This window comes from Xiphias gladius, chromosome 11 (assembly GCF_016859285.1).
Source record: "Xiphias gladius isolate SHS-SW01 ecotype Sanya breed wild chromosome 11, ASM1685928v1, whole genome shotgun sequence".
NCBI classification, from domain to species: domain Eukaryota; kingdom Metazoa; phylum Chordata; class Actinopteri; order Istiophoriformes; family Xiphiidae; genus Xiphias; species Xiphias gladius.
In genome coordinates, this window is record NC_053410.1 from 2461372 (window position 1) to 2604804 (window position 143433).

Genomic DNA, 143433 nt, shown 5'->3' on the forward strand with positions numbered 1-143433 from the left:
TCGCCGTCAACCCTCCTGTGAAAAATCAGGATCAATTGTCACAGTGATAGTTGCCGAATAACGTCATCACATATTACACATTCCCGTTGTGTGTATAAATAAGACTTAGTAGAGTTCAATAACAGTCATAGACACTTAATGTTGCTTTAAACCTGAAATCTAGTACTTTTACCCCACAACTACAGCTCAGATAAAGTTGCGTCTCCCTTCATTGTTCTCGTTCAGCTGTCCAGCAGAGTGAAATGTCACTGACTCAACAGGTAACGTAAAAAATCTATATTTACTTTATAGCGCAGGGGAAGCTCAGTTGTTCCAGTCAGATTACGTGAAGTTTGATAAAGCAAACATATAAACACAATATTTTGAATAAAATATCTTAAGCTGCTTAGCTGAACATAATGTTTTGACCAAATGTCAATGTGACTGCTTGTCCTACGCTTGAAAGCAAAACTGGGCATGTGCCTCCTGTGCAGCTGATGTTACAAGAAAAGATAATTAGAGCAAGAAAACGAATATTTAACATGATCGTCTGATGTGAAATCAGCCGGCAGGAAGCAACAACAGCCTAAAGCTTGATGCGTCTGCAAAACAACAACCATGTAACGAAGATCCCAGCTCATCTGCCACATGAAATGAATTCCCATTCACTAGCAATGCGAATAAACAGGTAGATGTGGCAGCATTGCAGAGCAAACTTTGCTTTGCAACCAGCAAACACTACTCATCGCCCGCGGAGAGCAATAAAACCTTTAAGGTTTCACAGCTATGAAAAATTGAATCTCAAGAGTCAAAATGTTAATTCCAGACTCTGAGCACGTCCTGTTACTTTGGGATCCGACTTTTTCCACTTGTATTGTTTTCTTGAGCTTGTCTCTGAGCTAGCAGCTGCTTCTCCTCTCACACTGTTTTGCTGGCAGACTCCTGTTTACTCTTTTATTGTGGCAACAGAAAGGCTCGATGGCAGGATACCAAGAGGTTCATGCCAAACTTTTCAACCTGGACTAGACCTGGACCAGACTGAAGCCGGCAGCCCGGTTAACTTGTGCATCACCTTTGACCTCTTTCTTCTGCCCTCCTCCCCATCGGAACCCCGTTCCAACAGGTTGGGAACCGAGCGTCTTCTGCCAAGTCACGTCTCGACCCCAACCGACCCTCAGACGTTGGCCCCAGATGCGGCCTCGTCTCTCGCGGGACCCATCAGTTGGAGTCCCAGCTCAGCTGTGGAGCAGTCTGCTGTGCACTCGTGCCTCATGGCGAGGTGGAACATGGACACAGAATGTTTTCAGAATTAAAAAAAATGCTCTGGCAATATGGCAAACAACTTCATTCAGTGCTTCTCATGATAAAAAGGAGAACTGCCATTGAAACATCTGCCCATCTACCAAAGTCAGACTTTTTATTAGCATGTCAAAGCTGCTCAAAAAGATCGTCGTGTCCCTTTAAAAACCAATTTATCACGTCACTCTGATGTAAGGTTCAAAACATTTCAGAGAAGCCTATCTGCTTAGTTCTTGTATTGAACTGGTCAAACTCGCCTCACCTCCAAGTCTTCAGGAACGCCCCCCCCCAGTCATCTGCTCTCCAAATCTGCTTCAAGAAAAACTGAAAGCCCCATTTTCACATCTCTACATGATGCCTTCCATCTGTGAGCTCATGCTTTTGTTCTTTTGGACTTTTTGTCTCGTGTGTCCTATTTATGTGATTATCTGTTTTATTTATCCAATTTATTTAACATTTTGCTCTGTATCCATTTTCATATTCTTTGTTATGTTAAATGATGGCTGTATTAACTTTACATTATTCTTTAGATCTCCTCTGTATTGTTTATCTCCGATGACCTTTCTCATATTTTATCCATTTTATTTTAAGCTCGCATTATATGTACTTATTGCTGCTGCTATCTCGGGCACGTGCTGCCTATTATGCCCTTTCATTTGTCTTCTTTGTTTAGTCCTTTACATTATCGTTACACTGTGTGCCTTGGTGGCCTACTGGATAGGTGCTATATAATATCTACATCATTACAACTCATCACAGTGGAGAGGACCAAGTTATTAGTGATGGATTAGTTTTTCTGAGTAACCAACACTGATCAGTAGACTATCAAAACAAATGCTAATACAACACAATGCAAGGCGATCAGACCCGCAGAAGGCAGATATAATATAATAATATATAATGAGATATAATGAGAAATCCTGGAATAAAGTCAAAACCCCACCAGCAATAAGCAGTTCTATAATCATGTCAGCATCTGCAATGGGAACTGTCTGATTATCCTGTTTGTTCCAGGTTTTAATTTTCATTTGAAGCCGCAGATAAATGCAATGTTGTTTGGCAGCTAACATGGTGATCCTGCATATTGGCTCCTCAGGACGGCGCATAAACGGAATGTAACAGGTACGGCTGGAAACTGATCTTCTCTAATGGCGGAAAACCCAGACCAGGACAGTCCCCAAAATCTGTCCTCATGATCTTCAGGCCAAATGATATCCAGCCGCCAAATTTCAGCCAAAGCTGCTTGGTTTGCTACTTTCTACCCCGACGCTGGCTGGATACACCGAACTAAACTGAATTTGGCATGTTCACACGGGGCGAAGTGTGAGTTTTTCAACTGCAGTCACTGCGGTATGTGTGGGCAAGCTGGTGAGCCAATCAGCCGAACTCGATACTTTCGCACACAAGTTGTTCACTGCCCGCTTTGGCTCCCTGCTGACACATCTGACTGAACTTTGGAGAGCTGAGCACACCTCTCCTGTTCTTTAAGCTGTACGCTGGCTCCCAGTTAGAGTACAGAACTGATGCTGAAGTGCTGCTGTTAGTGTGTAAGTCACTTAATGGCCTAGAGCTAAAATATATTATGCTTACGCTTATTTACGCTTAAAGAATATACACCCAGCAGACGCCTTTCATCACTGCATTGTGCCACTGGTCAAAACCAAATGTGGAGAAGCTGCATTTAGCTACTATGCACAGATGGAACCATGATCTTAAATCCCCACATTAATAATGTTAAAGAACAAAAACAAACAACAACCAAGGTTTGATTAAATTTCTCTACGGTGTTTTATTTTCTACATTAAATCTGCACTGAAACTGTATTCCTTGTCTGGCAGGCTACTTGTTACTTTTAGCTGTTTTTGTCATATTCAGTTGTATTGGATTTTTCTTTTTCGTGTGTTTCTATAAAGGTTGGTCCTCTTGCAGACTTGTTTTTGTATGAAAGCAGCTGTCAGACAAGCTTTTGGCCTCTCTGTGTTGTTGCAGGATGGACAGCAACGATATCAGCAGATCACCGGTATAAATCATGTCGTGTATTAGGCTTCATTAGTTAGTTGTCTAGAATTCAATTACCACAGTGTTACACACAGCAGTGTTTGTAGGTCTCGTTTTTTTCCCAGAAGAATCCTGCTTCGCTACTCCTTTGAAAGAGCCTGTGAGTTGCGTCCCGTCCTCGTTATATCCCGCTCATTGCTCCTCCATCTGGGGAGGACTCCGCCCACACCTGACCTGGTTTTGCAGTGAGTACGTCAACACTTGCCTGCAGTGACCTACCCTTCCCCGGCGGTTTGACAGATTCTGAGACACGGACGGGAACGCCCAGGACAAAGCAACAAACTGCGTCTTCTTGAATGCTCGCATGTCACCGAGCGAAGTGCAACGAGAGAGGGCTTTTTCGTTTCTTAATAAGGCAGGAGGAGGCCGCCACCGCTCTCCCGACACCTCCTGTGCCACGCAGTGTCACTCTGGATCACTTACCCAGCTTAGGAGGACTCTCTGTATTAAGAGGATGGGGACGATCAAACAGGTAAACTGTGGCAGGTAAAATCCGCCACTACGGATACTGATGGATGCATTTCTTTATTTGAAAAATAGAACTTCTTGTCAATCTGTTGCCCTCCTGAGAGCTAAGATGCAACCAGTATATGTATTCTGGCAAAACGATTCGTTTGAAAAATACTGGACATACAGATGGGCAGTGCAGACATGGATTATCCTGCAGGAGGCTGGAAAATTTCTGTGGATTCTACTGATCCTTTTTTTCATCATAAAAAAACAAAAACAATGACGGTCTCTCGAGGAATTTAACCATATCTGTGTTTTAATTAATTTTGTTATTACAATCAGATAAGCCAAAAGTTATTTGTAAACTAGGTGCCTTTTTGAAGAACGTCCCCTGTCAGCTGTTTTTTGCCTCCACAGAGCAGGATTGGGGAGACACATTGAATACTGAACACGCAAGAAGCGTTATAATGAATGTTTGTGAGGTCAACCCTTAGAAAATGGTTAAGGCACAGGGGTCGTCCGCACACAGAGACTGCACTGAGAGGGACTATATCACCAGGGCGACAGGCGCAGGGTCACGAGTTCAGGTTTATCTGTAAGGAATTTGTTCTCCACAAGCAAATGTGACCTTTTGGTTCCAGACTCACAACACACAATGGCTTCTGAGCACAACAACAGCCACAATCTAGGGTCGCGACCGGGCAGGCATTAGCCCCGTGTGACCACAGCACTGACACGGTGGTGTCTGCCGCTGCTGGGAGACACCACTCCCTCTTCGGTTTTTCCAAAATGGGCCAGAAATTTTAACTATGATCCCGAGTCAGCATTGATAAGATGACGATGCACAGCACTAACCTGTACCACAAACACTTTAGAAATCAGGTTGAAGTTTCTTTCCACTTTCTAATTCCTGTGGTTGGCAATTTAGAGAAGCCTAAGAGTGGTTGATGTCATGAGACTGGTGTGTCTCCATATAGACCCTGACCCCACAAGACCTTAGTAAGATATCTCAACATTGACAGCCAGATTGTCATGAAGGTTGGTGAACTTCCTGATGGAAAAGATGATGGTGCTTGTGAGTCATAAACAATAATAGTCATTTAAACCAGCAAGATTTTAAACCACTCTATCACACAAAAAGACAGTAGCATCACTTACTCGGGTCGGAGCCTTGACGGTCCAGAAATAAACCGATCTTCCCTGTAAATCTCTCCTATCCATTATACACCCATGATTAGTGTTGAGCTGTGTTCAGTCAGAGTTCCTCAAAAGCTGTGTACCGGGGAAAAATGAACCTGTGTCTAACAGCTGAAGTCATTTGGAGCTGGCGATCAGTCAAGAAGCTCACACATTTCACAGTCTTCTGATCTTAAGTAATTTGTCTGAGATTCCAGAGACAATCACGCTCTCCTCCACACAAAAAAACAAACAACTTAACTCTGCTTAAAAAAAGGCTCTGTCCCAGTGTCAATGTCAAACAACAACTACTGCGCCTCGGCCAGACACCTCACCCATCTGATGCAGGAGGCCTGTAAGACTTCAAGTGCAGGCGGACGATCCCAAAATGGGACAGAAGGAGCAATGGATGTGACAAACGTGCCCAGGCTGAGGCTGCCAATCAGGTGCCTCTGCAAGATTAATAATGATTAAGGGCACACAATCCTGGATTCACCACCTGTGACTAAACATCTCCGGAAATTAGGCTGCAGTGTGGCCCACTTCAGGGACCGCATCCTTCAAAGTTTGTGTTTCTACCCTGAATGCATCGAACCAAGCGGATAGGAGGGCCTGTCTCTCATTTCAGGGGCTCCCTTGCAGGCATCTGAGAAACACTGTTTCCTTTAGCCAGAAGGAAACAACTGGTCTAACCCACAAACCCAGGTGCATTCGGGCATTTCACGTCCACTCGGAGTTTGGAAATACCCTGTTGATCGTGTTGTATTTACCAGACGTTTGTTTTTGAAGGGTTCTTCACAGGTCACAGGTATAACTAGAAAATGCGCTCAGTAGAGCGCAGACCTCCGCCAACACCAATGTCACCAGACTTCATGGGAAAAAAAATTCAAATTCATGGTAAATGATCCGGATCTGCCCCGGAATTTAATGGGTTCTTCCCTGGCCCCTGCCCCAGACCCCCCCGCTAAATTCGGTGCAAGTCGGTTCAGTAGTTTTTGCGTAAACCTGCTGACAAAGGAACCAAGAAACAGACAGACGGGGTGAAAACACGACCCCCCTGGCGGAGGTGACAACCAGCAGGCCTACCCTTCCTGTATCCTGCTTAGTTTTCTCAGTGCCTTGATCGTGGGGGGACGGTTCCTCCGACCTGAGGCATCCGACCGTCGCTGGGATCAGCCACCGCGGTATCGAGCCTGAGTGCAGGTGTGGAATGAACCGTGTGTGTTTTACCTGGGGGGGGGCACAGGACCGGTAGTATCTATTAAAGATGTGGAATTGAGTTGCTGATATTAACTCATTTATTATTATGATATTTAATTTCTACTTCTTCCTCTAGAAGGGAGAACAGTGGGAAAAAATAAGATGGTTTGGGGTGATCCTCCATGTCAATAGCGTTTTTATCAGTTTTCTTCAGAAATGTAGAAAGTCATTAGGCTTGTGTGTGTGTGTGTGTGTGTGTGTGTGTGTGTGTGTGTGTGTGTGTGTGTGTGTGTGTGTGTGTGTGTGTGTGTGTGTGCGTGTGTGTGTGTGTGACCTAACGCTTGTGTACTAACTTTAATTTTAGCAGGTTTCTTTACAGGGAAACAGGGTGTGTTTATGGTGGAAATATTTCACAAGAGTCCAACGTGTCATTGGACAACTTGATTTGCAGGGGAACCCATCAGTGAAAGCATCAATAATTCAGAGCATTTTCATGATTCATCAAAGTGCAATTCTTTTTCCTTGATGAATTGATTTTGTAGTCTGTAAACAACTGGGGGGGGGGTCCTTAGAGGTGACCGTGCATCCAGACCGTCACGCACGGAGGAAAGAAATGAAAGAAAATGTAACCCAACAGTTGAATGAACACAAATAAACATAACGCTTGGCGTCTAGTTAAACATTCCGACCTCGGCTACATCTGTGAATTTTATGCTTTTGTTGTCGTCTGAGCTTGAAAGAAATAAAAGAGGATTTCCTAAAACAAAATATAAATATACAGCATTTCCCTGCGCAATCTCTCCCTATCAGCTGTGCGGTACAAATTACAGCATCCTCTGCCTCGGCGCTGATAACTGCACACGCAGACTGAGGGAGGTCCGGATCAAGTGTGACAGGCTTACACGAATGAGACAGCCGGAGTAAATACAGGCACAGGCTCGGCTGGGGCTCGGCGTGCTGCACTTTGGCTCGGCTGACGTGAGTCTTGCACCAAAAGCGCTAACTGATTATTTCTTGGAACGCGGCTTGTTGACAGTGTTTTCAGTTTCTCGCTGTCGATGTGCCTCATGTGTCTCATTAGAGTCATTCAGCACTAAAGGAGCATCAGGGAATCAGAACCTCTGCCAGCCTCCTGAAATCCTGAAATGTCAGCAGCTGGTGCAGAAAACACAGAGTCCTCGGCGACTGATAAACAGCGCCGTCGGACTGAGCTCGTTTCACCACGTTGGACTTTAAACCTGTACTCACCTGATGCTTTAACTTTGCTGTGACAATTTGCTCACAGAGGTCTTCCGTTTTTTTTTTCTTTTAATCTCAATTATTTCTTTTAAAACTTCAAAGACGAGGCTGAAACTCAACAGAGACTGAAAAACAGTGCATGAAGGTAAATGATTCTAAAAGCCGACCCATCCTCACTACAAACTGTCCAGCTAATCGCTTCCTGATAACACACGGCACGCAGAGTTTTGTACACCCCTTTAAACACAGCGCTTCTGTATGGTTTTGGTCTGGGGATTTTCCTGGTTTCGGCTCAACGCCCTTTGGTTCAAGGAAGGAAGGGAAATCCGTTATGCCACAGCATACAATTATGTTTTTAATAGTGTGCTGGAGTCTGTGTTTGGCCCCCTTTCTGTTGCACCTCACGAGTGCTCTTGTGGCCGAGCAGGAGCAGGTCCCTGTAGCAGGTTCAACATCTGGAGGAAAAGACTGAAATCCAGAGGGGTGGAGGCCTGTTAGAGCAGCGGGTTAGTGCCCAGGGGTTCGGACGGAGATGTTCAACTGCCACACAGGGACGTGATGTTCAGGTGTCCATATACTCTGGGCCGTGTGGTGTATGAAGAACAGGAAAATGGCCTGCTCTCCTAAAAGAAAGGTTTCTAGCAGTGACACCAAAAATGTCATTCTTCTTACTCTGTAATACTGCTTCTCATGAACATTTGATTTGCGGCAACCCTTCTGTTTTTGTTTGTTCGTCCTTCTCTTCTTCTCTACTTCTGTCGGTACCTTACCAGACGGCCACAGCACTGTGATTCAGACCACATGTTTCGAATCTTCCTCACCGCTCAGGCACAAGAAATTACACCAGCCAGGCAAATTGTGTCGCTACGAGAGTGACTTCACTATTTGGCCAAGAACTCCTGAACTGCAAAGTCTAGAAGAATTTGGTAGGGCGGAGTATTATTGTGGAAATTGTAAGTGTGAAAAAAAAAAGTATTTTTAACGGTGTCAATCAAATCAACAAACAAATCAATCAAACCATATTCAGGGTGGGAAAAATATTAAAGCTAATGGAGAAGAGGCTGACGGAGAGACCGGCCAGTCTGTGAAATGATTAAATCAACAACGTCTTGATGAAGACGGATGGATGATGAATATGATAAACGTGTGCCAATTGAAAACAGGGCGATCACTCGACACAGGTCGCCAGAAGCTGATTAAAACTGGTTTCTCATTTGGAGGCATGAATTACAGAAACACAAAGACAAGATCTGAATGATAACAGGGGTCTTTTTATCGCATCAACTCGGTGTATTTGTTCTTTTGTTTTAGTCCTTGTCTGACGCTCGGATTTGGATCAGCGACTCAGCTCTACTGGCTCTCAGAAATCCCACTGAATACTTGGTACATATTCTCAGATCTCTGAATCAGATTGTCTTTACACTCACAGTCGCTTGATCGCTGCACCAAGAAGGACGACGAGGCTTTGAAGTCGTTTACTATGGGTAAATATTAACTGAGGGTGATGGGATTACCTTTATCACAGCCGACAGTGTAAATACAATGCAATTCTACGTTTCCACAACATTAGTTCCATCGGTAACAACGGACACGGATGTCATGTCCCGTCATACTCACCGCTCTGCCGCTGCTGTGAGTTTCTCTTTAAACAGAATCACTTCACATTTCACTGACGACTTGTTGTTATTATTACTTCTATTAAGTTAGAAACACTTTGTGCTGATGTTTCACGTTAAAGGTCTTGCAGGAAGGAGGGGAATATTCCCTTGGAGCTGCCGGAGGGCCTTTGATGAGAAACGTCGAGTGACAGTTTTCATTGATGACAGCATTTGTTGATAGCAAATGCAAAAACGGCAAAGTAGAATCGATTAGAGTTAATGAGGGAGAACAGTATTACTGTTGGATCGGTGTGACATAACACTGGTGCGCTGATGGAATAAGTGCTTTGGGAATCCTGACTTCATTAATGGAGGAGATGAGTGTCACATCAAACTTCAAACATCAAACATCAAACGCAAATTAAAGCGGGAGCAGATTGAGGCCTCTTTCCGCGATATGACGAAAGCAGGGGCCAAATACGAATAAGAGTGAATTAAGGTAAGGTGAAACCCTGACATGTAGAACAGAATTTGCGCTGTAGTTCTACCATTTCTTGTCCTGCCACTTTTTCAGCGGGACTGTGGACATAACCAGCAGCTCAGATCCGTTTTCCCCCCACGTCCCTCCTCTCCTTCTGTTGCCGGAAGATTTCTTGATTTGTGCTCAGCCTCTGCTGACCAACTTCTGTGGCCAGAAATCATGTTCATTCATAAAGTTCACGTTAATGTAAAACTGGGAATTCATAGATGTGATGTAATCACTTCCAATTATCCAGGTGCTAATTAAAGTGCAACAGGAAAACATCACTCATCACAGGGGCTCATTTGACGTAGGCTCATTTGTATGTATGTTAAATCTTTTTTATATTCAATACTTTCTATATATGTTTTCAATAAATATACAGTAAATGTTGAAGTTGTATGTCTATACAAGTCCTGTCTGTCACCGACGTTATAACGTTTTCACCGGGTCGAAAGCTAAGACTCGTTTTTCCTTTCAAGTCTCAAGTCCAAATCAAATCTCAAGTCTTACGTGTGACTCAAGTTCAAGTATCAAGTCTGCAGTTCTGGCATTCAAATGTAAAATCTGATTTGGGTCTCAGGCTCTTAAACTGCAATGAATCTGTAATCACCCACTAAACCCCTGTCACAGTGGTGCTAATGCGCCCGTGTGTGTACACACAACTGGTGCTTATCACTCCAGCTGTGCACACGGGGCTCTGTGTGCACACACACACACCAGGATTGCCAATGGGCAGAATTTCTTAGTGCACCTGGCCTCATAAATATGGATTCCAGGAGCGGCGCGGGCCAAAAGTCCAAAAGTAGAGGACCACTGTGGCCACTATTGTGTAAATACGCTATTGTATATTTACTAAGCTGGACAGCGTCGATTTACCTTGAAGGACGTCGAGAGTGAAAGCCAATGAGCTTCTTCCACAGTGCATCAATGAAGACGAAGATGGCAAGAGAAGAAAAAAAAATACAATAACCGAGAAGCACAAGATAAAAACAACAACAATTACACAGCAAGTGATTAAAGAAGATAGAAAAACAGTATCGCCATAATAGAGTTATCTGGAGGTTGGAAAGAATCTGCATGTCTGTTGAAATATGATTACGTTAACGTAATAGTTTAATTAATTCCACCTGTTGTTCCGGAGCTCAGGGGGCAAATATGAACTAAATAGATGGATATTTTCCATGACCCCCTTGTGGCTTTACAAAGTGGTGCCAACAGCAAGTGTAACAGGTGCAAATACTGTAAGTACAAAGTGGACTGTCACAGCTGGAGGTCAACATGGAAAGACCCCGAAGAAGCTGGACTTTTTGATCGGCTCAAAGTGTAATATTATGCAACTTTAACCAGCTAAAATTCCAGTCGCGGAATAAAAGAAACAGGGCCGGCGATTGGTTTCACATGGGTCACGAACAGCGGCCTCTTGTGGGAAAGACCCGCGTTTGGTCAACTCATCCAGCCGCACCGGCCTCCTCCTGACGCAGACTCTGCCGCTCCACGTACTGCGTCACCTGACTTCTTCCTTTTCTCGCATCACAATTACTCCAGACGTTAGAGGGCTCCCGATAATAAAACGTAATAAGCTGCTCACACAGACAATCAATGGGGTTGATTTTTACGGGAGGACAGTCTCCAACGGCAACAATGCAGCTCCCGTTTGCGTCACCCACGGCATGATGGGAACCGTAGCGGGAACTCGAAACCTACTGTAAATATCACAAATGGAAGAAATTGGCTCTTATGCTCCTGGAACACCGACGCCCTCCCCTGTTTACGCACACGCTAAATGATACAATAGCACGAATCGTCCTTGAAATAAGGATCTAGTGCATGGAGTTAGACACGGGGTCCCAATGTCATAGGCTTGAAAATACAAGGAGTGGAAACTGAGGGGCTCAAAATGATTGTCTTTTTATTTTCCTAATTTCTGGCTCATCCGTCAAATTTTGCTAATTATTATCTGCGTTCTATATAATGCTTAGTCCTAAACAGTGTGAACACAAGCTTTTAATGTGAACAACTGCAGCCGCCTCAGCGTTTTGAAATCGGACTGGGGAATGCCGCCACGGCCAGAGCCGATTTCTGATCCTCGTCTGCGAAAGCTTCGCGGTCTATGATGTTTCTGGTCGTTGTTCACTTGGTCAGGTTCATTCTGACGCCAAATCTCTTGAGTAGTGATAGTCAAAGGAGAAGTGACGTGAACCGTCGTCATGTAATGAAAGATTGACCACGAGAAAAAAAGTGCCTAAATCGCTTTCCATTACGTGTTTTCCACATGTGCTCCGGGGTACAAATGCAATTCACAGCATTATAAATGACCACATTTCTTTACTTTTCAGGAAAGCACTTGAATAAATCTGAAAGATTTGTTTTTTCACAACACCGGTCAGTCGTTTGCAAACAGTAAGCAGAGAAAATGAAACGATGCCAGCGTGCGTGCCGGAGGCCGGGCACAGGACGCGTCGCTTCACTCACCGAAACTCCGCCTGACTGAGCCTTATCTGTTGTTTAGGGAAAACCATGCAAACAAGCCCGGGTTCTGACCGGTCCACTAAAAATGTACTTTGACTCCCCGTGAATAATGGATTTTTCACCAAAACTGTTTAACAAATATCTCCCATGATGCGTGACATTTAATTTCCCCCGTAATACCGAGCCTGCAGAGAACGGACAGTGTGATTCGCCTGTAAGACAAAAGAGAACAGACCGGTATTTAACACTGCTGTCTCCTAAGCCATCAGAGCCTGCGCCTCGGACACCAGCACCGCTCTGCAGAGCCGAATATAGGACGACAGTCATTATTTTTATGAGGCTGAGTAAAATCGATGTGCTCCGCTTTAAATGTGTCCATTAAACCTCCCAAAATGGAGATGGAGGGGCTGGGTTTTATATCTTGGCTGTGGGACACGATATGAGACTTTAACCACTCACCGCTTTGATTAGTAATTATAAAAAAGACAAGGGACATGTCCACCGAGACATTTCTGCTTTTAGTATTAAGCCCAAAAGTGTACTTGAGCTAGATTTGTTTTACTTCCATGTTTTGTGCATTAATTTGAGGAGACCCCGGAGATGTTTTAGCTTTCTGCACAGTCCTCTGGAATTACACACAAAGTTGGTAAAAGTAACCTCTTTAGCATCAGAAACAGCTACTCTGGAATACAATACTGTCTCAAAATAAAACATTCAACTAAGTGGAAGTAAAACATACTCCCATTTACAAGTTTTACACACCGGTTTCACTCTGCTCTGGTCCACTGCGCCGACAAGCTGACACTGTTATAAAACTAGGGGTCACATAACCATCGATGAAAATCCGCTCACGGCGACTAAAGCGTGATTTACACATTTATGATTCATTTACAACTCAAATCACTTAAAACTAAAGATTAAAGATTAAAGATAAAAGATTTTAATTCAATTTCAAGGGAAAGTTAGTACGCAGCTCAAGGGAAAACCCGATTAGCTTCAGGTGTAAATCCGGAATCACGTGTTCCGATCTTTTCTTCTATGGATGATGGTTCTGAAATAAAGTGAAGGGATTGATGGACGCAGTGAATAGTTGATTAAACGGCTGCCAGATATCGTGTCTGTTGTCACATCAGGTCACACTGTGCTTCGGAGATTGGACTTTTGTAGCAGAAGACACGTTAGACAAGCTTAAAGGAAGCATTTACACGGGATCAATAGTCCTGCAACCGATGGTTTGGAATAATTCAGAGATCATACATGATCCATGTTGGTCTGCCCTTTGAAAAATAGTCCAGCACAAATCAGCCACAGGGTTTTAAGGAATATAGAGGTCTCATGACACGTATCTTGGGTTCCCACAAGCAAGTTAAGCATCAGCCATCATTTGTTGGCTTTTTTTTTTTTTTTTTTTTGCCTTCTAGGTGTCATTCCTATCTTCACCTGTCACGAAATATCTCAACAGCAGCAGAATGACTCGAGGAAGGAAGATTTATTCCATCAGGAAGCCACAAACTGTGAAGTAAACTGATGTCTATGCCCACATTAATGCTCGTCCTGTCTGAACAAGTCCGATGTCACTTTCACTCTACCCTGCACGAAGGAAGTTGTAGCTGCTCGAAGAAAGTCACACCGAACTCCCGACCTATAAAAAAATCATGTTACTTTCCATACGACCGCGTGAGGCAGGAAATTTGTTCCACACCTCAGAGCTCCAGCCTCCGTGCTCCACATCCTTCACTGGCTGGGAATTTATTCCATGCATTTCCATCCAGCTCAGTGCAGATGTTTCTGGTGATGACGACAAGAGTGATGGGTTTTAATGAGGACCACAGGGTGGACTGAAGACACTGCAAACAGCCCCCGAAACCCAAAGAGTCTAAAAACGTTGAGAAAGCGGGAAAATAACAGCCTGAAGCTTGAAAGACTGTTTGACTCCTGAAAAACAGACCATATTTTATTCTAGTCTTATCGGACTGAGAAACGAGTCCCTGCTGCGAAAGAAAGAACGGTGCTGAGCCTGAGCTGAACCCAGGGCATCATATCCTCATAACATCGCTTTACACAGAGGACACGACAGTCATGTGCAGTCAGCATCTTCCGTTTAAAAAAAGGAAAGGACTTCTAACACTTGACTAACGCTTTTTTTGATGCCCTGCTACGGGATTTCTGGGTTTTAAATTTCATATCTACCAAATCTATTCGTCTGCTGAATATTCTTGTAAACGTTGTCCCATTTGCAGCTTTGAGTTTCCGTCCACGGACTATGTCTGAAATAACTAGTGCCAGGACCCTGATTAATGGCTGTCATTTTAAAAATCTTTCTACCTTCAAAAATGCAACACATTTGTGGGATTGTCAGCAGAAACTGGTGAACATGCAACGAACGCAACCTTTTTTTTTTAAAGTTGGAAGCTGTTGAGGACTGTGACACATCTGGACAGTAATTATCAAATACAAAAATGGCACGTCGTGGGCCACTGTGGCATAGCGCGGGTTGTCCACTAACCGGAGGGGCCAGCGTTTATATCCCCAGTTAGTGGGTATGTAGTGAGCGTAACGTGTCGTACGAATGCGCGTGTGAATGGGTGAATGCGGAGTGAAGTGTAAAGCGCTTTGAGTGGTCGATGAGACTAGAAAAGCGCTGTAGAGCGTTTACCGTTTGTCCTAGTGAAACAGCAGGTGCTAGAAGCTTGGTGACATAGTTCCTACCCATAACACTGGTTAGTGAACCACGAACATGCCGGCACTAGTCAGTCAGCTGTCAGCGTTACCTGGCTTGTAAACTGCCAGAGAGCTAGCCAGCTCGGACATACGGTCACGCAGTTCAGGAGGTGTATTTGTGCCATCGACCATCGTCTCACAGCTGTTTGCAAAAACTCTGTGCCTTTGAAGCGGACAGCGCAACACAGCTAAGCTGCGCTGGCCTCCTCCATTTTGGACTCTCCAGCCCTGTCCCCTCAAAGGTCAGCAGTGTCACGCTTTGGTCAGGCTCTGCTATGGGTCAACGGATCAAATCCCCAACGGTCACCAAAGTTAACCTGGTGAAACATTCTCACACATTTTAAAATGCTAGTGCGACCAGGCATTTAGACCAAAGTCCCTCTCGGTTCTTTTCTCTCCGTCTTGTCTGTCTCTCTTTTTCTCCGTCTCTGTCTCCGTCCGTCTCTCTCTTCCCCTCAGGCTAAATCAAAAGGACATCAGGATGACCGGATCTAATGACTGCTGCAGACTCCATCCTGCAGAGAAGTGGAGGCTGAAACTCATAAAGAAAGTTTATTTGCTCATCAACTAGAATCAATCTCCTGCTGACATCTGAAGCTGCCCTGGCTGTGATTTACAGCTAAATTTAAAATGTGAAGGCAATTAAATGGTTGACAATTAGATTTTTTTGTCTGTTTATATTTGTCTATTAATTTAGTGTGACTTTTACACTTTTACTTTTACATTGTAACTCAGGACACACTGATCCGTCTGCCTTTGAGTTTCTCTTTGGGTTCTTTTTGTCATATCTGTGTCCTGACCCAGCTGCATTTGTATTACTCCTGAGCCGAATACATTTCATCTTGCTGGTGGGTCGTTTTTTTTTTCTTGTGGTTGTTTTTTTTTTAAAAACATAAATACAGCCTGCTCTTTGTTGGAACAAATAGAAACTCTTCATCCAACATAACACTGTGGATGCTCCTTCTCGTTTCTCGTGTGTGTTTTAGTTTTCTGTTACCGCTTCACAATAAAAGCCATCCCGTCCTTTGCCAGTTGAAGGTTTTTAATTTTTTCATGGATTTACATCAGCAGTAACTCAATACAACACACAACAAATGGACTGATATTAATGAGACAGAATTACAAACAGAAACACCGGACACTTTGCATCATTTCCTGTTTATCCCTCTTCTGTTGGTGATTTGAATCCAGCACAGAAATGTCGCAGCTAACATGACAACTACTATATAGATAGGTGATTACAGGATGTCTGTACATTGAATGGCTATTGCAGTAAAATGACTTTGGCTTTATTACAAATCTCAAGAGTTATAATTTTCGGTAAAAACTACAGCAGAGTAGAACACAGAGGAGCGTGCTAAACAAATAAACCACTAAACACGGACGTAAATAAGCCCCACGACGTTTTCTGTGGATTATCTGTTGTCACTGCCTTTTAGGGAAAATCAGACACAGACTGATTTATTAATGCTTTAATCAAAAATGTCATTTGGTTCTTCTTTATGTAGAGCTCCGCGCATTTATTAACCACTTCAGCTTCTTGTGAAAAACCATTACTTCATATAGCACATTGCCCAAAACAGAGTTACAGAGTGCTTCACATCAAAACATGGATCAGTAATAAAACTCAGAGAGAAAAGAGATTTAAAAGAAAAAGAAACGCGACGGCGAGAACTTTGCATATCGGTGGTCTCCAAATAGCTGGAAGGAATTAGTTTAGGTACGAAGAGTCATGGGAAATTCAGCAAATGAGGAAAAACTCTTGTGTGTCAGTGGAAATAGATTTCGGCTGATCTCTGCAGCATTGGCGGTGGACAACACGGAAAAAAAAAAAAATAATACCCAGCTGAGAGACGCTGGCAGAGGCAGGGAAATGCTGGTGGGATGAACTGTCCCTGTGAAAATAAATTTAATTTGGTAAAGTGGCAAAAATGTGAAAACTAAAACCAAGAATGACTTAGGAGGAGAGGGGTGTTAATTATCCATCTGCTCTCTCGTTCCCTCTCACGCTCATTCCTGTTTTTTATTCTGAACTTTTTTCCCCGCCGCCACATCGCTCTTTTGTTCCCTGCCTTCCTCATTATTCCGCTGGATCAATATCATAACCTCTCATCCGCTCGGCCCCGCTCCAGCCTGCCCTCTCTTGTTGCCGAGATTATTTCGGGATGGCAGGAGTCTCAGTGGGAAGTCTAGGGGTCTAGGCTCGGCGTAGCACGGCGAGGTGAAGGAGGAGGACACGGCGGAGGACGAGGATGAGGAGGCGGGCTTGGACTGGTTAATGAGATTGATAATATGAGAAGAGGATGCAGTAAACCTAATGGGATGATCAGGGATCTAAAGGAAAAAGAAGACGAGTTAATGATGAGAAATGGTGTTAATTCAATCTGGATGGAAGAGGAGGAGACAAAAAAAACTTCTGTTGTTTCTTTATTGCGTTTCCTCTCTCGATCTGGTCTTTCTGAGCCTCTCACGTTGATTCTAAATCAGTTTCTTTGTTTTTCTCAAGGAGTATGTTTTTAAACCAGAAAAGACAAGATTGGACACATACGTTTCGGTAATTACAGAGTGTTTTGGACGAGATTCAAATTGACTTTCACACCTTTTGAGGGGTTAAGTAGGTGTAACGAGCATTAACTGGATTTGGGATCATGACTAGCAGACTGACACGACCGACAGGATTTGACAAGAACAGACTCCGCTCGAAACACTAATGAGCTTACAGTCAAAATCAGGCAGGCAAATCCACCAGGGGGCTCAGCGTGGGGAGGTAAACTGAGGCAGAGGTCAAAGCCAGGGCGGAAGGAAGCCCAGAAAATCTGTCGAAGTCTCTGAGGGACCTGGGGACCACGTTGTTGTCATTGTTAAACAGGCTACGTCATATTCATAGCTACATTATGAGACTAAGTCCAGCAGGGCTTGGCCGATTCAAATGGGTTACTTGGACAGTGTAATAAATTACTCGCATTGGAGGATTGAAAATTAAAAAGGCCGGACTGTGGCCATTCAGTGACCATTAACAGCCAATGGTTATCTCCAAGGACTGCACGGAAGACCCTAGAAATCCCCGTGCTCACCGTAAGACCACTGACTTGGTACACCCTCCCAGCTCTGACCTCCAGTCTTAACCTGACACCAGTTAAAGGTCTCGGTTTTGTCGACCTCGACCCGGTTCACCTTCTCACTTCGTTGTAGTGATGTCCGGTAAAAGTGGGGGCTCACTAAACGGTTCGCTACACCCTCACAGCACTGTTAAGGCGCGGTTACGGGTTGGGTCGGGCGTGGTTGAGATTATGAACAGGGTTTGATTCTAGCTCTTATCGCTCCCTGATTCTGTTTATCACTTGAGCAACAAAAAAGAAACCAAAATATCCAGAAGCTGCTGCCAAAACCGGACAAATCCTGTTGTTGTAGCAATTCAGGATGAGAATTTAACCTCCAAGATGTGAATGTCCCTTTCGTCACAAACAGTGATTTCTCCTTTGGGTTGACTGATGAGCTAAAACCATCCACGTTAAACAGCAAAAGAGCAAATACAGTGTTTTTGTGTGTGGGAAGCACACGGCCGAGCTCTTGGTTCACAGCAGTGTGTGTGTGTGTGTGTGTGTGTGTGTGTCGCATCGCTATGATCCTGCTAAAAGATTGTGGGAGCCCACACAGAGCACTGCCCACTGTGGTAACACACACACACACACACACACACACACACACACACACACACACACACACACACACACCAATAAAATGAATATGTTTTTTTTATTGCTCCATGTGTGAGTGAACAATGCAGTGGGCTCGTGAGGAATGACTCTATTATCACTCTGGAGAAGAGTTTTTGGCCACACACACACACACACACACACACACACACACACACACACACACACACACACACACACACACACACACACACACACACACAAACAGCTTGTGTCATGATTTTCAGAAAAGTGACCCAAGAGAATGACTCAAGAGGCAGATGTAAAAGCCATGAGACTTAAATAGAGAAGGATACAATAAGCCAAGCTGACAAAGTGCAAAGGGTCAGGCTGAGGCAAAAATCCAAAACCACACAGGCAGGGTCCAAAACCCGCCCAGGAACAACAGAGCGCTGGAAAGCCAAGGCAAACGGCACAGAGGCAATCTGGCAGGGGGCGAGTGGAAACGGACCAGTAGACGTAGATACGACGGAGCTAATGGCAGAATGGGGATCAGGTGAGCAGGTGAGCGGGGAGGAGGAGCAGGGCGGGAAAGGCAGGCGGGTGACGGTGGCGGGGTTGACTGAATGAATGAAAGGCTGAATGAGCAGACTGAAGCTCCAAACCATGACAGCCTGTATTATTATCACTGTTAATGTTCTGAAGTCACTAAATGCAGAGGTCATCCCTCTAACTGTGGTAGTAAAAAAATTGGATAAACTGCACAACGGTTAACGTTAAGGCTGCAGTTTGCTGCCCCCTGAATGAAGGTGTAGAAATGATCCAACCTTTTTGTGATTGCTCTGGAAGTTAACAGGGCTCATTTCCTGTGATCACACAGCACTAATTCAACTGACCGGAGCTCCTCCCTGTAAATTCAGTCCCACAGGTTACTGCCCAAATAAAAGCTGCAAAGTCAGCGAGAGATATGGGGTCAAATGGGGGCAGTTCCACACTAACATTGTCCCCGAATCAACGAAGCAATCCACATACCTCTCGGTGCTGCTGAGCCACATGACCTCCTCTGCACCGGGAAGACGTGGACACGGGACAGACTACACTCACACACAAGAGGCAAGAGTCAAGGACGCCATTCATACAGGAAGAAGAGGCAGGAGGTAAGGCTGAGGCGATCGAAGGAACTCTGCCACGGGTGGAAAGCAAAATTGTAAAATGCTTTGTATCGCTATGAGGTCAAAAGTGCTTTAAAAGGTCAGTCCATTTACCACCGAGTGGGTTAAACCTCAGTGGGTGGAGCGACAGATCTACTATCAACTTATTTATGTCAAACGCAATTTAATTTTAATGATTAACAACAACGTACTGGATTCGTTGCTCTAAGTGCATATTTGTGCACGTTTGCATCCTCGGTGCCTCAGTCGACTCCTGCGTTCTTTTAGGATCTTTTTTAGGGGAAACCCGAGCTCACGAGCAGTGGAACCGGAATTTGATGCACGTGTTGGACAGGTCCCATGGATGCTTGCTCTCAGACACACTGCAGCTGCCACGAGAGGGCGAGCCAATGAAGCCATGTAGCCGGTGCGTCGAAGACATACTAAAGGACGGTGGAAACGCAAGTCGTAAGAGTGTGGAAAGCTACGTAATTTTATGAACTGTTGCACTCTGTTACAAGCACTGTAGCCATAGCTACTTAGTTGAGGGGTTTATTTTTCCGTCTTTATCAAATTCGCGGATTTTCGAAAAAGAAGCAAATCACTATTCAGACTGTGTGTCCGTATACGTCCAGATGTTGCAATTTCTGCAGAAGGAACACGGTGAAACACAGCGAGAAAGCCTTGTCACCATTACGGACAGTTTCCACAACTTTTAAAATAAGTGTTTTTTGATCCATTTGTTAAAATGCAAATAAATACATAAAGTCGTGGTAATGGCAGGTGCCATAAATAGGAAGTACAGTTTTCCAGGTTCGCCAGTTTTTTAACTGGTAATGGATGAATGAGAAAATAGGTTGTTGTGGAAGGTTTTCTAAGAAAGACTCGGAACACAGTTAAACAAACGGCACACTGAGAGGGTTGAAGTGAAATATATCGAAAGTTACAATATAGGAGACAAACAAACCTTATCACAAGAAGTCAGAGGAGAGTCTCTCAATAGAAAGAGTCTTACAATCATCTTTTATAGTGTTTCTTGAGACAGAGAACTTCGTCGCAGTTGGTTATCTTTACTTCAACGCAAACACATCGTCCAATAGGATGGAAACATATATAATGTTCACGCTCTGCCCTTGCACCGGTCATAAATTGAGGCTCAGCCACAGCATAGCTTGGCTCCACCGACATTTACAACGTGAGCACATTTCTGACCTGAGTTCCTTCCATGTCGCTCAGGTTTCCCAGGCGTCCGAGTTGGCCGAGGTTCAACGGACTCTGTCTAATGAGTTCTAAGTCAGGTAATTTATTTATGCTGCTCTGCTGCATGTCGGTTCAATTGAAAGTGCCTGTCTGATGTCAAGGGTCTGGGTGCTGGGTGAAATTAAAATTAAAATTTCGGAGTGGTTTCCAAGATTATCAGCAACCACTGTTAACTTATTTATTTCAAATGCAATTTGAAATTCAGTGATTAACGGCAACAAGCTCGAGTGACAATGAACTGCAGAGGGAGTAGAACTGATCAAGGAGGTCACAGCGAATCCTGGTGCAGTTTGAGTTTCAGTGTTTTTTCCATGCGCGTGTGTTGTACGGCTGATGAGTCATCCGTCACCCTCGGTGGCTCTCGGCGGGAGAAGTCAATAGACCTGGGCGCTTGTTTCCCGCAGAGAGGAGGTCTGGCAGCGCCGTCGCGACGCCGTCCGTGCTTTCCTGTCAGGGTTTAGGTCAGAGATGAGCAGCCACTGAGGGAGAAGAGCCTGCAGGGTTTCCTTCCAACCAAGCACTACACTGATTAGCGCACCTTCAGGGCAGCTGTTGTAGTGTTTTGCTGGATTGGAAGCGGTTGCCCAGTCCCGGTTTAGGGCCACTTGGCTGGATAGCACCACACTTATTATTTGTAATAGAAGACACGTCTATCATCCACACACACACACACACAGCCTGTGTCACGATTCCCGGGAAAGGGACCCAAAAACACGACTCAAGAGGCAGATGTAAAGGTAAAGGGTCAGGCTGAGGCAAAATCCAGAAACGAACCGGCAAGGTCCAAAAGATGATCAGGATCAAAACAGGCAGGCAGAGGACAGAGCGCCCGAAAGCTGAGGCACGTGGCACAGAGGCAATCTCGACCTTTTAAAATTGCATCTGGCTTACCAACCACTGATCCTCACATAATAATATAAGGTGGTATTTTACCGCATTGCCAGGGAAATGCAAACTGCCTGTGCCTTATCTCTGCGCTGGAGTCGTGGGATATAAAAGGGGGGTGCACATTAATACCCTTAAACCTTTTCCACTCCGTATCTGTTCGGCCCCAGAACAGATCGAGAAGTGTCACCTGTGTGAAAATTTAGCGCACTGTCCATTTCAGCCCGCTCTTCAAGTTAAGCTGCTTCTGAAAAGGTCTGCAGAACGCCCTGATCAGTGTTATGTAACTGATGAATGCAGGTGGCGGTTCGGCATATGTGTACATACCTGCTGACATTGGACCGTAAATTAAGCAGCGTATGTGTTTCTGTTGTTGTGTCCAGCCCTTCCGTGCCAGCGCGGGTTGCCCTCGCAGCACATGGTGGTTTCTCAGCAGAGTGTCTGTCGTTTTACACCTGTTTTACATCCTGATCAGCCACTTTTCAGTCCGAGCCCCCGATCGTCTGTTCCTCCCACGGCAGAAACCCTCGGCGGGCCGTCCTGCTTTTCTCTGTCTGACTTCGTGTTTGGTTTTGTCTGTCCCTCCCACTCACAGGGCAACAACGCGACTCAAACTTCTAATTTCAGATTCCTCCTCAGCAACACAACGTGAACCTTATGTGCTGGGTTGCAGGTTCTAAAAAAAAAAGTTCATTTTCAGTCATCCTTTGCAGCACCAAAACTCAGTTGATACATTCATTGATACAGAAATGGGACCGTTATAAGTCATCATTTATTTCACATTCATGAAGATACCAAAGAATAATACCAGAATTTCCAATGAGAGGTATTCAATTAGAGGGATGTTACTTATATATAAATATATATGTGCACGTGCGTGTGTGTGTGTGTGCGTGTGTGTGTGTGTGTATAGTTCTTAATATTAATTTTATTCTCCTAAATCTATCTCAACTCATCTCCCATGTTCTCAAAAAACAGAAAACACAAGTATTACGGACCTGAATGGAGGGTCTAAGTATAGAGAGCGTCATGGTTCAGATTTGTGTCCTGGACACTCTTCATAAAAGTGAATGGACTCCGGTCAGTTGAGACCACAAATTCCAGATTCCAGAATAGCACGTGTGCTACTGCCATTTGTAGTTTGAGGCAGTCCGGCGGTGGGCTGCTGTATTCTACTGCCAAGCCCTCTCTCTGAATCGTTTGTCTTTTGGCTGGGTTTTATTTGCTTTTGCTTTTTCTGCACAATCTCAAACACATTCCCGGCAACAGTGAAAGCTGATGTGGCAATCAGTTTCTGAGTTCGCATTTGTGTTCCTCGGTAACACCGGATTCATTGACATAGGCCAGAAAAAAGAAAGTTCTTTCCGATCAAACTCCATTCTTTTCCTTAATCCGACTGAGGCTGTAGAAGGTGCCTTCAAAAGGAGCGGCCCAGGCAACAACATATTAAACCGCCTTCCTCCCCACCGCGCAGTGCAGGCGGTGTGACGTGCGACGGGGTTCACGGCAAACCGCGGAGTAACTGTGCTACGCCACGAACGCACACAGAGAATTTATGACGAGGAGTGAAGCGGGGAGCAGTGTGCGACATTGTTGTTCACCATCAACGGGACGTTTTTCCCGAAACAGAAGATAAGCCTCATCCTGACAGAGCAAAACTCTAATTTATATGTAAATCCACTTCCTGAATTGAAACTTAGTATCTCTAAAGTTTAACGAAATGTTTCACGCTGAAAGGAATGAGAACTTAGGTGTCGTATCCCATGCTCTCCTTATCCTGGAATGAACTGCCTGTGAAGACAAGTTCAGGGTCTCAGTTTTGATTCACTTTCCTTTTTTAATAAGTTTAAATTGTTTTGCAGTGAGAATAATGACTCTGTTACAGCTGTCAGTGTGAAATTAATGCTTAGTGCTGCCCACTGTCCAGTGCTTTTCCTGGCTGTAGTTATCATATTATCCAATTACTCTCTCTGGGAACAGAGTCTTTCTGGGAAGGGCCCTCTTTTCTAATGTATTAATTGGTGTTTTTCTTGCTACTTCCCTTCAAGTCTCACATCCTGCTGAAAATTTCATCTCACCGTTCATCAGCTGAGCCTCGATGACGCAGGGATAACAACGTAGATAAGGAGAGGACAACTGTATTCCTGTTTGCGCGGATTAAGATTAAACACACCAAAACTTGCGATCAAAGCATCACCGCAAGCAAACGCAAGCGAGAGAGAAAACATATCTAGGAGAAAATGAGGTGATACAATCAGATGACAACAGAAAGAAATCATGTTGAAAACAGAACAATGAAAGTCTTTCAGGATCAGGTAAATACCTGTAATCCCATTTCACCTAATTCCACTTTTTTGACAGCAGTAAAAGATTTACTGTGTGAGCAGATGGTTCTATCCTGCCTGCGTAAAATGTCAGAGCATGTACCAGATGGCAGCAGATGTTTAAGTGTGTTACAAGGTCACTGTGGGAAAACCGTTTTTTTTGTTTTCTTTTTTCTGAAAATACATGAAGTCGTAACCACGCGGGAAACAGTTCTGACTGCACCGGCATGAACTTGTCATCCTTCGCCGTGGTGCCAGCGACTTCACACTAGTTTCTCCTGTACATTGCTTTAGCAGCCACCTGAATTACTGCCGTAGAAGTCACCAGATATTCTAGTTGTTCTTCTTACTGTCCACAAATCCCATGAAAAAACAAAACCAACCATGACTCGATCCTACCAACAGCTATTGTCAGTAGGATCGAGTCGCTGTGAGAATGATGTATCCCACTCCTCTGGGCCACAGAGCTCCACTGTTTCCAAAAACGATTAAAAACGCATCCACGGGCCAAACGGAGAGATGAATAAATCGATTAAGTCATAAAACACGGCAGATTTTTCTGTCGTTTTGGAAGATTTGCATATTCAATCAGAACCAGTGAGCACGGGGCCGAGAGCCACGGTAGGGAAGTTCCAAAGTACTGAGTGACGGATTAACAGTACCAAACACAGCGGTGCGGGGCAGAAGTGAAGGTCCGGTTGACGGCGGCATGACACACTGCTGCCCTTCCTCGTGTTTCTCTCCCCTCTGAACTGCCTCATAAAGGACACATGCAAGATATTTAAGTAAATCCCACAAAAGTGCTGCCGCAGCTCCGTACCGGACACGTATCCGCATTCGCTGAAACCAGTTGTATATTATATACCATGTGCTAGAGACTCCTGAGAAAAGTGCTGCTCACGCAGTCTTCCTGAGCTAAAAGCAGCTGAGGGGACTATTATCTCTAATGAAGAGTTCCAGCATCCCATGTATGGCACCGGGCGAGCTGCCAGCAGGTTACCGTCCGCTGAAGAAGAAAGCAAGGCCCGGAGTTCTGCACACACTTTTCCCCACGCGTGTTGGACTGCTCGTTTATTCTCCCTATCCGTTTTTTCCAGTTCGGCCGTCCGTCTCTACTCTCATCCCTCGCTTGTCATGTCCCCGTCACGCACCCCTGCTGGATTTCTTCCCGGAAAGCCTCGGTAATTTTAACTTCACAGGCAGACCCCCCGTGAGGAGAGCGGCTCTGCGGTAGATGAGATGCGGTTTGGGACGTTGTGGCCTGACCGTGGGCGCTTTGGAGACTGTATGTCCTGTGATCGGGCTTTAAATGAAACGTGGACTACCTTGTTCAGTCTGAGAAGTTTGAGATGAAGGTGCTGGATCCTGGCTGGCAGCTCTTCTAGTACCTTCCCTCTGAAGTCAAAAAGCAGGAGCGTCACCGTGCCTCTCACACGAGTATGTTCCCTCTTTGCCCTCTTCTTCACTGCACTTCATCTCCGTTGTGTCCGCGACTCTCAAGGAGGTCAAAGACTCAAACGGCTGCTGTTAAACCTCACGAGGCTTTCTGCAAAACCCCCATTCGTTCCCACTGTACTGCACGGTTGAATAAATCCCCCACCTCCATGTTTTAAGAAGTGTTGATTCAACTTGAAGCTCATTTTGGAGACTGTTGCCTGTGGTGATGTCGTATTGTTTTCTACTGAGATATGTTTTTAACATATCGTCTCTCCCACATAATGCAGTGAATAAATTTGGCAAATATCGTCCAGAGAACGGCTGCGACAGTCACTGTGGGTCCCCCGGGACCGCGCTGTGCGAATCAACACCACACTGCAAGCGTTCATTCCATAGTGGGACTCACTTGGTCTTTATATGATTTTCCCTCTCGGTGCTAAGGCACCGTATACAGTGAACTCCCACCTTGGTTAGAATTAGTTTACATGTCTATATAAACATAATTCTCAAAGATACATTTTTTCCTTAATCTGCTGTTTCTCTTCCTCTACGATGCTTCGGCAACACAAACTGATTTCACCTCTTATGCCCATAAAACAATTTGAAGCATAAAAAAATTATATTGCTTTGTTTTTAAATAGGTAGCAGGTTAGGCCTCAGTCAAGTGTAGCCCTTTTTTTTAAATCTGGGCTGAAGTATGTCATTAAGTTTTTCTCTTGGCTCAGCAGCAGTATTGGAGTGTGTTAAAGTTAATGACACAGAAACTCCACCTAAGATTTTAGAAGTGTGCCATTAGACTAAATGGATTTGTTCTTATTTCCATCGTTCAGTAAATCTCTACAGGGCTTGGAGGCGCCTGTAATGTGCTAGAAACTTAGATTAAATATCTGGCAACATCTGCAGTTTCAAGAAGCTGGATTCGTCCCTGCACCTGCTGCAGGAGCTCTCTGACATCAAATATCCCTTCTAATTTGGCAAATTTACAGTCAGTGAAGCAGCGCAAATCATCCAGTTTCAATCACCCACATCATCCAGTCAGCGAGACAAATTGCCACAGTTGCTGATAACAGCACGGGCAGAGGGGAACCAACTGCAGACTCATAGAGAGGCCGATGAAGTGAGGCTGCCTTGATAGAGGAAATAAGGCAGACGGGCTGCCGAGGCGGCAGGTGGATACACGCAGGTAGCGGGCAGACGAACTGACGAGGAGCCACTGGGCAGGTAGGCACAGGTGATTGAAGACAAACAGGTGAACAGGTAGGTGTGGAGACAGGGGCCGAGGAGAACTGGGGACCCGACTGTGACTCAAGTGTTTCAAGTGTCTGTTCCTTTGTTCGCTGTATCGTGAACATGGGACCCAATAACTAACCCGTCCAGTCTTTTAACGCCACGCACCTCATCTGTTCCTGTGTCTTGCTCCCCCCAGAGTGGCCGCTGATCCGCGCCTCGGGTGGCTGTACTTGTACGCCTTGTTTTTCTCCCTCTTTTCCGTGTATTAGCATCGACCCATTTGGGACCCCTTCTTCCCACTGTTTCCAGTCATGGCTCTAGCCCATGACATTCTCCGCCCTCCTCCTTCCCCACCACCGGCAGCAGGACAGATGATGATGTGGGTGGAAATATTAATAAAATAATGCTTTCCAAGCCCTTGATAGAGTCTAAGACAAAGTCTGTTTCATGTTTAATCAGTAAAACCTTGAAATCCGAAACCAGTCTCTCTCTTCTGATTTAAATTCCTCTTTAATCCTGGCCTCCTGAATCCTCATCAGAGCTTTACTCGGTCTGAGATCGTGTTGCTTGTCAGCCCCTCCAGTCTACCTGACACGTTACACCTTCTAGCCCATCTGATTACAGTGACGTCGGCCTTGAAAATGTTCAGATCTTGGTGGGAGATGAGGGGAGAGAGGAGGCGAGCGACAATCCTGACCCGGCGCCTCGCGAGCTAACACTTCTGGTCCGTTCAGCGGCAGCAACAACTGTTCCGCTGAGTAAAGCTCCAGACGTGAACCTTAACTTCATTGTGTTCAACGGACATCTGAAGATAGTCTGTTGCTGCTTTAGGTTCCTGGTTCCGCGCACAGACAGTCCTCTCTCCCTTTCTCCTCAGCTCGTCTTTTAGCTTTTCTCTAAGCGGAACCGGGATTTTTCTCGGAGAGGCTTTGTCTTGTGATCCCTCTTCGGTCCAGCGACTGTTGCTTGCATAGCTCTTGCTGTCAAAAGACCAACCAACGTCTCCCATGAAAATACTAACAGATTGGATCAATTTAAGCTCTTTAGCTGCAGGTACCCCTGAGTGAAATCCTACTAGTTTCTGAAAAATATACAAAAGACTGATGAAATGTTGGACTTATGAACCAGCTGGCATGTCAGCTGCACGCAGAGCCTTCCGCCATCTGCTGTCAACTGAAAGACGTTCATCAGATCATAGAGGACTGTCTCCGATGGACAGGTGTAAAAAAAACAAACAAAAAAATGTTACTACTAAGTGAATTGATTAAAATAAAAGGGTGAATGATAATGGTTATCATAGGGAAACAAAACAATTCTAAAAAAATACAAATAAAAAACGGAACATAAAAATGTCCCTGCTGTCCTTCATGCACCGTAACATGATTATTGTTGTGACAGACTCGCCCAGATTCTCGGCTCCAGCACACACATTTGGTTTGGTCTGCCACAGGAGGTTTGGGCATACCTGATACCTCGGTCAGAAATGGCTCGATCGCCCCTTCATACCTCCTCTTGTTTGTTTTTACCGTCTCACTCTGCTTCTTCTCAGATCACCCACAGCTTCTCAAATAAAGCAACTTTATCTCTTGCTAACTCTTCCCGGAGCTGAGTGTTTGGGCCGCTCACAGCTGTCTGATGCAGTGTCTCATTAGTCTCTCCCTCTGAATTATTACTCTGAGCCTACAGACTAAACACCCCTCAAAGGTTTCTTTTCCCTTGTAGCAGCTTTTCAACCTCAAATAACTGTCAGGACTCTGCCTCGCTGTCCATCGGTGCATTTATTCTAAATGTATCCGCATCCCTGTCGTGGCTGACCCCCTAGAGCAACGGTCAGCATCGTTTGAACTTCTTGATCCCTTTTGAACCTGCGCTGCTCAGCTTCAGAGCACTTTCAACATTTCCAGGGGACTGAAGAGAAGAAAACCCAGGTCTGGTGCACCTTTAGCACTGTTTCAAACTTGTACGCGTCAGATGGTTTTTGGAGCCTGCGGAGTTGTGAGGGCCAGAGAAGGAAAATAATTGAATGCAGAAAACAAACAGTCTCAGAGACGGCGTGATATTACAGCAGCCGTAAGATGAATGTGACACTTCTGCGATGGCTAAATGTACGTTTCTAAACGATGGGGAAGTCAAAGCGATGGAATTCTGTTTCATATCCTGCTCTGTAACCACGGTCCTTAGTCCTTTTCGAACACTGGGAGACAGCAGGGGAAACGAGATGACGCCCTAATAGGAACTGATTGTGTCTCAAGGGGAGAAAATTAAATGTAAGGAGGAGAGATGCGGAGAAAAGAAAAGCTTGGAGGCTCTGACTTTGACATGTCACTTCTCCGCTTGTAAAAACACACCAACTGACTCCAGGGTTTGATTTCATAGTATTATCTTATTTTTTTTGCCAAATTAAATTTCCACATGTAATGAAAAGTAGAAAAGTAAATCTTTTGACATTGGAGGAGATTCATGGGTTGCATTTTCACAGCAAACGCCGTTCGCTGCGGTTGCATTCTGTACTCGCCTCCCTGTAAAGTAGTCGTCACTGTTACCGAACGATCCCCTGCTTAGGATTCAGACAGCATACCCACGCACGAGGGATCCTCCGTGTAAGCTGCATGCACGTATCATGATGTGGACGACAAAAGCCAGCGCTGTGCGTCTCATGTAATTCAGAGAACAGGATTCGATCAGGAGTTCAGTGGGTGTGTCGGGTCTTCCTCGGTCTTTACTGAAGCAACAAGACACAGGGAATCCTCTAAGCCCACAGTTTGTGGTTGTGTGCTGTAAACGGATAAACCGTCACTGTCATGGTAACAACGGTACGATCTGTAGACCGGAGCTAAGGGGGGGAGCAAGTGTTAGACTTACTGTAAATTCACTGGCAACAGACTAAATTAAACTCATTGTGATGCTGTTCGCTGGGTGCGTAAAGAGCGTAATTGGTCGGGTGTTTGCTAACACGTTCGCCACAACAGTAAGTCAAAGTTGTGAGTGACGGCTTGCTCCCCTGCCTCCCTGTTCCCCTGCTGCCTTAAGGATTATAACTCCAGGGACGAAACGGTGGGGGCACGTAGAGAAACGGCACAACTGCACACTGAGCCTGTTCGGTGCCCTTTATTCACTCCTGTCTTCCCCGCGTCTGTGTCGACCTTGGTGGCGGTGCGACGTGAGAGAACGGTGGCGTGATTCTTTACGCAGCAAAACGGAGCCCAAAACGACCAGAGGAAACAACAGCGCGGGATTATGGGTACTAACAAACAGCAGCTCTCATCTGATAGTCAGCATTTACAAGAAAGTCAAATCTGAATTAAATGCGCTTGTTCGGCAAATCCTTTACGTCCTCACAAGTGGCAGTGTGAACACCAGTGAAGGTGCTGAGAGATGTGTCATTTTTAAAACGGTACTGCTACCGAGTCTCTGATGACAGATCAGAGAAAGATAGCCAATAACAAGCTGCTTTTGAGTTACGTGAACCAAATTCCAAAAGTCATCAAATGAAACTTTTCCACTTTTCCAAAAAAAGAAAAAAGAACAGTACTGTACCCGTGACTGCAAACTGATCATACCACTGCACTAGGTCACTCTGGATAAGCGCCTCAGCTAAACGACAGTTTGTGGCAGAAACGCATTTAGCTGAAGAGAAAACCGGAGGCAGGAAACGGCGACAGACACAGACGCTGGGACCAAAGCAGGAGATAGACGGCGAAGTGAGGAAAGAGCAGGGAGGCAGAGACAGACGGGGCAGAGAGGACATGAAAGAAATGCCAGTGGGACGAGAGCAGTGAGCATGTTCCCGGAAGCTGTTTAAGAATGAATGCGACAGCGAGCGGCGAGCACGGCGCCAACGCGTCACAACCGGCCGCAGAGCTCCCCGTGCCGCGGCAGCTGGAGGGGAGTGTTACGAAGATGCAAATGTGGCCCATTTACCGAGGTGGAGAAGCTCAGACTGAAATCTTGGACGTGCGCGTGTGTGCTCGGTGTGTGTATAAACCTAAAATCAGAGACACACCAACGATTAGACGTACAAACACACATTCTTCTCACAGGCCCCGCTTACGAGGACCATGACTGACACAGTACGTTCCCTAGCCCTTACTCATAGTTCTGCTGAGATCTGGGAACAGACGATCAGCAACCATCTCACCCTTTCTTTTTTTTTTTCCAAGTGAAATGTTGGCAATTGTCCCCCATGACACAGAAAAACTGAGTGAGCGCAGCCACAGTAAGTACGGTAGGTCAAAGCTGAAGCAGGATTCAGAAGTCGGTGTCTAAACTGTGAGGCCTTCATTTTCTCCCGAAAATAAGTTTGTTCCAGCTGCTGGTTTGTTTCCAACTTGTCCCATCAGTGGACTTGGTTGACCGACGGTCCTCTGGCTCGTTATTGTTGACTAGACGAAAGCACCAGACTAATACGCGAACAGTCTGAATGCGCGCACGCCGACGGCGGCGTGCCGTTTAATCGCATCCCATGACTCCACGTTAGGTTTCTTGACAAAAACAAAACAAACAAACACATTTTTAGAATATACAGGTTTTTTTCTCGTAGATTTATGACCTTAATCATGGAATATTACTCCCCGTCCAAAGCTCCATAATGTTTTGTTTTTGTTTTAGTTTAACCTACGTCGGCCTTAGTGCGCCGTCATATACTTCAGCTTCCATGTCAAATGAAAATAGTTTTGCCAGGGCGGATACATCACTCAGTGGGATTGGATAGGGCACAGCGAAACAAAAATTACCCACCGTTCCCAGACATAAATCAGCTAACATGGACACAGTGTCAGGCTGAATGAACGAAGTGAAACAAAACAGTAACTCACTCTGATTATCAGTGCTCGCTAAGATAAAAATACACACACACGCTCCTAATTCAGCCTGCTCTGAATAGATGACCCCTCCCACATTCAGAAACTCGAGGCGTTAGCCATTAAGTCAAGTCGATTCAATTTTATTTATGCAGCGCCGAATCCTAACAGGGGTTATCTCGGGCCACTTTTCATATAAAGCAGGTCTAGACCAGGAGCCTTTACAATGTTATTTACAGAGACTCAACATTAGCCCTCCGCAACCCAATACCAAACCCTGAGGGAATCCAAACATCAGAACAGTCGCAAAAGGTACAGAACTGCAGGAGGGAAGCAAACATTTCCCCACGGGAAAAGACTTTCATCGAAGGCTCCCCCGTATTTTCACAGTGGGCTCATTTTCCCAGACAAGCACTCAATTCCACCGAACCTTCGGGGCGCCGTCCGAGTTAAACAGTTTATTAAAGGGTTTCAGTCAAACAGTGAACATTCAGCTGCGCTGTTAAAGGAGAGGGCGAGTGAAAACATGTCACCTCCTCCGCTGCCCAGCATTGTGTTGCTGTCCCTTGCACGCACTGATTGCCATGCAGCTATGAAATTAGGGGGAATCAAAAATGCCAGTTTATTCCACCGCGGTAATTATTCTAACCTCTAACCGTTGCTCCCTCGCAGTGGCAGCTTAATGCCTCCATTACAATTATAATTAGTGTTAGAGGGCATCCCACCGCCGGAAGGTCACCGGTTTGATTCCGGCGAAGAGCCAACGTATCTGTTGCCATCAAAGTATCCTGAAGCTAAAACACTACTCTAATTAGAAGATCACTTTGCGGATTACCAACCTTCTTTCTAATTATTTGTCCAAGTTGGACATATCTGAATATGTCAGCTCTTAGTTTGGTTCGATGCATTTATCTGTGTTTTATATGAAAAGGTGTTTTTTTTTGTTTTTTTTAAAATAATACAGGAGCCTTGTTTCAGTGTTGGGGAACAACGAGATTTACCCTGATTGCTTTGTGGAACATATGGCACAGACATGAAGGTCTATTGGACATTTTGTTTCCACTACAAAACTTTAGGTTAGTTGTTTTCATTAACAGTTAAATGCCCTTGTTGTAAATATCTGGCAAATCTACAAAAGGATTAAATACAACTAGCTTTGATTCGGTGACTATCAGGTCAAAAGACATCCAGATATCCAGGTTTAACTGGGCTAAATTTGATACATTTGGAAAAGAGGGAAATCTTTCAGACTCAGTCATTTTTCAACCAAATTAATCACCAAATAAGCGTTTAACGGGAAGCGGGTGCCGCACCAACTACAATCGATGCCACTCTGGGCAACGAGGCTTCAGGGTGGCTTCATTTCTACCCTGCTTATGCACTTGGTTAACACTTTAAAAACTGAGGTCAGGGCAGTTTTTTTTATCAGGTCCAACATCAGGGATGTGCGAGCGCCGGACGGGTGGCGAAAGTCCGCCAGTGCACGTGGTACAGGGAAGTTTGCTTCCCAGTAGCGGCACCTCTGGGTCTATTGTGAAATCCAAAGACCACAACTGTTTGTTTTCCCGGTTTCGGAAGCGGGTGAGCGTCCTCTTCGTCAACGAGTCCTCCAAATTAGTGGACAAAATATGTGGTTTGTCCATGTCCTTTAGCTCGGCACGCAGATGAACTCATTGGTGAGACTGAACCTCAGGCTCGCAGCAAAGAAACCGTTGCACAGATCAGAACCATGGACAACTCCCGGAACAGTTTAAAACCCACTTCAACAAGGAAAGTTTTAATGCTCAATTTCCCTCTCTGGCTGAGTTAAATAAGTATCCAGTCAACTTGATGGTAATCAGGGAAGCCGGCATTTGCACCGACGCCGTATTGGATCGCATTAAACTGTGAGTTCGTCATGTTTCTGTGAAGTTTCTCCCACATGCACAGATAGTAAAATTGAAAAAAAGTGCCGAGTGTGGTCGGAAAGGAGTCAACCGTATAATAATAATGTAAAATAATAAAAGTCTCATGTATCCGTATCCTTCATTATGCTTGGCAGGATGTCTGATTGCTCTTCACCACCGTCTCTATTCCGTGTCAGTTACAGAGGAAACTACGGAGACAAGGTCGTTTAACGTGACAGGCAGAGAGATCTTAATGAGGCCTCTGAATGCGGACTAGCTGTCATCAGGATTGATTGTGATGGTGTAACTCATTTCTGTACTCAGAAGGCATTTTACATAAACGCCCAGAGATGGAGTGTGGGTCAACTTTCCTGCCTCTGCTCATGGATAAACACTTTCCCTTCATATCCGGGCTTGTGAATTTAATTACTATGGTGCTTTTGTCCATAAATGTTAATTGTTCTACTGATCAGATTAAATTTTTCCCTTTTACGCTGTTGTGTCATGTTACAGAGTCGGTGGTGTGTAAATTCAAGCCCCTAGAAGTTTCTCCCAGAATAAAAGTTGTTTTTTTAGATGGAGGTTAGAACCTCATAACATTTTAAGTGGAATTAAAATGTTATGACCATGCAACATAAAAATGAACAAACAGCACAGACAGAGGAGCTCAGCAGGAGGATCCTTACCTGACAAATACCAAGGATGTTTTGAAATCGCCACATGCAGGATGTTCTGACGGCTGCCTCTTGGAAAAGTATGCGGCAAACTCGCACGTTGTAGATTCATTAGCAAGAGCTGGAATCGCTTCGGGATTCGGATGGATTCAAAAGCGTCCGTAACCCGAAACAGGTTTTGCGTCGTAGTTTAATGTTGCAGTTTAGGTCAGGAGACCTCTCCCTTCAGTGATCCATTTTCATCAAGCCCGACTGTAATTAGTTTGACTGTTTAAAAGGTGTTATATGAGTAATACGATTGGCGGAGCGGTTCCTGATTCACCACCACGCCCCCGTTATTTTGTTAATGCATCAACTGAACATATACGACGGAAAATTGCTGCATGTTTCATATATTATTAATGTGAATCATCATCAATGGCGTCACGGGCTGTGAACCTGAGTGTAAGGTTAGCGTGTCTGCCCTTCGACCTCTGCGTACGGCCATACTGTCACTGCACTGCTCCAGCATCTCAACTGAGGCCTGTGTCAAATGATAGTCGCCTCATTTCCCCGCTCTCTGACCACAGACTCTTGGGATTCGCTTTTTTCGAAACATCCCGGAGATGTGGTACAAACAAGTTAATGCAAACATGGAGCATCAATGAAAGCTGCCCCCCCAGGCTTTCTCCTTTAGGAACCAACAGCAGAGGCTGCAGCTCTCGTTTACAGACCACACTGGCTTGGTGTCCCTCCAAAATTCTTGTCTCTACAGTGAAGGAACACACTAAAAAAAAAACGCCGCACATCCTGCGGAAGCTCGCTGGCCACATTAGTGGGCAAATAACCACCAATCAATAATACACACACCAGTGATAGATGACAGCGGTAAATAACACCAGAGTAACAGCAAAGAAAAACAAGTATCTGGAGAGGATTGAAGAGTGTGAAAGGGATGTGGGGCTTTGATGTATTTCATTTCATTATTTGAAAATTGTAGATGAACTCTGAGCTTCTGATGATTAGAGAAAGAAAACATTTGTGATTAGAAAGTTAAACTTTAAGAAAAACATTTAAAACAAAACGTGCATGAATATCGACATAGCTGTTGTCGTGTGACAAAGTTTCAAATCAGTGTGTTAGTCTTTTTCTCAGAACTCTTCGACTTCTGAACTCTGTCGGCGCTCGGCCCCACGGCGGTCGGGGATGTCAATCTTCAAACACAGCTCAGAAATACAGGATGCTGTAGACTTTCATTTCTTCAAAAAAGGGCTGAGTGATTTCCTTAAACAGCAGGTCACAGTAGTTTGTAGCCGATGTTCCTCAAACAAGAGGAAATAATCCATTTGTTTGGGGACTATTTTCGGAGGCGGATTAATACACACCTAGTGCTCTAATGAGCTTATGAGGCAGCAGGACGGTGCGCGTGTGGGACTGAGTCCAAATAAACTACAGTGTCCGTGTGTGTTCATGGTGATGAAGGAACGTATCACCCAGTGCAACGGCTTGATGTGCCGCTGTGAACTAACACAGACGAGAGCAGCAGCGGACGCGGTGAATTTGTCTCCTCGCGCTGTGACGTCCGGGGACATGTGAGGAGACCCTGATGTGGCGACAACGGAACAAACCCTGAGACGTAACCGAGCCGCGCTGTGGTCAAATCACAGCCGTGTTGGTTTCCGTGTTATTTTAGTGTCGTCAAGTCGCTGTCGGGTTGTGTTGCGTCGGTCCCTCTCTTTGTCTCTGTCAGTGGTGCACGCACACACACACACACACACACACACACACACACACACACACACACACACACACAAATATACACACAAATAGCATGTTCCTCCTGCTGTTGTTCATGAGGACATTTGCATACAGCAGACTCACTCATTCCCTAAAACCCTGAAGTCAGATCTTAATGATCCTCATTGACCCAAAATCTCTCTCTCTCTCTCTCTCACACACACACACACACACACACACACACACACACACACACACACACACACATCTCTGTGGATTCTGCTCTTTCTGCTATTTTTGGCCATAATTAATTCATGAAGGATGCTGTGTTTTATGTCTCTTAGCAATAGCCGCTAGTCATGTGACCTGACAACACAGGCAGGAAGTGTCGGGCGCATAGCCGCTGGACAGCTAGCCACTCTGCAGTGCGTGTATATGCGTGTGTGTCTCTGTGTGTGTTTGTGTGTGTGAGTGTGTGTTCGTGTGTGTGCGTATTTATAGCATTAACGTATTTGTGTGACACCTTGTGTCTGTTTTTGTTTGGGAATTTCAGTATTTCCACATTTGGATTTATGAGTGCGCACTAACGTGTGTGTGTGTGTGTGTGTGTGTGTGTGTGTGTGTGTGTGTGTGTGTGTGTGTGTGTGTGTGTGTGTGTGTGTCAAAAGGTGTGGTGGAGTGTAGGTAATAAAAGCCCCACACACATGGTGTTCACATTACACAAGAGAGAGAGAGAGAGTGCAAGAAAATAAGGGAGGGGACAAGATTAATGGAGGGAGGATTGGAGAGACTGGAAGGCAAACACTGCGGAAAATGTAATTAAAGGACTGCAATACCCAAAATCTCGTCAGTCGACCCCTGCTGTGCCTTTGTTTTCCGCTCTGGACGTCTTTAATGTTTGAAATAAATAACAGGGGCCAGAGAGGATCTTCGTGGAGAACGCTGGCCGGAACAGATTTGGAAAAAAACAAACAAAAAAACAAACAAAAAACTCATTCCGACTTTAGCGGTAGCTTCATTTTAGAGCGCTAACAAACCAAAGCGCTGGTCAATAAGCCGATTACATTTTCCTAAACACCAGAGCCTGAGAGGGGACTTGGTAGAAACCGTTGGCGGGAGGAAAACATTGCTATGTTTTACAAAACCTTTGCGTCATCTCGCAAAAATGTGCCTCTAGCAACAACAACGATGAGACTTAAGGCCCAAATTCTCCATAATAAAAGCATCATCCTCACAAACGTTCTCTGACCGCCAAAAAAATGCATTTTGTCTATTGTCACTTCAACTTTATTTGTAGGGGGAAAAAAAAAAAACATCAGACACAAATTATTACTCAAACCAGAATGTTTTTATGTCTTAAAAAGTGTATTTTTATTCAGTCATGTGTAAAACTCCATTTAGTGACCACTGACATTAGAACCAGGCTGAGTTGGGATTTATGAAATCCTGGTGCGACGGACTCCTTCACCTTCAGTCCAGTGCCACCATCAGGCCATGATTTCAACCTAAATATTAAAAAAAAAAATGCAATATCCAACAGAGAGATTGCCATGGCAACACATTTGTACATCTCTTGTACATCTGCATATCAGAGGGAAATCCTCACATTCAGATTTGTTCCTTTTTTTTTTCAGCCCCTAAAATTAGAACCGGCAGGCTCTGAAATGGTAATTCAATACGTGCGTCACGCTGCTGTAGACTCCAACGCTCGTGTCGAGCAGAGCATCGTCTCGGTGATGTTACCTCGTCTGTCAGTCAGTCCACCAGTCATTAAAATGAGAAATCAAATGTTGAAGGTCGAATGAATTAGGAGACACGGGCAGAGAGAGAGGAGGCACATCCTGCCGAGAAAATCTGACTTTAAATCTCCCATGGTCGTCAATGTTAGGCTCAGAGTGAAGAGATTTTATTCTAGGTAAGTCACAATGCGTCAGTGAGCTCCGTGCTCCTCTTCATGTTGATGGAGTTTACGCATGTTCACGCCTCACAGCTGCTCGGTAAGATAAGCGGTCAGAAGGCGTGAAGCGCCTGAGCCCGTGCGTTACCGCGGTTTCGATGGAAATCTAGCTTTTTAGAAGTGGCGTCCCTTCTTCACAAGCTCTATCTGGGGAGTTTGTGGCTCTGCTCAGAGTAGTTTTTCTACTTCCTCACCCAGATATTTCCAGACAATCAAAGTATTCAAAGCACGCTCTGGTGCTGTCGGCCTCTGCATGATTAATGAGGAACAGCAGGATGCCCGGACCGATGTAGCCATGAAGGAAATAATATCTTTAGTCCGTGTCGATAAACTTCTCGACAACGCATCGCAAGAAACATTCCCAAAGCAGATTTGAATTCCCGGTCTAAGGTTCACAGAATGTGACCCTAAAATTCACATGAAAACAGATGGCCTTTACCAATGAATGTGGAGGCAGATGCCTGAAGTTGTGCCAGCGACTAGAACTGCTGATAGAATGTGTCATATTACCTGGAAAAATCTAAATCCTGCATGAGAAACAATTTTCCTCTTTTTTTGCCCTTGAGCAAAGCGCCTGGGAGCAAAATTACCCCTCTGATCCTTTACCACTGTTTCCACAGTCAGTGATGTTGTGATTCAACAGTTGTTTGTCTGTTTTTCTGGTAAATCCACTTTTTTGTGCTTCTGCCGACTTCCCCCATCTGCTTCCTAAATTTCCCAGAATGCCTTCTGACAACCTCTAAAAGGAATATGATCTTGTAGCAGTGAGCTACTGGCTCGTTGTGTGGGAGCAGCAGCAGCAGCAGCAGCAACGGACACTACATGCCAAGAGCAAGAAAGTGAGGGTTGTTTCAGCTGAGAAAATGTGGGTCGCTGCCCAAAACCCAGATCTTGAGGAGCTGCATGTTCTGTTCATTTTCCTTTTGCTGTGGGAGCAGAAATGAGTCTCTCTCCTCTGATAGATTACTACTCTGACGGCTGAACGCTGGGGCAAAATCGAAGAAGAAACCAAAACCTGACTGGTATTTTATTTTACATTTCTGAAAAACTTTTCCTGGTCAAATTCTTGCGGGTCCTGGAAACATCCGGCTGTGACGGTCACATCATCCGTTATCAACGTGAAGACGCATTCGAAATGACAATGACTCCACACAATGCCAGAGGCTGATTTGTGATATGAAGCCTCGAATAGATAACATTATTACACCCTGGCCGCGGGGAAACCCTGGTTCAACATGAGACTCCCCTATTCTCAGCTCCCAAGAACCACCAGCAATAAGAATTACATCCTTCAAAGTATTTTTTTTTAATTAAAAGGGACATTTTGGCTTCAGGGTGGGCTTCTAGCAAAATTACAAACAAGTTGAAAAACAAAATCAGTCAACCTGAGGCGGTGAGAGGAGAAGCCACAGACACTGGGGGAAGCCTGGGGTCCTTAAACCTGTAGCTGACAGAACCAGAACCGATCAGCTTCCTGGAATCCCATGCACACTCAATCATTCAGTCATTCATTTAGCCAATCAGAGTGGCTCATTACAGGTGGAGGCGTCACAGCAGGTTCACCAGAGGGTACGACACATATTCAGGCGCGCATGCCACTGTACGACCTCTGAGTCGCAACGGCACACATATATCCCCAGTCCATAAAAACCTGCCGTGGAAAATGCAGTTGAAAGCCCAGACCTAGTCGGGACGCTGGAGCAATACTGGAAAGAAGCAAAATGAAGTTTGATTCTCATTCTACAGTTCTGTGAGAAATGTAAACATATCACACATGACCCCTGCCAGGACGTCTGGGGGCACTGACTCAGTGTGCAACTGGTTGACAGCAGATGGTCAGTGGCAGCCGCTGATGCAGAAACAAGGCTCGGATGCATGTCGGCAACAGGCATAAGAGACCTGACGAGATCAAGGACACCATTACAATGAAAAATGACAGGGACACATCACGTAATGACGTGTTGTTCACACATTTTCATATCCTATCATCCCCCTGTGGGGAAAAGACGCCGAACGAGACCAAGTCACGTTCGGCGAACACAGCAGCGTTTTCTGATGAGTGACCCCTGTCACCAGGGCAGCGACAAAAGCCTTGTGTCTCCGGTGGCTTTTGATGTGGAGGCAGCTTACTCCATCTTACTCCATCTTACTCCATCTTACTCCATCTTACTTCATCCAGCTCTGATAGATCTGGAGGAGAGCGAACAGTGGCGCCGAAATCAGTGAGATAAAAATACAAACTAAAATTACAGTCCATCGCGGGAACGGCCGACTCCACTGAAAGTGCTATTTAGAGAGGTAATTACTGAATATAAATAAACTGAACGGCCGGTCAACACTTTTAATTTCAAGAAGGCGTCTAGTTCTTTGTTTTGGTTGTGATTTAAAACCTCTTTTGTTAAGCTTGACAGCTTGTCTGTTTGATTGACAGGTGTCTTAACCAATGAGAGTCAGCTGTGATCATAACCACGTGCCAAAGGGATGAGTGCCGTGGGTGAGATTTGGAGTCCCTGACGTGCACTAACAACATCAAAGTCATTTGAATCTAATGCTGATAGGCACTAAATAGGTAGTAAATAAATAGGCGACGTATTAGCGTATTCATGCTATAGTGAGCGATGCTAATGACAGCCGGAGGAGCCCTTTCTACACAGTGAGAACAAGTAAAGTGATACGTACAGAAAAACTACTTAGAGTACTGTCGTTTTGCATATTTCCCGTTTTGTTTTGATTTGGTCCTGATGAATTACAAACAAACTCAAGCTGTGACGCATTTTTGCTGGGTGGGCCACAGATAAGCACGCATTTTTAAAAAAAGAAATTCTCGCATACAAAAATGAAGAGCCTCAGATCCATTTTCCCACAGAGAGAGAAAGAGTACATGTTGAGGGAGACAGTGATATATATAAATATATAGAGTTGTTGGGAGAGAGTAGAATGGAGTTAAAAAAGCGGCAGAGAGATAATGATGTCCTTTTGGTCTCGGTCCAGAAAAGACTTTTTGGTTGAGTTTCTATATTTTGCTTCAAGGGTAAAACAAGTTCAGGGAGATGTATTTGGGCAAAGGAACCAGAGCCCACAATCACACACTGGTCGGAAATTCTACAGTTTATTAGATAGACATGATCAAAAAGTATGTGGACGCCGTTTATAAAACCAAAAAAAAGTCCTACAGAAATATGTTTCTGTTGTGATCAAGTCCTGTAGGAATTATGCAGGTGTGTATTGTCCTGTGGATACCCTACGGGAAAGTTCACGGTCCTGCAGGACATCGTTATGTTCTGCAGCACCTGGTCCTGTAAGATTTTGATATGGCCTGGTTAATTCCCGCTGGACTGCTGGCGATTGTTGACCCTGGACGTGAATCTGCTGCTACAACGACCTCCACGCTTCCGGTTTCAGGCTTTCCACCAAGATCTTTGAGCTTGCACACAAAGACCCCCAGCAACAGGAAAGGGCCTTCCACAAAGCTGGAAGCACACTATTGTCTGAAAATATAATTATACGCTGTGGCTTAGAAAGGCCTCAAGATAGATTTATGCTTGACTCAAAGGGTTTATGGACCAATCATAGGTACCTGGGAGGTAGGTTTGCTTAGCCCAAGCTGACCAATCACATTTCTCGGGGTCTCACGCTGTATCTCCATACTTACATTTTTGAGGAGGTGCAGGGAAGCTAGAGAATGTGCATAGGCTCTGTAGCTTCCCTGTAACCACTTAACGCAGACCTAACTATAAATCCACCCTCACCTTGTGTGGGCTGTGTCAAGTCAATTTTTCAATTCCTTCCGAAACAGACAATCAAGCAATCTTGTCTACTTTATGCAGCAATTGGCTCAGTGTGCAGAAGTGTGCAAGTAAAGCAGGGTTTGTTCGCCTCTCTCGGGCTCTGTTTTTCTCACTCTGGACTGCAAACACCACGCAATGTCTTTGTGGAGAGACTGGCTGAGAGTGTGAGCCATTATCCTCATTTGTACGATTAATTTGGATTGAGAATACGAGGGCACACAAAAGACACAGAGTTCTTGTAGACAGATCGGGGCGGCAGAGTTTGAAGCTTGTGGGAGGCCGTGACAGCAGGCTTTTTTGCTCCACCTTTGCATGTGTCCCTGCAGAACAGGTCCGAACACTTTCGCCTCTAGACGTGGTCGGACAACATGTTGTTTGACCTGGTTCATTTCCAGCACATAGTACTATACACTTAAGTTCTCCCCGTCGCTGGTAATTGAGTTGTCTAACCTGAAACATAAGAAATAACCCAAGAACAAAAGTAAACAAAAGTACACGGACGATGATTCATAGTTGGAATGTTGCCGCTAATGAGAGTCAAGAAAGAAAACATGAAACAATGGTCATGAAAAGCTCCTCCTCCTCCTCACGAGTCTCTTTGCAGAAGCTTTCATCCAGCAGAGGCAGGCAATCACTCGTCATTTGTTTGGAGGTATTTGCTGGGCTGTTCGCATGTAGGGATTTCAGAAAAGGAAGGTGAAACTGTTACGGCCGCAGCAGGGCTCCGAGTATCGTTTATGGTCATGGCGAAATGGCGACTAGAGCTGCGGTTCTCAGGCAGGAGGTCAGGTCCCGAGGGGACTTATGAAATGCAAAAGGGCATCTTGTACAGTTTTAAGCATCCAAAAGTCCCATTTTGTGTGTGGTGAAGAGACACACAGAGGTCCACTTACTAACTTTTGGTTCATAGTTCAGACATGGTACCTTGATCTGGTCCTTCAGTCATGTGATAACACAGGGTCGTATATGGGAGGTGACTGTGACCCCCGTCTCTGTTCAACAGCGGTCTTGATGACGTCAGATCGGAGTGGTCGCAGTTAATGCTGTGGAACGGTCACGGTTTGGTTAGGTTTGGGAACAAAAATTACTTGGCTAGGTTTAGGAAAGGTTTGGGTCAACACACGTTCTGCCTTAAGATTAGAGGACCTTCGTCGCCACGGTTACAGCAACGAGCACGTGATTGAGGTAGCGGAATGGTCACGGATAAAACTAGCAACACTGACTACCTGTTTCACAAACAGCTCTGTGTGACAGTCCCGTGTTTTGTGGCCCCATCTATCCGCACCAACCTCCTCTTAACGTCACCTGACCTCCTCCTTTGCTCCCGTAGTAATTACTATAGCCACTACAGGTCGCCTAACAATAAAACATAACTATGGGTCGTAGTGAGCTGCTTGCGCAGACGACCTAGGCCGTTATTTTTTTACGCTAGGACAGTCTCAAAGGACCAGTACAATATAAATGGATTAAATATGCCTCCTTGTCTCCTCAGTCCTTTCTTGCCTCGGTCAGTGAGCCAAAAAACTCCTAGAAGTCTGCCACCGTTGAGGATGTGCCAATCCACTAGATTAAAAAGTATCCGATAAAATCTGGGAATGCGGGGGCGTCGGTGCCTCGGTGAAGTCTCATAAGTCAAGAAACGCCAGCTGCCCGGTGATCAGGCAGTTTAAAAAACAAACTAACACTAAACACTTTTTAGATGATCTGAACCCTCTGTCTGGAGATAAAAGTGGACGTACCTGAGCTGTAAATCATTCCTCACTGCACAGGAAAACTGCACACAGCACAGCTACAGTAAGTACCGCAGGTCAAAGTTGAAGGTGGAAGTGGGTCTGCGATGGATGTTTGGGTAAAACGTTTACTGTTTGCCACTGTTTTCTCCTCCATATGAGTTTGACTGACAACCTGTCTGATCATTTGAGCGCTCGTGTTTCTTGATCCTTCAAACTTTTTTTTGCAGAGCTCTTCTCTTTAGTTACGTAGGGAGGCAGAAAGTAAGGGCGTGGAAGTCATTCAGCGTTTAATGTTTGCTTTTTAAAAGGGCAATAGATGGACACGGTTGGCTGAGGGGCCCGGATTTATAGCAAACAGCACCACAACTTAACTGGACATATTTTTCATACTTGGTCACCGCAGCTAATCTGCCACAACAGCACTGGTGTCTCATTATTCCATGTTTTTATTATATAAAGTCACGATTACTAAATATCTCCAAAGATTTAATTTGAAAGCTAATTAAACTTTTCCACCATCTTCACCAGTCTCCTCATTAAAGATTGATTCCTTTCCAAGTTTGTCTTCCGTGTGTTTAAGAGTTATTCCTCGCCATTACTTTGACAGCAAAGGCCAGAAGTTTTATAATATCTAGCTTGAAAAGAAGAGACTTCCTGTACCTGAAGACTTTAGCAGAGTTTATTTTTCTGCACAGAAGTCCTAGCTGCTCCGATTACTGCATAATGTCTGCGGTCTTCCTTCAGCAAACACTTAATCAGCGTTTCAGAATATGTGTGTGTTTTTCTGGTGTCTCGGACCAAACATATTAAAAATTTGACTGAATGAAGCCAGTAAAGCTCCTTATTGACTCATTGCCTCGTCATTCCTGACCAGCCTAAACTCCCCGACAGAGAGAGGAGCCTTCCCAGCCCCCCCATCATTCTGCAGCCCATTGCATGAGCAGGGAGGGAGGAAAAAAAAAAAAAAGACATGAAAGGATTTTGCCTTTTAATTGGAAATTTCGGGTTACCAAGCACTTTGAACATCCCTGCTGCTTCCTAAGCAGTTTCTGGGACGTAATATTCCTCCCGGCTCTGACCAAAGGCATATTTATTCAGGGGTAGTCGACGTGTCAAACCCTTAATGCTCCTTCAGACTTCTACTCAACCTCTCTGCGTAAAATCTCTCCTTGAAGCAACGCTGCTTTTACCCGACTCAAGCGTTTTTTTATTTATTTTTTTACCCTTTACCTATTTTGAACTTGTGAATTATTTTCGGAAAGAGACAGCGACAGCGGCCACTAGAAGCTCTCCCTCCCGCCTACGTTGTGGTACAGTTTGATTTATCAGAATGACAACTCTTTCCTCAGGCCCTATGTTTTTTTTTTCCGTTTGTTTTTTTTTATTCCAGCAGCTAATGGGATAATAATAGTCCAACTGAATCCACCATACCGTTCCTTTAACAGAGTCCTCTGTGCTCAGTGTAACACCAACCACGACACGACTGCTGCATGTAATGAGGAAGAGGTGAACAGGATGTAGAAATGAGTCGAGGGTGAAAAGAATATACGTAACGAAAAAACAAAGGAAAACATCAATTTTCCAACGGCTTCCGAATATGTGGATAGAGACAAATTATGGCAATAGAGATTGAAAAATGGCTAACTAGGATATGATGGATAGATTTCACCTAACATGGGTAAAAGTGAGCTTTGAAGCTTGGGAATGAGACAGTGAAGGAGAGGACGAAGAGGTAAAATGTGTGAGCAAAAGGCTAAGAGAGACTGAGGAGGACAGCGAAAAGAAATCAGATGTTGTTGATGAGAAAGAGGACGAGAGCTGGAGTCAGACGTCTGGTTTGTACAAGGAAATGGAAGCCACGTGCGAAGACAGCGAGCTGATGAATGAAAAGAAAGAAAGGAAAAGATGAAATAAAAGCTGGAAGACAAGCAGAGAGACGGATGATGGTGAATAAAAAACAGAAACAAGGGACTTACGAAAGCGAGGGAGAACACAAGATCCAATAAATAAATGAGTGAAAGATGCATAATGGCAGATGAAATTTGAATGAGACCGACGGAGATGGAGAATATTTTTATGAATGACGAGAAAAAAGAAAACGTCAGGGGAGGAATGAGCTTGAGCTTCTAAATGGTGCAAAACCATGTCACGAAAGATGACCAGAGGCAAACTGTTTTGAGCCGACATCCCACAACGTCTTTAGGTTGCAATAATAAAAGACTCCTGACACGGTTTATTTTGGGGCTTCCAGTGTTGGTACAGGCTCTCATATGAACATCTATTCAGTATAAAAAAAAAGTTTCTGGGAAGAAAAAGTGCAAGTGACAAGGGGTGAAATGGCAGTTATACTGTGTAAAGTATGTATCATGTTTAAATGAGGTGGATGGGCCGACTCTCGAAGGCAGAGACAGTCACTGGCTGTAATTTTTAAAAGCTCAGACGAGAGTGAGGAAGGACCTTTCAATGCATCAAAAGTTAAACACGTGCATTATGCCTCTGCTTGGACTGGGGACTTAATGGAGAGTGGGCATATTGTATTCCATACAGTATGTAAAGTGGAGGAGCATGAAAATTCATAATCTTTCATTATTCACCATCTTTTATCCAACAGGGCGTTTTTCCCCACTTGCATTTTAGTCATCTGTGTGTGTGTGTGTGTGTGTGTGTGTGTGTGTGTGTGTGTGTGTGTGTGTGTGTGTGTGTGTGTGTGTGTGTGAGAGAGAGACAGAGAGAGAGAGAGAGAAATGATATACTGTACTGGTGGTACTGAGGAGGGGATATTCGGTATTGAAGTGGCTTCAGTAGCGAATACTACACTTGAGTTTAAATTTGCACTCGTGGAAAACTGGGGCACCACCTTCAAACGAAGACCACATTAATCAGAAGCAGTAAACTCTCGATACAGGGATCTCTACATGAGACCATGACTTGGCAAGAGGATGAAAATTTTGTTTATGGCTAAATGTCTATAACCAACCGAATAAATGAGGTGTTAATAATGAACACATAACAAACGGGTCGCAATCAGACAGATGAATAAAGTTGATCTTTGAATGACAAATGAACTGATCGATAGTGAAGTGAGGCGTGTGGGTTACCAGAGAACGGCGGAACGCTGTGGGCTCCAGTCTGCTTCTCTAGGACTTAAAAATGGGAATTGGGAGCACTGTCCAACATCAGCTCGTAACACCGGCAGCAGATGCCAAGTCAAGCGTTCTCCGGTGGCCGTTGCAAATAATTACCCGCGTCTCTCACAGTGAAGGCGGAAGCATGACGTTGTTACAGTGCCGCGGAACCGGTTGTCGTTCAGAGCGTCTGACTTCGGCGCCTGAAACTGGTCTAACGTCATGTCTCCTGCCAACAGCCATTGACACTGTTCCCCAATCGTAACCAAAGTGGATTTGGTTACTTGACTAAACCCCAACCAGGGAGGCAATAGACCGGAAAGCGCTCGATGATTTACTTTTGTTACACTTACTCTGGGTATTCAAAGGACCTGACACACAGCGTTATCCTGCCAAGAGTGCTCCCAGATCCGAAAATGCTCATTTGTCTATGGGTTGTTTTGGAAAGCATCAACAATTAATGTGGGATTTCTTCATTTAAAATGTATAATGGCCTGAAAGCTTGATGAGAGCTGGTGGGACTCGGCCGTACTGTCTGCTGCACAAGGTGCCTGTCAGCTAATGCTGCGCTCAACTCGGCCGATGAAACGGTGTCTGCCCCCGGCTCAGCTCTGTCGGGTGCGAACACGTGGCTCTGCGTGATTGACCGAGAGCAGACGGGGCGGATCTTTGCCTCCGCCGACGTTAAGCGGAAGATTAAACAGCCCTTCCTCCAACGCTGTCACGGGCTGGAGGACATAATCCGTGCGATGGCCGTCCAGATGAAGTCACCGCTGTTTTTCTGCCGCCTCCTCACACGCTGATTCATCATAATCACGTCTTCGACTCACCATATTAACATGGCTGGTTGGGTCACGTAATAGTAACAAGTTTAAGAGCCAATGAGTCAGTGTTAAGTGTGTTTGACAGCCCATCCACCAACCATCACATTTCCCTCTTCAGCTCACTGTGGTTCATGCATTTGTAGCCTTTCTCTCCCCCCAGCCACTTTCCCTCCCTTTCTTTCACCATGTATCCCTTTCATCGTCCTCTTCAGTTCAGTCCTTCTCTCTACCTCCCACTCTTTTTTCATCCTGTTTCGCAACTTTCGCCTCACCTTCCTCTCTTTTTCTTTCCATCTCAATCTCTTTCTCTCCGTCTTCCTCCTCCTCACCAGGCATGCAACGCTACTCACTCTTCGACCGGGGGAGAACAAACTTCTCACTTTGCGTAGCTCGCAAAGCCGAACTTTGCCAGGGAAGGAGCGTGTAAAGACCACAGCGTGTACTTCTTCTTCTCTTGTGAAAAAGCAGACCGCAGTAGGTGTGAAGCTTCAGCTTCTCCCCTGCTGTCCGCTGTGTTTTGAGTGAAGCAGAATCCATTCTTTATGATATTTCTGAGCATGAATGTGGGAAGGCCGAATCGATAGCGGCCGCTCATGAAAACGCCGCCCTGGGCACCAAAGTAAATGAGTCAAACAACAAACTGCGTCACATCAATCACGAGTGCACTCTGATCAATAAAAACACAAAATCGATGCAACTTTCTGTCACAGTTACACACGAAGCTGAACTGAACTTTTAGCGCAGCTGCTGGCAGTTATGATGCTGTATGTTATTTCCATTGATTTTCCGCGGGTTCGGTAGGCAGCATCTGCCCTTGATCGTCCAGATGTCCTTGAGCAAGACACTCGTCGGTGTGAGAGGCCGCCCAGTATGCAGAGGGTTGCTGGTTTGAACTCTGCAGTCAGCAAAACACTCTTCACTAGTGTGCAGGAGTTAAAGAAGACCTTTTCTTCTTTGTCTTTGTCGGTTTGGTTGTGCATCCCTGCGTGTGTGTGTGTGTGTGTGGGTGTGTTTCTGTCTTAAGGTGTGTTCAAACTAAACGCTGTTGCATGTCGAGCCAATGATACTTGATGGAGCAAAAAGGCAGGAAACTGAACAAAAGTAATCTATGTAGCCAAAATTACAGAGACATTTGAACCTCACATCCATATGTAATTGAAAAACCATCGTCATTAATACAATATGCTGCTACGACTGCCTCCACTGTTCCGGTTTGAGTCTTTCCCCCGGATTTTGGAAACTGGCTGCAGAGGATTTGCTGCCACTCAGAGACCAGAGCGTTAGTGCGGCCCGACGCTTGTGATGGGCGATAACGTCCGTTTCACGGCGGGTGTCCCAGTTCCAGAGGTGTCGGGCGGGGCTGAGCTCAGGGCTGTGAGCAGGCCAGTCAAGTTCTTCCACACACGGGAAACCCATTTCGGGCATTGTCGTGTTGAAACAGTGAAGGGAAAAACGCAAACTGTTGCCACTAAGTGGGAAGTGTTGTCTAAAATACCACTGTATGCTGCAGCATTAACATTTCTGGGGGTTTTTTTGGAACTGAGGGACATAGCAGGGCTGTCCACATACTTTTGTGTGTGGGTGAGAGAATCTCACATGGTTAAAGGTAGGGAAAGATTGTGGTTTTGGTTAAACACTGAAAAAGTAAACATGTCCTGTCTGCTGCTACATGTATCACGGTCCAGACCGTGACTCCAGTTTTTTCCCCTCATGTTTCTAGTGTTTCCCTTTTGACCGTGTTTTCTGTCTTTCCCCTGTCTGTCTTTGTGTGTGTGTGTGTGTGTGTGTGTGTGTGTCTGGGGCGTTCCTCTCTCTCAGCCACCTGGTCCCCGTCAGTCCATCAGCTCATCAAGCTTGCAGTATATATCCCCCGGTCCTACAGCCACGTTTTCAGGTTGTCGTACTCTCCGGTCCAGTAAATTACACTCGCTGCGCTTGCAGTGCTCTCTCTTTGTGTCCAGGACCGCTACTCGCCTGCTCGCCTGCCAGCCTTCTGCGTGCCAGGCTGGAAACCTCCGGCGTGCCTTGCCTGCCGCCAGGCCTCTCCCCCGCCCTCCTGACCGCTGCATCCCCTGCTTCCCTCACGGCTCCCTCTCCACCTGCTGCCCACTACCCTCTGCCCCACCAGACCCTCTCTGCCTGCCCGCTCAGCTAACCATCCCCCAGCTTTCAGGACTTCCGCCTTCCCCTCAGCCTGGCTGCCCGCTGCCCACTTCCCTCAGCCATTTGCCCGATTTTCCCCGCTCCTCTTTCTAACCTCAGCCCCTGAGTTTTGAAATAAACTCCCTTTTGTTTTTTTTATGAAATCCAAGTTTGTTTGTTTTTTGTCTAGTGTTTTGGTTCCTTTGTTACTTGTGACAACTAGTCAGATATCCCTTTTTTTTTTAAATATTTATCCAACTCCACCATCTTCCCCAAATCATACCAAAGTGCATGAGTCCTGCTTTAGTTGATTGTGATTATTGTAATTGTAAACTGCACCTTGTTGGCTTTGAAATACAACTTGTGAGCACAAAAAAGAACCAAAGGACAGTAAAACTCAGGCACTTCTGCAGAACAGTCTCCCACAGCTTCTGTACTAAAACACTGTAATCACCTTTTGGTCAGGGTTGTCAGGAACTACACCTAAATGGCCGCTTCAAGTCGGCATATAAAGTATCTGAGTGGATAATGATACAAAGCACGAGTTATTTTGGTTTTACTTGCCCCTGGTTTTTCAGATATCTACGTCTGAAGGCTCTGCCGCCAAAGCAAAGACACTAAAGGTGACTGGAACTTTGGCAGTGCTGCGAAATGCATTGAAAAGAGAAATGTGAACACACAACAGATGTCCAGGTTATTCAGGACGGACCTTGCTGTAGACAGTTTTCAGAGGAACTATGTACCGAAGAAATAGTCACACTGACAACTGTCCACAGTGAGGTCTGACCTAGATTTCTGTCATAAAATACTAATAACACACTTGATATTTTAAGCAGATTAGTATGAATAATCAAAAAGAAAATGAAACGTAATCTCGTTCCTGGTCAGGGTTTTCACATATATCTGCAGCGGCAGCAGCGCTGGGGAGCAGTTTTTGGCTGATCAGCACGAATGTTACCGTTTGGGTGAAAATTGATGTCCTACTTTTTGGACATGATTTTATCTTGTGCTCTGCTCCGGATGAGATTGACTTCATTACAAAAAACGAGAAATACAAAGCCGTGGATGAATCACCCTTGTATTCTTGTCTGACTCTTTCTTTCTCTCCTCATTTTCTCTCTCAGACTCTCTTCGTCTTTTGCCCAATATGTTGTTTTGGCGCTCTTCCTCCAAAATGACCCTCACACATTTTGAACCTAATCTCATTTGATTAAATAATAACGAAGATTTAATGATTGTTTGTGAATTTCTACATCGAAGAAGTGACTCATGGGTCTTGCGGAGGAAAGCTGTCTTTTCAAAGATGCTTGGGTGAAAATCTTCTGGGATTCATTCATATCACTGCTGTCAGGGCGAATTGTTTGTTATATCCAAAATGTGGGTCTAATCTTTGAATCAAAAATGATCATTGGCGTGAGTCTTCGTTCTCTGTTTTCTGGGAGAGACTTGAACAAAACATTTATTTGAAAGATACAGAATAGCAAGTTTTCTTTTTTTTTTGGAATTATATTTTTTTTCTTAAAGTGTTTTTTTTTTTGTTTTGTTTTTTAGACAGTTGAGTTGCATCAGTCGTTAGTCACTAGTCTTTGTGTGCCAAAAACCGCAACCACATTACATAGCAGATGAAAAGAAAAGCATAACTCCTCACTGTTGGTTAAATGATTATTTAACTACCATTACTACAATTACTGTAATATTTAGGTCCAATCTCTGATCCAAACGTGGAAGAAAGCGTTACCTTGCCACCGTAATTTAAACGGTGGCGCATCAGTCTCAGCATTGACTGACAGGTCTGAATGTCGGATACTGACTGAAACTATGTCATGTTCAAAGTTTCCCGCTGTGTTGTGTTCTGTGTTTTTTGGCATGGGAAGTAAGTACGCAGTGTGCTTGACATTCAAAAATACTTGTGTGTTTCCTGTGTCTCAACAACGTGCTGCAGAAAAGGAAAAAAGTAACGTCATTTAATGGGTTTCTTTTGGTGATGTTTTTTTTTTTCTTACAGTAAGTTGGGAACTTGACAATGGCTTCATAAATATGGTTACCACAAACTCACCATAAACCCAACAGAAAATAAAATAAAAAAGGCAGCTAACATTATTAACAGACAGCTTAGTCTTAATCCTACCGTGAAAAAAAAAAAAAATGCAGTTATCCCCTTGGAGCAATATGTTAATTGCATAAAATGATGCCAAACCGAGTATGGGGTGCCTGCAAAATGGAGAAATTGGACAGTAAAACGACGTAGACACCAAAATGTCTGAGTGAGGTGTCTTTTCTCCACAAACACGAGACACAGCTGATAGAAGCAGCTCACCCCTAACAAACAACTGTGGCTGGTGTTTCGACAGCACTTAGGTTGCAGAATAGTGACTTGTGAACGCTGGTACATAGTGTACCGGTGTGTACATATATAAATACATACATACAAAGCCTGAGAGTTGCCATGTATTTGCAAATTGTTGTTTTTTTTTTGCAGCAACACCGACTGATAAGATGCAACTGTTTTAAAATGACTTCCGGGCTGATTCAGCCTGTGGCTGTAGCCGTTTTTAGAAGCAGCAGGTCAGTTGCAGTTTAACTGATGTCTGTCACTTTAGGCCTTCTCTCATTTCTACAAAATGACACTTTTAACTTCATGTATACTAACTGCCACGATATCGACCTGTGAACACTGGTGTATGGTGTGCTCTGGTACAGTATAGTATCGTAGTAGTACTGTGTATAGTAGTAGTTTCCTTGGCTCCACTCATTGAGGTGTAGCTCAGCCGTTTTTTCCCATGTTTGTTTATTATTTCTACCTCAAGTGCGGATCTGTGTCGCAAGACTACTTGCAAAATTCCAACACAATACCGTCTAGCAAAACCTCGTATCTCCATCAAAACAAGCAGCTTCTCAGCCATTTTCCGCATGGTTTCGGTTCTCTCGCTGACTAATACGTATCTTAAGTTCATTTTGAAACGTTTGTCACCGCCCACCCTGCACATGGAAGAAAGCTCAGAGCTGGTAAAGACACCGCTCGGTCTAACCAGTCACAGTGACAGCTGGAGGGATCCTTCTGCAAATGTACTGTCTGGGGTTCATTTCTGCATCGTCCTGACAGTCCCAGAGGAAGCTGCTGAATCAGAACCATCTGAGCCTTTCAACGTATCACAGATAAATGTTCTAATATAGTGGAGATATTATATTTAGAAAGGCCGACAACAGTCTTACAACAGCCTTATTTTTAGTTCTGTCTAATCAAACGAAATGCGGTGGTTTAGGTTGCTGAAATAGAAAAACGAGTGTTTTTTTTGTTTGTTTGTTTTTATGTGAGGGGGTACGGAATTTAATTCTGACGAAAACTGTGATGTTTTTCCAAAAATGTGTCAAAAGATCTGTCACCAAAAGCCAATAGAGGCTAATGTTTGGTGGTCTCTGTCTAAAGTGTGGGTTCTGCACATGATGTTAACGACGAGAATTCAGTTTATGTCTAGAACAGAATATAATTTTACCGCTCAGAAAACAACAACTAAGCTTGTTATTTCTTTATTTACTAGCTAAAGATCCTCTGTCATTTGGCGACAGCTGCATTCATTGTTTGTAGTCTATTGTCTTGTATCTCTTGAGGTGCTGATCAGGACAGGGAGTGCACACAGGAAAGAAGGTATTCACACTAAAATAAATCAAACGGCCTGAATCCGACCTGTTTCATCGGCTGTATTTAATGATTCATTTGGGGCAAACGATGTCACTTCACATATTTGCTCATCACTCAGCGCTCAGATAAAACTGTACAAACTGTAAAACATATTTACATTTGAAACAGGTCTAAAGCTTTTCAATCCCACCACTGCGGGGTCCATTAGTTGTCACCTGTTGGCCACAGTGTTTATGGTAGAGCACCTGGACCTTGAAACATAAAAGGTGTTGTGAAATGGTGAACTCCTGCGCGGCAGCACTTGTTGTTTTTCTTAAAACCTTTCATTTACATTTATTTCCTTATTTATTTACTTAATAGCATTTGAATATTTTTCACGGGCCAAATGATCATAAAACTTAATTTTAAAAAAAAAACCCAAACAAACCTGCAGTTCAAGTAAAAACATGAAAAGTCTATAACTGGAACAACAGAGTTTGACCATGACAGCAGCAACAACATATCTTACAGTCTTGTCCACAGGAATTGATTGCTCTCCGGCCATTTGGTTGGTCACAGACACGTCGCATCTGTGCAGATGAATCTCATAAAACGTGGCTTGCTTTGCTTTATGGGTGGTTAAGCCCAACCGTTGTGGACACCAGGGACCAGTTCAGCCACCTCCCTTTTCTTTTTTTTAATCATAATATATGTACAGCATTCTCCACACAATGAACATGTTGTTAAACAGCGCATAAAAGCAGTGTCGCCCCCGCGGAAGGCTCTCTGTTGTCTGTACATTTAGGCTGCTGACATTACACAATCAATGGTGTATGTACAATCCCAGTAAAGAACATCCCCTTTGGTACGAGTGCTTCATAAAAAGGTGAATAAATGCTCTGAAACAGGACGACGACACGGTTTCCTGTGGCCTCTCTGGTCAAAAACAGCTTATGATTAGTTCGCCCTTAACAGGCTGAGCATCCGTCGGCACAAAAAATCCAAAATTTAAACACATCTGGCACATTTCTAGAGTAGCTTTTAGCAACAGACAGCCTCTGCTTTAAGTGACCTCTTGTTCACATCCTCAATACTGAATATCCAATTTTGTCATCAGAGGTTTTGTTTTATCCATTGCCCTTTAGAAATACGATATTTTTTCTTTACTTTTTGTGTTGACAGCAATTTTCTAGAGCATTTTAGGTCCGTTTTCTCAAACGGAGAATATTCTGGAACCAGACCTTTCACATCTTTTGTCTGACTCCCTTCAGGTCTGTGCCTCTCTATAATCTGGTCTTTGGTTGGTGTGTAACCACACCCTACAGCTTCTATACAAGTGGTTCCCAACCTTTTGGATTTGTGGTCCATCGTCACAGGCTGCCTGAGCGTTTTGTGTTTTGTCACTTAAGAAAGGACAAACATGAAATAATTCTAAAATCAATCAAATGTGTGGTCAGAACGGATCCTCCACCAAATTGTCACAGCTTTATCTGTAAATTGGGAAAGACTGGGCCTGATATCTTTTTTTAATACAGGCTTTCTAGCTGCACATGAAAGGTCGTAGCAGCTCGGTCTTGTACCATCATTTATGTGTGACTGTGAAAAAATAATAAATGCAGATATAAGCACGTAACAGGTAAGGAAGAGTGAAACCTAAAAAAAGGTGAGCTCCAGGTGTTGTTCTGTTTGGTACCTTCGGTGAAGGTGCCGGGTTTGATCAGACACATTTATCTCACCGCTGGAGTGTTTTAGGTGCTGCTCACCTAAGAAAGTGCAGCTTGAGAGAACGGCTCTTACACTCTATTCTTTTCAGTGGGAGGGCACATTTGTCAGTCTGTCTGCAGCTGAGGTGCAGTTGACAAGCACTGAATGCCACACTTAGGTAGACCTCTACCTCTTCACACAGCTTTTAACACATCTCCCCTCTTCTCTTTCTTCCCCTCTCAATGATTCGGATAGTGATCGGCCGATAACATCACCTGAAAGCCGTCTGCATGGTATGAAATGCTCTGTTCGATATAGGACAAACGGGGCTTTGTTCTTGTTTTTCTTTGGTAATCATCATGTTTGTTTCCACCTCAAAAACAAAATGATCACCAGTGAGAATATTTCCAAGCGCAGATATTGTCAATTTGACAATAACTTCACCTCTCCATTAGTTTCCATGGTGGAAGTACACCGATCAGCCACAACATTAAAACCACTTTCCTAATATTGTGTAGGTCCCCCTTGTGCTGTCGAATCAGCAAGAACTCCAAAGGTATCCTGTGGTATCGGGCACCAAGACTTTAACATCAGATCCTTTAAGTCCTGTAAGCTGCAGCGTGGGGTCTCCATGGATCTGGCTTGTGTTTCCAGCACATCCTACAGATGCTTGATCGGACTGACATCCGGGGACTTTGGAGGCCAAGTCAACACCTCGAACTCTTTGTCATGTTCCTCAAACCACTCCTGAACAATTTCTGCCGGGCACCTTATCCTGCCGAAAGAGGCCGCTGCCATCAGGGAATACGCCGTGCCGATGCCATGAAAGAGTGTACTTGTTTAGGTAGGTGGTACATGTCGAAGTAACATCCACATGGATGCCAGGACCCAAGGTCTCCCAGGAGGACACTGCCTAGAGCATCACGCTGCCTCCGCATGTTTGTCTTCTTCCCATTGTGCGTCCTGTTGCCATCTCTTCTGCAGGTAAACGACACACATGCCCCCTGGCTATCCACGTGATGTAAAAGAAAACGTGATTCATCAGCTCACAGTCTTACATTGCTCCATGGTCCAGTTCTGACGCTCACCTGCCCATTGTAGACGCTTTCGGTGGTGGACAGGGGTCAGCATGGGCGCTCAGACTGGTCTGCGGCTACGCAGCCCCATACACGGCGAGCTGCGATGTACGGTGTGCTCTGACAGCTTTCTATCATAGCCAGCATTTAGGGAATTTGTGCTACAGTAGCTCTTCTGCAGGATTGGACCACACTGGCCGGCCTTCAGGCACATCAATGGCCCTGGGCGCCCATGACCCTGTCGCCAGTTCATCGGTGGTCCCTCCTTGGACCTAGTTACTAACCACTGAATACTGAGAACACCCCACGGGACCTGGTGATTTTGGAGACGCCCTGACCCAGTCGTCTAGCCATCACAATTACGCCCTTGTCAAAGTTGCTCAGATCTTCAGTCTTTCCCACTGGTCCTGCTTCCAACACATGAACTTCGAGAACCGGCTGTTCACTTGCTGGCTTATATATCCCGGCCCTTGACAGGTGTCATTGTAACTAGATAATCAGTGTTATTCGCTTCACCCGTCAGTGGTTTTAACGTTGTGGCTGATATGTATAACACTGTTCCTCGGAGATTTTGGTTGCTCTTTTGGAAACACGTGCCCCCGCTCACATCCACTGACGATCACTCTCCATATATTGTGCGACAGGAAATAGAGAGAGAGCTGTACCGTTTTGGCACCGAGCCCAGAAGCAGTAGAGTTCAGTGTTTTCCATCCTTTTCCGCTCATGGCTTTGAAAGTGAACTCATTCCTTTACCTAAAAGGCTGAAGGCATGAATGTGCAGAACCATGAACTATGACAGCCAAAGATTTATTCATCCATTTCAGCCCGGGCTACCTCAGGCAAATTCACAAGGTAGTGACCTCAGATTGCTACGCCTGTTATTTTTTAAAATAACTTTTGTGGCCACGTATCCTGCACATTCATGCTCACCAACCTGATACCAAATGGGATCAAAAAAAAGCTTTTGAGTCCCCTTTTTCTCTGGAGGAACTTTGTGTAGTTTAGCGGACAGTTTGGATGTTCTTCAGTTCGTACCTTACATTGTGGACAAGATTTCCCACCAGTGATCGAAGCCACTGCCACAGCGTTTCGTTTCGGCAGACCGGGTGAATCTACAGCATCTTGGTTGCAGTCCCGCTTGGTGATTAAGGCTCAGGAACTGGGTGTGTTTCAGTATTTAAAAAAATCTTACACAGAGCAGCTTCAATTAATGATTAGAAAGAGAATAAAAGCGGCATTTACAGTGCTCACGCTTCCTCAGCGAGAAGAGATTTTTCCTGCCCTCTCTTCTTCCTTCTCAGTTAGTTTCTCTACTAATTCAAATTAAAGAGGAAAAATTCTCAGCGGCACAGACTGTACTAAGGTAGGGCAGCAAATAGTCCGTTCTCATATCCTTTAAGTATTAACGACACAAAAACTATACTGCAGTCCTCTAAGAAATAAGAAGTAATACCTCTTTGCCTCTATTGACTGTACAAATGAGAAAGACAATATTAAAAGTACTGCCATAAATAGGACTAAGCATCCCCCAGCTGTCATGTTCAGGGTACTTAGACTCAACATACTGTAAGAGCGTCTTCCTGTTGTTGCACACAGGATATGGCAGAAAATTCAATTAACTGGTATCTTAATGTGCACACACAGCATATGCACTCCGTCACTGCTCCAGTCCACTTCCGTCGAGCTGAACCTGTGCTTTACAATAATGAAAACTCCAAGCTGACTCTACGAATGCTGTGTGGGAGGTGCTTGTAGACACCAATGAAATACCTGCTGTCTCCTGCTCTCTTTCCCCCTTACATCCAAATCAGATTTCCGCTCCAAGCCTCGCCCCAGATTAATAGCCCAAGAGACAGCTGCATTAGATCCCCTGTCTCCGTAGTTAGTGTCTGTGATAGAGTGGACCTCAATATCGCGGAAGGTGAACAGGTGAAAAGAGGTGATACTTGTTCCTAAAAGCCTGACACCTTGGAGGATATATATTTACCGTCGGTAAAGATTAGTCGATTAATTAATCAAAAGAGGATTGATTGAAAATGATTTTAATGACTCATAAGTGGGTTATAGGCCCTGAAAACCTATTTTCTCAGTGTGACGGGATTGTACATGAAAATACGTTTTTTTCTGCTGAAGTTTGAAGAGTGTTTGTTATTTCACAGGAAAATTTTCTGTATCTATGTTTTGCCTTCTCTCTGAAGTGGGCGGGGCTCAGTTGGAAAAAGGTGATGTCTCATATTTTGGCGCACCAATCAGGGTATCAAATCCAATGTGATAGAGAAGCACTTAGGAAACGCTTTAAGAAATTTATCAAGCGGCTGGTGAAGTAGATGAAACAGATTTTTAAGATTCAGCCTCTTTTTTTAGTTTTAAATGTTTGATAAATAATAACTAAGAATGTTTTTTCTCATCAATATTTAACGTTTTAGAGAAATACACAAGGTTTGTGACCAAGTTTTCAAGGGCTTTAATTAATTTATCAAGCAAAAACGTCTAAATTTGCAGTTACCAGCTTCTGAAATGCAACAATTTGCTGGTGTTGGGCTGTTGGTCACACAAAAACCTGACTAACAGCCAGGATTACCTCCTCCATAAGCTCTTGCCTGGGTCGAGCCTATTTTTTTCATGAGGTATCGTGATACGCAACATTGTTAAAACTGCACCGTGATCAGCTTGGTTTGCCGAGGGGTCCGTCACGCACTCCTGAGAGGAGAATCTTGTGTGCTGCGATCAGACCTTCGACGATAACTGAGGAAAAGGTATGGTCACATTCAAAGAGTGTCCTGGATGTCTTTATCTCCCGCTTGTTAGTTTCCCTACCATCACGTCCTAGATCTTCCCAACATCCCCTTTGCCGAAAAATGCTCGTTTGTTCACACGTGAGCTGCCGGGTTATAAAACGCATTGACCAGTAAATCGTTTTTCAGCGAAGAAGCAGTCAAAAACTTGCGTAGAGGCGAAAGGCGCAAGTCGTAGCACATTCAACACATAGTGATACCGACAAAAAAAAAAAGCATCTTCAAAAGATACAAACTCCTATCAGGTACAACAGATGGTCAGAGGGAGCCATTGTGACCTCTGAAATAAGCTTTGTCCCAGAAGCAGCGTAGCTATTGACTTGTGTACAATACTTTTTACATGTCAGTTACGTTATAATCAAAACTTGTCCGCTGAAGCAAACCTCAACATTTAGAGGCAGTGAAAAACAGTGTCGCCGAGATAATCTTGGATTCAAGGTGAATACATTTGGTGTTTTGGCCTCGTGGGATAATGTGAGCTTCAAAAACTCCTCCGTGTTTTTTTGTTTTTTGTTGTTTTGTTTGTTTGCTCAAACTGAAAATACAAGACACTGGCTAGAGAATTAGAACATTTCCGTCCATAGTGGTAGCCGAGTACAAAGTCAGTGTGTAGCTCCGCCAGTTTTTTTTTTTTTTTTTTTAAAACAGTGTGCTGTGCAAAAGACTGTTCAGCTGGGCAGCAGCCGGTTTTGAATGCACCAAGGTGGCCATTCGGTTCAGGGGCTGCGAGTACACCGATATAAAGCACCGCTGTTTAGACAGTTTGAATTCATCGCCAGTGAGTTAACCTTCCCAACCGTTTCAGTCCTTAGAATAAAAGATGTTTACCCTTTTAGCCTATGACAGGTTCTTTGTTGCGCCTTCGTGTGCGTCCGTTCAATCACAGCATACTGCCTCTTCTCACCTCCGCCATCATAATACAAAAGCAGGGAATTACCCAGTCTTTCAGCGTGGCTGTCTGTGCCATAGTCTGAGCCCCACTGGGTGTTTTCCCTGGAGTTTGGCTCCACTGGTCCGTCCAGCGTCGCCGATCGGCAGAGCTACATCTTTACACATCGGTGTCTGGCTTCTCCACCAGTTTCAAAGCCTCGTGCATGCCAGCCGCCGACAGCTTCCGATTGATGTTCCTGTAGCGGCACCGCAGGAGGTTGCTGTAGGTGGTCCTCAGATCGCGGTTGAAAAATGCATAGATGAAGGGATTGATGAGGGAGTTGGCATAGCCAAGCCACAGCAGAGTTCTCTCCAACCAGAGCGGCACGCAGCTGCACTCCACACCGCAGACGAATGGCCTGGCAGTGGACACCAAAAAGAACGGCAGCCAGCAGAAGCTGAAGGCGCCGACCACGATGCCCAGAGTGGCGGCAGCCTTCTGTTCCTGTTTGAAAATGGACTGGTTTTTCCTTTTCCGGCGTTGGTGGTGCTCTCCGGTCTTCAGGAGGCGGGAGACACGCGTGCTGCACTCCTCCTCCACCTCACGCTGGAGCTTCAATGCCGCAGCCACGCAGTCCAAGCTCTCCTCCTCCTCCTCCTCAGCCTCCGTCCCTTCGACACTTCCCGCGTCTCCTGAGGCCGCTGGCTGGTGGGCCTCGTGCCCTCCCCTCCACCGTCTCGGAGCCACCCCGGCACCGTGCTCCCCTTCCCTGGGAAAGCCGGTGATGGTGTGCTTCGCCGCGCTGAGTTTGGCCGCTCGGTAAATCCGGTAGTACATGATCAACATCACTGACATGGGGATGTAGAACGCCACGGCCGTGGAGTAGACGGTGTAGCCGAAATCCTGACTGATGAGGCAGACCCTGCCGTCATTGACATTCTGCGCCCAACCAAAGAGAGGGGGGAGGGTGATGGATGCAGAGAGGAGCCACACTGACAGGATCATCTTGGCCATACAGCAGCCATTTTGCCGGACAGGATAGGTCAGGGGCTTTGTGATACCCAAATACCTACAGAGAGAAATGTGTCTGAATGAAAGACATCATGAACGGGCAGGGAAAAAAGATCCCCTTATTTTTCATGCTTTATAAAAAAAGGAAATTCCGCATTCTCTGGTACTTTCCTGCCTTATTCCACCCCGAGTAACCGCTGCTTCTCCCACCCTCAGCGAAAGTGCCCCCCTGAGCAAGGTGCTTAAGAATATGTCGTTGCCCCAGATGGGACACTGGGCATTTTACTTAAAGAGGAGCTCCGAGATGCCGAGAAAGACCATACGTGGTCGGCAAACCTTTCAGAGTTAAATAAAGCCCACAGACCCGGAGAACGGTGCGGTATGAGCCTGCTTACACTCAAAAACCTCCCTATACTATTTAAAACAATACCCACAGCACATACTGAATTTCACCCACAGCCCACAGATGCAGGCATGCGTGGTGTTCAGTAAGTGCTGTCATAACTTTGTGAAAACGATGAAACTACACAGGTAATGAGCAGTGATTACAGTCCCTCCAGTTTGAAATGAGGGGTAGACCCCTCTGACCCCCTTCGTTTTGTTTCAGACGCGGAGTTCAGTCAGAGAGGGATGACAGGTTTTGATCCCCCACATCAGCCACTTCGTCCCGGTGCCCTTGAGCGAGACCCCTCGGCCACACTGTGCCTCCGCGCTCTGACCTTCCGCACACAAATCCCGTGTTTCGGTGCCGCGGAGGACTGAGCGACGAAGGAAACCTTGAGGGATTCAGCGCGAATATTAGATGTGGGATTGAAGATTTTTTTTTTTAACTTCTGACAAAATCTACATGTGGGGAGTCTGGTTCCAAAACGGCGATGCGTCAAAGTCGAATAAATAAATGATCTAGAAATACTAACCTCTTTGTAACTAAGTTTTTTGCCCCTTTCCTGGTGTCTGTCCTGGCTGGTCTAAATAATGCCCAAGCGCTGGAGTGTGGCTGTTGGATCTAGTGTTTTACTGCGTTCGGGAATAAACGTCGTAACTTTGTTACAGGCATAAAAGAAGTTTATCCCACCTGTCAATGCTGATGACACACAGAGTCATGATGGACGCGGTGCAGCACATCACGTCCATGGCGATAAAAACGTTACAGAAGAACTGCCCGAATATCCACTGACCACCGATCAGGTCCGTGATGCTGACGAACGGCATCACGGCCAGAGCCACCGACAGGTCCGCCACGGCCAGAGAGACGATCAGATAGTTGGACGGCTGGCGCAGCTTCTTGACGAAGCACACCGAGATGACCACCAGCAGGTTCCCGCAGATGGTGGACAGCGTGAGCATGGTGAGGACCCCGCCGATCAGGACTTTCTCCACGCGGCCGTAGCTCAGGATCTGCTCGCCACACCGGGTCCCGTTCGTCTCCATGACCTGCGGCTGACTGGAGGTGGACGGAGAAGTCGCCGCTGCCGCTGCCGCTGCCGCTGCAGCCTCTGCAGCGCCCTGCGCAATCTTCAGCAGCCGGGGCGCAAGAGCCTCCGAGATCATCATGGTGGTGGAGCCCCGGGGATCCGCTCCACCACCGGCTCTGTCCTCTATCGCGAACGACGACCTCGCGTTGCCACCACCGAACGTTGCGTTACTCGCTCCCACAGCAACCATTCTGCTGCCTTCTGTTCCTTTTTATCCATGGACTTGGAGACCCGTCCGGCGGTGACACATACGCGCACGGGTGTGCTGGTGCTGAGGTGAGGAATGAGTAATTCCTTTCCACAGAACCCCCCCCCCGGGGTAAACTACTCTCACAACTACTCTTTCCCTTCATAAAGCCTCGCAGCCTCAATTCTGCTATTTAGAGGCACACTCGTCATTACGCACGTGGCGCGCCCCGGGCACATTCCCAAAATACCTGACCTACAAAACCCGATTTTACCTCCCGATGTCTGTGGATACCCTGGCACGCCGCCACGCTCGTCAGCCTGATGGGCAGAAACGCGGAAAATCAAAACCCGCAGTGCGCGCGCAAACGTATAACAGAAAAGTTGATGTGTGACGTCAAAAGACCCGATGGACGGCCTATAGGCCGCCGCACGCTTCGGGCGCCAGCGGACGGCAGACGCAGGCCTTGTCGGAATTCACTCTGCAGAAAATATCTTGGCAAGGGCGAACCGCGTCAACGGGGGGACCGTGCGTAATTGCGCGGAGGGGAGAAGGGCTCCGTCCATTTCCAGCGTGCTCCGGTGTCGCCTGCGCTACGAGGCACTTCTCCCTCCGCACACGAGGGCCTACACTCGGGAGGCAGAGAGAGAGAAAGACGAGGGGCTGAGATGACACAGGGTGTGAATGGACAGTAAGTGGTGGTGTGGAAGAGGTGGCCGTCGCCGGACCCCAAAGAAAACTGCTGCCATTATACGACTGATCCGTCCAAGGAAATCCGAGGGGCCGTCCGTCGTATTTTGGGATGATGGCAGCGGTTGGGATTTGTTTGTGACTTGCTCCCGAGTTCCCACTTTTAGGAGAAGGGTCAGGGCATGGTTCGAACGATCGGCTCGTCCTTACAGTATCAAGGAGAGAGGGCAAAGCGATGGATTCCCGCCATTCGTTAGAATATGAGTCTTAAGACGAGAGGTGCGATCTGCCTTCAGCTTCGTGATGCTGGGGGTGAGAGCAGGAGCCCGAACTGCTGCCGAAGCCTCTACGGTGACGCCGTACCAGGCTACGGTACCAATGCCATGGGTAGCCTTGGACAGTAGCGCCCCCAAGCGGCCGCGCGCCCCTACTGCGTGTTGGTATAATGCATTTCCATTCCTCCAACGAGGCCCATAATCGACAATATCCCGTAGAATCGCGTTTTAGAAAGGACACATAGGCAGAGGTCATCAGGTGGTTGCCCCGGCAACCGCATCCCAGGCTGTAACAGGCCAGGCCGCGAGTGATTTTCATTTTTTTTTCATTTGAAGGTATTTAGAGAATCAAAGAGCTACACTTGTATTTCAAGAAAAAAAATCCAGAGTGAGATAAAAGCCAGAAGCAGTAAACTAAATGTAGAACAGAAGTATTTGTTTTCTTCCTTGTTTTTGTTTGTGTTTTGACCCTTTATTTGCCCTGGGGCCGCGTGGAACGGCCTTGTGTTCCTCAATGTACATGACAATAAAGTGACGGTAGCATCTGAGTATTTTATGAAGGTCTGAGGCCATAACTGGGTTTCAAAAGTGAAAGTGAAAAACACCCTCTCTCTCTGTCTGTCTATCTCTCTCTCTCTCTCTCTCTCTCTCTCTCTCTATCTGTCTATCTCTCTGTCTATCTCTCTGTCTGTCTGTCTATCTATCATTTATCTCTCTCTATCTCTCTATCTGTCTCTCTCTCCATCTATCTCTCTGTCTCTCTCTCTATCTCTCTGTCTGTCTGTCTATCTATCATTTATCTCTCTCTATCTCTCTCTCCGTCTCTCTCTATCTATCTCTTTCTATCTGTCTTTCTCTCTAGCTCTCTCTCTCCGTCCATCTCTCTGTCTCTATCTCTGTATCTATCTCTCTACCTGTCTGTCTATCTCTCTATATCTCTCTCTCTCTCCATCTATCTCTCTATCTCTCTATCTATCTCTCTCTATCCATCTATATATCTCTCTCTGACTGTCTCTCTCTCTATCTGTCTATCCATCTCTCTCTCTCCATCTATGTCTTTCTATCTCTCTCTCTATTTCTCTATCTCTCTATTTATCTGTCTATCTCTCTCTATCTATCATCTATCTCTCTGTCTGTCTGTCTGTCTATTGCACGTCAGGGCCTTCGTTCCAGTGAAGGAATCTTAATGCTACAGCAGGCAGGAATGTTTTAGACGCTGATGTGCTTTTGACTTTATGTCACCGGTTCAGGGAAGACTCCTTCCTCTTTCCACATGACGGTGTCCCCGTGCACAAAGCGCTCCATAAAGACATGGTCTTTCCCGGTTTGGTGTGGAAGAACCAGACTGGCCCGGACGGAACCCTGGCTCCAACCCCATCCTCTGCCTTTGGGACGAAGCGAAATGCCAGCTGCGCACCAGGCCATGTTTCCCAGCAGCAGTGGCCAACTCCACAGCCAGTCGCTTAAATCTGGTTGGAGGGCTTCCCAAAAAAGAAGGGTTGGCTGTTCTGGCAGGAGATTAGTGCCCGTGACATGTTCAGCTACCAGACAAGGATGTCATGTATGTGTGTCCACCTGCTTCTGGCCATGTAGTCTACCGTATCTATCTCCTCTCAAAAATGAGTTGAGCTGGGTCTGAAACCTCTGTTGTACCGTGAGAAAAATCTGGCTCGCAAACAGGGTCTACAAAAAAACCGGCAGACGCATAGGCACCACTTTAGAAACACAAAACACCGTGAATGTAGGCCACCATTTACAAAGAATAAGAAATACAAAGTCTGTTAGTGGATGATCATTAAACCAAAAGCAGACAGGGCATTAAGAGCTCACGTCGAAACAAAGATGGAAGCACGGATGCCTTGGCACTGAAAACACCCCTTCGACTGGAGCGTAGGAGGGACATCGCCTCCGCAGACTCTCCTCTTTGGCCATTTCATTCTCTGGGACGTCACGAATCTCAGATATTTATGGCTCGTCGAAACTTCAGCATGAGAGAAATGTCCTTGCTTGATTGTTGTCCTTGCAAATGTCTCCATAATTTCATAACCAAAGTCGTGGGTTGGGTAATTGAGTGCCTGAGTAAAAAAAAAAAAAAAAAAACCTGCCAGGCTCACGATCAGACCTCAGTTTATCGTTCAGGCCTTTATTTTCTTGGGCGGTTTCTACGATGCACCTGCCTGGATTTTTAATGCCTGTTCTTCACCAACAATCCGTGATCCTCGCATTAGTTTTAATCGTCCCATCTTCCCCATTGTTGCCTTGCTCTTTCACTGCCCCCGTCCCATGATCCTGATAGGGACCCCGGCGGGTTGAGCCAATGGACATAGGAAGTGAATAAATACATAAATGACTGATCATCGATCCTCTCCCTCCCTCTTGCACAGCCACAAATTGTTTACCGGGCAATTTAAACCGTGTTTATGAAGGTAATAGTTATGTTGGGACGGTATTGGGATATTGGTGTTGTGAAGCTTAGATTAATGTGAAGTAGGTAGGAAACATTAACCAACAGTTTGGGGGAAAAAAGTTAGGATCTATTCAAGAGTGCAGCACAGAGAATAAGAACAAACTTTAAGGTTGCCAGGTCGTGGAAACTCCTCTTCCAACGTGACACTTTAGGGATTACCCCTTCAGTGGACTGCTGGACCCCCTCAGCCTCTGGAAGAAGGGTGCGGGACATCTGGATACCCAAAAAAAAAAAAAAAAAATCCACTCATAGAGAACTTTATTCACATCCGCGGCTCCGGAGCTCGTGGATTACTGCGTCGTGCCTGCCCTTTCCTCCCGCGCCCGCCAAACATCAGCAGCCGCGCACAGGTCCAGCGGGCCGGTTACCCGCTAGGCATTTCCAACCGCACACCCCCCACAGCTCGGAGGGGCCCGACGGAGCGCCAGCGCTAGCGAGGCGTCCGCGACCTGGCAACCCCCGAGGCCTGCCCCCGTCGATGGCTCGGGCGCGAAGCGGCAACAGAGCCATCGACTGCCGCCCGTGACACCTTTCAAAGGTGGCGCCGCCCGACGGCAGCGCGGTTGCGTCACAAGGTGAACAAACGCCATTTTGTCAGAGCCCGTCTGTGCTTGACGTCACTTATCCGGCTCCAGGACCGTAACGTTGTCCATTATTATTCCTTATTACTGTTTAGTTTAGCATCGTTATCTTTGTTTTGTTGTTTTGTTTCCCGCGTCCCTTTGGTAGGAATAAGCGGGTCAATCCGGGGAATATACGCGTTGTTTTAATCAATAGCTACTCATAGTCATAGTGACAGACATGTGACGTCCTAGCATAAGACGTGCTGACGTGATATATAGCGAGAGGACCTCTACGCGGGTTCCGGCGTGTTAGCGTGTTAGCATGTTAGCGTGTTAGCATGTTAGCAGGCGGACGGTGGGGCCCTGCCGAGCCACGCGCCTTTAGGGCCTCGCGGGGGCGCCAGTGAGGCGCAGTGTTGGCGCGCGGGGACAGCCTGAGGCCCCCCAGGTGAATTCACAGCACACCGGAGATGGGGATTTCGCTTTAAGGTATGACGTCGATTAAAACTCAGAAAATGACGTAGAATTAAAATAAAAATAAAATAAAATAAGAGTTTTACTTTATGTAAAACGCTCTTGCTTGGTGTGAAAAGGCCTTTATTGTGAAGTCACAATCGCTTCCTCCACCTGTCGCCCTGCCGAGGGGAAATCCCATTCCAGTGACTCCAGGCCTCCGCGCCGCAGTTTCAAGCTGCCCCACCGGGAAACGGCGTAAATGCCGTGTTGCCAGGTCGGAGCGAAATCCGCCTCTGAGCGGAAGGCGCCCGTCGTGCTCTCCTCCGCCCGCGAGCAGCCCCCACGCGCGGGATAGAAGGAGCCGGATCTGGATCCCGTGAGGAGCGCAAGTATCAGCCGGAGCGGATCTCCAAAAGACGGTAGCGCCGCGGAATAAACGGCCGACGAAGGTGAGAGCAGGGCGTTTATTCGCGGAGTTCACCCGCCGCGGGACGGGCCGCAGCTTCTCATGATTGTTCGTCCGGTGTCAGGTGATCGTCGCCGGTCTGCCCGGAGGCCACATCGGTGGATCTGAGCGGAAACCGCGGACGCTTCCCCCCGTCCACCTTCGGAGGATTGACGGCCGGCCTGACATCATTGGCTGGTCGTCGGGAATGAATCATCGCCTTCATCGGGAGGTGGGGTCGGGAGGGAGGGGGGTTAAGAGATGCTGTCGCTGTCACTGCGCCCCTGAAATACCACAGGCAAACCCGCACGTACGCAAGCCAGGCCAGCGCCGGCCGTGTGTCTGCTCCTTGAGAGAGTAAAAGCCGCCTGTTCCCGCGGGGCCAGCATGGAGGAGATCCTGCGAAAGCTGCAGAAGGACGCGTCCGGCCACAAGCACAAAGGCATCCGCGACGCCTGCGTCTACGCCTGCGGTGAGTGCACAGCGGCTCTGGACGTGTTGGGGTGTGTTGGGGTGCGTGTGTGTGTGATGGTGTGTTGGTGTGTGTGTGTGTGTGTGTGTGTGTGTGTGTGTGTGTGTGTGTGTGTGTGTGTGTGTGTGTGTGTGTGTGTGTGTGTGTGTGTGTGTGTGTGTCTGTGTGTGTGTGTGTGTGTGTGTGTGTGTGTTGGTGTGTGTGTGTTGGTGTGTTGCTGTTGGTGTGTGTGTGTGTGTGTGTGTGTGTGTGTGTGTGTGTGTGTGTGTGTGTGTGTGTGTGTGTGTCTGTCTGTCTGTGTGTGTGTGTGTGTGTTGGTGTGTTGGTGTTTTTGTGTGTGTGTTGGTGTTTTGGTGTTTTTGTGTGTGTTGGTGTTTGTGTGTGTGTGTGTGTGTGTTGGGATGTGTGTGTTGGTGTTTTTGTGTGTGTGTTGGTGTTTTGGTGTTTTTGTGTGTGTTGGTGTGTGTGTGTGGGGGGACACATGCGACCGTGTTCACCTGCCAGCTTTCAGGAAACAGAGAGCAGCCGCACTAATCCCTCAGACCTGCGTCTCAAACGATGCTACGGAAATGTTACGAGTCACCACGAAATCTGAAGGGAGATCAGATTATTTATAAGGGGGGGGTGTTTCTATGTCCATGGGAGGGGGGGGCACCATCATCCGAATCAGGAATGCAAGCTGTCTCTTATGGATCAAGGTGCACAGCTGAAAATGAAAACCTGTAGATTTCATCTTAAACTCATCACGGTTCATTTTTAAATATTTATTTATTTATATTTAAAACCAAACATTGAACATTGACATCTTATTGCTCGGCATCCCAGCATCCCCCTCAGTGTGAGACAACTTCCAAGGGGGGGGGGTCAGTTTTCTATACAAGGTCGCACACGGGTGCGTCATTTTTAACTGACCTTTCAGGCAGTTAAGGCTTTCGGCTGCTCGGGTTATGGAGAGGCAGAATATCCTTCCGCCGGCTTGAGGCGTCTGGGAACCAACACCCCCTCAACAGCTGAAAGGGGCCACTTCACCTAAAACAGCACCGTCCGAATTTGCCTAATCTCATGGCAAAGGTGTAGGAGTCCGTTGGTTCAAACGGGCCCTACATTGATCATACGTTTTAAGAGCAGACTGGCGAGAATAAGCGGGACTCGGTAACGACAGCGGCCACACTGAGTCGCACACATTTCACTCCAACACGAATGGGGTGTGAGCGCGGGGAGGGCGGCGTCGCGGAGAGCGGGAAGAGCGAGACGCAGACGGCAGGTCACCACGGACGCGGCGCTGTGGTGTGACGAGGGATTTCTAAACAGAGCTGGGAACAATTACCGCGTACCGCGATAAAGCGGTGGAGTCGCGGGGTGGCATCGTGTGTGACACGGCCCACTCAGTAGGATTCACAGGGTCTGTGCTTTGTGTGCGTCCTCACATTTCCGAACTATTATAGGATGAGATGAGAGAGAGGACGTGAGGCTGTCTGTCTTTTTTTTTTTAAAAACAACCCAAAAAACAAAAACAGGCCCGGTTTGGTAGGAGCCTGACGGAGGGGAAGCAGCAGTCGTCGAGGCTGGTGCCTCTGATGACTCACTAGTCCTCCCATTACCCCGCTAAAAGGGTCGTTCAAATGAAAGTGATTCCCAGTACCGCGACATGGAGGGGAAACGAAACAAAAAACAAAACCGTCTGTGTCCGCAGAATTCAGTGCTTTCCATCGAAGTTGTCCCCTCAGCGAGGCAGGGAGACACACACACACACACACACATAGGGCACATGTATGCAGCGTGACAGCCTGGGCAGAGAAACGGGTGATGTTCGCAGGTCTCATATTTCCAGTGTCTACTGAGAAAACTGCAGTGTTATGTCCCTCTCTCTCTTTATTTATTTTATTTTAGTTGAAAGTACGAAGCCAAGGTGAAATTTCTCAGTGTTCCCCAGATACAGTTATCTGGAGCCATCTCAGCATGAGGACGTACTGTTCCCTGGAGACGCTGCACGGTATTACTTTTAACCTCCGGGAGACGTTTCGATATTTAGCTGGGTTGAAGTGCCGGGCTGGGTTGACGCTGCGTTTTTTCTAATTTCAGTCATTGTCACTGAGAACGTACGGTAAATCTTCTCAAACCAGGAGAAATAGTGCACTTGTTGGGGACTGCTTTTATTTTCACTCCCGAATGAGCACAGACTCGCTGCTCTTGTGAGAATTCCTGGCAACGGGGCAATGCATGTGGACCAGAGTCAAAATAAACTGTGTGTGTGTGTGTGTGTGTGTGTGTTGTGTGTTGTGTGTGTGTGTATGAAGGAACATGTTACCCGGTGCGACGGCGTGATTCGTTAATGTGTTTAATAGTGTCTGGACACCGGTGGAGCTCTGAGGCACAGAGGAATGAGACATGGTATCAGGCTTTGGATCCACGCACGATGCCTGTCAATAGGATCAATTCATCGTTGGTTTTTAGTCGGTTCCTCGGATCTGTTGATAGGAAATATTCACTATCACATCCTATAAGTCCACTTGAACACCTCTGAGCTAAGTTGTTCACTGTATAAATTCGAAATGCAGCTTGTCATCTGTGGCTTTTGCAGCTCAGCTAATGCTCTGTGCTAACTAACCTACCAAATACAGTTTTACTGTGGGGAACCAGATTTTTCCCTCTGGGAAAGAAAATCTCACGTTTCTCCTCCGGTCCTTCTGGGCTCAACGAACAGACTATTTAACAGCTGGGAATGTTTCCTTTTGGTTTGTGTCCTGTATGTGTCAACATTCTGTTTTCCTTTGTTTCATTAAATTACAGAAACCCTCGAGTCTCAGAATGGAGCCGCCAAGATTTCCCCCTCTCAACTTCGGTGAGTCGAATGACATCGATTTTAGTTTCATTTCAGCCCAGTTCAGCTCGGGTCAGTTGACCTCAGCTCGGAGCTCTGAAGGCCTGAAGTCAAAACTCCTCTTGCCTCGCGGCAGCAAAGAACCAACGCACCTGACAAAACCTAATCAACACACGTAAAACCGACGGAGTATGTTTATTGAATAGTCACTGAAAACGGTAATCATAAAGCCGGTGTTTACATGTAATATGTGTCCGAGAGCAGTTGATCGTTGGCCGCCAGGGTTTTTGTTTGATCAGCTGAAGTGCTCGAATTGAGCGGCAGGGCCGTTGATAAGTCAGCCTGGCCTCGCAGCTGCCGCACACACTTTGCATTTACTCCACCAGGAACCAGATAACCGAGTTAGGAGTTCAGGCTGTTCCTCTCAGAACCCCTTTACGCATCGTGCGCGTGATTTGAATGAATTTAACCGATCAAATAAGTCCTGGGTTGATAATGCAAATGTTGAACTTCAGCCATGAGCTCAGGTCGGGGCCCCTTGGGCAACAGGGTTTTCTTCATTTTCAAAACGCGGTTCGGACGTGACCGGAGTGTAACTCCTAGAGAATAAATGCATTTAGACCAGAGGAGCTGGAGACGGTAACATCTGTCTGTCCAAGACCAACTGCCCAAGACTTTGCTACCCAATGCAACAACCCCGTAACAAAGACTAACTCCGCGAAGCTTAACCGAATGCCGAGACTGCGTCAGAGTTTAAAGGGGAGACCTGTGCGTTCAAAAACGCACAACGGCCCATAGGGGCTGTTATTTTTCACTCTATCCCCCACACACAGTAGTTTACAGTAGCTGAGGCCCCAGTGCGATGTGCACATCTCATGAAATAGAAATACTAGGAGAAAAGAAGAGAGATGGGATGTCGATTCTGTGCCAGAGTTCCTCAAAGTAAATCAAAGGCACAATCAGTGGTTTTTGAAACAGATTCTGTAATGCCCATTGTATTTTTACAGTCAAAACTTCGGCTGGAGTTTTGAACTAGAATGGCCGATCAGTGGAGCACATACCTCTGCCAAGGCCAGGTATTGACCGAACTGTTGAAAAATGCCCTGGTTCACAATGATAAGGAAAGTGATCAGAAATTCCCCGGCTCTGCCCCTTTTTAAACCGGATCGGCACCAGAATTTGACGCCGCCTTCCCCGGTCCAGGCCCCATCGCTCCACCAAGTTTGGCGCAAACTGGTTCGGTACTTGTTACGTAATCCTGCTGACAAATGAACAAGCAAACAAACCAGCAAGCAGACGCGGCAGATGTAATTATGGGTCTTTGTACCTGATGCCCTGAATATAATCAGATAAACTCCCACTATTATAATGAAACCTAAACAAGCTAACAGCACCGCAAAGCCTTAAAAATCAAAACCTCATATGCAGCGTCAACAAAAAGCGACCACAGGCCTCAAAAAGAAGGATTTATCGCAGGGCTGCTGTTTTGGATTAATCAGATTTTACAGGTGTTCCCCTCATTGAGCCCACGTCCTTTTTTCAATAATTATTATGCGTTTAATCGTGTTGGGAAAATCTGGTCTGACTTTCAGAAATGCAGACAGCTGTTCACAGTGACTGTAGCCAAGCTGTGGATTTCCAATATGGCTGCCAGAAGCTGTTTACTTCTGTAGCGCTCCTACCGTATATCGTGGTTTTCCAGTGTAGGAATACAGGAATTTTTTTTTGTCGTGGGACTATATGATTCCTGCCCCTCCTATAGTTTGTCAGTTGTAGCGGAGCTAGTCTGCGAACCGAAGCTTGCTCTAGTTTTTCCACGCGTTCTGGTTAGAAGCGTTTCGATTTAAATGTAAAACAAATGGAAGAGTTTCTGCTGATGGCTACAGGACTGCGATGAAGGTGCCATAAATTCTGGATGCTGCTGTAGCTCAACCCACCATACATTATTCATCCAGTGACCTCTTTTGATTTATTAGAGATTATTTAGATTAAATATTGATGATAATGTCTTTGTAATGTTGTGTGATGGTTCTCAGCTTCCTCTGTCTCTGCAAAAAGGATTTCCAGCTAGTTACTACAAAACGGGCTCTCAGCCACTTGAACACAGATGGCACCTGCTCTTACAAAACAGGATGAAATGATGGTTCTCTCTGAGGGACAGTTGGTATGGGGCATCCGTGGTTGACAGGATAATGACGGTTTGAGAAAATGCATAATCACCTTAAAGTGAATGTTTTTATTAATTGTGTCATAGAAATGATTTCGAAAGCAATTACTTTTTTGGGTGTCCCTTTTTTTTTAAAAGTTGTTTTTGTTTTGCTGATTCCTGATTACCTTCTCCCATTTTTGAGGCTAGATGTGCCACCTCTCCGTTGTTGTCGTCGTGGCTTCTCATTTTTCTGCTCTCCACGTGCTAATGAAGGGAATCTGAACTCGGTGAAACTGCCGGGAAATGCTGGGTAACACGCCAGCTCTGGCTCCTCCTCTGAGCAGCCGGCGAGCTCAGAGACGAAGCCCAGTGGCCCGCTATCGGCAACGGAGCTCGGTGACTCACCCAATTACGAATAATGGGAGGGAGATGGAGAGCAGCAGTACTGGAAAATTGTGGAAATTGGTCATGTCTGTATGAGATGGTCCGAGGAAGAAAGGTTTTCCTTGGGATTTACAGCTTTCTTAATTTGTAGTTATGGGTTGTGTAATGTGTTTCTCTGTCCCCGCACTGTAATATTACTATTGCTGCTTCTGACTACTGTGCTTTCTGCATGTCAGTCCGCCCTGCAGGCATCCCTCTTCCTTTGCTCATCAGGGAATTTCTCCCTTTTTATTACCAATAGAGTTTTTTTTTTGTTTTGTTTTTTTTTTCTTCCTCATCTGAATCGTGGGCCTAAAGATTGAGGGCAATGTACACGGCACAGATTGTGCAGATCGTAAAGCCAGATTGTGTTGAATCCTGAATCTTGACGGGAAAGAGACACGGACTTCAATCTCACATTCCCGTGCCAGATCCCGATTAGAGAAGCTCTGAAATGTGAAGTCAGAGGAGGGGAGCTCACGTAAATCGTTCCGCTCTCAGTTGTGATTTGATATTCTGATCTTGAAGTAGATACAGTATCGCTAAGTGCAGGCGAGACGGAGGGAGATCTGGATTTCATGATGGAGGTCAAGACTGAGACCTTCTCCTATTCTGCTGATCGGTTTTGCCGTCACTCCTCCAAACTCTCCCCCCCTATTAAATATTGAAGTCGTAGGCAAACAGCAGCTCTGGCAGATTTAAACAGCGTCCTATTTTAAAAAGGTAAACATTTTTGCTCTGGCAGGTGAACTGAGGCTGAGGCTTAGTAAATACTGTATCCCATATGCAACAGGATGGAAAAACAGGTTGGAACAGGGACTCATCATAGAGCTGATTCCGCTTCATCAGGAGCGACAGCTGCATGTGTTTTTTTGTTTTTGTTTTTTTTAAATGTAATTTTTCAAATCTGATCTCAATGGATGGTTGACGGTTTGTCACTTTATTAAACGATGCTTGTAATGCACCTGTTTACTTTTAGTTTGATTGTGGCTGAGTTATATGCAGACAGATGAGAATTCCAGTGTTTTGGACCACGAGTCAGCAACTAAAACTATTGCCGCACAACTTTGTATAACGGCCAACGTGATTAAAACACCACTTTACTACTAAGCTGCACTGAAAGCTTTCACGGTAACCCAGTTGCTGTAACCGGTTTGCGTGACGGTTTTTTCTGCTTCCAGAGAGCGCTGTCTGCTGCCTCTACAGATGGCTCTGGAGTCCAAAAACACCAAACTGGGACAGATGGCACTGACTGGAATGCAGGTACTAGAATATACGGCAAAAATGTGAAAAAACGTTCATGTTTTATTTCAGCCCTGTTCCTTCTTTTATTCTTCTTTACTTAAAAATGTCTGGTTCTGCATAGAATCCGTGGATTGCAACCGCATCAACTTGAAGTTGAAAGTAGAAATAACACATTCTCGTTCGATGGCATGACGTTTTGAATCAACGCTGGTCTGCCTTCTCCGTCTTTCTCCAATCAGAAGCTCGTGTGTGAGGACAGGTTTGTGGGGGGAGCTGGCGTGGAGGTGGAGGCCCTGGAGAAGCAGCTGCTCAGCCAGATGTTGGAGGCCATCAGAATCACCCCGTCTCTGCATGAAGACCTGCAGGTGGAAGTCATGAAGGTGAGGACTGGGGATGTACGGACTCGCCGCTTTGCCCCCAGATCTCACTCTCGGCTCCTAAATATCACCACTGTCTGCGGTGTCTGCCAATAGGAACTGAACTGATAGAAATATTTAATGGTTTGCTTTTATTTTTCTGCGAAATATTTCCGTTTGCCTGCAGCTGAATGGCTCTGCGTGAAGAAATGAATGCCTGCGTTGCTGCTTTTTCCTGGACAGTTTGAGGTCACCTCATGTTGCCTTGTGTCTCTTCTAGCGGACAAATCTTTCCAATTTGTGTTCAAGTTAATACGGATTAACTTTGTCATCGTGCTTAAAGAATAATAGGCACATTCATCACTGACCTTTTAGAAAGTAGAACACTGTGTTTCTGTCTCCCGCGTACAGGTCCTGCTGTGTATCACCTACTCACCAAACTTTGACATTAATGGAGACTCCATCCTACGGATTGCTGAGGTAGGGCATCAGCTTCATCATCAGACATTTGATATTTTACATCTAGAAGCTTCAGCAGTATGCAGAAATGAATATTTTAGATCCCTTGTTCAGCTGCCGTTGGGAGTGTTAGACGCAGTTGTATTATGAAAATGCATCTGAGATACGGGAGAGGGTTGAATCATTGAGGTTTCTGTTGATTTACATAGATGTGACTGTTTTTATCCCCCAAAATATTTACTTTATGCACCTGGTATTAGCCTAGAATGATTAGATAGACTAGAAGGACTGGACTAAACTAGAATTAAATACACTAGAATATTTTCGAGTTGTATTTTAAAAGCACAATGGGCTTAAATGAGGTAACATGTGCGCTTGCATCTACCTGCACTGTTGTTTGCTGTTTTCAGTTCTTAACTTTTCCCTCATGACAAAGCAAAATTGACGCATTGAGTTTTTGTTTTTTTTTCATGTTCCCAGTATTGATTGGACTGTCCCAGACCGTACCACTGACAGATGGCGTCCCCCCCCCCTTTTTATTTTTTATTTTTATTTTTTATAAAAAAGGACAGTGAACTGGTAGCATAGCAAACATTACATGAGCTCAATCTATTTTTGAAGGTGAAGCTCTGCTCCGACCCTGCTCACCCCAGAGCCTTGTCTCATGCTGCAATCTCATCAGTTATTCAGTGAGTTGAGATGGGTTGTTCTACGCACACGCACACACACACACACACGCATGCACGCACGCACACACACACACACACACACATGCATCGGCTGATTTTAGATTAAACCGTACAAACAAGAACAGGAGAGACTTTTGAGTTGAAGGGAGATATTTTGCCATAAAAGAAGCCCGTGATGTACTTAACCTGCTTGGCTGAAGAACGTTGTTTTGGTTGCACAACCTCAAATAGTAGGTAAATGTTGTAATAAACAATTGAACTCTGAGAAATGGCAGAATTGTCAGTATAATGCTGAAATATGTTTGGAAAATGATATTCCCCTCAACGCTAATGTTTATTAAGAGTAGAGAAAACATGAAGCAGGTTCAAGAAGAAAGAAGAAGGGATCAGTAACTCTTAAATTTGCATGCTGTGATCCGATGCTAGGCCTCTCCTCACCTTGACTGTGGGTCGATATTGAAAGAATGCAAAGATTGTTAGCGTAGGTTAATGATGAACGCCCAGCACGATCTGATAATGTACAGCACATCGTTCAGAGCAGTTGCAATGCCTCAAAATCAACAGGCAAATTCTGCACTGAGTATAAATAAATCCATATGCAAGGGGTATAGATAATGTTACCACCATTATACAGCCATCAGTCGAGTCTCTCTGCCCTGCAGGGGGCCAGAGTAAATCATGCGTAACTACATACTCCAATTGTAGCTTTGCCACATAATGGTATTTCCATTACGTCAACGGTGGTAGTGAAAATACTGATAAATACATTCCACGATACTACATGTTTGACATTTGTAAAGGTGTAGAATAGTTTGAATCACAGTTTCTGTCAAAATACCAGTTTCATGTGTCAACTTAGACCCAGCAGCCAGTTCATTCTTAGGGGATTTTCTGCCTTTTGTAGGGGTGGTCTCTGGATATCAGTGGATTTTCTGAGGCTCAGCGAGGCCTCAAAGGAGTCCTCCAGTTTTTGAGGATGAAAAACTCACCCTCTGTAGGCTTAAAGAGGGGGATCTGAAAGGCTCGTAGCTTGCTCCTTTCTGCAGGATGGAGCAGAGGAGGAGAATCTGCTGTTTCATGGATGTTTTGGTGGAATCCAAGAATCCAAGCTGACAACAACTTCCTAGGCAAAGGCAGAAATTACGAACGTTTCATTACAACACATGCGTGCGACGCTCAGTAGATTGACATTTGACATTCATAATTCCCCTGAGTGGGAGACCGTACAAAAGACTCGTGTAGCAATCAGCAAATGAAGCCACACAGGGACCCCGGCTCCTGGAGACGCTTCTCCTGAGCAGAAATATAATCAAGTAAAAATGACGTCTAAGTCATCGAGGTGCAGAGCTGCCACCTGACCAACAACCAGCCACCCCAGTTTTCCCAAGACCTGAACCTAAATGCCAAAACCCGCACGTTATTTTCCAAATTGCAGAGCGTTATCTGCAGAGTTTTTTCCCTGTAACATGACTTCACTCGGGGGCAGCGGGAGCAGTGGCTCCTGTTGCCAGGTGATGTCTGAGGTCCATTAACTGCTCATAAAAACCCGGTCGACACGTTGTGTTAATGGGCTCCATGTCGCCAGGCCCGGCCGCATGGGGAGTGCGTGTGTCTCTGTTTGTCTTGGGTCATAACTCAGGGTGGCTGGAGAGGTTGTCACCACCACTCCATTATCACTAACATACAAACAGTGCGGCTCAGTACAGGTTCTTAATGCAGGGGTTGGCAGTGCCGAGGGATTTATTCAGTTTCAGCCACTGGAAGCTGGAGGCTTATACTCTACCTCTTATCCTCATATCAGTCCATGGAAACATTTTCCGCTTTACAGTTACAGACACTAGAGACACACACACAAATCCAATCCTTTGCTCAGCAGTTCATTTGTCTGTATAACCATGCCCTAAGATTTCAAAATGAGCTATGCTATGTCTATGTTATGTCCCCAATTGTTACGATACAAAATTGATCCAAACTTGTTTTGCCAAACATCCCAGACCTGAACCACCAAAACTAGATATCCCTGTCTGGGTCCTAGCCCCGTCTGTCCGCTGAATCCAATGGGAAAACTGCAGAAACTTGACAATTAATCATGAACCTAGACGTAAAAACCAAAACTGCAGGCTGCACCTTTTTAAGAAACTGGTTGTCATTCAGTTCTCCTCAAGTTGGACCTGGCCAACTTGTGCCACTGAGAAGAGAGAGAAAAGTAATAGCAGCGGCCGCAGTTTGCCACGGCACATGCATGCCTGTTCATGTTGCCACCTTCAGGTGAAGAAAATGATAGCTTCAGCGATTTTGGTGATTTTCCTTTTGTCTACGTTTACATGTTTTACATTAAACACATATACTACCTGTCAGCTAAAGTGTAATGCAAATTGAGTGTCATTGTGTCAGACCAACCTCCAGGGGTTAATAAATGCACAATGGGAAATACAACTCATCATGTGGCTGTAAAACGCCAGCTGTTAGCTTTTGAATATTTTGTGAATGAACGTATTGTTTACTTCTCTCCCTCAACAGCTCTGACCAAAAGCCTCTTGGCCATCAGACCAGTGAACCCTCATGCCCAGAACTCAGTCACATAATCTTATTTTTAGTAGGTTTAAAATATTTGGGCTCAATCAAATTCACACTTACACACTGAACTGCAGCTTTTAAAAGACAAGCCGTAACACCGATTGCCTGCAGGTGGCGTAAGTGTCAAAATTGCAGAGGCTAGAAGAAGTGTTTGGTTTCGGGAGGCTGCAGAAGGCCGCTCCTTGCTCTTTGGTCCATCTCGCACTGACGCCGCAACGCCTAATGATGCAGGATGTATTCAGCCGTTATTGATTAGGCGCAGGTGGCGTACAACCTGAACATAATTACCAGAAAAGGTCTTTGTGTGGAGCTTTACATGAGGCCCGGCCTGTTGGCTTTCAGCCCTTGATGCTCAGGGGATAGAACAGACCTTTGGTAATTGGTGAAATAAATCTTGGCTTGCACATTGCATCGTTGACGTGTTCTGTAGCCCTTCCCCTGTTTACCTCTGTAAAGATTCCTGATGTGGAACAAACCCTCTCGGACTGAGCAGTGTTGCAGAAATTCAATCAATCCCAGTATTATTTCCAAAAACTTGCAATATTTAGCAAAAAAAATTGTAAAATCAAAAGAATGATAGCAAATAAACGCCCTTTTCAGTATGAAATACTCCAAGCCAGAATCACTGTTATGAATTCAGGTCAGAGAAGCTCTATAGTAAACCTTGACCTCAGTGATGGTGTCGTTGTCTCTTTGTGGCGTCTCCTTTCAGGTAGAGCCTCCTCCCAGCCTTTGTATCGATCCAAACGAACTCCAGCACTTTCAATCCCAGGAAACCGCTTCTAATCTTCTGTCTAAACTCAACCATCCTTGAACTAATACCTCAAAATAAATCTTTTGGACCTTGTTTGGTGTGGAAGTGGCCTCGGAGTAAGTGCCGCCTGGCCAAAAGAGGCCCTGAAGAAGGACCTGTGTTTAGATTACCTGCCATCACTCACATTTAGCTACCAAAATAAAGCTTTCTGCACACAAAATCCTTTGAAATTTTATGATGGAACCAATTTCATATTATAATTACTAGTGTCCTTTAAACGCCCTTGAACATTTTTAATAACACAAGAAAAGGTCACAAATTAAATTGTAATTAACCAGAAAAACTGATGCAAGTTCTGTCGTGTGGCACTAAATAATCACAACAGGAGTTTCCATTGTAGCTGTAGGAAGCATACTGTGACTGTGCGTGCGTGTGTGTGTTTTTGTGTGTGTGTGTGTGTGTGTGTGTCTAGTCAGTTGCTGACTAACTGCTGCCACGGTGTTAACTCTGTTACCTTGTAATCTGGCTGGGAGATTTTTTTTTTTCACACAGACAATACATCCTCCTGCCCCATCCCCGTCCTTAGTCTGGTCACCATGGTTACCTGTGACGCCATGGAAACCTCCCATAAATCTCCCTGATGGTTCAGTGTCTGTCTGTGATGCCGTCTTTGGACTGTGCGTCACGACTTTCTGTTGTGACTCAGACACAAGTAAGATCACACACAGCGGTAATTGTGTGTGTGTGTGTGTGTGTGTGTGTGTGTGTGTGTGTGTCCAGGTGTGTATCGAGACCTACATGTCCAGCTGTCACCAGCGCAGCATCAACACAGCGGTCAGAGCCACGCTGAGCCAGATACTGGGGGACCTGGCGCTACAGCTGCGACACAGACAAGAGGTCGCGCACTCGTACAAAACACACACAACACAGTAGATACAGACCTCAGCATTACACAGCTGTATGCACACATGTAAACATGGGCTGAGTAGTTCAGGGAACCTGGGAGATTTGGGCAGTAGTGCTGAAACAGTTGGTTGATTAATTGATTAGTCAGTTGACCGAAATGTAAACTACAATTTTGACCAGTTAATCTAGAAAGAAGTCAATTATCAGGCAAAAATGTCAAATGTTGTCTCTTCCAACTCATTAAATGTGAGAAATTGCTGCTTTTCTCTGTTACATGTCATGTTTTAGAATTTTTGAAACGGATTAAACGATAATGATTATTCGGTCCTCTGCAGCCATTGAGGTCAAAGGGAGAGATGATGAAATGTTGCTGGTTGCATATTTTATTTCCATAATGATGAGTCACCAGAGAGCAACACCGGCTTAGTGTGTGGAAGCCTGTTTTGTGTACATTGGTGTTGTTTGTTTAACATACAACACTGATGCCTGGTGTCAGTGCATCACCGATCACATCGCTCAAGAAGAAATATTGTATTTATGGCGCATAACATGCAGTATGCTGTGCATGCACATTACACACATAGAGGGAGCATTTAGAAACACACATGTAATGTACAGAGTCAAACAACTTACTGTATTCGCACACATTAAGTAAATACAAGGGCTCCGAATCTAATACCCTACCAAACTGGCAACCAGTAGCAGATTCAGGGCTTTTTACCAGTGATAGCTCTCTGTCATTTTCTGTGTTGATACAAAACCCAAAGACACGCTGACAGTAAGCACGCCTCCTGCCGTGTGTTCCTCCCCAGGGTGCGGATGGAGACGAGGTGACTGCGCTGCCACTGCAGAGGAGAGGTACATCATCACCAGCAGCTCTCCACGTCAGCTCCGGGGCTGGAGTTTGTTTTTTGTTTTTTTACATCCGTCGCTTTTAACAGGGGACAGCATATGAGAAACCCCTCTCAGTATAACGCAGTCCGGGACAGCACCGTCAGTAACTGTGGCCTCAATGCTAGAACATATACCCCCATTAACACCTTTATGACAATGTCAACCAAAACTGGACATTACAGTCATCAGAAAATGAGTCTTTAGGGCAGAACATATGTACCGGATTGCAGTAGATTGTATAGGTGTACACAGTGAAGTGGCCCCCTGAGTCAAACAGTTTTTCTACGAACACTATAGATGGAGAGTTGTAGGGTATGATCCTCACAGCATTTTGAGAAATAGGCTTGTTCGAAGTCTTTCTGACAAAAGTCTGGTGAAGTCTACAGCGGAAGCAGACTCTCTGGAAGTCCCTTGTGGACAGCTTTAAGCGCACTCGGACTTGACAGGCACACTCCAAGGAGGTGGGTGCGGGGAAGTCTGAACGTTGTCATTTAGCCTGTGTACAGGGGAGGCCAACAAAGTACGGTTTAGACTGGTGGGAAGCAACTGAGGCGAATCTGACAATCTGGACATGAGCCCGACAAACTGCTGGGATGTTCTAAAATGGCCTCCTACAGAGGATAAACCCTTTGGACTTGGATAGCAACATGGCCTTTCCTGTGGCGCCACCCTCAGGACAAACTTCGCATTTTTTTGCCCCTCTAGTGGAGAGAATCTCAGAATAGCAAAGCTGTCTCAGCAGTTTTCCTTCTACCCAGTGTGCGTTGTTTTCTCGAGTGAAGTGAGCGTTTAAGCTCCGTGGATGTGGACCTTCAGTCACGTGTAGTGTGCAACTGTTGCATAGCTGTTATAGAGCCACTGTGTTCGCCAGTCTGCAGGTAGAGACTGGCAGGGCTTCTTTACGACACTGTCGACAGTCGCACACAGATAAACGACGGATGCCTCTGCAGGCCGAGAGCCAAACGGGTTCACAGAGAACGTATTGATTTTATTTTATTTATTACAGAGATATGGGGGTTGAGAGAGAGAAAGTTAGAGACGGGAAAGTAATGAGTTTTTAATCACTTCATTTTCATATTGAATAAAGATAAAGTAGGTGCAGGGAATTAACGTGGTTATGGTGTGTGTCTGTGTCTGTGTCTGTGTTTGCAGATATTTCTCCAACCAGTCAGGCTCTGTGTGAAGATGTGGTGACAGTTCTGACAGTTTTCTGTGAGAAGCTGGAGTCGGTGGACAGGTAAAACTATTTTGGCTCATATTTATTTGAAATCTCAGCCTGAGGCTGATCTGTGAATCATCAGGTTTTGCTTTAGCACCACGAATCTCTTAGGATTCTCAGTTACCACACAGGAAATGATGATTATTGGTTATGTGCAAGATTTAAAAAAAAAAAAAAAAAATAGCTGAAAAAGTGTTTTACCAATAAAAAGGTGTGTGAACTGCAGTTTAGCTGCCGTTCGGCCGAACGGCAATCAAGTTCATCGGGGGACACAGGTGTGTTTTAAATCCCTGGAAGTTCCAGATTCGCTGAACCTCTTTTAAATCTCAGCTACACGAGACACATGCCAAGTGATACAGCAACAGCCCTGTCCTCACTGTGCCATAAGCCTGACAGTAATAGGTGTGGGAACCAAGTAAAAGTAGCCAGGGGTTGAAGAGCAACTGCTTTCCAGTTTGACCTGCTCCTTTTTAACCTGCTTATTCGATCAGACCATGATTGAATATCATTAGTTAACACTCCAGATTAGACTGGATTTACTTTACAAACAGTGACTTTTCCCAGAGGCTGGCGTCTGACGTCTGTATTACTAAAAGCGTTCTGGCTTTGTACATTTTCACCTTCCAGTGATAACCAGCTCCTGCAGCTGCTCTACCTGGAGTGCATCCTCTCCATGCTCAGCGGCTGTCCTCCCACAATGCACCTGTCCAGAGGTTTTACCGACCTCGTGTGGTAAGGCTTTGTAACACTACTATTGTGTGTCATACACAGGCTGCGGCCAAATTGCAGCAACAAAGAGAAGAATATACATAACCTCTGATCTGGAACTTGACCTCCAATATTTGTTTTCAGACTGAGTCACGTCTGAGATTCTCCCATGGGGCCTGTGGAGCCTCGGCCCTCCTCCCTTTACGGGTGGCCAGGGATAAAATGACTAAAAAAAAAGATGAATGAAGATGAATATTTTGATGGTTATTTATCCTGTACACCCTGCCTAGCTTACTGATATTCATTTGTACCAAGTCATGGAATTAACAACAAAAATGTAAGAGAGATTCTGGCACAGAAAGTATACGAAATGGGGTCAACGACCTAATTTAACTGTTTATCGGAGGCTTTACCTGACATATTTTGGGAGCCCAATGTCCAGGCATTGATAATTTGACATATCTCGGATAGTGGTAAGTTTTATCTTATGCTTCTTTTTATGATGTTTATTTATTTATTCTTTCAAAGCACCTGAACTCACCTTTCACCCTTTATTGTAATTTACGGTATTCTAATACATGTATATTCAAAATCCTAAAAACCAACAATATTCCTCCTCTCAGGAAGCAGCTGTGTCCGTCCCTTGTGGCGATCATGGGAAACCCCGTCAACGACAAAACCATCGCTTCCCACCATGGCTACATGTGGCCGCCAGACCGAGACCGGCTCACAGATAGACTCAGCCTAGGTAACTGGATTTACCAGAGAAACCGCTGTGAAGGGGGGTTGTCACACTTTCTGCATTTGTGCGCCAGTTGGAATGACCGTGAGGAGTCCGTACGCTGAACATCAAGAGGGAAACAGGTTTTGACAGTTTAGAAGTTTGTGTTTAATGTTCCGTTGTAAAAATTTTTAAACGGCTCCGAAGATCAGAACAAAGCTACCTGACTGAAAAGTGGTGCGGCTTTCTTCGGCTGTTGCGGGAACTTGCTTTATCCCGTTCTCAGGGGAGAACCCCCTGCCAGAGGTGGGGAACCGTTCCACACGTCTCACGCTTTCTTATTCGCTTTAGTGCTTGTGCTGCTGTGGTGCCGCTGTGGCCACTACCATAAGCAGTTTCAGTTATAAAGCATATGTCAGCATTGTTGTAATTGGTGTTGGAACGAGCCCATTAACCTAATGAGAAGTTGAACGGTTAACTTGGCTCAAAGTCTTTGTTCATTTGGGGTTTTTTTTTTTTTTTTGTTCCTCTTAAGAATATCCAGAGCTTTGAAGCAAATACCCCTTTTAATGAATTACCTTCCTGCCAGCAATCAGCTTGATGAGGTCTTTCTCCAAATAGTGAAAATTTCATTCACTTTTTATTGGACTTTACAGATAATGAAAGTTGATTTGAAGCTTTCTTGGCTGTTTTATTTCCCTCCTTGTTTTTCTCTGCCAGGAATCAGCCTGGATGTGGACTCCTGCTGCGGAGGGGTATCCGATCAGGGCCGGGGGTCCGGCTGCTCCTCCAGCGCCCCCGCCAGGATCGCGCCGGTAGTGCGGACGGTGTGTTACATCGCGGCGGAGCTGGTGCGCTTGGTGAGCTGTGTGGAGTCAATGAAACCGGTGCTACAGTCGCTCTACCACAGGATCCTGCTGTACCCGCCTCCTCAACACCGCACCGAGGCCATCCGCATCATGAAGGAGGTGGGAGCAGGAGACACCGTTGCTGACCTTTGTCCAAAACAAATAACTTCTTAGATACGGTTTCTACCATTGGTATCATTTCCACTTGACCCTAGTATGAAAGTCAACTTACAAACACCTGAAGCTTGCCTAAGATATTTATCATCACAGTTAATGTTTAGTCAAAAATGTAACTATCGATACTAGGACCAGAACGTAGGTTTACTTCATTTGATAGCACCGCATTTGACATAATGTGACTATATATTAATGTTGTGAAATGAAACACCAGATGAAAGTGGAATAAATGTTGGTGTGTCTCCGTGTGTGTGTGTGTGTGTTAGATTTTGGGCAGTCCCCAGCGGCTGTACGACCTGGCTGGTCCGTGCGTGGCCGAGCCTGAAACCAGGAAGCGCTCCTTCTCAAAGCGGAAGTCCCACCTGGACCTCCTAAAACTGTTAGTGACTCCTGTCTCTTTTTGTTTTGTTATTTGAGTTGCTGGAAGGTCAGAAACTATTGGCAGAATTTATGCGGTTGACTTATCTGAAGTGTATCATGACACAATGTTGGCGTGTTCTCTTAAAGCTACACAGTGTTACATTTCATTTAATGGATGTAGTTCATTACGTTGTACTTGTGCTGAGCTTGATCTCTGTCATCGGTGATTATTTTTCTTAAGTGAGAAGCAATATAATTTGTTCCATTGTGATTAATTTGACGCCTGTTCTCTGGCGATGAAGAGCGCAGATCGTGATCACAGCGTTTCACAAAGTAATTAAGTATAAAGGTTCAGTCCTGACTAATTTTACTCCATGCAAGCAAAGCCGTTAAGATATAATGTGCTTCCTCTGCCAGCGTGATGGATGGGATGACAGAGGCGTGTGTGAAGGGAGGCATCGAGGCCTGTTACTCCTCGGTCTCCTGTGCCTGCGCTCTCCTTGGAGCTCTGGATGAACTGTCCCAGGGCCGCGGCATCCAGCCCGAGCAGGTACGCGCCTGAGACCGTGATTTAATAACACACTTAAAATGAATAAATTAAGTCGTGGGCCATAGACAGATGAAACAGCGCCCCTTCATTTACTGAGCTTACCTCAGGGAGCCAGAGTCGATGTGGAAGAAATAAGCTTAAGAGTGAGTGGTTTTCAGTATAAAACGGTAACAGAACAGCGGGGTTTTTCAGGCTCGGCTTCTCCTCAGACGACTGGATGATCTGAAAGATGGGACAGAGTCAACGCGTGAGTCCATGGAGATCAATGAGGCCGACTTCAGGTGGCAGAGACACATCCTGTCCTCTGAGCAGGCTCCCTGGGACCACCCCAGTTCTTCTTCGTCCAACATTGCCATCACCGGGGCCGCCGAGCGCAGCCCCGACATAAGCATCAGCATCACCACTGAAACAGGCCAGACCACCCTGGATCTGGAGGTGGGGGGGCTCGGCATGGGGCTTGACCGCACAACTCCCGAGGAGTGCGCGGAGAATGCTCGCCTCCCGTCGCACTCATCCTGTGGCGCACAGGAGGGGGCCAAACGTGACCAGAGCCAGGAGGCAGACCAGGGGAGCCGTCGGGAGGAGGGAGGAGGTGCGGGGGAGGTCGAGGGAAGAGGAGAGAAAGAAAGAGCCGGAGGAGGTGGTGGAGGAGGAAGAGGAGCAGGAGAGAGAGGGAGTGTGGTTCCTCCAGACGTAGTCCAGCGGAGTCATGCCCTTGTCTACCCTGACATCACCAACTTCCTGTCTGTGGAGTCCAGGACCAGGTCGCACCATGCGGGCGGGTCACGATACAGCGAGAGCAACTTCAGGTACGTGTGTGTGTGTGTGTGTGTGTGTGTGTGTGTGTGTGTGTGTGAGACACCTAACTGAAAGTGCTATTATTATTGTATTTGAGTTGCGTTGGATGTCTTGTACTTTTGGCTGTTTTAAGCCAAATTTCTGAACTTGGCGGAATCCAATAGGACACGGTGGCAGGCAGGAATCATCTCATTGTCGAGGGTTTTCTACCGTCAGAAGCGTAGGCCATCGTTTGACGCTCTGTGACTTTCAGATGAAATATGATAAATACGAAGAGTTTGGTCGATATTGAATGCACACTCCAAAAGTGGAATGCAGTTGATGCCTTGAACATTGGCCATACCTCGATATGGTGATAATAATTTCAAGCTTATCACCCAGCCTTACCGCTTAGCTATTTTCCTAAACGTACCGTAGCTTTTGTACATAGATTTCCTTTCCTAGCTTGATTGGTTTCCATTTATTTCAGGTCACTAGGAAAACTAACTGTCAGACGATTGAACCTCGCTTTAGGTCATTAATCCATCACAGTGAAGAAAGCGCTGATTATAATCTGTTGTCGAAGTTGCATTATTGTTGTTCGGAAGTGCAGTTTAGCAAAGCTATTAATGCAAAGAACAGAGAAAAAACAATATGCTCAATATCAACTTTACATTACAGCTCAGAAATAATACAGAAATAAGTTCTCCAACAAATGGCAGCCTGGAAGAGTAGAAAACTTAACTCTTACCCTGAAATAATGATTATGATAATAATTAGAAATGATTTAATGACTCTACCTGTCGGTCCACCAGTGTGGAGGAGCAGGACTTGTCACGGACAGAGTTCGACTCATGTGACCAGTACTCCATGGCTGCCGAAAAGGACTCGGGGCGTTCCGACGTCTCCGACATCGGCTCTGACAACGTCTCACTGGCGGACGAGGAGCAGCAGACGCCTCGTGACTGCCCGGGCCACCGCTCCCTTCGCACCGCCGCCCTGTCCCTCAAACTGCTCCGCAACCAGGAGGCCGACCAGCAGAGTGCCAGGCTGTTTGTCCAGTCACTGGCAGCGCTGTTGCCCCGGCTGCTGGGGTTGGCAACCGCCGCAGATGTGGACCTGTCGCTGCAGAACTTCTCCTCCACCTTCTGCTCCGGACTGCAGGCCGGTGAGAACAGGAGGGAGGGGCAGTGTAGATTTGCAGGCTGATTTGACTTGGTTTCCAGTTTCCAGGCCCGGGAAGAGCATAGAATCAGTGATTGTGTGTGTGCGTGTGTGTGAGAGTGTGTGTGCGTGTGTTAGCTAAACATACACAGGATGTTTGCTGAGGGTGGAGTGATCTGTGCAGCAGCCTCTCCCTTTATTTATCAACTCTTGGCACAGAAAAGTCTCTGATGCCGGTTGAGTCCCAAAATGAAAAAATCACAGTTTGAACAACTGTTGTTTTGTTTTACCAACTGAAGTAAATCGATCACACCGTGGGGACGTTCTGTTGGATTATTCCATAATGTAGAATATGAAATAAAATAAAACAACAAAACAAATGATTAAAGCTGGTTATGCAAATTCAGAAACTGTTAATTAAAACCAGAATTCACATGTGAAGCACAACCCACGGCTGATTTAAATCAAACTAACTGACAGATGAATGAAATCTTCTTGGCTCTGGTTTATAACCTGCGCTTGTGGTTATGCTCTTTGCGAGTCAGCAGCTTAGTTTCATCCATTCATTCTTGGTGCCTACTTTTGTGAAATAGCACTGAACAAGAAAAACAATCAGATAATTACTTTTGCTTCCAAATGTAGAGTTGCACAGTAGGAAGAATTATTTTTGGCACGCCGTGTTTCAAAAGTAAACGTCTGGTTCATTTTTACATGGACAATTTTACGTATCTGATAGTGGGAGCACTCCAGGACACAGAACTCCACTGGTTGAATCATTGGCACAAAAGATCAACAACTGTGTTAGAAAATACTTGGTTCTTTAAGAAAAAGACAAAGATACAAGCCTCTCCACATACAAACAGGAGGGGGACGGCAACTACAACTCCCAAGGTGCATTTCAGCCAGACGCATCCCATCAAAGAGCATAAGATCCTGTTGCGAGTGCAGCTAATAGTCACCTGAAGCGAAAATTATACCATGTGGAAGCCTGATATGAGCCAACGTCAACTAAGGCTCATGGGTATTGTAGTATTTTTTTTTAACCCTATACCATACCCAACTCACAGAAAAGCGTATTACAATTAAGAATGAGAATGAAATCATTAAAACTGATGACCATATTGCAAACCTATTGTATCACTAAATTCTCCATGAGCATCTTTTGTTGCCGTGTTGAGGAACACGCGTCATTAAACAAGAACCTTTACAGATGAGACCAACACTTCCCTGAACCCATCAACTCTGTATATTTAACAGTTTGTAATAAAGTCACTGGCTGACAAACGGAAGCCCTTTTCTTATCCCCTCTTTTTCTTTCACCAACAGTTCCATAATAAATAATCATTTAAAGGATCCATTTTTCACCAAGGACCTGCGATATTCATTTATGTCACCAGTTGATTGCAGTGTGCTCTAGGACTTTTAAGAAACTGCAGAGTTAAATGTGGACTGAACGTCTCCACTGTACTCTGTATTCAGTTCATCACCTTAGTGCAGGATCCATTTAATAAAACCTCCTGCCTTCCAGGCATGTCCCATAATCCATCTGTAAAAACAGAAAGCCTGCTGGGAGTTTTTACACCAGCAGAGATAAACCGTGAATCAAATTAAACTCTACAGATACCTTGAGTTAATGAATTTGGTCAAGGCTGTAAATCCCCAGAGTGAGTTTCTGATTAAAAGACGTGACTCGTCATCAGCTGACAGATCGTATCTCACTGTCTCCTCTCACCTTTACACTCATTTCCTCTTCCCTCTCTCACCTTCTTGTTCCTTTTCAGTTTCCTTCTCTCTCTTTTCCTCCATTTTCTTTTTCTGTTTTCTTTCTCCTTCTCTACATTTCCCCTCTCTCCCTCTATACTTTCCATTCTTTCCCCTCTCTCCCTTTTTTCCTTCTCCCCTTTTTTCACCTTGACTTTCCTGCCCTCACTCACCCATTTTCCCCACCAGTTGTATCCTTTCTTATAATATTTTGGCCAGGTTCAGGTTGGTACAGTAAGTATATAGATTTTTTTTTTTTTTTTTTTTTTACGTCAAAGTGCTGTAAAACCATAAAACACAGATAAAAATTGCTAGTAGCTGTAATTTCTAAGTCTATGTATGTATAGTTATGTGTTTTTTCAATGCCGGTGAAGCCCGGTAAAAACCTGTTTGCATTTCCCTGATTTCCCCTCCTCCCTCTCTCTCCAGGTGGGATCCACTCTCCCGGTTTCGAGGCAGGTGACACTCTGAGCTGTCAGTCTCTGATGAACGCGGACGGTCTTTACCTGGTGTCGTACTACGCTCTGCTGCTCAATCTCAAACTCTGCTGCTGCGACTACTACAGACGACGAACGCTCGCTCCCGTCCTCAGCCTGGTGAGCAGGCATTTCCTCCATGAGATCAGTTACTGGGGGTGTTAATGATAGAGATTTAAAAGAAAAAAAAAGTCTTCGATGCTCTTTGCATTAGCGCCAGTGTATCATGCTCTTTAAACGTGCCTTCAGTACAACCCTTGCTGTTTAAAATACTACTAGGAATAGTAAGAATACTAAGAATAATACAAGACAAGTTTGGGCTCCCCCCAAAACAATCAAATGGAAACGTTGTGCGTGAATCAGACGTATCTGCCTGAATGGAACAATATAGAATACAGTGCAATACGGTTTGATGTGTGACATGTGGTGTGTGTGTGTGTGTGTTTGTTTTCCTGTTGTGCAGAAGGAGTTTGTGCGTCTGATCCAGAGCAGCGGGGTCCTCGTGGTTCTGTCTCAGGCCTGGATCGAGGAGCTCTACCACCAGGTGTTAGAGCGCAACCTGCTGGCCGAGGCTGGGTACTGGGGCTCCCCGGAGGACCACGCACTGCCGCTCATCACCATGCTGACAGGTGCACACGCACACGCACACACACACACACACACTCACACCTAATAGAATCCAAATGTGATTCTATTCTCATTGGACTAGAGTCACCTAGAAACCCATTTTGTGTGGGGCACTTTCACAGGATGAACAATTAAGTGTTTCACTCAGATTTTCGGACTCACTGATTTTAGCTGTTTTTACTTCAAACTCACTGTCTTGTCAGTGCTTTAATATTGTTTTTCACTGCAGTGTCCTTATTGAAGAAAGGGGGAAAAAAATCATTTTCAAAAAACAAGGACTGGTTGTCAGTTTTGAAAATGATCCAAATTACCGATACTTAAACTAATGGCATCTAATATTATCAGATTATTATCAGGTCAAAAATAGGGTGAGTTAGTTGCAGTGGAAAGTTTTCTCTACAAACTGTGTAGACATGACAGATTCCCGGCTGTGTAAGAACATAAGTCACCTCTTCGTCCCGCTATCTTCCGCTGTCCCCTCCCCCTCCTCCTCTCTCAGATATCGACGGTCTGGGCAGCAGTGCGATTGGCGGTCAGCTGATCAGGCGGGCGTCCAGCCAAACGCCACTCAGCTGTGACAAGGCTGGCGGCGACACTGTGATGGCAGGTGAGTACAGCCCATTATGAAAACTCCCACACTTCAGCAGCCTGACGGATGGGTCGGTTCATCCATTCACTCTGTTAATTATTCATTCCAGTTCCATATCACTACAATAAAATCTGTGATTGTTTTCCAGCATTTGGAATAATGTTCAGAGCTGAGGAGCTCAACCCTCTTACATAGGGTTCACTCTGCCTGTCGGTGCTTATATGCTACTGCATTGTAGGCTGTAATTTTGTTCATGTAGCAGCTTTTGTGACTGCGCTGGGGCTAACAGTATTGTTTTATGGGGCCCATCATTTTTATTGCCGTCTTATGGCCATTTACATAAGAGCTCCTGTTAGCCGGCGGCGTCGTATAGCATGTTACAGCTGCGGAAATTTTAGTCCCTAAAAGTAAAGTGAGGAGGCTTTCAGAAATTTAGAATTCATCTGTTGACTTTATACAAGGAAAGAGAGAAACTAAATCACATCAATATTTGCTGTCCCCACCTTTTCCTTTAAACCAGCCCCAGTTCTCCCCGCTGCACCTGCACACAGTTTTTCAAGGTACCTGGCAGGTAGGTCGTTCCAGCATCTTGGAGAAGTTGCCACGGTCCTTCTGTGGATTCAGTCTGTCTCAGTGTCTTCTGACTCTTCATGTGGTCCCAGACCGACTCCATGATGTTGAGATCAGGGCTCTGTGGGGACCAGGCCATCTGTTGCACGACTTCTTTTTCTTCTTGTCTCTGAAGACAGCTCTTTATGACTCTGGCTGTGTCTTTGGGCTCGTTTGTCCTGCTGCAAAATGAATCTGGGACCGATCAGATGCCTCCCTGATGGTGTTGTTTGCTGGATAAGGATCGTAGCATCCAAATTGCCTAAATGTTTTGCATAGTAGTGTATATGATGAAATAAATCCAGAGGCCTTGGAGCATCACCACGTAGACTGAAATAACAACATCTTAAGTACCTTAAAGTTGAGCTAAATCCATTTACCACGATCGCAAAAAATAATCAAAACCAAAGAGTTCTGCATCAAAACAGGGATTGTAACCTGTCAACATGCACAATAAAATTCTGATGGATATAAAAGATTTACTTTTAATATCTAAATGTATTCAAACTATGGGTCGATCTGCTGAGTCATTGTTTGATTTGAAGCTTGTCGTGTTTTTTTTGACTGAACAAGCAGAAGATCTCAAAAAGTTAAAAGATTTCAAAGAAGATTAAAAGATTTCAAAGAAGATTAAAAGATTTCAAAGAAGTTCAGTGGAAAGTGAGAGGTGATTCATCAAACTGTGATTGAAATTGATCGACTTGTGTCTGATTGTGTCCATCCAGTCAAATCATCACTTGTCACAAAAATGTTGATCGGTGGATATTTAAAAATAATAAAGCAATTAAAATCAATAATAACTAACAATTGTTAATTCCGACTTGGTGCAGCTGCACCAAGAAAGAAAAGAAGAGAAAGAGATGAAGCGAAAGAAAAATAAAAGGGTGAGGAAAGAGGTTAGAAACAAGAGCTGGATAGAGCAGACACAGAGAGAGAGATGGAGAAAATTCTGCATCCCCCTGCAGGACTATTGCCATGGTAACCATTGCCATGGTAACCGAGTCTCCCCATGACAGTAATGCTGTGCGTATAAAACACTAATTCTCCTGTTTGACTTGTCAGCATCATCAGTCCCTGGAGCCACGTGCTGTGTGAACACTCACTGACAGACTGAAACTCTTTGGTTTTGTGGTTACGATTTTAATTAATGTCACGGATGGAAACATGAGTGTCAGACCTGTTCTGTGTCTTCATATACAGTATCTTGTTGCTTTCTGGAATTAGCTAAACTAGCTTCGGTGAAATGTTTAAGATTCCTTCCAGCAGATGGTTCTCAAGGTAACTGGCGAGTTCCCTACTGCCTTAAAATGGGCCTGTGTTTGTTTTTTTTCTTGTCGTTGCTTGTTGTGTTTTCAGGAGCTGTGTTCTCGCGCTTCATCCTCACCGGCGTCTGGAAGAACCTGATCGACGTGCTGTCCACGCCGCTGACGGGCCGCATGGCGGGCAGCTCCAAGGGCCTGGCCTTCATCCTGGGAGCAGAGGGGGTCAAAGAGCAGAGCCAGAGGGAGAGAGACACCATCTGTCTGAGCTTAGATGGCCTACGCAAAGCTGCTGCGCTCAGCTGTGCCCTGGGTGGGTGACACCTCTCTGTATTAATAAGAAAATGCTGTACATCGCTCGCCCCTGCAGGAAATCCTCGGTTCTCCTTCCCTCCAAGAGGGAGGGGGTCAGAACTGAGGTCAGGTTCAGATACTAAACATCAGCCCTGGAGCTGGAACAGGTTCCTGTCTAAATTCGGTCTAAATTGTATTAGGGGCATGCGCTCTGTGTGGTTTTAATTGCAGCACTTATGATCAGCAGCTACTCGGAGCTTTCACTGGATTCAACCTGCACTAACACGACTCCTGAAAATTAGATTTTTTTTTCAAAGGCGACAGCTTCTTTTGTAGCATGTGGAAATGCAGTACAGAAGACAAAAACACGACTGTGACATCTTTCAACCTGAATCCATTTTTAATTCGTGGTACTTTCGTTAAAGCCCCTACACAGCTGTGCTTCGCCCACACGGTTGTTTTCTTTTTTTGGGCTGATCAGACCTAGATAGATTGTGTTTAACATTTCTCCCTATCTCTCCCATTACTTTTGTTGCACCAGTTAGGTCAGGGCGGCTTACAAACCTTTCCCAAACCCCTCCCCAACCACTACCCCATCACCAAGGAGTGTCACTCCGTATAAAGTCACCTTCACGGTACCTGGACACTTTCTTCATTCAGCTGTCGAGTTATGTAACATACTACCCCCCCATGAAATCCACAACAAAGATGCTGTTAAATAAGGTAGCAAGACGCAGCGGGACAGCACCCAAACTTCTGTCATGTTTCCCACGTTCTCGGCAGCCGCGCCTCCAGTCAGGGGTAGCGGAAGAATGAGAGACTGACCCCACGTGATTCCCAGCGTAGCTCTGCCCAACTTCAGCCTGAGCAGGGGTCTTATTAGCCAGATTTACTGAAAGCACCGATGCATCAGATGTCCTGTCTGAAACTCGCCTGTTTGGAGCCCTAAGCCCGTGCTCCCCACCGGACTGCAAGCGCGCTCTTTTCAACCATTTTAAAAGGCACTTTGCAGTGTGCACATGTGCAGAGCTTCAGTCAACTCCATTTTCATTTTACTGAACAAAATTAAATGAACCTGAATAGTTAATGTAAATAAACAATGTAGTGCCCTGTATGTTTATTCCTCGTTCCGGACGTATAAATGCAAACGCAAAACGGTACAAAAAGTAGGACAGTGTCTCTATCAAGTACTTCGGTTGTGACAAAAAAATAATGGAGGACATTCTGTGCAACGCGCTTGTTCGGGGGCCACCGGCAGCTGTCCCTAGCTGGCAACAGACCTTAGGAAAAAATAAAGATTTGAATCAACAAAAATGTTATCCACATTCAGCCTGCTGGTTGTCGCTCCAACAGTCACCTGGGTTGGATTGATGCCGGCAAACTGGACATTATGGCTGTCTGCTGCCTTTGTGAGGCACATACAACAGCCCTGGTCTGCCCCAGATTTTGAAAATGAATAACATAAATGCTGTACGCGCTGTACACATAGATGTGTTTCAAAATGTTTTCATCCCAGGAAGGTTTTGCTGAGCATCGATTTTCTTTCTCAGCCTCATTCTGCTTCACATTAATGAAAGATTTTCACCAGTGGCAGCTCCCAGTAACAACCTGAGCCCACACGGGAGGTTAACAGAGAGGTCAAGGATTCATACAAACTTTTTTTTTTAAGAGAGGATATCCGGGGAAATTTAGTTTTTATTATCAAACGAGCACATGGTGGACAACCTCATCTGTGGAGAGAACGCCATACGTGGGCAGAGACGGTACAACTTTTCAGTCCCAGTTTAAACTCACATACACCCAAAGGAGTAGAAAGCTCAGGATGAGGACGAGAGAATGAATGAAACTCAACAGCACGTCATTACGCCGTGTGTGTGTGTGTGTCTGTCAGGTGTGGCTGCCAACTGTGCGTCAGCTTTAGCCCAGATGTCTGCAGCCTCGTGTGTGCAGGAAGAGAAGGAGGAGAAGGAGGTGGGAGAGACGGGAGACGCCATCGCACAAGGTACTTAGAGCTGGGTTTTTTTTGTTTTGTTTTGTTTTTTGTCCATTCAAATGAAACCTTCAATGGCTTCAGACTGATGAATATGAAGAGATTTGTTAAAAGACCGACTGGTAGCTGATGAATACACACTCACACACGCACTCTCGTACACAATAACACACATAAAAAAAACCTCTACACACCAGAAAAAGAGACCTGAATGAATTTGTTTTTTAATTAAAAAGCCCCTTAGAAAAAGAATTTTGAAAGGTGGGATCTTTTACTTGAAAAGGTAACTTTTGGACCATCAGTACTTGCAGAGACTCTGATCGGGAATTCTTTAAAAGGAGGTTGAGGGTGTTACCAGTAAGAAAACGGGCTTTTTAGTGCCATCTAGTGACAGCTGTGGGAAACTGCGAACCACTAATTCTCTCTTTTACATCCCCATGTTTGCAAGGTTAAGGACAAAATTAATTAATTTAAGCAACTGTTGCCTTGTTACGATGTTTCCTTGTGTGTATGTCATATTGTGTGTGTGTGTGTGTGTGTGTGTGTGTGTGTGTGTGTGTGTGTGTGTGTCCGTCCAGTGAAGCAGCGTGTTGAGCAGCGTTTGGAGCAGATCGGACGTCCTCAGGGAGTTCGTCTCCACACGGCTCATGTGTTGTGTATGGACGCCATCCTGAACGTAGGACTGGAGATGGGGAGCCACAACTACGACTGCTGGCCGCATGTCTTCAGGTACACACACACACACACACACACACACACAGTGCAATATACTACAAGATGTACACAGCAATGCGTTCTGCTACCCGGTTTTCACCAGGATAGTGAGGCAATTTTTTTTTTTTTTTTTTTTTACAAGCAACAACTTGTATGCTAGTACAATACATTTTTCTGTCTTGACTATTTGAATAATAAAAATTCATGTTTAACTGTGCATTTCTGAAAACTCGGGGAGACTGGAGGGAGTGAATTTCCCCGTTCTGATTTGTACAAAGGCTTCGGAGAATATAAAAACAGTACAGAAAACTGTGACTCAGTTTTGGTTCTGTTTACATTCCCACAACAGTAGAAAGACATTATTACATTTTTAGTTAGTTCCAGTATCCTTTGGGACATTCTTGAAAACGATCAAAACATGAAAACAATCTGAAAACAAAGATGTTTTTGTTCTTCAGAAGATGCAATTCTGGAAATACAATGCTAATACTGTTTGCTTGCATTTACTAAATTCTTTCTTCAGTTCTAATTTTTACGTTGCACCTCCTTTACCTCCCCTTTTTTTCCTCCCTCTATCTCACCTCCCTCCCCTGCCCCTCACCTTTTCTCCCTCAGGGTGACCGAGTACATCAGCTCACTGGAGCACACCCACTTCAGCGACGGCTCTTCACAGCCGTCGTCTTTGACCACCATCACCCAGCAGAGCCAGCAGAGCCAGCAGGCGGCCGGCGTGGACCTGGGGCTGGAGCTGAGCTGCGAGCCCAGCCCAGAGGCCTCGGAGCTGGGCCTGAGCCAGCCAGTCATCCAGCCTCTGTCCATCCAGGAGCTGCTGAGGGAGAACAGCAGAGGGGGCCGAGGTCTGGACCTGAAGAGCGGTACCCTGATGACCGGGCCCAGCGCGTCCACGGCTGTGTGTACGCTGTCAACACAGGCTGACAGGTAGGGTGGAGGTACCACACCGAATACATATCACAATAATATCATACATTTAACTCTATAGTCAGGCACGGAGGGTAAATTATTTAAGCCATGGTTCACAAATAGGTCTATTTTTAGTGCCATTGTAAATCTCTATATTAACGGTCTAAATTGCATTGTTGACAAAAATATCCTTTTCTTTATATAATAATATAAGACAGAATATGTGTTTGTAAAATGAGTAGAAATATCTTTCCATCAATTTTATTGATTTATTGCTAGAAGTTAGTAATACTGTAAAACGTCGGCTCATAGACTAGTACTGAAACGATTAGTAGATTCGTCAGAAAGCTGATTCATCATTTTGGTCATTCATGAGGCGAAAATGCAAACACCTGCTTGTTCCGTATTTTCAGATATCAAATATATATAAATATATTTTATATCATTGTAAATTTAATATCTTTGGAGGATGTCACCTTGAGATCTGGACACACTTCTGACGTTTTTTTTGACATTTGACCACATCAGTTAATGGGGAAAAGAACCGCAGGTTATTCAGTATTGAAAATAATGTTTGCAGGCTTATTGAAGACGTTATATTCACATCTAAGATTTAGGAATTTTTGGAGGGTTTCTCCTTTAAATTGTCCTAATATTTTTTTTTTTGATAACAGCAAACAATGAGAGAGTGTTTCATCATCGGACACAAATTTGGCAGAGGAGTGAGACTCATTAACAAACCACCGACGTCTCCTACTGTCAAAAAAACACTGAATAAATATGATTTTTAACATTAAGTTTCATAAAGTTGAAACAATATGGATGTACCTTAATAGAATAACGACAGCTACCTGCTCCTGTAGATAGACAGTGGGTTCAGCCTGTAATTCAAGTGCTGCAGGCCAATGAGATGCCTGTTGTTTATCGCCGGCACGGTGGTGACTCTTAATGAATCCATCTGCCAAAAACACATTCCACCATTTTGTGCTCAGCAGGAGGTGCTGTGGTTTCTCACACCGTGCCTGTTTATAACAGCCACAAGATGGCAGCAGCAGAACAGAGCTACCAGAGTTTATTTTATGTATATGTATGTATATTTTATATATATGTGTGTGTGTATATGTGTGTATATGCATGTATATTTATTTATGTATATACATATATATAGGGCTGTTTGAAGATGAGGTTTTAGTTTTAAATTTACAATTAGGTTTAGGTTAAGGGTCCTGACAAGAGTAGAGATACACATATTGTGTGTGTGTGTGTGTGTGTGTGTGTGTGTGTGTGTGTGTGTGTGTGTGTGTGTGTGTGTGTGTGTGTGTGTGTGTGTGTGTGTGTGTGTGTGTGTGTGTGTGCGCGTGCCACTAGTTTATTCTCTGGCTCAACCAACCAACACACACACACACACACATACACTGCTACGGTAAATATGGAGGAGCCTATGTGTGTGTTTATTCCAAGGATCATCTCTTATGTAACCAGTTATCTAGGCTGCTTTTAGGAGCGAATAAAAGAAAATGTTCCCTCTGATCTTTTGGAACAGATGGACTGGACACATTTACAAGCTGAACGCGTTGCCAAAACATAGTAAATACTCCTCTGCACAGTCCCACCCCCCAAAAAAAACACAAACAAAAACAAAAACTCGACTTAAAGGACAATGCCGCTGCAAACTTTGTTCCCCTGCAGTCTGAATATTCAGTATATTCAGTGCTTTTTTTTTAACTTTTACATCAGGGACAGTTTTCACTTCGCTTAATTTCACCTCACGTCACTTCAGGGGAAACCTGTGTCGCAGCAGCCGTTTAAAGATCTGTGATCTTTTGATGATTTTTGGTTATTTGATGTATATATCTATAGTGTAGACATTCACAGGGATGTCATGAAACCCTTTTTCTGTATGTGTGTGCGTGTGCGTGTTTGCATGTGTGTGTGTGTGTGTGTGTGTGTGTGTGTGTGTGTGTGTGTGTGTGTGTGTGTGTGTGTGTGTGTGTGTGTGTGTGTGTGTGTGTGTTCCAGGTTGTTTGAAGAAGCAGCCACCAAACTGAACCTGGTGGGTCTAGTTGGTTTCCTGCAGCAGCTGAGGAGAGCTTCTCAGTCTCAGCTGTTTGACTCCGTTACCGAGACCGGTGACTATTCACTGGCAATGCCAGGTACATAGACACGCACAAAAACATACACACACACACACACACACACACACACACACACGTACAAACACACGGAACATTAATATTATATTATATTAACTATAGACTTGAATGAGGTCTGTTCGTCCCCTCTGTGTATCTGTAGGAGAGGCCAAGTCGACGCTGGACCGGCGCAGCGCTCTCCATCTCTTCCGTTTGGGCGAGGCCATGCTGCGCATCGTAAGGAACAAGAACCGGCCTCTGCTCCACATGATGAGGGCCTGGAGCGTGGTGGCGCCACACCTGGTGGAGGTAGGGAACTGCTACCTCTGTACATTTGTTTTTTTGTTTTTTGGTTCGTAGATGAATTACAGTATCGAGCAGTCACTTACTCTTTGTGGCCACCTGCTGCACATGGAACGGCTTGTCCATGTTTTTTTTTTTTTTAAAGCAAATTGAAGTTTTTGCTCTGACAGTCCTTTACTTGCATACAAAGCAGTTTGTTAACCTCCTGTGTTAATTCAAATTAAGCCCAAATGAAGTTTGAAAAAAAACCTCTTTAGCACAGTTTTCCTTCTTTTCCTTTATCTTGCTCTCTCTCCTCCTCCGCTTTCTCCTTTCTAGTGAGTTTCTCTTAACTGTGCACGGTGGGTCACCTCCTTGTAGTAAGATTTAGCTCAAGCAACAGCAGTTCTGCTGTTGTTCAGACGACTTCATTCATTTTGAGGGATCAGTAACAAAAGAAAGTTACAGAGTATTTTATAATATGCTACATTATAAGCTCAAAATATGTGTTGCGGGTACTGCACAATGTAGTTTGAATGAATAAATATGTAAATAATTATCCACCAAGTAAAGACTGTTGTTAAAGCTCACTGCAAGCACGGTGAAAGTTTCTTCTACGTCCAGGCGGCGTGTCACAAGGAGCGGCATGTATCCCAGAAGGCCGTTTCCTTCATCCATGACGTTCTGACGGAGGTGCTGACGAGCTGGGCTGAGCTTCCCCACTTCCACTTTAATGAGGCACTGTTCCGGCCCTTTGAGCACATCATGCAGCTGGAGCTCTGTGACGAGGACGTACAGGACCAGGTAAAGTCAGATCTCAGCAGGAAAGTCGATTTTCAGGGTCACGTTTTGGATCGCCGTCAGTTAAGTCAGTCCGATTCCACGTAGCGCCTTTATTCTGCCGCACGTTTCTGAGGACGTTTCTGTGCTCGCCTCCCTGCAGGTGATCACATCCATAGGCGAGCTGGTGGAGATGTGTTCCCCTCAGATCCTGTCGGGATGGAGGCCTCTGTTCAGCGCTCTGAGGACCGTCCACGGCAGCAAGACCGACACTAAAGACTACCTGCTGGGAGAGTACTCCATGGGTACGTCGGACACACTGTTCCAAACCCACACACACACACACACACGTTTCATGAAAAAATAACCCGAAGTTGGCTGCTTTGAAGTGTGACCCATTTTAAAAAGTGGTTAGTTGTGATCTGACCTTTGTGTCATGTCTTTCTATCTATTATTTGTTTTTCATCTCTCTCTTATCTCTCTCTCCACCTCTTCCCATCCTCCGTCCCTCAATTCCTTCTTTCTCACCCTCCATAACTCTTTCCTTCCTCCCGTTCCCCTTTCTTCCCCCCTTTCCCGCCCTCCTCCCGTTCTCTCCTCTAGGGAAGTCCCAGGCTCCAGTCTTTGATGTGTTTGAGGCTTTCATCAACACTGACAACATCCAGGTTTTTGCCAACGCTGCCACCGACTACATCATGTGCCTCCTGAAGTTCGTCAAAGGCTTAGGTTTGTCTCACTTGTGCCTGCTAGTTTCTCCCTTTCAGTTATTACTTTTACAGGCCTTCAGTGAGTTTGTCTCTCCTGGAATCGGGCAGTGAACTAAACTGTGCGTTTGATGTGAGGCACTCATGACACGCGCGTACAGTTTGTATTTACGACGCTTCTTTAATACATGGCGAGGGGAGAGGACTTGTGTGTGTGTGTGTGTGTGTGTGTGTGTGTGTGTGTGTGTGTGTGTGTGTGTGTGTGTGTAAACTAACTCATTTTCTTCTTGCAAGCTTAAGGTTTCAGCAAAATTTCTCTAATCTCTAATTTCAGTTTAAGATTCCACAATTAAACATTTGATAAACCTGTGACAAAGTATTGCAGAAAAATAAAATAAGCACAATTTAAAAGTTTTTTTTACTCACTTAATCAGCATTAAAATTTTTCAGTTTTTATGACTCCCAACACTTTTCTTCAGGCTGTCTTTATCACTTGGACTGTTTGTTACTTTGCATGAAAAAAAAAAAGTACATTTTAACAATGTTTTGTACCTAAAAACGATTTTCTGTGCGACTGTCTGTCTGTGTGTAGGAGAGGTGGACTACAAGGAGATCGGAGACTGTGTCCATGTGTCGGGTTACAGCTCCACTGACCTCTGCCTGCCTGCTCTCGACTACCTGCGCAAATGTTCACAGGTAGGAACCTCCCCGTTCACAGTGGGTGTCGCAGTGAGTTTCAGCTTAAAGATGAAAAGTTCCCTGATGAGGCATCATTTGTGCCTTTTTACTGTTGCACTAAACAGCTACACTGATAACATTTCCTTCTCCAGACAGTCCCAGTAATTGACAGAGTGAAACGTAAGGCAACGTTTGGTGCTATTGACATTGTCTTGGGTAGCCACAGACGGCAGAGACATTTTTGCAGGTATTTGTTCCTCCTCTTTCCTGCAAATTCATGAAGCCACGGTGCGTTTGATTGACAGCTGCTGGCTAAGATCTACAAAATGCCGTCCAAGCCAGTGTTTTTGGGGGCGCGGCTCGCCAGCCTGCCAATGAGATCACAGGAGCGCTCGATCAGCAGCGAGGACGGGATGGACTGTGTCCTCCAGGAGTTTGATGATGACACAGGTAATTGTCCTTTCCTGTCTCCCCTCTGTAATCCATACGGGTTCTTTACACTCTCTCTCTTTTTAGTCCTTCTAAGATCCCCTCTCCGCTCTTTCTTTAACCCTCTGGTGTATTCTGTCCCACAGGTCTGATCCAGGTCTGGATTTTGTTACTGGAGCAGCTCACAGCAGCCGTGTCAAACTGTCCTCGGCAACACCAACCTCCGACCCTGGAGCTGCTCTTCGCTCTGCTCAGAGAGGTCACCACTGTACCAGGTAACACACACACAGACGCACACGGATGTGAGAAGGCACCAGAAATCTGCCTGGCTAAATTTACCCGAGTGGTGTTGCCAAAAGCAGGGGGTTCAGGCAACGGTGTGGGTAGAGGTTGTGAACATAGCCTTACAGGGGCTAGCACAGCTAGCGGGCTAACAACAGCGGTCCATAAAGTTGTAGATTAAACAGTGTTTTATCAACCATTTTGCTGTCGTGAACCTCTGTCGCTGCCCTAGACTCACCGCAGCCACTCTCCCTCTCTGCTGCTTGCATTATTTCACAGTGCAATTAGAAGACCAGCATTTAAATGAACAGTATCTCTTGAACGAGAGGTCAGTGCCGCAATCTTGCAGGTCAAAATTCAGTCAGGTGAAACATTCAGTGCGAGGGAGGCAGGACAATTTGCGACCGTTAGCAGATGTGTTCGGCCCCATTCCACAAAGACATGAATAGGAAGCAAAATTCGATGTGACTGCACCAATAACTCCGTCTCCTCCCTCCAGGTCCGGGGTTTGCCATCTTCTCCGTCATCCAGCTGCTGCTCCCCGTGATGTCACTGTGGCTGCAGCGTAGCCATGGCGACCACTCCTACTGGGACGTGGCGGCGGCAAACTTCAAACATGCCATTGGCCTATCGTGCGAGCTGGTAGTGGAGCACGTCAACAGCTTCATACACTCAGGTGAAGAGACAGCTCTGTGTGTCTTGTGTGTGTGTGTGTGTGTGTGTGTGTGTGTGTGTGTGTGTGTGTGTGTGTGTGTGTGTGTGTGTGTGTGTGAAGAGTTTGTTGTTGTAGAGCAGGCAGGGTTTGGGTGTAACAAGGGCTCTGCGGCTACCAGAGACAGTCACCAGATGGAGGGTTTGTGAAAGTTTGAGCTCCACTCTCGCTATTTCATTAAGCTTCCCTCTGTGACTTGAATGTTCAGTGTCTGTAGCTTCTTCTTCTTCTTTGATCGCCTTGATTGTCGGAGCGAGTAAAAGAAGCTACGACGGCGGGCCTCGGTGGCCGAGCGGGTCGGAAAGTCCCAGTGCCCTTGAAATACTGAGGAAAGTTAAACATACCTCGCTCCACATTAAAAAACATCACGATACTTTGATCAGTGATAGACACTAAGCAAACTCCTGCTGTTTCGACCGGCCTCTGGAGACAGGCACTGGGTGTAGAATAAGCCTCCCCTTAACACGCCAAAAGCTCCCAAATGCTCAAGTATTTTAAAAAAGCTCAGGGGCGACCTTCAGTCCCTGCAACTACCATTGGCTCTGATTTTCTGCACTCCACACCGTACAGGGGTTTGTGCTCATTTTGGTGGCGTAAAAAAACACGGTAAATGTGTTACGATCATTTCCACAGTAGATACTGTACGTAAAGGGAAAGAAGATAAAGAGAGGAAAGAAGGAAGGGACGAAAGAAGGTGAGACGCACATCTGATGAAATACGGGCGGGGAGATTAGTTTTGACCTTAGGAACATGCGTCTGTGTTAAAATATTCTAAGTTAAAGGTGCACGATCACATATGTGATGAATTGTCATTGTTTTTCTCGTGTGCATCGTGTGGCCGTGCACCGCAGTCAAGTGGAGCATGACTGATGCCTTGTCGTGCCGCCGTCCTCCTCTTTACTCAAATTAAATTGCGGCCGCTCCACCTCTATCCCACGTGCTCACGGGCTGCGTCATGTTGTTGTGGCGTGCGTGTGTGTGTGTGTGTCTGTGCCCTTCCTCCTCACAGATATTGGCTACGAGTCCCTGATAAACCTGATGCTGAAGGACCTGTTCAAGCTGCTGGTGGCCTGTGTGTCTGAGCCCGCCGAGACCATCTCCAGAGTGGGCTGCTCCTGCATCAGGTGACGTCACATAACGCCCTGTTTTCTTTGGGAGTCTTCAGTCATACATCTGGCAACACAGTGAAAACCACGTAGAGTCTCTCCTTCTGTGCGAATATTTAATAGTTTTACATCAAAGTCACAAATTACAGTCGGAGTTCGTGTTTTAAATTACATGAACCGAGACTGTAGTGATAGCCCAAGCTATCAATAAGATCAGAACCAGCTGTAGGAGGAGAAGGTTTTAGTCCTCGATGGCCAATATCGCCTGTTGCTTGTTCACAATCATTTAGTAAGTTGGCCAGATGACAAAATGAAACCCTTTGCTGTCGTCTGGTTATTATCCTCTCTGCCTGCCGCTGTCTGCGCCATCAACAATCAGCCAGAGGTATTGTCCTTTAGGAAAACAGCACCACTCTCAGAGTCTCTCAGAGTGAGTCTTTATCCAGACAAATGATCTGGCTGATTCCATCATATAAAAAAAAATAAATAAATAATTGCAGCTGGGATATTGGCGACAACAACTGCGGTTAGATCATATCCCCGAAATGCTCAGCCCTAGTGGGAGTTGGTGCTGTAAAGGAAGTCTGGGGTTCGGAGGGCCAGATTCTAAGAAGAGTTCATCCCTGTCTTAAAGAATGAGGCTGATAATATTCTGCGTTTTTCTTATTGTCAGCAAATCTCCCATGAAAAGAGCCAACAAAAATGTGTCCTTTCTAACATCCGTTGTCTGGGTATCCAGGGCCTGGTATATCTGTTTCCTCCAAAAACTATGCACTAATAGCCGATCAGTGAGCCACGCTTGCACTGGGCGACGTGTTCCTTCACTACACACACGGTGATTTATTTTTGGCTCAGCCCTACCTACAGTATCCTGCTGCCGGAAATACTCACAAATTTACTCCCGTTCGAGTAGCATTTGCCAAAAATGCTTTTAGGAAATTATTGAACCTGTTTAAAAAAAAAAAAAAAAACTAAATTATTTGTGACACGTTTTTCTGTGATGTGACTTGCGCCGTCATCAGGAGCCAATTGGCTTGGAGCTGAGAGACACAGACAGGGTTTGGAATTGAAATAGACTTTAGAAACGGATTCACACATTTTCGGTTTCGGTCATTTCATGGGCTTTGTTGATGATTACAAAAATATAGAAAAGCGCCAGACTCATCCTTTTGTAATATTGTGTTCGGTGTTGTATAAAGTAGGTTTTTGTGTGACACTACGACAGGTTTAATGTCATTTAATGTCTCATTGATTCCCATTTTTCTAATGCTCTCTCTCTCCAGATACGTGCTGGTGACAGTTGGTCCAGTGTTCACAGAGGAAATGTGGAGGTTGGCCTGCTGCGCTTTGCAGGATGCTTTCTCTGCTACGTTGGAGCCTGTCAAGGTATAGAGATACAATGTCATACGCGCTCTCATGTCACGTGTCTCGTGTCAGCACACACACGAATGTAAAACAGACGCGTATGTAAACCCTCCCTCACACACTCTCACGCTCAGCAGGTCAGTCCATACAGTGCACGTAATCCATCCCCAATCTGAAACCGCTGTTTGGGACAGAAGTAATCTAAAAGCCTTTGCTGTTAATACTGTCAACATGCTGACACTCCACGTTAAGCTTGATAACCCCAGTTAACCCCACACACACACACACACACACACACACACACACACTGACAGAGGCCTGCAGCTGGGAGAAACAACTGTTTGTCTCTACTACCTTCCTACTTTTCTCACTTTTTTATACTTTCAAAGTTAATCGCTATATTTATATGCTGTAAATACATATATATAATATACACACACACACACACACACACACACACACGTGCCAATGGAACGGTAGAGGCCTGAATGGGTCCACTTGTCTCCCTTAGGGGGAAGGGTCACTGCAAATCAATACAAAGTCGTTCTGAGTGATCACCTTTATCCTGTGGTGAAATATTTTCCATCCTGATGGGAAGGGTGTCTTCCTGGAGGACAATGCCCCCATCCACAGGGCGCGAGGGGTCACTAATGATCCGATGAAAATATATATATGTATGTATATATGTATGTATATATATAATGTAATATAATATAATATAATATAATATATATATATATATATATATATATATATATATATATATATATATATATATTATGACACACACGTATATATGTAGTTGAATGAACCAAAATCAAGTAAATGCCGAGGTCTGATTGGCTATTGATGCTGGTTAATCTTCAGAAGTTGAGCTGTGGTTGAAAAATTGCTGATTTCCCAGCCTGCTCAGCTTTATGAATGAAGAGGATGAAGAGGCTTGTGTTCATTTGTTGACGATGGTACCTGCTGTGTGGATGTGGTGTTTTTAGTATCGTGGGAGATCACAGATGCAGAGAGTACAGGCTCAGCTGGAATCCAACCCCTGCTGTTCCATTTCAGCTACAGGCTGAACACTTACAACAACTCCCAACCTTGGCTGTGTGCCTGTTGGTGTGTGTGTGTGTGTGTGTGTGTGTGTGTGCGCGTGCTCAGTAGAGGTGACATCGCCATGCTTTTTATTTGTGTATGCAGAGTGTTCCTGCAGTTCTGTGGCAGTTGCCTGACAGACTGCAGCTAAGCAGCTTTCCAGCTTAGAGCCGTGTGTGTGTGTGTGTGTGTGTGTGTGTGTGTGTGTGTGTGTGTGTGTGTGTGTGTGTGTGTGTGTGTGTGTGAGAGATTTTGAGTGAGAGATGATGATGATGATGATGTTCTTATTGCCATTGACAGACTTTCTTTGCTCGTTTCCAGAAAATATTTCTTCAGGGCTTGTAGCACACCAAATGAGTTGTGGTTATTTACCGGGTTATGTTTGCAAAGTGTTTAAAAAAAAAAAAATACAAAACTAAACTAAAAAAAAAACAGGTTTATTTTGTGGAGTCCTTTGTTTTAGTCTTTGTTCTCAGTGAAGCTGTTTGTGTGGGAACTTCTTTAACAACTGAGTCAAAGGCGATTTTAAAAAGGTCTTAAAACATGCATCTCAGTTTAATGTGTAAAATCTCAACACATAGCTTAACATGTTCCTAGCCACAGTGACGGGCAGGCTGTAATTTTGTTCATGTAGCAGCTTTTGTGACTGTGCTGGGGCTAACGGTATTGTTTTATGGGGCCCATCGTTTTTATTGCCGTCTTATGGCCATTTGCATTTGAGCTCCTGTTAGCCGGCGGCGTCGTATAGCATGTTACAGCTGCGATTACATGTTGAGCTGTGACCTTTAGGGCAGTTTTTCATGTTTCACGTGCGTGTAGATTTGTTACATTACACGTCCCGTACACGTTACGCGTTTCCTTTCTCCCTGCTGTTGATTTATCCTTGGTGGGTTTCTGAACTTCCGGGTCAGGACGTCATGCGAGGTCTTTACGGTACATAACGTAAATAGTCGTGTCTTTGACTGATTATTTAAATTTATGAACGATTCGTTTTTAGTAATGACACCTCTCTTTTTCCTCCGGAGGCCCCAGGATTAAAGATACAATCTAAAAGTACACAAGTATTAAATTCACACGTCAGCATGACTCGTTTCTTAATCCTGGGGTTTTAGGGAAGTTTTGGGGCCTAAAAATGGAGTCCTGGCCCAGAGGAGGACGACAGGACCAGATTTAGCTGATCGTGTCTGCTCTTCTTTGAGCTGATTCAGATTCGTACAGTTGAACACATCCACACCGACAGACACAGCCACAGTCCTACTTTCTGGGAAATGTGTTTTTTGCTCCATGGCAGCTGGATAATATGTTTCGGATATGATGTTTTTCTACACTGAGAGAAAATCTAAGATTCATCGTATCTGTTTCTATGTGTCCGGTCACCAGCATATCATATAATATATGTAAATATGTAAATATAGACAATTGCCTTCGAATTTTGCTTGCTTTTTTTTTTAAAAATACCTGTTTGTAAACGAAAAAAAATCATGCAAGAGAATGTTCAGTGTTTGTAGGACGCTGGCAGTCCTTGACAGGAAGCTTACAGTGTGTAGACGTCAGTCCTCAACATGATGACAGCTTACGCTTTCAGAAACATTAACACGCGAACTTTGACTGGGTTTATAGAAAAGCTGATTTTATTGATAAGCAATGCATTCAGGTCACATGTAATATAATGTATATACTGCATTTAACTATAATACTGAGAATTCGTCATGGCAAGCCACTTTTTTTTTTTTTTTTTTTTTTTTTCATCTGCTGGACGTGGATTCACCAGCTTTCACCACTGTGATGAAGACTGTATCATAGAAAACGACCCGAGTGATGAAGACGGGGGTTTGCGTCGTGCATGAAGTTTGAAGTTCATGTTTGATGTGTGGTGCAAGTTTTTGTTTTTGGTTTGTGATGGTTCAGAAAAGGCATCTTTGGGCGTAATCCCATTGAGACCCACATTCTACTGAATGAATGTATTAACATCGGACGTTTGAGCCTTCTTCTTCCGTTGAGCTGAATCTGACATACTGTGTCGGGCACCATGTTAAAAGTGAGAAGAAATTAGTGCCAGTTCACAGTTGCAGGTATATAAATTAGCCTTGGAAAAGCTCATAGTAGAATATTTACAACTGGCTCCTAGCTTTTCAACTTGACGCAGGTCGACCTCGACCTCTCTCTCCTGCCGTGTCTCTGCAGAACCTGCTGGCGTGTTTCCACAGTGGTTCAGACAGTTTTTCCGGAGACGCCTGCGAGGTGAAGGTGGCGGCTCCGTCTCATTCCCCCTCAGCCGAGGCAGAGTACTGGAGGATCAGAGCTATGGCTCAGCAGGTCGGTAGGACGTGAATGCTGTACGATAACCACGAGGACTGCACTTTATGTGATACAGAGTGGGTTATACGGCGAAGAGGTCCATTAACGTTTGAGTTCGAATTTGTTGGGCTGATTTACTGGCGTTTTAAACTAAAATCCATAACCCAAATGAATTGTGTTTAACATGAAGCTAGATAATAATCTTAAAAAACCTGGGTGAGAAAAAATGACTCCCAGGATAAACATTTGATATACTGTATATCTCTCTCTCTCTCTCTCTCTCTCTCTATCTATCTATCTATCTATCTATCTATCTATAGATAGATATAGAGATATAGAGAGATATATAGATATAGATATAGATATAAATATAGATATCTCTATCTATATATCTATCTATCTATATATATATATATATATATATATATATATATATATATATATATTAGAGAGAGAGAGAGATAGATATATAGATATAGATATATATATAAATGGTGTCCTAACTGTAACTATAATAAGCAAGAATTAGCTGAGCTCTGTTACTGTTAGTTGTGGTGGTGGGACGGTGCCGCTGCCATTAGCCCACTGATGCCTTCTCTTCGTGTCCCAGGTCTTTATGTTGGACACCCAGTGCTCTCCAAAGACACCCAACAACAAGGACGGTTTTGAGCACGCTCAGTCCTGCGTTCTCATCATCGAGCTGCCGTCTGACCAGCAGTCCAACGGACACACTCAGAAGAGGTGGACAACACGCGCGCACACACACACACACACACACACACACACAGAGGCATGGTTTGCTCTATGTGTGATGATAATTAACTAACATGCATTCATTTTGTAACTTCACAGTAAAACTAACCCCCCCCCGCCTGCTCCTGGACCCAAATTAAATTCTAACCAAAACCCATGTGGGTATATTGTTAATGGCTTGATTGGTTTTCATGGTTTTGTTTCAAAGTACACGCAAACAGTCAACCTCGTTTAATCAACAGGTTTATTTGACTGTCTGACTTTCGTTAAACTACAATACATGACATTTTAAGTACATTGTATCGGGACATAAACACAAAGTCCAGATTAATAGAAATAATGAAATCCATCACTGTGCAAAAGCCCAAGAGTGACTTAAAAAAATAAAACCAAATAATTTACAGTAAATCTTGACCATTCTAACCCCAGGAAGACACTTACTGTATGTTAGCTTTCCCAAACTGGCTTTTAGATTAAATTTTTAGATTAGAATTAGAATTTTAGATTTACTATGTACATCAGTTCTTTTTAGGAGGTGGAGAGTTCGTGCATTTTACTTTTGACATATCCACCCATGCCAGCAATGTGTTTAGAAAAAACTGATCTGTGCTCTCTTCAGCCTTTTGGATGGAAGTATTGGATGAAGAACAGAAGTATGTAGTTTGTGTTCACATATGCTAATTTTCAGGATTAAGAAAGAAAAACTAAATCAGTTTTGGAAAAAAACGACATGCAGTTTTATTTTTCAAAGAAAACACGATTGGGAGAAGACAGTTACTCTCTGAATCTAACTCTCACTAACTCTCTTTGCTTGTGTTTCTGCTGCTGTGGTAACAGGAAAATGGGGTAAGGCTGATTTCTGTGACGTGAGTGACACTGTGTTTATCAGATTTAACCGTGTGAACAATGCCCACGTACGACACGGCTCTCGTGATTTCCAACATCAAACTAACTTATCCACCGATAGAACTGCACGATGAGCAGAAAACATGTGACGTCCGATGGTAATCGATTTCCACATGTTCATTACACCTCCCATAACCTGCTGTACTAAACCGCTGACACGACTCTGCTGCTCTGACGACACGGCCCTTCGTGACGTGTCCACTGTGCAGATTCGTGTAACTGTTCCCGTGCGAATATGATACATCATGATAGGTTGTGCAGCTCCGGCCACGTACCGCACCTGCATGTTGTGCGGTGTAACTCATTGCTTATTGTACACTGTTTTTACAGCACTGTGTGTGTGTGTGTGTGTGTGTGTGTGTGTGTGTGTGTGTGTGTGGCGTCTTGTCCGTAGCGTGACATATACAGCATGAGTCCTGTTGCACTGTGTGTGAGTCCCTGTTGTTGGTTTACTGTGTCCGTGTTTGCCTGAACCTTCCAATGTTAAACATGTGGGTCTGACTAATGTGACGACCAACTTCAGACTGTCGGGAGTCTGACCTGTGACAGTGTCGTCCACAAACACACTGATGATTTGATTTCACAGTTCCTATCAAAGAATGAAGACATTTTAAAATCTTTACCAAAGTAGTTTTTTTTTTTTTTTTTTGTCAATTTGAATGAATGCAATTGGGCTTCAGTATGAGGGGAAATGTATTTTAGCTCCTCTGTAATGTTATTTAAAGCTAAATTATTTTCTTCATAAGCCACAATACAGTAGCAATGAAACTGGTTTATCACAGTGTAAAATTGTTTACGTCTTACTTGAGGCAAGAGATCGTCCTTAGTCTTTAAAGACTGAATGAATGTGATTTGACCGTCATCCTGGTCTCTGAATTCTGCAGGATCCCATTCCGGACCATCGTGGTGAGCCTGCTGTCCCACCAGGTCCTGCTCCAAAACCTCTACGACATCCTCCTGGAGGAGTTTGTCAAACAGCCCGAAGGTCACGAAAGGGTCACACCTGTGACCTCCGACCCCAGCAGACCCACAGCGGGCTTCCTGCGCTACATCTCCATGACTAATTTAGCCATAATCCTGGATCTGCTGCTGGACTCTTACAGGTTACTGCAACAAGATTTTTTTTGATCCTGCTAATTATTCCAGTCAAGCTAGAGTAATCAAGCTAGGACAGATGGTTAATAATAATGTGTATCAGTTTTACAAACAAGAACCTGTTGGTCCGTGCTTCTGTAGGACAGCGCGGGACTTTGACACGCGGCCAGGTCTGAAGTACCTGCTGATGAAGGTGTCGGGTGTTTGCGGAGCGGCCAATCTTTACCGGCAGTCTGCCATGAGCTTCAACCTGTACTTCCAGGCCCTGCTGTGTGCCACACTCAGCCAAGCTGACAGCATGACTGCACAGCAGGTAGAAAACCAATCATCAATCAACTTTTCGGCAGTTTTTAATTTCATTTCATTTTAATTTCATTTTATTTTGTGTTTTTCTGAAGTTCTACTTTTAGTTTAAAGCTGCACTGATACATTTTTATACTAGCATTACACACTTTTGTGTGTAATGTGAAGGGGGCGTCACTTGTACAGAAGATCATCCCCGGCTCAACAGAGTCTTTTATAAATTAACTTTATAAGGCCATAAAATGTCAGACATGTGCACGATCTTCAGCTTAAAAAAAAGATAAACGCAGCTTTAAGGTAGTTTTCATTTTGCCTTCACTAGTTTAGTTTTTCAGTTTTTTTTTGGACAAATGTTTAGCTCCAGGTTTACAACTGTACTTTTGCGTTTTTGGTGTGTGTAATGAAAGGAGTTCCGAGCAGGTGTTTTTATATGTTTGGAACAAGTTTGCACACAAAAAAACATTAAAATTAACAAGTTCATTGTGTCTGTAAAAATTTTTTTTAATCTAATAATGTGAACACCCTAGAGTCCACCTACTTAATACAAGGCCACCACACATTAACTTCTTCGCAACCACCTAGAAACGCCGTGATAAGCATGTAGCAACAGGTTGGCTACCACACTTTGAAGATGCAACATCTAACAAGTCATTAGCAATCAAAAATTCTGTTTCACATTTGAACCTTTCAATGTATTCAGGTGAAGAGGATCCTGTACGAGGAAGAGGAGGGCAGCTCTGACTCCTCTCACCCCGGATCTGCTTCCTCGGAGGACGAAGACATCTTTGAAGAAACAGCACAGGTGATGCAAAAACACACAGCGTCGGTTTTGGAGTAACGATGGGTGTATAAGGAAGAGTGATCTTATTTGTCTCAATGATTGTGATAATGTAACAATGATTCAGTGAGTCCTCAGTTAAAGAGGGCTTTGCAGTTCCGAAACAGCTGCACAGAAAATGGTCTGTTTTCTCTTTTTGTAGCAAAAGAACCACTGTGTAGTTGGATTAGCGGTGATAGCCACGTAAACTAAACCGCAGTGAAAAGACTCCCTGGATTAGTCCTCCTGCTGCTCTCTTCTTCCATTAGTAATTTGCTCTTTAGTTTGTTCCAGTTTATCGAGGACAGTCCTCCGAGGGTGTCTGGAACTTTTCACCCTCCTAATGTAGGAGGGGGATGGATTACTCATGTTTTATCAAAAATCAGATCACCCGCTTCACCCTTTATCTCTTCGGCAGGTCAGCCCCCCTCGCGGTCGGGATAAACGTCACCAGTGGCGAGCCCCCATCCCGTCGCTCAGCGTGCAGCCGCTGGGCAGCGCCGACTGGGCCTGGCTGGTCAAACGCCTCTACAAGCTGTGCATGGATCTGTGCAACAGCTACATCCAGATGCACTGTGACCTGGAGAGCACGCTGGAGGAGGCGGCGCTGCTGAGAGGGGGAGCTGCAGGAGGAGATCACGTCTTCTTCCTGCCTCTCTTCCAGTCCGAGACTTCGACCCCAACGTCAGCCGGCGGGCTTTCGGCAAGGGGGACGCCCTCGGAGGAAGGCGGGTACAGGTCTCAGACGGCAGACGTGAGCGCAGCAACGCCGGGAGACACGCCCACACCCAGTCCGGGATTCAGGTCTGAATGTACTCAATGTAGTGTGATCAATACAGCTGTCTGCGCCTGCCACGAAACAGCTGGCGCTTCCCTTGTGTACTAGCATGTAACCCCACAGATGTGCTCTGATGATACCTCTCATCTCATGTGCATGTGACAGAAGACAAAGGCCTCGGTTTTAATCAGAGCAGCTTCCCCTCGCTCTTTACTCGGGTAACTGCGGCTCAAAGCCTTCTCTGGTGTTTTAGCCTATTTTCATGTGCATAATAAACGGGCGACTGTGTCTTGGGATGTGAGTGCGATCAAAAGGATCCTGGATGCACAGCTGGACTGTGGCTGAACAGATCCAGTAGGACACTAATGCTGGTTTCAGCGCAAATGTGCAAACCCCCCCCCGTCCAAATCCCAACAGGATCAGAGAGTGGGGGGACGTGGCTCATAGCCAATTCTTCTCTACAGCAAACGAGCCGCTGCCGTGATTTCTGCCTCCCTTCAGTTTCAGTTTAATTGGCTGCAACCTGGGGGAAAATCAACACACAGAGAGCACAGACGTTGTCTCCTTGGGAAATAATGTGGTTTGTTGTCACGCAATGCTAGTGTCGGCCTGAACGTGACCTCACACCTCAGGTTCCGCTCTGTGAGGAAGAAGCTCGTGTTTACAACACTCGCTTTGGTTGTCCAGTGATGAGTCAGCCCGAACCAAAAGTAGAGTGGATGTAAATTTGACTGTAGACTCTGTCCAGACCTTCAGCTCTGTTACCTCCTGCTCAGTGTTAGGCAACACTCCGTCTGTGGAACCAGCAGTCAAATAAAATCCGCTGTTTCCTCTCCCTTCGCAGCTGCACGGGCAGTCTGCCCCACCACTTCCGGATCGGGGGAGAACGAAGGGACTCCGGCATCACATCAAGCTCGTTAGGAGGAGCTCCTGGCAGCGTTGGACCGGGAAAGAGGAAGGACTGGTGGGAGAGCGCCGGGAACAAACTGTACACCATCGCCACGGACAAAACCATCAGCAAGCTGATGATGGAGTACAAACGCAGGAAGCAGCAGCAGCAGCAGCCACAGCAGCAGAGCCACGTCAACCTGTTCATGAAGGAGCAGGGCCGGGCGGCCGCGGCAGGAGGGGGGGCCGTCGGGGAGAGGAGGGGGCCCGTGGAGCCGCAGAGGCCCCCGCAGAGACCCCAGCAACTAGTGGACCAGCAGGGGCCCCCCCTGAGGCACTCGGTTAGCGCAGGACCTGAGGTCCTGAGGCAGGAGAAGAGGCCGCGGTCAGGATCCACCATCAGCTCCCACAGCATCTCACTGAGGGACTCTGAGGCTCAGATACAGGTACGGACGTGTGCGGGTGATTAGAAGAGAATAGAAAAGAGAATTTTACTGCCCACACAGATTTAAACCTCTCTTCTGGCAAGTTAACATCATAAACACTTTATAAAGACAAAAACTGATTATACGTTTTGTGTAACAACAATAACCACCATCAGATATTTTAGAAAAAAATGCAATAAAATTCAGATAGAATCATTTTTTTTGCAGCCTTTGTCGCCTAATTTCAATAGCTCAGCTCAGATTCAGGTAAAAGAACATCTGTTTACAGGTTTGCATATGTTAATATAAATAGTTCAGTTACTGTTGGTAGCCAGGTTAGAGAAATCTTAATGGCTTAAAAATTTAAGGAACTTTTGTGAACATTTGTTCGATTTCTCACTTCTTTAATCGACAAGTTTAAGAAAAGATGGAGCATTTGAGTTTAAGTGTCGGATTAAAATAACATTTGGGATCTTGCTCTGAGATTTTGGTTTAGGCTTCAGATTGAAGTTCGATTAGCGGAAGTTTGGGTAAGAGAGGATTAACATTAAGGATTTAGGACGTAGATGGTTAACATTAATATCAGGACTAGTTTTAATTTAGGGTTATAAGGCTGCCATTGTACTCTGCTCAAAATCAAATTTGGCCAACTCACAAACTGTTTAAATGCTGTCCAATACAGAATTGAGACCTGAGGTCTGTGTGTTTAATGTCCAGACGGAGGAGATTATGAGTCATATCAATCGACTCTCAAGAAAAAGAACAAATAAACAAAAGTTCAGAGGAAGCACCTGCTACAAATGAAGGTCAAGGGCTGTACACGTTCAGTCATGCAAATTTGTGTGTTAGACAAACATCTGCTTGCGTGTTGAGCTTTGAAATTTTCCCTCTTCCTCCTGCAGGCGTGGACCAACATGGTCTTGACTCTCCTGAATCAGGTCCTCCTGCTGTCAGACTCCTCTTTTCTGGCTCTCCTGCCGGCGATCTACCCCTGCCTCAGCCAGCTCTCCTGCCACGTCACCGACGCTCGCGTCCGCCAGGCGCTGCGCGAATGGCTGGGCCGCGTCGGCAGACTCTACGACATCATCCTGTGACACCGCGGTGAAGAAATGCAGGAGCACCCGCTGAAGGGCGCAGGCGGTCGGTCAGTGAGGGACGCGAACACACGAAACACGAATCAGATTGTTGCTCTAGACCTGTTTGACGCCGTCTTGTGACGGTGTCGCTATGTGGCAGGCGTTCACAGGTTTGGTTGCGGTGCAGAGGAGGAGAAACTGTGACGTCACCGCGTCACAGTGCGACAGACTGGTGGATTTGTGATGGGTTTGAGCGAGCAACGAGAAAACGGATCGGTAGCCTCTGACGGTATCGCACGGGTTTGGGGCACTTCTGAAGAACAGGAGGACACCGGCAGACATCACGTGACATTAGGGTAGACGATTTGATTGGCCGATGAAGGTTGTGGTGAGAAGGATGAGGGATTTAGTTGGTTAGTGAAGGATCTGACCGGGAACGGGCCATTTCTGCCTCTTGTTGCTTGGTTGAAGTTAATTTCCACAAACAGAACATGCAAGAGAGGACACAAAAAAATCTCACACACACACACACACACACACACACACACACACACACACACACACACAGCTTTTAAATGCGATTTGCTTATTTTGGCACATTAGTGTCATAGTGTCACAATATAAATGATTATAGCTTCACCCTAATGTAGACACAGACATACTTGGGCAATGAATTATGGATATTGTAGTTCACTCGCATACTTCTGCCTTTTTACATTCGCTGCATTGCTACATTTCTCTGTGCGCTACTGACGGTGAGCTCAGTAACCTGACGACAATGATTTTTTTTTTTTCCCCAACCCTTCTTCTGTCCGTCTGAGATGTTTCTCCTGCTCAGTGTTTTATGGCTCTCATACACTGCTCATTTGCGTTACTGCCCTCTGCCGTCAGCCGGAGTGAGCATCGCGTCACCCTGGTGCACATGTGCGTATAGTCATGTGCTAGTAGAGCAAGAGATGCAAACAAAAGAGACAGAGAAAAGAGTCCAGCTCCTCGAAGCATTGTACCTTCAGCATGTTTGTTTTCTACAACCCGGGCCGTGTTTTCATCCATGTTCTGGCCCCTGCTGGTTGCGATAATGATGGGGACTAACAGTAAGAACTTGGGGGTGAGCTACCAGCTCACTCTCTCTCTCAGCGGATGTGCTGTGTCTCATTCCTGCCCCTCAATGTTTGACAGCTCATCTCACAGAAATGGTGTTCAGAAACAACCGCACCTACAAGCACCACAGACGAGGGCAAAAATCAAACCCCAAGAATCCTGGAGAAGACTAGCGTCAAAAATCAGGTCACTGCTTTTTAAAGTTGTAAATGCAAACCTAAAACGCTGTTACCTCCGTTTCTTCAGAATCACATCCCATCCCAGGGAAGCAGGAGGCTGTTGACGATCTGACTGTACGTGAATGTTCCTCTCTGTCGTGTAATTTCTCTGTCCAGCTTCAGATACTGCGCAGTGTCCTTCACTCATTCAACTACTGAATGTCTTCGCTTATTATTTACTCTTAAATCTTGTTGAATGAGTGTTTAACCAAAATGGGGCAATCAAGTATTTATTTTAACCAAATACCACACATAGTATGTATATTTTGATGTTGCCCTACTGTATATGCTATCCATGTTATTTTTGCTGCTTATGTATGTACATGTATTTGTGTAAATGGTTTCTTGTTTTAAATATTTCACGTGTTATATTGAGCATATTCTATTTTTTGTGAGAGCTGTTTTTCATATTTTCCCGTATGTGTTAATGCCATCTGACAACGTGCCACTCGTCCGTGGCTTGGTGTTTTTTGTTTGCGGTGTTAAAGGGGCCCTGAGATCAGAAGACGGGGCCCACCTCTACCAGCCGCCGTAACAATGGCGGCGTTCCCAACAGAGACCGATGTGTTGGTGTCGAAGCTGTTGCTAGCGGTTAAACGCCGGCAAATGCATCAGGTGGTCACGGCGTCGTCGGTTTAAACCCGTTCACCAGTGCCAGTCACCTAATATCTGCCTTACTCAGCAATCCGCTCACCCAGTACAACTTTTACACATTAGGCACGTGAGCGTGTTATTATCAGTTTCTCTTTTTTGATCCACTGATTCATCTTTTAGTCTGTCAAATGTCAGAAAATGGCGAAAGAGCCCGTCCCGATTCTCCAAAGGGCGATGTCCTCAAATGACCTTCGGCAGTCCAGAACGCAAAGATATTATTATATTTGGCATTTCTGCTTGATAAACGTAAAGATTGTTAGCCCCGGTTACTGTACAGTAAAGTTCTGGTAAGAATAGCAAAACTGACAGTAAATTGTCCATTCTTGCCTTTTTAGTCTCCTTATTTGGAGACCATCAGGCTTATGTGTTGTCTGTCTGTTGGCAGAAATCTGCGGTCGTTAGGTTGTTAGCTCACGTCTCTCCGGAGAACCGTGCCACCGCTCTCACCTCGATGATACTAAAAATACAGCACTGTCAGCGAGTACTTTTAGATCAGAGAGAAACCACGCGTGAGACGCAAGCCGAACTTACCGCCCGCTCTGCCGCTTGTTGCCATGGTTACTCAGCCGGCAGAATGAGCCGAGTCTGGACTGACCTCCATCCCCGCGCGACTGTGCGTTTTAGGGCAGATTATGGCTGAACAAACGACTGAATGAGCGAATGAATGAACGAAAGAAGAGAGCGTCGGACTGATGCTAACTTCACCAGCTCAGACCATATTGAGGGCAAGTTCGGGGGGGGGGGCATCTGAATTGCCTAAGAAGCTTTAGTCTTCTTTTTTCACCCAGTTCATCAACAGCTGAGTTTGTCCCTTTCGTTTGCACTCGTCGCTCTCTCTTCACCTGCTTCCTCTCTTCCTCCGTTGCTTCATTCACTCCTTTGTGCCAGTTCTCTCTCTCTCTGTGTCAACATGCCTCAAAATTGTGGCGCCATTTACCAGACTCAGGTCTGTAATATCAGTGGCCTGCCCCACCTTTGTGTGACACCAGCGCTGATTCTCCAAGCTCTTGCCACCATAGCCACAGATCTACTAAACTAAAACGTCATCATAACAGTCAGACTTCTCTTAATAAAAGTACAGCTTTAGATTTAATTTTATTTGTTTAATGAACAAACCTGTCCCTGTCTGATTGTTTTGGTCTAGAAGGCAGCATTACTCCATTTTCCCTGGGCAAAGGCAAAGAACTCTCCCTGCAAGAAACACAAAGCACTGGGCCCCGACTCGTACAATAATAGAGTAAAGTGGAATTAGTCCTACGTTACTCCTTGGACATTTAATACAGAGCTTTCTTCATGAACATTTAACTTAACATTTGACAAACTCTAACATAATTTTACGAGTGTTTCCTTAACCCACTTAACCCTGCAGACTTGCCAGCACACTGACGACACATCAGGTGACTGACTGTCTGAGAATCTGGGGTTGAAAGACCTCGCCCCAGTTCCCACTTGCAAATCTACCGACTCTTGTCGCGTCGCGTCTATGCACATCTGCTCCCCGGGGAAGAAGTCATTTGCAACTTTTCAGTAAATTACGAACGGCCCTAGAGTGTCTCGCCTCCCGTTCCCATCCCGTCTCTGCTGTCCCCCGGCCCCTCCCAGTGTCCCTGACCCGTCTCCATTTGTCCTTATCCCCCGCTGTTTGAGGGCGAGCAGCGAGTGGACAGATGTTGGTCGGCCATCAGTGTGATCAGCAGCAGCAAAGGGAAGGATTTAGTTGGTGTTAAGTCCGTGACAGCGTTTCCATCTAAAAAAAAGCAGTTGACTAATGTGTCAGTGACCTGCAACGATTCTCCACCGACAGTTTGTGTTGATTTTCTACTTTGCCTGCTTTTCAGTCATTCACTCTGATGATTATCCTGCTTTCAGGCTCTCGGATATTGTCTCTCTGTGTTTCTTACCCCCCAAAGATAAATCGTTTTTCTGCATTTCTGACTTTTACTACTAATGTACGCTTGACGTAGCAGCGCTGAGATTAAGAGAGACTGAATCTTGAATGTAGCGGTTGTGGCGTGCCGAAGATCATCACGACCGCAAACTTCATCCGCGCTCTAAGCAGATTTTATGCACTTGGGCATAACTGGGTCTCCAAAGCCGTCCATTGTCACGTGTTCCACCATCAGAAAGGTTTTTCTGAGAAAATCTTTGTTAGGTTTTGGGATTTTCACTGCTTTCTGATCTGTCAGCCTCGACGGCGTCGTCTGTCATGGTGCTGGGAAACAGTAATCGCAGTTTTCCGATTAGTAAAATCATCTACGGTTTAGTGTCCAGTTGTGATTTTGAGGAATTATTGGGAGTCTGAATAGATTGAAGGGGCTTCGACCTACTATACCTGCTTTGCTAATAGCTCAGGCAGATTATTGGTGTATTTTAAAAAAGGCTTCGAGTGACTCTGCTGGTTGGCTGGCAGGGAGTCTGACCGACTGGCCGCTACGCTGGCTGGATCAATGAATTTCTGGCTGTTTAGTTGGCGGGGAGGCTAAGCGACTGTCTGAGAGCGTTAGGAGTGAGAGCAAAGCAGCTTTGACTACATGTCCCGTTGTCTGGCACTAACAGAGGAAGTGTATACACGACCCAGACATCTGACACAGTTTCTGGGGTGGTAGAGGGTGTCAGAGTTACGCGTAGACCCGGAGGAACCAAATGGTTCTACAGTAGCAGTCAGCCAAAGGGAGATCTCTCCTTCTTCAAATAGGCATATTTAGACTTTAAGGTTATGCGTTAGGGATGTCACTGGATTTTTTAGAATACAAAGTCAGGTTTCAACAGGGTTCAGGGGCCAAGGCGGCGAGGAATTCATGCAGTACAAAAGAGACAGCGTAAACGTGTAGTCCACGTTCACAGAATTTGCTCTTGCCCGGCTTAGTTGTAGTGATGCAACCATTTTTCAAAAGGTAAAACCCCTGAATGTCCCTGCTGCTATGACAAAACAAAACAGGTAGAGCTGCTCAGAAGGCAGGAATAACTTAAGCTGGTGGCCAAGTGCTGATGAGAAGACGGGATTAGTCCTATAATCAAATGTCAGATGTCTGCTGTGTCATTTGAGGCTGTGGGAAATTTGGGCCGTTTGCTCACTTATCCTCTGGAGCAGCTTTCTAAAGCCTGAGAAAATACCTGGGCTGAAAGACCTCGAACTGGGGGAATGTAGTTCGACAGACGGGGACAGTTTCTGGGCACGGACGTGCCTAACAAAAGAGGCTGTCGAGTTGCATTGTGGGAAATGTAGGATGCCAGTAGTTCTGGAGTTTGGCTCATTCTGAGGACTAAAAGTCAGGATATCTCAGCCTCTGGTGTTTTAATTTTGATCTTTTTTTTTTTAATTTTAAAATGGATGGATAGGGGATATCTCCAGATTTGAGCTGCATAACTTTTTCTTCTCTTAACTTTGTTACATAAAAAATGACCAAAGTTAAGATTCGTTCCTGGAAACTTCATTTATTGAATCTGTCCCAAGATCCAAAACACGGATCTTTGGATTCACCCGCTGCACCTGAACCTGGCTGATATTTAGTAGGATGTCACGGGGTTTTTTGTTCCAGAAACGAGGTGTTTGATGCGCAGAAAGTACTAAAGCCTGTTTGTTCGTTAACTGACCTACAGGTACATTTTTGCTGTTACTCAAACAAGATGGCACCTGAGTATTTCATTTAAACGCTCTGAGGTTTGTGTTTTTGTCCCTTTTAAAACAAAATAAGAAAACCCAGCTCACCAGTGGGGGGAACAGAATGCTTCGCGTGAGACTGTCTTTGAGATTACACACATGTAGAACTGTGTGACATACAGAACCCTTCCCTGCAGATGAAAGTGCAGAAGGCTCCTCTCATGATCACAGGCTTTCCTGCAGATTCATCCAGGCCAGTTTTGACTGTTTGCTTCCTTCACTGACCTTGAACGCTGCGCTGCCGGACCCACATCAGCAGCTCAGCTAATGTTATGGCTGTGATTTCTAAAAGTGTATTTTTTTCTGCTTTTGATATCGAAGAAAAGCTCCCGCGGTCTCTCCTCCTGATGTTTCCCTTTTTTCTCCTGAGCTTGGTCTTACAGGTGTGTAACTGGTGTATGTTTCAAAGCGCTTTTCCACCAGGCCTATCTGCTCTGTGTGTTGCCACAATAAAAGCAGTTTGTCTCATACGTTTGTCGTCTTGTTGAGCCGTTCGCATCTCTCTGATCCACAGTGTAACGACAGTCACTTTAAATGCCTCCTTTTGTCACCTTGGGAATCAACACATTTTTCATCTTACCTGAAAACAGGTTAGCTTAGAAGGAGGTCGAGGAACGCTGCATTCACAGTACGCAGGAATAAAAACTAGCATCTAATTGGACAAACCCAGCAAACGCAGTGACCTATCACTCCCACACCTCCCTTGTCCAGTTGTGGTCATTATTTACCCTGGATTCGTTTGAATCTCCAACTTGCCTTTGGAAACCAGGATTAGAAAGGGAGGGAATTCATTCGGTTAGTTGACCTGATAAGGAAAGATGAAGTTGACACATACATGACCGTAAATGAACTGACTTAGGGATTAGAGATCAGTTGCATGAAAGAAATAATAGTTTGGTTTGGTTTCAACCTTTTCATCTGATCAAATGGCAGAACGGAGTATTTGTTGGTGTTGTGTTGCTTTGTAGAGCAACCTCACACACTCCATTCAAGTCTCTTACTCACGCATGCACACACACACACACACACACACACACACTCAGAGTTGTGTTTTGCTGCAACTGACCACTCCCAGCAGCTGCAAATCCTCCCGTCAGGACCAGGGACGTGTTTCCTCTCGGCTGGACACACGCGCGTCTGCTGGCCTCATTTCTTACCCCCTCCTCCCCCTCACAGTTGTTATTTCGGGCTGATCACTTCAGCGCCACAGTGTCCCTCTGAGCTGTCGGCGGACTCACCCCCCCCCCTCATCTCTCCATCCACCGCGACCGCCTCTGAACGCCCTCGGCCCCCGCGGCCCCTGGCTCCGGCTGGGCTTCGTCCACCATGCGGTCTCTACTGGAGAGCAGCTGGATGAAATTTGGACCGGCCGGCCGGGACTCTCTGGACTGGTCGCCTGGCCCCTCGGCTCTGCCCTCCACCGACAGACAGGCCCCGGTGAGTTTATCCACATGTGAAAGGGACGATCGATGATTATCTTCATTATTAATTAACTAATTAATCTGTTGATTTTTTTTATTTGTCTATTAATCATTTAATCTGTAAAATGTAGCATTATAGTATAAAAATGAAATGCAGCAGAGAATCAATCTACAAAAAAGATACCAGAAGCACTTATAGCAAATTGTGAATGCTCTGCTATTTTTTTAGGGTTATGAACCAAAGTCCTACTAGTTTCGTTGTGTTATGTTTGCTGGACAAAAACACGCATCGCTTCTAAGGATTATTTACTAAAGCCAGAAATCCGCAATTTGAAAATCTGGGCTGGAACATGCCTGTGGCTCTTTGCTGTGTATCAGCGAAATGATGACATTTTGGCATTTGGCCACTAAGATGACATAGCAGGATACGTCAAAGGCCAGATCTGAGAACTCAATGATGCTGATGCAAAAAAAAAAGTCAAATTTTGAAGTTTCTATTTTTAACTTTTTAACACCCAAATAAATGTGGCTTTACTTTGTTTTGTTTTGACTGAGAACTACTTGGTTAAATTTGGATTTACTTTACTCAGGTACCATATGGAAACAAGGTTTTCTTTACTGTAACTTCACTCGTCTTCACCGGTCATGGCAAAAGAAATCTTTTGCATCGATAAAGTAGTTAAAAAATAAAATGAAAAATCCATGCATTCAAGTGTCTGCTTTAAGATTTAAAGAGTATTTAACTGCAATCCAAGAGATCCGGATGTGATGGAAACAATCTCCTCTACGGCGAGGAAGCAAATGCAACAATGAGTCTACTGCGATTCTAAGAATTTATCACAGAATATTAAATGAATTAAAGGGAGCAACCGGCAATGATCATCAAACAGAGACAGAGACGAGCTCTTCAGCACTATTTGGCCAAACAGGGTGGAGTCTCTCTCCACCGCAGAGGTTTCAGAGACCGGACGCTGTCGATGGGAGAATCCCGTCTTTAAATACAGCTGTGGTCACGTAGGCACTGCATGAGTTTAGACAAACGGTTCAAGTTCCATTCCCCGTCCACGAGAATCTTTGAGAAGATCAACAAGTTCCGGCCCGCGTCCGTCGGCGTAGTTCATTCCAACAACCTGGGCTCAAAAGACAGAACATCGGCCTCAGCTGACGGGACACGGGTCAACCGTTTGCACGGGAAGGGGAAGCACGCATTAAAGGAAAAATAGAACATGATCCAATGAGAAATAAACATTTTCCCATCACAAAAACAAAACTCAAAAGCCAATGAACTGCAACTTGAATTACTACAGGCTTCTTAGCTTCCTACTGAACGAAGTTGAGGAAAAGTTTTAGTGTTTAGTTTAGAGGCATCTGACCTTAAGGCCGGTCGGTCTGAAGGATTTAAGACTAGTAACAACCTTATTTTGCTGGATTTTAAAATCTCTATCAGTTCTTGTTTTAGTTTGTATTCAGCGCTTTGTTGAGTCCTAACATTTGTTAAGTATTTAAATTAAAACCAAATACATGCAGTAGAGTCAGTGGCTTTGTGCTCACCCCTAACCTGCAGATTCATTCATGCGACGTTTGCGTCCCACGGCACCCCCTGCTGGCCAGATGTTTTATCACCTCAAGCATAATTTCCTATTGTAAATAAAGTCAAACATGAAACTGTCCTTGAGCGATAAAACGATCAATATGTGGTTTTCACACGTGAGTTCTTTATTTTCCAGGCTTCCTGACTTTTTACTTTTTAACATCTCAGTTGTGCCATTTTTTTTTTTCCCTTCAAATGAAAAAACCTAAAAAGCAAAACTAGCTGAAACAACAGAACATACAAATTTAACTTTGGAAATTTTATATTTAACCCCCAACCCAGCACCTTTTAACTTTTCGGTGGTTTACTCTTCCTCGTCGGTGTTTATTCATACACACTGTCGGCAGGATGCAGAGCTCTTCCCCAGTTTTATATTCACAGACAAGACGTGTCTGAAATTTCTTTTTTTAAGATTCAATGTGAGATTAAACCGATTAATGCAAGACAAAATGAAGAATATGCAAACTGTGCTGCATCCATCTAATCTTTTTGTGTCTGACCCGCAGAGCCAGAGCTCAGGCGAGGCCATCATCAGTGCAGGATCCGTCACCTACATCGCCATAGCAACCGTCTCCCTGCTCCTCCTCTTCCTCGGCGTGCTCGGCTTCCTGATCTGGCGTCGCAGGCGGGGCTTCAGCCCGGACGGCAAGCTGGGACTGGCCAACGTGATCGCCCTGGAGGACCTGCAGGACCCGGAGAGGAACTGCGAACTGCTGTCCTCCCTCCGACGCAGCAGGGGACAGCACCAGCTCCCCGGCTCCGGCTCCGAGCAGGACGTGACAGACGGCGTGTTCCTCATGGTCTACCTGCCCTCGCCGTACGAACAGACGCTCACCAGGATCGCCAGAGCCGCCAGCACGAGCAGCTCCAAGGACCTGGAGCTGCTGCCGCCGAGTCCGGGACCGGAGTCGGGCGGCAGAGGTGAAGAGGAAGGGATGAGGATGAACGACAAGGCAATCGTAGAGGAAGAAATCAGAGACTGAGCCAAGGCGGGACGCAAAATGAGAGAAAAGGAAAGAGTTGAGGATGATAACAAATCCGGCGTCGTACCTTCCAACACACCAGGACTAGACTCTACATCAATCTGGGTCTGGACAATAGATGAAAAAAGACGAGGGTTAGAAGAAGACAGTGCCATCGCTCAGCCGTCTCCCGCTGCACCGGGACCTCTCTGAAGGTGTGGGAACGCTCGGAGCTCTGGATTTATGGAGGTACGTAGTTTGGCTGACTGGGATCCAGAACACATGACCCGTCTTCACACTGGATGGTAACAGACAAGCTCCCGGCGACTGAACACTCAAGACTCTGATACGCGATGGTCTGTTGCAGGGATCAGACCTCCTGTATTCCGGCTAAAGGACAGTCCACGAAGACCCCCGCCTGTACCCTGCTGCCCCTGTTCCCTCCTGCAGCGTGTACAGTGTAAATAAAGAGAGAAGAAGGTGCAGAATCGACTCAAGTTTTTTTGTGTTGTTTTTTTTTAGCATACTGTATGTTTTCTACAGTGTATATCCTTCCTCGTACTTGACCTGGAAAGAGAAGGTCACTCATTAGCCTGTTTTGTCTGCGCCTAGGATCCTAAAACCTCTGGATTCATCTGGATTGAATTTTTTTTTTACTCTCCTGTGCATGTTATCTGTAACACAGCTGTAGCATCCTCTGAGAGTTTACGACTTCAAATCAAAGCGAGCATCAATGACAGTTTCACGGCCCTTCATAGAAACAGGAAAATCTTTATTTTGTAATACTTTTACTTACATTGTCTGACCTCTGGATACAATGGCTGACAAAATAAAGCGGAGAATTCTCTGTTAGTGTCCTGCAGTGTTTTACAGTGTCGCATCCCCACACCCGTGATCTCAGTATTTAGTACATTGCAGTTTGTTCAGCGGCTTTGTGCTCACCCCTAACCTGCAGATTCATTCATGCGACGTTTGCGACCCACGGCGCCCCCTGCTGGCCAGATGTTGTCTGAACACCAACTGACAGTGTTGTTATTGTTCTGTTTGAGTCACTGATCTCATTTAGTTTAATCCAGCAACCAGACATTTTATCACCTCAAGCGTAGCCTGGGTAATGGATCAAAAAAGTTTAAATAAATTAAATTAATTAGGGAATGACCTTTACCACAAAACATGATTTTTTTTTTTCTGTTATTGTTTTTGTCACCGATCTCATTTAGTTTACTTTAGTTTCAACGGCTGACAACATAAATTCTCCAATAGTGTTCCACAGTATTTAACAGTATTTCATCGTTACGTGTGTAATCTAAGTAAAAGTGGGATTTACTCAAAAAAAAAACTGAATTTGACTCATACTGTCAAAAAGAACCAACCTGGGTGATTTTGCAAAAGCTTGTTTTATCACGTTTTACAGTGTTTTTTTAATTTCATGATCACAAGAGAAAAAACATTACATACATTTTTACATAAATACAGACCCACCCCACAGCAGGACCTGCTTCCAGACCCTTCTCCCCCGCCTCCATTATGTCTCCTTGTTGGTGGAGCCATGTTCCTTCAAGATTGCTGTCGTCAAACTTTATTTGCTTTTTGACATTTTTATATTGTGACTTTTATTTTTGTAAAGCACTTTGTGACAACTGCTCTCGAAAGGCGCCGTATAATAAGATTTTACTGACTTGTGACCAGAGAATGGTATATACTGTAGATGATCAAGAGGATCTGCCAGGAGATAAACCGCCCAAATCCAGGTGTGCAAAGCTTGTAGAACCTGACCCAGGAAGACACGAAGCTGTAATTGCTGCCAAAGGGGCTGCTACAAAGTGCTGAATTATGGGTCTGAATACTTCTGTAAATGAGAGATTTCACTTTTTGAGTTCTAACAATTAGCAAAAATGTCTAAAAACATGTTTTCACCTTGTCATCGTGGGTTATTCTGTGCAGATTAAAGAGCAAAAATAGCAATTTTAACCATTCGCAGTGAAATTTCAACACAATAAAGTGTGAAGAACGTGAAGGGTCTGAATACTTTCTGAAGCTCTGGGCTGCCTCTGGAGGGTCCGCAGGGCTCCCAACACACCGGGACTGGTAGTCACCCTCATATTCTGATCGCTGGTGCTCGGGACTCGGTGTCTGGGCTTCGGTTAAATCCAAAAGGGATGAAAACGGCACGCAGGCGAACCATGCAGACGTGGCCCTGCTGGGGAACAGAAAAGTCCGCTTGGCAGTGGGCATCTTCACTACGACCGGTGACTTTCTGTCCACGCAGCGCTGCAGCAGGTTCAGAGCCTGTTGTAAAACTGTCATTTTAAAAGCATAATCCCAGGGTGGTTTCGATAGAGTGGTTCTTCTATTTCCTCAAGACAATGTGTTTTCTTTGTGACAGAACCGTGAAAACAGTTTAAGTACCAACACATTTTTAGGAGACAAATCTTGTATTAGTTGAGTTTCTGGTGAAGAGTTTAGTTTTTTACGTTTTTGTTATTTATTTCTCATCTACCTCCGGAGTTACAGCAAGAATTTTAGAAAAAGGGAATGAGTCCAAAGTGCCAGTGCAACCCTTTCCTCCCATGAATAATTCTTTAACTAAGCACCAAAAAAAAGAAAACAATTCCCTTTTCCATACTTTGTAATTCATTTAACTGTTTAAATAGATTTTCTGCAGATGAATCTACTTGCACAACTGTCGAAATGCTGTTCGTGCACAGTCGATCTCTCTGTGGATCTAGTAGCACACGGAGCGGCTTAAAAACTTACCTGCGAATGTGGACGCGTGTCGGTGGAGATGCTGAATGAAGCGGCCCTTGACCCTGCCGACAAACCCCCCCCCTCCCCACGTCTAGTCAGTTGTCCAAACACCTTTGTTACCTTCTCCGTTTCCGTGCCCGCGAGGCTCAACTGTCGATCAAACGTGGACACTCAGCAGGCCGGCTCAGAGGTTTGAGGTCTCGGGGAGCATTTCTGATATGTCCCATATGTCACTGACTGCAAAAAGACACGGCGAGCTGTGATACCAGCGGGAAGCATCGAAAGCTTCAAGCACTGGGGTTTTTTTTTCTCTCTGTTCAGTTTATACTGAAAAACACCAGATTGCACGAGACCTACCTGTTTCAGTCGGTGTGTTAATTTAATGAGTGAGTTTTAGGTAAATTATGAATTCAGTTACTTTAATGTGTTTTTCCTTTTGCTTTCATTATTTATTTGTTATTATTCTTACTCCATCATTAAATGATTCCAGTGCACTGCAGAGTTGTTTACGAACAAGAAATACGTCTGCCTGAGCAGAGCATTAACTAAGGTATTCGCTTGGCGGCTGAGACCAGCTCTTTCAGTTGTCAAATTCAGTCCACCGGTCATTTACCTAACAGTGATGAACTGACTAGTGAGCATGTGCCTCCAGTATTCAGCTGACAAACAAAGCGGCGTTAAACAGTCACACACTGGAGCAGGGTGCAGTGGCCTGTCGTACTCGACCAGTGCTTCAGTGCTGGGAAACCAGTGGCAGCCGACGGTGGTCGGTTCAAAGGGACTGATGCAGCCTCTCAAAGGTTTTTGATCGAACACGTGTGTTTTCTAAAGATTACCAGGTAAGCCTCACTTGATCAGGCTCGTTCTGTTTCATAAAAGAGGTTAAAATGTCTGTCCAACACACCGAGATCTTCAGTTTACGATGAAGATGTTTGGCATTTTTACCTGCAGAACGACTCATTTTCTTTCAGTAGCTTTTCGCTGTGCTCCTCTTCTGTCCAACTGCAAGCTCCGCTCACATTCTCAGACTTTCCCTCCGCCCGGAGCCTGACGAAGAGGACCCATGGCCTCCCGCTGCAACGACATGTTGTTTACGCGACACAAGCGTGTTGGCATCTAAAAACGGGTTGCACCACGCAAACTTCGCCTTGCCCCAAAGTGATGAGTCCAGCAGAGCGGCGAGGGTTCATGGTTGTGTTGGTCACGGTCTGACACGAGCGTCCGACTTGATGCTCCAACAAAGTTCTGTTTAATAATGGTGTAAACCATAGCATTGGAAATTACATTTCACACTTCTCCTATGAAAACACATTTTATAATCTTTAAAACGTAGTATTACTATATTGTCTGTTTATAAATCTGTTTATAAACCAGACTCCACTTAACCGATATGCAACAGCACATGTGTTTTTAGAGGAAATTATTGTTCCGAGCACAAGGTCAGGACTTTGACAGTTGGGACAAAACAGCCTCATGCTGTGGAAACAATGGTTGGTATGTAGAATAGATGCTGTTAACAAAATCAAGGAACCTAATTCAGCTTGATTGTCATCAAGCGTCTTCACAGCTTTTCAACGGCAAATAACCAAAACAAGGCCTCCTGCAATGTGCTGTTCAAGGGTCAGCGTGACACATATCATGGCACAGAAAAACACCAAATGATAGATGTGCACAATTCTGCAATTTTAAATCAAGGCTGGTTTCTATGTGTCTGTTTTTTTTTTAACCGCAGTAACAAAGTTAAGTTTCACGCCCCTGTTTCCCTGGAACGTGCAAACCACGTTCTCACAGACAGGTCAGATCGTACATGAATTTACCCTGGTGGGTAAAATCTCTTCCGCTTTAGGGAAGTTCTGAGAAGTGATTTTATGTTTTTATATCATTTTATTCCCCCACATTCAATTGCACAAGAGATGGAAACAATTCTTTGCACGGGTAAATGTAACAATCTTTATTTACTAGAGCTGATGCTAACAGTTAGGACGGTTCCTCTTTGTATATTGCGTGTTTTAATGTGGTGTGTCCTGCAGTTTCTCCAGACTAGTAGTAGAAAGGTATGTCGTTCAAGCAGAAGTCGGGTTGCAGGCTCTCAAAGGTGCAGTCAGACGTGTCCATCGCACACCTGCCGCAGTGGCAGCTCAAAGCCACGGGGTAGCTGACGGTCGGGTCCACGCCAGGAGGACAGTCGGGAAGTTCAAATGTCTTGTAGTACGAGTCCCGGTACGTGCACACATGCTGGTACACATTACTGAACGGTATCCTGACGACGGGGTCCTGGAGGGAAGCGAAAATAACACGGTGAGGTAATGCAGTACTGTCATCCTACACGTCATAGGTGGCCGGACGCCGGGCTGATGCAGACGGTCACGGAATTAGCCCCGCCTTGGACGGAAAGTTCAAATCTTGGCTACCAGATTAAATGGGAATGTAAAGGCCACAAGAAAGCTTTTCAGCATTAGACACGAAATAAATGACGGCTGAATTCAACGCAGCTGATCCAGTGTCAGTGCTTGTGTGCCTGCTGGCTGGCCTCGGTTCGGTGCGGCCGCAGAGGGTAAGGACGGAACCGTCGGGCTGTCGGTTTGTCTGTGCAACACGTAGTGACCAAGTAACAGCCCCTCGTGCCTGATTTCCGTGAAATTTGCTCCAGGTATTCAGGGTCCCCAAAGGGTGATTGGTGACTCCAGTCTCTTTCGCAAGCTACTGTATAAATCGTCATAAAATGCACTGGGTATGTTCCTGCTCGCAAGAGGATTAACCCCCGTCGACCAATCGCACGTTCAGACCGAAACCATCAACGAACTGATCTTACTAGCGAGTATCGTCTGCGAATTCCAGGCCTCAGTCCTTTTATCCCTCATCAAAAACACGTCGATGATCCGCACCGTTGCGCTGGGTGACATGTCCGTTCCTTACCGTAAACACACACTGCAGCTTTTACCGAACAAATCCCACGTACACCTTCCCGCCGCCCCAAAGAGTCACTGGGGCACAAATTGTGTATTAATCCACAGCTGAAAATAGTCCCCAACAAAGGCACCATTTCCTCCTGTTTCAGTAACTTCTGCTAAAAACTGCATTCTCGGTTATTGGGACCATTTAAAAAATACACGTAAGAGACGGGTAACATTTGAGTAATGTCTGCTAAAAAAGAAAAAAACTACAGTGATCAGCCGTTTTAGGAAATGAGTAAGAGTTCTTTAAAAAAAAAAAAAAATGAACAGGGCGTTTGTGAGCGGTTTTAGAAGATTTGCGCCGTCAGCAGGGAACGTTGGGCGTTGGGCTGAGAGCCGCAGACATGGTAGGGGAAGCCAGCAACTGAGAGCGATGGACTCACACATTGGTGGTGCTGGTCTTTTCACGGGATCTGCTGACAAAAATGAATCAAGCACGACAGTGTTGCGCATGCAGAAAACGGCATAACAAAAAATGTTAACCTCCATCCGGGCCGGGTCTCTAGACTGACCCAGAAAAAAAACAAAGAACCAGCCAGTTCACATGACTGAGATTTTGCCAAAGACACAACATCCTGTCACTTTACTTGATAAACATGTGAACAACAGCATGTTGTCAGCACTTTCTCTAAATGTACTTCACCTTTTTTATAGGCCACGCAGACGATGTGCCACATATACATTTAGTTTTGCCTTTGCCTTCATTCTATAATCTCTTCTTTGTTATTATTCCTAGAGCAAAATCAAACACACTCACAGCTTTTTATTTTTGTTGCTATTACAACTTGTCATCTAAATTGCCTTTGCAACAAAGTTGATTTGCAAAGCTGAACCGGATTGTATTCAAATAAACTGAATTAATAGACGATCGTAGTTCTATTGGGTCGAGTTAACCATCAGTCCATTGGGCCATTAGCTTACTTTGATATTTGGAAGAAAAAGAGGAGACTGGCAGGTCGCATCCCAGAACAACATCATGTGTATCTGAATTATCACTTGACATATAATGTGACATGTAAACAGAACATAAATGAAAATAAAACTTTCGAATCCGCCCCGACCACCCGTAACGATGTAACTGAAGTTGAGGACTTAGAAAACGCGACGTTGCTTTATCGAATATGTGGCCGCTGAAAGCTGAGGCCCGTCATGTGATTTCCTTTCAGACTCCAGCCATGTCTCCAAACAGCAGGCACCAAAATGCTCCAAGACCTTCAGCGTAGCAAAAATGGCACCAACTTGACCTTTTTAAAAAAAAAAAAAAGAAGAAGATTTCGTGTCGTTTCTCATTTCCCTCTTTTAAATTCATTACCCAGAATACCTTGGTGATGCAGTGACCACTGCAGATGGTGGTTTCCACCGGGTGACACTTGGGACAGCCCTCCTTCTCCAGAGACACCGTCTGGTTGACGAGCTGGCAGGGCGGCAGCTGGAAGGCCGCTGGCGAGAGAATATTTGGGCAGTTTGGGTCAAACGTGTCACCTACTGCGACTCGCTGTGTTTTTGTTTTTTTTTTCAGCAGAGGACGCGGCAAACGTAGACTTTTCTACTGACACATAAGCCGCCGCCAATTTTGTTCGTACTGCTTCACTGAGGTTTTTTCTGCATGTGTAATGTTTATTTGTACATTTCCTGTTTAATCAGACCACAACACATTTCTCCTTTTTTGCGGTATGAAGTGTCACTTCCACTTTTGTGAATATTGAGTCATGCGTATTATGTGCTAATGTACCAATAAGTCAGACAGCGCTATTCATTTCACATTTAGGGAACGTGTTTTACTGCAATCTGGCGAAATATTTCAGTGAATTTTATCAAAGTTTTATGCATTTTTACTTGCTAAAAGCTTCTGTTTAATGACTAAACAGAAATATAAAGATGGATCTTAAGGATTTAGGGAATAGGAAGTCTCCGCTCTCTTACATCTGATGGGACGTAGATAGTAGGTAGTAGTGGCTTTATTTTAATCGGAGGCTGACTTGTCTTTGTTATTAAACATTATAGCAAAGATTTTCATGCAAGAGGAGAATGGCTCAGGCCCATTGGTCAAAAAGATCTTGATAGAGGTCAAATGTTACTCAATGTTCGTGTGAAGTCAAAACCAGCCTTTTTTTTCCCCCTATATTTCCAGTAAGAAGATTTCGAACAATAAAATTCCGAGTGAGTTGCAGAAAAAGGTTCGTTTTCTACGCGAAAAATAAAAACTCAGGTCAGCATGATTATAAGGGTCACCTTGTCTTATTTACCTGCGGGAGCCAGGGGCCAAACGGAGGGTGAGGTTCCCAGAAGCAAACTCCACATGAGGGGGATGGTCACTCTGCTGAGCTGCGCAGCCGCCATCCTGCAGGAGATGATGATCGGGTTTCCAGCCGGTCTTCCGTTGCTTAGGGAGGACTAAGAGCAATAGGTGCACGATGCGGTATCACGATTTTACTAACTTATACACATCCATCATTATTCTCTTCTATCTAGGGACACGTTTCACTGTACGGATATGACGAACTAAAAAAAAAATCACCATTTAATTGTTACACTTGGTTTTGTTTGTTTGTTTTGGATTCGGTGGATATCTTTGCTTTGATTCTTAGTTTAACCATTAGTGGGTCTAAAGGCCCCCAAAACACTGGTTTTGGTTATTTCACATGAGAGACTTCTGTGTTTCTTCTTTCCCGGGCTCTTCTCACGGGTTCGGTTTGATAGGAGAAGGTAATGTCACGTACCTCTGAGCACCAACTGGGATTTGGCGAAAAAAGTTAAACCAAATACGATCCCAGTTCTGGGGTTGTTCGTCTACATCGTCAATAGAATGCGATCAAACTAAACCAACGCAGTCTTGATGAAGCAGGTTAACTCTTTTGAGATTTTGATTGTGAAGCTCTGCATAAATTATACATGCTTTTTTCTTTCTTCCCGAACTTGAACTCATGATTTCGGGACTTCAGTCGTGCAACGAAAAGCACCAGTACTGCTGCTATGGCTCTCTGCAGTCTGGGACAGGTAAGGCCAGCACCGGCACGGATTCAAGACAGGTTTCAGGTGTCCTGGTATTTAACGTAATATTTTATATACTAAAATTCTTCTGCAGCACTTTGCATCCACATTAAAAATATATATATAAAATGAATAAATAGCCTTCAGATAAACGGAATAAATGGCCTGGTGGTTGTTGGTGTAGAGGAGCCTGACTCACCTCTCCGGTGTCTGCAGCAGGTTCTGCTGAGGCCGGCTGTGCTGCCCAGTCTTTATACGGCGCGGAGGGGCCTGGTATCCAGGATGACACTCGGTCATATTGGATGTCACGCTGCTTCAGCCCCGATTACCTGTTTTTGTTCAAAGCAGGGAACACGGCATAGTTTTAACCTTTATTCATCCAGGGGATTAATCCGTCTCCGTATCCCGTTTACATCCTGTTACAGTGGTGGTTCTCGTAGGACGGAGGAGGATTTCTGAACTCATCTGCCGGACTTGGCAGCTCCTGGGTCATCGCTGAGGCTTACAACTGGAATCACAGCCACCATAAAGAAAGGGTGACAGTTTATATAGAGAGTTATTACGGTATCAAATATTAATCTCTAAAATAATGCAGATTTGGGATGTTTGTTCTGAATATTAAAATATAAACAATTTGCATCTGGGCCTCACACTTTGCGAAGCGGTGTTTTATTGCACCCATTTGAATGTAACCTGCCCTATGGGTTAAGATTTTCTTGTATATGAAGCATTTGGGAAATGACCCTATTGTTAAAGCTGTGCTGGCCCTTCCCTGTGTTTTCTACTGAGGCTGCTGGGGCGAGCTGCTGTCCTCAAAGAACGCCCACCAGGTGGCGTATGCGCCCCATTTTTTTTTCCGCCCTCACTACCTGGTCGTTGTTAGCAGTACATCCTTGAGACTAGGCGATTATTATAATATCTTTGTTTTTAATCATGGGTTGGTTGCAAATGTGTGTATTCATGGACAAAAGGGTAAAACACTGCTCATACACAGTGTCACTGCCGAGGTTTACGCTGGAAAGTGGCGGTGCAGAGTGTCAACCGAAGTAAAATTATATATATTTATTAATATTATATATTATATTATTTATTATTTAATAATAAAATATATTTATTCTATATTTATTTATTATTATTTAGTTATTTTCCCCCCTTTGTAAAAACCAAGTCGTGTTGATGGGTAAGTGGTAGCCGGTCCCATATGGTCTAGCGGTTAGGATTCCTGGTTTTCACCCAGGCGGCCCGGGTTCGACTCCCGGTATGGGAACTCCAGTTTTACACCCGGATTTCGGGGTTAAGGGATGAACCCCGGAGGACGCGGCTCACCGGCCCAAAGGAGGATGGTGGCATAAAACCGAATGTATTCAAAACAAATAAAACTCAAAGAAAAAAACCGTGTTATGCAGGTCACTACTTCTTCTCTGTCCGGTGTTCTTATGACGAATTTCCGTTTGAATTGACCATAGTTCAGGAGCTGTAGAACTCAAATAGGTGACTTTCTATAACAGCTGTAAGGAGCTCTATTTACTGTTTGACCATTTTAGTCTCTTTTCGTATTCTCCACCTTAAAGCGGCGTCTGATCCTGTCGTCCTGCCCGGATTGTTGCATTTGTCAGACGTGCTTTGGCTGGAAATCGCTTCCGACACGTAACCAGGACGAAGACCTGTCAGGTGAGTAATCTGCCGCTGCCGGTGAAATAATCCCCCTGCGTGTCACCGTGTGGGGACACGGTGACACGCCGGCCTCCCGAGCGACGCGGTTTATTTTAGACTGTGATCCCGTCGCCCGGAGCCGCGTAAGTCCTGCTAAGATGAAGTGCTGCACGACTCGGTCTGCCTGTTTGGGATAAAGGGGCAGACTTCTGACACTCAACCTGCGGGATTTCGGTTTCACTAAGTGCTTTTTTTTTTCCACGTGTCGCCTGGACCCCGGTGTCGACACTTGGTAGATCCCGGAGTATGAATGTCGGCTGCGGAAACACAGGATTATGAAGGGTGCTTACATGTTGTTATACTGTATATACAAAATTGTGGTGAATATGAAATATGCAGACTTAAATTGCAGGATTTGTTGTCGTTTTGGAGAAAAAAATGTACGTGTTAGCAAAGAACATGCATACTTGATACTTAAATGTATTACAGAGGGACCTCGATTTCTTTTTCTTTCTTTTTTTTCCTTTTCCTCAACAAAATTGCATCTCTAAATAGGAAATAAGAGCAGCTCTAACATATTAACCTAACCTTAAAAATAAACAACTAATAAATAATAAATAAATATGCACAAAAAAACTAAATAAATAGAAAAAGGAAAGATAATAGAATATTATGTTGCTTTCTCTGAAACTTAATCCTATGACATTTTTTCTTTTTAATCATTTATTTTAGATTTATTTTTCCAAAAGATGAAAAGTTTGGACCCCCCCCCCAAAAAAAAAAAAATATATATACATGTTTGCAAAGCATGTAGTATTTACCTAATCTCACCATGTACGTCGGAACTGTACAGCAGCAAACACCGTTTCCCCTTTTCTTGTCGGCGATTAAAAGCGAACGGACCCATTCCGTGAGTACGGCGCAAGCGCAGAGCCCGCGTTGATTACGGAAATGGTTGTTACATGACATTTTACTCAAGGTAAACTGATTGTAAGCGTCGCACAAGGAGACGGACGCGGCGGTGACATGGCCGGAGAAGAGCAGGAGAGCAACAGCAAGGTGGGAGCCGGAATTAAATCCAGGTTGCTAGGAAACTCACGTTAAATGGAGGAGGTTTGCCAGGCTCCGGTTTTCAGAAGGTCAGCAGCAGCGGGTAACTTTCAGACAGTGTTAGCGTGGCTCACAAAGGTCTCGCAGTTTCTCTCGGGGAAGCAGTGTTATCTTGCCTCGTCGAGACTCTCGATTAATCTAAAAAGCCAAAACTGCATTCATGCCCTCATGTCACAAACGTGTGTCCGTCGGAGTTGTGTTAACATTCAGAAATGACAAACGCACGGCTAACGCTAACGTTAACGTTAACTTCAACAGAATTGACCTGGGTCCCGCGTTAATAGGAGCGAAATAGATTTAATTATCGTGGCTACGTCGAGCGATAACATTAGTGAACCAGTAAAGCTAGCGCGCCGTTAGCAAGGTGAGAGCTATCCTATCAGAAATGATTGGGTCAAACCAAATGTCTTTCTGTCCTTCAGGGTTTCAGGCTGCTGGGGATTCTGGATGTCCAGAAGACTCCGTGTGCCAGAGATGCCATCCTTCACGGAGCTGGAGGCTCCCTAGCCGCTGGCCTGCTTCACTTTCTGGCCACCAGTGAGTTTTACTTTGAGTCCGAACACTGTGTGTGTGTTCATGTGTCTTTTCATTGCTCTTTTAGCTAGTTTTTTTTTTTGTTTTTTGAGCAGTTTCTTTTTTTTGAACTTGGCGCTCAATATTTACCTGTTCAGTTTTTCACATGGATTCTTGAATGACCTGTACAGCCAGACTGGGTTTAGAAAATGAATTGGACTATGCTTGGGCTGAGCACTGCTACAGCTCCATGCGTGTCCAGTATATGAGAGGTTAGTCTCCAGGGACAGTGCCCCATAACAAACCAAGGGGAAGTTGATAACGCATATTGAAACAGACACAACACTGTGCTCGGGTTTTCTGAATCAGGATCCTCTCTGCACCAAACAGTCCTCTGAGACTCTGCTGACTTCTTTATCAGCTTTGTCGGCTGAAAAGCAGAATTACTACGATTTTGAATGGTAATACAATATGACACCTTAACAATGAAACGTTGATCAGCTAGTCCTCAGTGACCCATATAAAACCTGATGACTCAAGGGATGTACATACTTTGGCCAACCTGGATTTTATTAACTTCAATGTAGCAGAGAATAAAAGGATCTCAGAGAATGTCATATGATTTAATTCTGTCATAATTTTGTTGTACAACAAATTAGTCAAAAACTCAAAATTGGCATAGGTCTGTATTTCAGGAGTGTATCTTTGATGTCTTAAACAAATCAGTCTATAACTATCTTCAGGGAGAAATACAAACTTTTGTACGGAAGTTAATTTGGACTATAAAGAACATAAAACAATGTCCAATGTCTCCCTTTTCCGACGGTGACAGATAAAAGGTGTTTCACGTGGGGAAAATGAGTTTGAACTCTGACATGAATTCAAAGCCCTTGAACTCTCAGCAGCAGTCTTCCCTGTTGTCCGCAGGTCGGGTGAAGAGGTCTTTTGACGTTGGATTTGCAGGCTTTATGCTCACCACGCTCGGGTCCTGGTAGGTTTTTATGCAGATTAAAAAATTCATAATATTCTGGTCTATCTTCCACATTCCGATCACAATAAGCTCTTTCTTGCCTTTTTGGCATGACTACCGCTAAAGGAAAACTTATATCCTTTACAAACACCCAGCAACCGATACTTGCTGAATTTTTCTCCCAACTTATTACTGCCCTTTCCAGCTGCTCGCGTTTGCAACAGAAACCCTTCTGTGTCTCCCTCCTCAGGTTTTACTGCAGGATGAGCAACGCTAAGCTTCGTGTGCAGCAGAGGATAATCCAGGACGGCATGAGGAACAAGATCGTGTACGAAGGATCCGTTCTAGACCCGACAATCAAACCCGCAGCAGAAACGCCATCAGGGCCCTCATGATCTGCATCACTGAAATTCCTCCCCCTTCCTCCGTAACGGTTTGTAGGAGAAGAGAGGACACTGTCAGGGTAAACTGACTGAACGGACTTGGACTGCGTAAATAATGGGGGGAAAAAATCTAAAATCTGACATTTTACAGATGCTTTTTCGTTACGTTGTCGTTTTGGTTTGGTCCAACAACTTCCCAAGGGAGTTTGCAGTCTGTATAATGCCTTATCTGTCTGTCAAATAATGTGACAATTGAAGTCTTTCATCACATGGAAACACCAGGCCTAGAGCACTCACTTTGAAGTTCCCCCCCCACACACACACACACACACACACACACACACACACACACACATATCCGGACATCTTTGACTGAAAACAGAGGTTACTCTTACTGTGTATTCTAATCCTAAATGAGCAAAAACTCTTTTGAATTTCCTAGTTTTTAAAAGTCTCAAGTGTTGATCCGGTAAATGTACGACTCCCTCAAACCCTGCGATGCTTAAATTCCTGTAATTTCAGTGACTTCTTTCTTCTTTTTGAGACTCAAACCACTAAATGGTATAAAGCAGTGGGAAAACAAAACAGCCATTGTGCTATCAGTCTTTAATGTTGCTGTGTATCAGTACCTGCTGTGACTTGTGGTCTGCTTTGCAGCTGATTCAGTCTACTGGCATTATTGTGGTCTGGATATTCAAAACCATCTAAGCCACTGTACTGATAATAGGTCATTAAAAAAAGGACAGGACAAAAAATAATTGTACAAGGATAACAAGTACACAGCTGTACAAGTGATTGAAAGCAGGAATATATAATAACAGCTTTTTAATGTACTGTTTTCTTTAAAACTCTGCTAAAGCAGCAATAGAAGGATCTAGCTGCAGGTCAGACCACAAATTCCCGCAGAGCTCCAAGCCACAATTTCTGAATGAAAACTGAGATATTGTCTTTACGGGGATCCATGTTAACTTGCATGTTGTAGGAAGGATGTGTATGTGTAAGACAAACAAACTGTGTGCTTGTATTTATTTTGCTGTTCTAAGAAAACCAAACCTTTACTGTTTCTTTATTTAAGAATGTCAGAGTCACTGATGTCGTTTGAAAAGGTAAAACCAACACTGAGCCATCATGATAAACTTCATGTGTTTTTCACTTTTTAAAACTGGAAACAGATTGTTACCTATTGTTAAAATATTGTAAGAACAAATCAGAGCGCCTGTGGGTGATGTCACAGTTGGAGTTTTTTAGCCACAATGCAACAGACCGACAGTGTAAAGAGACAGGAAAGGCGGGAAAGAGAGAACGAGGTCCCCAGCTGGAAACAAACACGGGACACTGCAGTTATTTGCTATGTTTTCTGTCATCTGTCAAAACGCCTGCCAGTGGCCGTTTTCGGTTTTCCTCAAAGCCTGATGGTTTTATCATTAATAAAGTAATAAATTGTGTACCGATGTAATAATGTCTCGTGTGCAGTCGAGGATGTGTCATCAGTGTTGCTGAAATTGCAAGTAATTGTTGCATCTGCATTAATCAGGTCTTCTCTACCTTCAAATATCCTCAGCTGATCAGTATTTCAGTGTTGTCATACTTCCTCATTTTTTGGCTGCTTGTCAGACTTGGGCAAGAAAACTAAGAAATCAAAGAAAACTCCAAGTTGAATATCATGTTTGTTATTTTTTTAGATGAAAAAACTTAATCAGTTAAGCAAAAACAGTGGTCGGTAGAATAAATGTGAGAGTAATTGTTAGCGGCAGCCTTACTGAACATGTACTGTCCCATTTTAGTGGACGAAGCGGAGCCGAGCAATGAACTTCAGTACAGTTTGATCCACGAAGGAAAGGACCGGCCAATGCCGCAGGGCAGCTGGCTCGAGGTGAAGTGCTCTTGAGCAAGACGCCGAATCCCTGCCCCTTGCAGGTAGGTTGTTCACGACTTGGCCATGATGGCGCTTCATTTTTGTAAAACTGTGCTTCGTGCACACATGGCTGCTGCTGTGCTGTGCTCTGTGTTGGATGTAATGTTAAGAGATGTAGCAGCATGAACTCATTCTAGTGGACGAATGTGTCCAGTAAATGTTAAAACCGTTGTACGACCAGTCGGCCAGCAGGTGCCACTACATCCACGTCCTGTGATTACTGCCTGTACAAACCCCCCATCCAGTCCCACACCTCCTGCACCTGAGACATGTGACACGACAGATTACACAACTTACAAGATGGAAGTTGTGACCTGTGACCGTGACCTTTTTTTTTTTACTGACGAACGATGTTCACATAATTTCACTCTTTTTTTTTTTGACAGTGTATCCCCTTTCACAACCATTTTTTTTTTTATTGCTATAAGTGAAATTCTGCGCACTTGTCTTTATTAACATCACTTTCAGAGAGCAAATGCAGGAACTTTTACAGATTTTACACCTGTTTGAAAAGAAAATTTTGTGTATCATCATGCACAAAACTTTCTTTGTCAGTGCACCTAATGCAGACACAACAGTAGCCACAGCACTTGTGCATTTAGTAGCTGTAATGTCACTGTTTCTTCTGTCTTAAAACTTAAGAAATGTTAATGGATGTAAACTATTATGTTTTCTACATCGACTCAAAGCTCTAATAGGAAAGTACTCAGATAGTCGCTCTCTCTATCTCTGTCTGACACTAATGTGTTTCTATTTGATCACTGTTGTGCCAAAACATTGACAGGGCTTCTTGTCGGGGTATAAAATCCCCTGAAATGAAAGTATTTCAACCATCATGAAAATGAGATACATATAAGGCATTCACCAAAATCAATTTTCAAAAACATGAATTAATTTAACATGCAAAGAAACAAAAAAAAATTAAGTTCAAGGTCACATAACCCGTCACCTTGGAGGTGTGCAACTCAAATATCAGCAAATTGATCTATTACTCCAATATTAATACGACGCCTTCACTAACCTGTCACGGCATACTTAGATTTTGCGTCGTGAACCTCGTTACCAACTTAAGCATCAGCTATGAGACGAAGGACACAGGAAGCAGCCGGAATAGCGTCCTTTTGTGCAGTCTTATTATAGAAGACCTTTATCTCAGTCTGTGTTACTGTGTCCTGTGGGATGATTGTTCCACCAGGGCTGTTGGCACGCGGACAAGTCAGGGGCGAGATGTCACCTCATATAATACCACACTGATATGCTGACTTAGATTGACGCAGACATCAGGGAGGAAGGAGGGAGGGAGGGATAGTCCAGACATCTGTCGCTAGCCGACATGCCACACAGTCCGATGTTAAATTATAAAACAGAGGGTGGTTATTTTTGTGTGTCATCACAAGCTCATAGGACACATGAAGTCAGGTCAAGTCCTGTGGAACTTAAGCAAATTAAGGATTTAATTCTAACACTTATTATATCTGAGATTAGCTACATATCCATGCACATTTTGATATTCTTATAACATAAATGACTGTTAAATGACTCTGTTAAGAATTCAACATCAACCCATTAAGTGCTTAGTTATGCCAGCAGTCAATAGAGAAGGGAGCATAGCTTTTTTTTCTTTTTTTTTTAAATGGATACCTTATTTTGGAAACAAGGTCTTCTCTATCTTAATAGCAGCATCAGCACACCTAAAATGTCGTCCAGGTGCTTAAAGGGAAATTCTGGTATTTGCTAACCAAGGTCTTGTCCTCATATTTTTATCTGCCATCAATATTTTACTCATTATCGCCGGCGCAGCGATTTGGGGAGAGGCCGAGTGCAGTAAGAATGACGTCGATCGGCGATAGGAGCACGAGCCTCTTACAGGAAGTAGTCCCCTGTAAGTCCCCGTGTTCCACACGATTCCTGTTGAATTGACATTAAGGAGAGCAGTGGGGGGCTCTTCAGTGCTACTCGGCCTAATCAACATCGTTCTCGATATTGATCCCGATTGTGTTCCTGGGTCCCGAAATGCTGTTCAGGGTTGTAAAATACCAGAACTTCCAGTTATATTTATGACATTTGGTCGGTGATGTTTTACATAGCACATTAATAACGAGTGTTAAAGCGAGAAAGCGTCTTAAATCGATCTCTGCCACCTAGTGTTTAAAACATCAAAAGGGGTTTCAAAAGACGTAACACGTTTCGGGTGTTGTATTTCAAGGGCAAGAGACCACTTGACGCAAACACAGCCTAACAAGAATCCTGGAGACAATAAAACCGTAATGTGCACGTGTGAAGAAAACAATGATCGTGGCAAAGACAGGAGGTTTATTTTAAATTAACTATATTAACAATATTTTGCCGTTTACAGCCACTGTTTTTAAATGCTGAAGCCGCAATGAAATCAGGACGTCGATCAAAAGAGGAATGGTTTTGCAGTCAAATATAAAATTACTTTTAAAGCATGGTTGGATTATTTTATAAGCCAACCAGGCACAGGCACAGGGGCTCCTAAGCCAGAGTCTCTGAATTAGGTGGCAGTTATTAATATTTGTCTTTGGAAATTCAAAGAGCTCAGTCAAAAGTAGAGACCTCTCATTCCTATACTTTAGCTCACGATCCCAATCCATGTCTCTCAAAAGACGTGAAACAACTATGAGCGTCGCCTTTGTGGCCAGGCTCAGTGCGGGGGGGCCTCTTACGTGTCTGTGCCCAGGAGGTCCATTATCTTATACTGTAATCCATCAATGCTGGAAAGTATCACTGCTGCATAAAATTGCAGAGAACATGCTTAGCTCTTATAACAAAGAGCATAGGTGTGAGGTTTTCTTTTTTTTCCATTTATGCTGCATATAAAAGTATACAAAATTAAAATATACCGTACTATCATTACACATTACGTACATTTATTCTTTGGACCATCTGTCCAAACAGATGAAAAATGTATTTCACATAAGATTTCTTACTTAACATGTTGATTCTAACATGGGCTCACACACCTCATTGTTCTCATTTTGTTCTTTGAAGTTCTGCTCCTTGATGTCCAATTTGGCACCACCTTGTGTTTGTGTTGAGTACTGAGCTTTTACATTAAAAATATCCCACTTCTCAGGAATCAGGCCTCTGATAAAGAGCAGGGACGCCAGGTAGGAGAACAACAAGATGGCCACCAGAGCAGACAGCATGCAAATGGTTCTGATCGGGGACTGCTGGACATAGACGCCATTTACCAGAGTGCAACCTGGGAATTTGATGACAGGCGG

General features: G+C 45.0%; 5 protein-coding genes and 1 non-coding gene across 9 annotated transcripts in view; 3 read left to right on the forward strand and 3 right to left on the reverse strand.

The window, feature by feature from the left end:
- Positions 1–59067: 59067 nt before the first annotated feature.
- On the reverse strand, positions 59068–61926 carry LOC120796524 (5-hydroxytryptamine receptor 7-like). The gene is made up of 3 exons (XM_040139488.1): positions 61451–61926; positions 60120–60433; positions 59068–60053 (listed from the first exon to the last, which is right to left on the reverse strand). Exons 1-3 carry the CDS (start codon positions 61924–61926, stop codon positions 59542–59544), a joined length of 1302 nt encoding a protein of 433 aa, XP_039995422.1. The 3' UTR covers positions 59068–59541.
- Positions 61927–67115: 5189 nt separating this feature from the next.
- arfgef3 (ARFGEF family member 3) lies at positions 67116–116144 on the forward strand. Of its 4 annotated transcripts, XM_040139818.1 has the most exons (43): positions 68339–68557; positions 69296–69398; positions 70196–70247; positions 73980–74061; positions 74283–74423; positions 74811–74879; positions 79659–79775; positions 80597–80642; positions 81831–81915; positions 82525–82629; positions 83229–83353; positions 84047–84294; positions 84618–84730; positions 85129–85261; positions 85454–86070; positions 86854–87206; positions 89393–89559; positions 89903–90068; positions 90566–90673; positions 91176–91226; positions 92621–92836; positions 94709–94819; positions 95386–95536; positions 96137–96460; positions 98462–98595; positions 98738–98883; positions 99481–99660; positions 99800–99941; positions 100240–100362; positions 100933–101036; positions 101324–101468; positions 101594–101722; positions 102229–102405; positions 103451–103565; positions 104831–104933; positions 108186–108317; positions 108910–109040; positions 110843–111061; positions 111195–111366; positions 112057–112158; positions 112592–112977; positions 113796–114285; positions 115167–116144. In XM_040139818.1, the coding sequence occupies exons 2-43, from the start codon at positions 69365–69367 to the stop codon at positions 115356–115358; spliced, it is 6936 nt and encodes a 2311-aa protein (XP_039995752.1). In that variant the 5' UTR covers positions 68339–68557; positions 69296–69364; the 3' UTR covers positions 115359–116144. The 4 variants fall into 4 exon arrangements, with proteins under 4 accessions (XP_039995750.1, XP_039995751.1, XP_039995752.1 ...); XM_040139816.1 differs by lacking the exons at positions 68339–68557; positions 69296–69398 and adding an exon at positions 67116–67405; XM_040139819.1 differs by lacking the exon at positions 69296–69398.
- Positions 116145–129665: 13521 nt separating this feature from the next.
- lhb (luteinizing hormone subunit beta) lies at positions 129666–134125 on the reverse strand. Its single transcript, XM_040139821.1, has 4 exons — positions 133841–134125; positions 132897–133044; positions 131972–132090; positions 129666–129970 (listed from the first exon to the last, which is right to left on the reverse strand). The coding sequence occupies exons 2-4, from the start codon at positions 132988–132990 to the stop codon at positions 129737–129739; spliced, it is 447 nt and encodes a 148-aa protein (XP_039995755.1). The 5' UTR covers positions 132991–133044; positions 133841–134125; the 3' UTR covers positions 129666–129736.
- A 711-nt stretch (positions 134126–134836) lies between these two features.
- On the forward strand, positions 134837–134908 carry trnae-uuc. The gene has a single exon. It is a non-coding gene; the product is annotated as a tRNA-Glu (tRNA).
- Positions 134909–136168: 1260 nt separating this feature from the next.
- On the forward strand, positions 136169–139726 carry LOC120796766 (cytochrome c oxidase assembly protein COX20, mitochondrial). The gene is made up of 4 exons (XM_040139820.1): positions 136169–136353; positions 136827–136941; positions 137845–137908; positions 138138–139726. Exons 1-4 carry the CDS (start codon positions 136321–136323, stop codon positions 138280–138282), a joined length of 357 nt encoding a protein of 118 aa, XP_039995754.1. The 5' UTR covers positions 136169–136320; the 3' UTR covers positions 138283–139726.
- An 881-nt stretch (positions 139727–140607) lies between these two features.
- Positions 140608–143433, reverse strand: part of LOC120796459 (high-affinity choline transporter 1-like) — a 9347-nt gene continuing 6521 nt past the window's right edge. Inside the window, exon 8 of the mRNA XM_040139331.1 lies at positions 140608–143433. This exon is cut by the window's right edge and continues 255 nt beyond it. Coding sequence (XP_039995265.1) covers positions 143137–143433 — 297 coding nt within the window. The 3' untranslated portion in view covers positions 140608–143136.

Bases quoted from the DNA above. Each gene is read 5' to 3' on its own strand.
- LOC120796524 (XM_040139488.1), bottom strand. From the start codon at position 61,926: ATGATCTCGGAGGCTCTTGCGCCCCGGCTGCTGAAGATTGCGCAGGGC. The intron at 60,434-61,450 runs GTGGGATAAACT...TTCTCTCTGTAG, and splicing joins TGTGTCATCAGCATTGACAG to GTATTTGGGTATCACAAAGC. The intron at 60,054-60,119 runs GTGCCGGGGTGG...CGGCCTCAGGAG, and splicing joins TCCCAGGGAAGGGGAGCACG to ACGCGGGAAGTGTCGAAGGG.
- arfgef3 (XM_040139816.1), top strand. From the start codon at position 67,321: ATGGAGGAGATCCTGCGAAAGCTGCAGAAGGACGCGTCCGGCCACAAG. The intron at 94,820-95,385 runs GTACTTAGAGCT...GTGTCCGTCCAG, and splicing joins GGGAGACGCCATCGCACAAG to TGAAGCAGCGTGTTGAGCAG. The intron at 99,661-99,799 runs GTAAAGTCAGAT...GCCTCCCTGCAG, and splicing joins ACGAGGACGTACAGGACCAG to GTGATCACATCCATAGGCGA.
- lhb (XM_040139821.1), bottom strand. From the start codon at position 132,990: ATGGCGGCTGCGCAGCTCAGCAGAGTGACCATCCCCCTCATGTGGAGT. The intron at 132,091-132,896 runs GTAAATAAGACA...TTCTCTCGCCAG, and splicing joins TTGGCCCCTGGCTCCCGCAG to CGGCCTTCCAGCTGCCGCCC. The intron at 129,971-131,971 runs GTATTCTGGGTA...GCTTCCCTCCAG, and splicing joins GTGGTCACTGCATCACCAAG to GACCCCGTCGTCAGGATACC.
- LOC120796766 (XM_040139820.1), top strand. From the start codon at position 136,321: ATGGCCGGAGAAGAGCAGGAGAGCAACAGCAAG. The intron at 136,354-136,826 runs GTGGGAGCCGGA...TCTGTCCTTCAG, and splicing joins AGCAGGAGAGCAACAGCAAG to GGTTTCAGGCTGCTGGGGAT. The intron at 136,942-137,844 runs GTGAGTTTTACT...TGTTGTCCGCAG, and splicing joins GCTTCACTTTCTGGCCACCA to GTCGGGTGAAGAGGTCTTTT.